Genomic DNA, 116,507 nt, shown 5'->3' on the forward strand with positions numbered 1-116,507 from the left:
TAATTTAAGGGCTTTATTTGCATGCTCTCTCTCCAATTTAAGGGCTTTATTTGCATGCTCTCTCTCCAATTTAAGGGATTTATTTGCATGCTCTCTCTCCAATTTAAGGGATTTATTTGCAGGCTCTCCAATTTAAGAGCTTTATTTGTATGCTCTCTCTCCAATTTAAGGGCTTTATTTGCATTCTCTCTCTCCAATTTAAGGGCTTTATTTGCATGCTCTCTCTCCAATATAAGGGCTTTATTTGCATGCTCTCTCTCCAATATAAGGGCTTTATTTGCATGCTCTCTCTCCAATTTAAGGGCTTTATTTGCATGCTCTCTCTCCAATTTAAGGGCTTTATTTGCATGCTCTCTCTCCAATTTAAGGGCTTTATTTGCATGCTCTCTCTCCAATTTAAGGGCTTTATTTGCATGCTCTCTCTCCAATTTGAGGGCTTTATTTGCATGCTCTCTCTCCAATTTAAGGGCTTTATTTGCATGCTCTCTCTCCAATTTAAGGACTTTATTTGCATGCTCTCTCTCCAATTTAAGGGCTTTATTTGCATGCTCTCTCTCCAATTTAAGGACTTTATTTGCATGCTCTCTCTCCAATTTAAAGGCTTTATTTGCATGGGAAACGTATGTTCACATTGGCAAAGCAAGTGAAATAAACAACACAAAATGAACAGTAAACAATACACTTACAAAAGTTCCAAAAGAATAAAGACATTTAAAATGTCATGTTATGTATATATACAATGTTGTAATGATGTGCAAGTAGTTAAAGGGAAAATTTAAAAAACAAATATAGGTGTTGTTTACAATGGTGTATGGTTCTTCACTGGTTGCCCTTTTCTAGTGGCAGCAGGTCACAAATCTTACTGCTGTAATGGCACACTGTGGTATTTCCCCCAATAGACATGGGAGTTTATCAAAATTGGATTTGTTTTCAAATTCTTTGAGGGTCTATGTAATCTGAGGGAAATATGTGTCTCTAATATGGTCATACAATGGGCAGGAGGTTAGGAAGTGCAGCTCAGTTTCCACCTCATTTTGTGGGCAGTGTGCACATAGCCTGTCTTCTCTTGAGAGCCAGGTCTGCCTTTGGCGGCCTTTCTCAATAGCAAGGCTATGCTCACTGAGTCTGTACATAGTCAAAGATGTCCTTCATTTTGGGTCAGTCACAGTGGTCAGGTATTCAAACACTTTATACTCTCTGTTTAGGGCCAACTAGCATTCTAGTTTGCTCTGTTTTTTGGTAAATTCTTTGTGTCAAGTAATTCTATGTTTGTTTTCTCATGATTTGGTTGGGTCTAATTGTGTTGCTGTCCTGGGGCTCTGTGGGGTCTGTTTGTGTTTGTGAACAGAGCCCCAGGACCAGCTTGCTTCGGGGGCTCTTGTCCAGATGTATTTATCTGTAGGTGATGGCTTTGCTATGGAAGGTTTGGGAATTGCTTCCTTTTAGGTGGTTGTAGAATTTAATGTCTCTTTTATGGATTTTTAAAATTAGCGGGTATAGGCCTAATTCTGTTCTGCATGCATTATTCAGTGTTTTACACTGTACACTGAGAATATTTTTTGCAGAATTCTGCAGAGTCTCAATTTGGTGTTTGTCCCATTTTTCTGAATTCTTGGTTGGTGAGCGAACCCCTGATCTCACAACCGTACATGGCAATGGGTTCTATAACTGATTAAAGTATTTTAGCCAGATCCTAACTGGTATGTTGAATTTTATGTTCCTTCTGAGGGCATAGAAAACCTTTCTTGCCTTGCCTCTCAGATCGTTCACAGCTTTGTGGAAGTTACCTGTGGCGCGGATGTTTAGGCCGAGGTATGTATAGTTCTTTGTGTGCTCTAGCAGTGGTTCCAAAACTTTTTATAGTCCCGTACCGCATCAAACATTCAACCTCCAGCTGCGTACCCCCTCTAGCACCAGGGTCAGCGCACTCTCAAATGTTGTTTTTTGCCATCATTGTAAGCCTGCCACACACACACTACATCTATTAAACACAAGAATGAGGCTCAAAGAGAAGTGACAAAGAGCTCTTATAGGACCAGTGCACAAATAATAATATAATAATCAATAATTTTGCTCTTTATATAACCATCTTACATACAAAACCTTATTTGTTCATCGAAAATTGTGGAAAAACTCACCACAGGTTAATGAGAAGGGTGTGCTTGAAAGGATGCCCTGTAATCCTAGATTCAGATCATTTAGGCGAGAAAAAACATCACCCAGATAGGCCAGTCATGTGAGAAACTCGTCATCATGCAAGCGGTCAGACAAGTGAAAATTATGGTAAGCAAAGAAAACTTTAAGCTTGTCTCTCAATTTTAAAAAATGTATCAATACTTTGCCCCTTGATAATCAGCGCAATTCTGTATGTTGCACAAGCGTTACATGGTCGCTGGCCATATCATCGCGTAGTGCAGAAAATACACGAGAGTTCAGGGGTCTTGCTTTTACAAAGTCAACCATTTTCACATAGTGTCCAAAACATCTTTCAAGCTGGTAGGCATTCCCTTGGCAGCAAGAGCCTCTCGGTGGATGCTGCAGTGTACCCAAGTGGCATCGGGAGCAACTGCTTGTATGCGCGTTACCACTCCACTATGTCTCCCTGTCATGGCTTTTGCGCCATCAGTACAGATTCCAACACATCTTGACCACCAAAGTCCATTTGATGTCACAAAGCTGTCCAGGACTTAAAAAATATCCTCTCCTGTTGTCCTGGTTTCAAGTGGTTTGCAGAAGAGGACGTCTTCCTTAATTGACCCCCCATAAATGTAACAGACATATACCTGGAGCTGTGCCAGGCCCGCCACCTCTGTTGACTCATCCAGTAATGTAAAGAAGTAATTGTTTCAAAACATCTCCTGCCATGTCACTGATGCGTCGTGAAACAGTGTTGTTAAGTCTTTATGGCCTTTCCCCCCAGCATTGTCCCAGCCATATCTACGGCAGCAGGAAGAATGAAGTCCTCCACAATAGTATAGGTCTTGCCTGTCCTAGCCACTCGGTATCTCACCATATAAGACGCTTCTAGCCCCTTCTTATTAATGGTATCTGTTGCTGTTATACATGTCTTACTAATCAGAAGTTGTCTTAATTCTCACTCAAAAAACTCCTGTGGCTTATTTTTCAAATTGGCATTTTTTGTATCTAAATGTCTGCGCAAGAGTAAAGGTTTCATTGAGTTGTTAGATAGATATTTTGCACTTATAACACACTGTGGCTGAGGAAAGGCACTACTCTCAATATAAGATAACCCCAAATCAATGTAGTTCTCATCATATTTGAGCCTCTTCTATGATCCAACATCCCTGTCTGTTGTTCGGTGCTTTCCCGGGTAAGGGGGCAGTAGCTCTTCGGCTGCATCAGATTCACAACTGTCAGTGTCCATGCTAGCTGGGCTAACAACAAATGTAGAATTACTGATGCTAGCATTGGATGTGCTCGTGGAAGCAGAACAACTTGTCATCGACAGGTGAAGGTGTAGTACTGCTGGTAGTAGCAGTACTACCAGTAGAGCTGGTATGTGTCCCTGCTTACTTTTTTTTAAACCATTTTTCAATTTTCAAGCTAGTGGAATGAGCATCAGCTACATTTGGCTAGATCAATCACAGTTAATGTGATTGGATGTTAATTATTTGACTAGGCTACCTGTATTTGACAATTGTGTTGTTATTTCGCTGAACACTCAATGGTTTACTTTTATTTTTGGCAGTGAAACGAGGCTACTCAGTCAGGTGAGTAGCCTCCCAACCAACACCAGACATCCATGGATGTTGAAAAGCAGCTGGCCGGACCAAATCTGATCCAATCAAAGTAATCTATGTTTCACATGTTTGGACAGCACAGTACAGTAAAGTTGTAGAGTTCAGTACAGTACACTAGAGTACAGTATAATGTACTGAACATATCTACTTTACTGTACAGTACAGTACTGTACTCTACTTTGTCCAAACTTGTGGAACATAGAGGTCTATGATTCTTTCAGATTTGGTCTGGCCCGGACCAACCAACTGTGGTCTTGTTTGGGGGCGGAGCTCATTATAATAATAGCCAGTGTATGGAATAATACCCAAATTTGCAAAAGAAGGATATTGCATATTTATACCTTTGTGTACATATTCAGGATACATCACCATGAAAATAATCATATGAATATCCATAATTACGCATTTCTATGACCCATGATGTAATTCCGTTACCACAATTCCATTACCGGATGTAAATCCACTTCACCTATTTTAGTTCAATAACGAAAATATTGAGTTTTAAACCCAAGGTGTCATGTCATAGCTGACACCCCACTGTTACTGTAGACATCTTTGAATCTTAATTCGGAGCAGATATTTAACAGAGTTTTGTGAAAGCGTGGTCGCATAAAAAACAGAGAGATTTTACAGTAATTATTTCACCAAAGTTTGTCAGTTCTTCCAGTAAATGTGTTTTTGTGGAATTGTTTTTGTAAATTGTTCAAAGTAGTCCTTGTGTATAGAGTTGTAATGGCTTGTTCAACTTTGAAATCAATGGTTTTTGTTTGGCATACATTTTAAAGTGAAAAAATCAGAGTCAAAACATAATGCTGTTTCCGTGGAATTTCCCACAGTCAACCTGGGTTTGTTAGCTAGTTTACTCCCAAAATCCCCAAATAAGAAATAATCCAAAAATAATCAAAACAAAAAATTGTCTATAGAGAAATGGCCTTGCCTTAGAAATAACCTTCCACACTGTGTCCTTAGAAGTCGATAGTCTAGTCCACAAAAGGACACTTTTAATAATCAATAACCCTTACAAGTGTTTGAGAAAGTTTCCACTTACAAATGAGGGTTTCTTAAAGTGTGAACCGTTTCCTAGTCACAAACATTTCTGAACACGCACCCACACAGGCCTATACACATCTCAAGAAACCATGGAACCTTGTGTGTGTGTGTGTGTTGGGAAAACAACAGGACTAACAGAGAGAGCGAATCCGAGAGAGAGAGAGAGAGAGAGAGAGAGAGAGAGAGAGAGAGAGAGAGAGAGAGAGAGAGAGAGAGAGAGAGAGAGAGAGAGAGAGAGAGAGAGAGAGAGAGAGAGAGAGAGAGAGAGAGAGAGAGAGAGAGAGAGAGAGAGAGAGAGAAAGCAAGATGGAGAGAGCGTCCAGAGGGTCCACCGTTCTTCTAGCCTGGATTCACATTCAGCAAGCTTTTTGCTGGGTTACGTAACTGGTTGCGTATGACTCAAGCTCGGAAATGTCTAATTAGATTTCTCTTTTCCACTCGGAGCAAGGTCATTCCTTTAGTCATTTCCTAACAACCTTCAACTCAAATCATGGCAGGAGGGCTGAAGCAGCGTGTGTGAGGAGGAGGTTAGTAACAATTTGTATTAGGTTGAAAGCCACATGTTTTCTATGACCTACTCACTTTGAACACAAATCTCCTGACTGTTAGACCTTAGAGCTAAAGCGTAGGTTTTTGGGTCTCAGGCAAGGTTTTTTTTATTTTTAAATCACACGATCAACCACCTGGATTGTACAATATTTGCACATTATTATTTTTAAAATTATTCAAGCTCAAGTTGTTGATCATTGCTAGAAAGCCATTTTCAAGTCTTGCCAATTTAAATGAAAACTGTAACCTGGCCACTCAGGAACATTCAATATCATCTTGGTAAGCAACTCCAATGTATATTTGGCCTCGTTGTTTAGATTATTGTCTGGCTGAATGCTGAATTTGTCTCCCAGTGTCTGGTGGAAAGCAGACTGAATCAGGTTTTCCTTTTCTGTTTATTTTAGTACTAAAACAAACCTCCCCAAATCTTGCCGATGACAAGCATACCCATAACATGATGCAGCCACCACCATGCTTGAAAATATGAAGAGTGGTACTCAGAGTGATGTGTTGTGTTGGATTTGCCCCAAACATAACTTGTTGTATTCAGGAGATAAAGTTAATTTCTTTGCCACATGTTTAGCAGTTTTACTTCAGTGCCTCATTAGAAACAGGATGCATGTTTTGTCATATTTGTATTCTGTACAGGCTTCCTTCTTTTCTCTCTGTCATTTAGGTTACTATTGTGGAGTAACTACAATGTTGATGATCACAGCCACTCTAACTTTTTTAAAGTCACCATTGGCCTCATGGTGAAATCCCCTGAGCGATTTCCTTCCTCTCTGGCAACTGAGTTAAATTCAGGTTGTAACACATAAAAGTCAAGGGGAGGGGTGTGAATACTTTCTGAAGGCACCTCTATTATTTATTTCGATGCACCACCACCACCAATACAAATATACAAACTACTTCACCATCTACATTAACAGACACATATTGTCATCAATTATGTATGAGAATTAGATTGATTTCTTTCCTGATGACGTGGGCACCTGTCTTACACAAAACATCGTCGGTACTATACGATAATTATACTCTCCAACATGCATTTCAATTTCAAAGTTAATACATTCCCTCCTCCACAGAGTCACTTGATCAAACATGTTGGATGTGGCCACGGATCAGTGACCACGCTGCCATGCTGATGCCATGCTGGAGTCAGACTCCTGGGGGAGAACTGGGCTTCCCTTCCCATCACTTCATCACAGCCATTGATTGAATGTGAACTTGGACCATCTGGTCACCGTTAATTGCACACGTGCTATACAGTATGCAGCTAGCCAATCGGGTGGGTTGGGCAGTGAGAACTAAGACGATAGATAAGAGACAAGTGGAGGAGCAAGAGCAGTTGATGATCTTGGGTTGGATGGGTGTTGGTCTGTCCTTAGCCACTCAAATGGTTAACGGGTTTTCAGTGATTTGCCCTCAAATCACAGCCTGGAATCCAGGGTGAATAGGGATATTATTCCCTTTGGATTCCAGGCTAAACATATCCAAAACACACCAAAAAAAAAGCTACTTCTAATTCAAACTGAGAAGTAGAAGTTTTAGCATGCATGTACAGTACCTCTAGATTTTTGCTTCTTGTTCAATTTCAACTGAAAGTGCCTTATTTCCTGAAACCTACATACTTTATTCACAGGGTTCAGTTTGGAGGATGCAGAATTGGAGGAGGATTTGAGAGTTTGTGAATAATAATAAGTGGCTAAAGGGGAGATTTAGCCAAACCACATTAATCTCGCTGGGCTGGCTAGGCTGTGTGTGTGACATCGCTTCTCCTCTCTCACTCGTAATTTCTTTCCTCTTTTGTGCCCTGTCTATTTTCCTCCTCTTTTCCCCTCTCTCTTCCCTCCTCTTTTCTCCTTTGTCTCTCTTCCCTCCTTTTTTTGCCCTCGGTCTGTCTCTCTTCCCCTCCGTCTGTCTCTTGCCTCCTCTTTGTCTCTTTCCTCCTCTTTTCCCCTCTTTGTCTCTCTCCTCCTCTGTTTCCGCCCGGACAAGCTCCTCCTGGAAACAGCAGGCCTGCCCCCTCTGACTTTATTATTACATGGTCGACATGAAAGGAACACAGGGCAACAGAGAGTACCACGAGAAACAGAAAGAGAGAGAGAAACAGAGGACATTTGCCCAGTCATCGCGCAGTCTTGATAGGTGTCATGTCATGTTTGTGAGAGCATGATGTAGCCGCTCTGACATCCATAGTGGCTCAGGCGAACTGAAACCACAACTAAAATGTGTTACTACTGCAGTGCATTCTCCTCTCTCTCTTGGTGCGTCACTGAAAGCACACCAACACAACGGTAACACATTAGTGCATTCTTATGGCCATTTGCCACAGTAGAGACAAGATGCAAGGTCGGGTTCTCCAGAGAAACAATTAGCCGAGGAACTTCAGAGGAGAACAATCGTTGATTAGCATCTGTTTAGGGCACACAGGCAGACAAGATTGGAGGAGAGGAGAGCAGGGAGCTGTAGGGCTTGTCACACTAGCTGCAGCCTATGGATTTGCTTACATAATGAAGCAATGCAGAATTATTTTGCGCACACCCCTCCTTCTAATCGACGCGCACACGCCTCCTTTTCCCCCCTTCACTGCAATAACCTCATTTGGACCATTGGACTAATTACAGACTCAGTTTGCATGCCATATTCCCAACCTGCCATATGCTCTCTACCCCCAACAGTAACTCAGGTGTCACAACGTCAACTGTCCGATTTAGCTTCTGGGCCAAAACTAAGATCACCCTCCCCCCCCTATTTTAACACTCGTATCTGTTAAACTGTTCACCTCATCTGCCTCCTGCAGAGAGCTCTAACAGTCTAGTTATGATTTGTGGTATATGAAGGACCATACCGTATACTGCATTATCAGTACTATCACTACTACCACTAGTGATAACAGAAAACACAGTTGTCCTTCTCGCCCTGCAGAAACCTAGAAACCCCAAAAGGTCTATTGTCTATCTGAAGGTGTAAGAGTATTATCAAAATCGCCACTACCGCTGCTATCATTACTACCCGATGAACAATGAAAACAACAACCCCGCCACGGACAATAATGTAGGCTGAAGAACAGGAGCCACAGCGCTGCACATCTCTTTTGTATAGGAGGACATACAGCATGAACAGCTAGAATCTTTTTTGAGCGTCGTACATGAAGCGAGCCCTTGAACCCTCTCCGGTTCGACATAGCTGCTGTGGCACCCTTTCTTGTTACAGTGGAGTGTACGTTATGAAAATGACAAGAATAAAGAAAGGGGCTTCTCATGAACTGTATGTGGAGTCTAAAGTAGAGTATAGTAATTAGGGCCCTAGGCCCCTGGGCAAAGTCTAAGTCACCCATATGTAAATAATAATAATAATAAAAAAAGAGGGCATGGGGAGAGAGTCCTGTATTTGGTGTTCCATATCAAAGAGCGTTTCAATCATTTTGCTTGAGGGAGAGACACGAGACACATTTTTCAATCCTTTATATTCAATATTCTCTTTTGATTGGAAACGTCTGGGGTCTCCCGGCCCAGAACAAAGACTGTGGCTCTCCACTGCTCCGCATGGTATTTGATTCGCTCCAACTCCTTGAGGCAATCTTCCAGTTCGTTGTAGTGAAGAGCAATGGGTATAACAACCGTGGTGATTCTCACAGAAAAGCGGTTCAGACAGCAATTCCCAAACCCTAAAACCCCAGGTCCACGCTCCTTTCAATGGCGTAGCGTAGAACTAGAAGAGAATTTGACATAGAACAGAAGCCTTATGAGAGACATGGGGCTCGTGTCCGAAGCTACCTCTCTCTGGGCGCCTTGCCTAACTCCGAGGCCTGTGTGTTAAGCATGGCAGAACTGTCTCTCGCCGGAGCAAAATGCCCCCCCCCCATCAGATCAGACACATCTAATTGTCCCCCTTGGGTAAGGCTATTCATTATATCAGCTAGTGTTGTGGCCTCCTCCACCACGTCCAGTCAAGTAGGGTTAGAGATACAGACAAGATGCCAGACAGACCAGGCATGCACACAAACGGTCGGTGGTGCCTCAGTAAACCACCACTGAACATGAACCCTCCAACCACCCACTTCCACCCAGCCCTAGCCCAGCTAATTAACTGCCTGCTACTATCGCGCTAACTCCCTCTGAACCAACACACGGACCCTTATGAGAAAAGACCGGCAAATCTAGGAGGCATTCTTCACATCCTTCTTTCCTCTGATGAGAGAGTTCTCCCATTTAGCCTGGCATGAACTCTAAGTAGCTGACTAACCGCAAGCAATGATGTTCTTACGCTAAATGGGAAAAACACTTGTATACGGTAAAGAAGTGCTTCCCCAAACTTAAAACGACCAAAGAGGACCACATAATCTGCAATAAAAACCTTTCAAAGAAAGAGAGTCAGTGGTAAAGGAAGTCATTTGGAAGTAAATTGGTAGTGTATATTTGGACTGCTTTATAGCAGGGTGTGATTAGCTTACATTAGCTTTGTGTGAGTGTGTGTATGTATGTGTGTGTCTGTATGTACGTGCTCCAGCTCTCGGGGCTCAATCTCTTTGTAAGCGCACAATAAACACATCAGCCTGCCCTGCCCTTAGAGAAATAACTCCCTCCAAAACGCGTGTCTTTATTCCAGCTCTACAATAGACCCCGATGGGATTAACTAGTGTGTATTGCTGTCTAGGGATGGAACAGCACAGGAAGCACAACTCCTCTGCATAAACAGAAACAACACCTGGTGTCATGTTGCAGAAATGCCACCTTGACTTGGCAAGATGCCCACCGAGGAGCAGTGATACACCACAGCAGGAGGAGGATAATCAACCGCAGGACTCCAGACGATTACAGAGACCCTCTGGAGATAACGGAGACAGACAGCCGGAGAAAGAGAAGTAGAAATGTTACCGTAGAACAACAAGCGGATGAGTGAGAGGATGTTGTTTGTAACGTGTCCATATGATGCCCAACCGCCAGTAGACTGCTGTCCTGTCGCGCTGAGGCAGCGGGCGTTAGAAAAGGGCACGGTGAGGATACCGCATCCAGCGGTCCCACGCCAGCACAATAAATGTGACACATTACAACCAACTGACAAACGAGTGTAACATCAGCCAGTGACAGTGTCATAACACCATGTTGACGATCTGAGCCTGCGAGAAGCGGACCCTGTGAACCAGGCTACGGCGGTCACGTCTATCCAGGGGACGGCGTCCAGTCGTCCCATGCCAGACAGCATCTCCGAGGCAGTCTGTCACACCCATACACATAGGGGGTTTAGGGGCCTCTGTCTGAGCAAGGGACGGGAGAGTGGAAGATTAGGGAAGGCCACAGGATAGAGACACACTGAGTCACTCTCCTCCAGCCTCCAGACATAGAGAGAGTGAGAGGTGGGGGGGGATTATGGGACAGAGAGTCACTCATCACCATGCTACGTCCTCATACCATCACATCATGCCCACTTCCTTGTAGTGCCCGTACTGTAAACATCACCCCTCCCCTTCCGCTGCAGACGCCACCCACTGCAATAAGCACTAGCCAGCTACACACGCACACAGGCGCACGCACACTTATAGCGCTGGTAGAGAAGAGTAGCGCCTATATATCAGACTAGTAGAAGCAGCTTAACTCTAATGGAGTGAGCAGCCAGAAGCTTTAGTATAACACTCATCCACAGTTACAGATGTAGGATCTTAATTTGAGCCAGTTTGCTACAGCACGAAAGTAATCCCGCGGCAACAGGAATTATTATATGGATTATGATTCATGGACATTTTTTGTAGGGGTTGGTACATTTTTCATTAGGGCAAATCACATCTGACATTTAAAATGGAAATGACAAACTTTAGAAGCTTTTTAAAACCTAGAATACATTACCTGTTTGCATTTCCTGGTCTGCAGGAAAATTCTCATTAACAAAAAAAACGTGTGATCAATTAAGATCCTACGTATGTATAGGATATGGGATATAATGCTGCTCAGATGAAGAGCAGTCTTTCACTAAATCTCAAATGTGGTTAAAATCATTTGCAAATCTAGTAATTTTAGATTGTGTGTCACACCATGTGCCGTATGCTCTCTGGTGTAGGCCACAGTTTTACAGGTTGTAGACACCCTCGGCGTAGGCCACAGTTTTACAGGTTGTAGACACCCTCGGCGTAGGCCACAGTTTTACAGGTTGTAGACACCCTCGGTGTAGGCCACAGTTTTACAGGTTGTAGACACCCTCGGAGTAGGCTACAGTTTTACAGGTTGTAGACACCCTCGGAGTAGGCTACAGTTTTACAGGTTGTAGACACCCTCGGCGTAGGCCACAGTTTTACAGGTTGTAGACACCCTCGGCGTAGGCTACAGTTTTACAGGTTGTAGACACCCTCGGCGTAGGCCACAGTTTTACAGGTTGTAGACACCCTCGGTGTAGGCCACAGTTTTACAGGTTGTAGACACCCTCGGTGTAGGCTACAGTTTTACAGGTTGTAGACACCCTCGGCGTAGGCCACAGTTTTACAGGTTGTAGACACCCTCGGCGTAGGCTACAGTTTTACAGGTTGTAGACACCCTCGGCGTTTTACAGGTTGTAGACACAGTTTTACAGGTTGTAGACACCCTCGGCGTAGGCCACAGTTTTACAGGTTGTAGACACCTCGGCGTAGGCCACAGTTTTACAGGTTGTAGACACCCTCGGAGTAGGCTACAGTTTTACAGGTTGTAGACACCCTCGGCGTAGGCCACAGTTTTACAGGTTGTAGACACCCTCGGCGTAGGCTACAGTTTTACAGGTTGTAGACACCCTCGGCGTAGGCCACAGTTTTACAGGTTGTAGACACCCTCGGCGTAGGCCACAGTTTTACAGGTTGTAGACACCCTCGGTGTTGGACATATTTTACAGGGTCTTGATTTAGTATGAAAAAAATTGAGCAATTAACCTGTTACTCCTACCCCCTACTTTTTCGAACATTCTGTTAAAAATCGCGCAACATTTCAGCGCCCTGCTGCTCATGCCAGGAATATAGTATATGCATATGATTAGTATGTGTGGATAGAAAACATTCAGACATTTATACAACTGGTTAAATCACGGCTGTGACTATAACAGAACGTGCGTTTCATCGAAAAGCGCAGGAAAATCTGAACACTGAAAATGGAAATATATCCATCCGCCACTTCAACGCATTGATAAAGGCGAACCACAATAAATGGGGCTGAGGTTGCAATACCTACAGCTTCCACACGATGTCAACAGTCTTGTCATTTGCCTAGGCTTTGTTTCTTGGTCAAACGAAGAAGAGACAAGCCATTTGTTCAAGTCTCCGACCGGATATTTTGGTTGAGATTTACCCGGACATTATTTCCAGACGGACAGCTGAAGAATATACATCGCCTCGTGATCAATTTGATTGCTTATTAACGTGTACTAATACCTAAAGTTGCATTACAAAAGTATTTCGAAGTGTTTTGTGAAAGTTTATCGTCGACTTTTTTCATTTAAAAAAATGACGTTTACAAGACGCTCTTCTTTTTTGTTTATCACACAGTCTTCATAGATCGATATCTAGGCTATATATGGACCGATTTAATCGAAAAAAAGACCCAATAGTGATTATGGGACATCTAGGAGTGCCAACAAAGAAGATGGTCAAAGTTAATGAATGTTTTATATTTTATTTGTGCGGTTTGTGTAGCGACGACTATGCTAATTATTTTGTTTGCGTCCCCTGCGGGTCTTTTGGGGTGTTACATGCTATCAGATAATAGCTTCTCATGCTTTCGCCGAAAAGCATTTTAAAAATCTGACTCGTTGCCTGGATTCACAACGAGTGTAGCTTTAATTCAATAACCTGCATGTGTATTTTAATGAACGTTTGAGTTTTAACTAGTACTATTAGCATTTAGTGTAGCGCATTTGCATTTCCAGATGTCTAGATGGGACGCCTGCGTGTCAGGTAGGAGCAAGAGGTTAACCGAAATGTATGTTTTTCTTCTGTAAAAAAAATATATATATTCATTGACAGAAGTTGTCACGCCTTGGTCTTTGTATTTTGTGTTTTCGTAATATATTTGGTCAGGCCAGTGTGTGCCATGGGTTTATATATTGTATTTTCGTATTGGGGTTTGTAGTATTTGGGATTGCGGCTGAGTAGGGGTGTTGTATAGGCTTGGCTGCCTGAGGCGGTTCTCAATCAGAGTCAGGTGATTCTCGTTGTCTCTGATTGGGAACCATATTTAGGTAGCCGGGGTTTCACTGTGTATTTCGTGGGTGATTGTTCCGGTCTCTGTGTAGTTTCACCAGATAGGCTGTAATTAGGTTTCACGTTCCGTTTGTTGTTTTGTATTTTGTATAGTTATTTCATGTGTCACTTTTTCCATTAAAGTCATGAGTAACCACCACGCTGCATTTCGGTCCGACTCTCTTTCTACAAACGAAGAACGCCGTTACAGAATCACCCACCACACACGGACCGAGTGGCGTGGTAACATTCGTTGGAGCAGTGCGAAGAGGGCTATAGGCGAATGGAGTCGAAAAGAAAGACACGGCGGCGCAGAGCGAAACCCGAAAGTCAACCCCAAATATTTATTGGGGGAGGGCTCAGAGGGAGAGTGGCTGAGTCAGGAGTCAGACCTGAGCCAACTCTCCCTGTTAATCGTGAAGAGCAGTTGCAGTGGGAGAGGCTGCACCTCTTGGAGAATTGGACATGGGAGGAGGAACTGGACGGAAAAGGACCCTGGGCTCAGCCTGGTGAATATCGCCGCCCCAAGGAGGAAATAGAGGCGGTAAAAGCGGAGAGGCGCTGGTATGAGGAGGCAGCACGGCGACGCGGATGGAAGCCCGACAGGTAAGCTTGGGCAGGCTCGGTGCTCAAGAGCTCCAGTGCGCCTGCACGGTCCGGTCTATCCAGAGCCACCTCCACACACCAGTCCTCCGGTAGCAGCTCCCCGCACCAGGCTTCCTGTGCGTGTCCTCGCTCCAGTATCACCAGTGCCAGCACCATGCATCAGGCCTACAGTGCGCCTCGCCTCTCCTGTGCTGTCGGAGTCTCCCGCCTCTCCATCGCTGTCTGAGCCTTTCTCCTCTCCTGCGCTACTGGAGTCTCCTGTCTGTTCAGCGCTATCAGAGCCTTCCTTCCCTCCTGCGCTGTCGGAGTCTCCCGCCTGTTCAGCACTATCAGAGCCTTCCTCCTCTACAGCGCTGCCGGAGCCTCCTGCCTGTTCGGAGCAGCCTGAGCTGCCAGTCTGCAGGGAGCTGTCAGTCTGCAAGGTGCTGTCAGTCTGCATGAAGCAAGCAGAGCTGTCAGTCTGCAAGGAGCTGTCAGTCTGCAAGGAGCTGTCAGTCTGCAAGGAGCTGCCAGTCTGCAAGGAGCTGCCAGTCTGCAGGGTGCTGTCAGCCTGCATGGAGCAGTCAGAGCTGTCAGTCTGCATGAAGCAGCCAGAGCTGTCAGTCTGCATGAAGCAGCCAGAGCTGTCAGTCTGCAAAGAGCTGCCAGTCTGCAAGGAGCTGTCAGTCTGCAAGGAGCTGCCAGTCTGCAGGGTGCTGTCAGCCTGCATGGAGCAGTCAGAGCTGTCAGTCTGCATAAAGCAGCCAGAGCTGCCAGTCTGCAAGGAGCTGTCAGTCTGCAAGGAGCTGTCAGTCTGCAAGGAGCTGCCAGTCTGCAGGGTGCTGTCAGCCTGCATGGAGCAGTCAGAGCTGTCAGTCTGCAAGGAGCTGTCAGCCTGCAAGGAGCTGTCAGTCTGCAAGGAGCTGCCAGTCTGCAAGGAGCTGCCAGTCTGCAGGGTGCTGTCAGCCTGCATGGAGCAGTCAGAGCTGTCAGCCTGCATAGAGCAGCTAGATCCACCAGTCAGCCATGATCTTCTAGATCTGCCAGTCAACCAGATTCTTCCAGATCTGCCAGTCAACCAGTCTCTTCCAGATCTGCCAGTCTGCATAGAGCAGCTAGATCTGCCAGTCAGCCATGATCTTCTAGATCTGCCAGTCAACCAGATTCTACCAGATCTGCCAGTCAACCAGAATCTTCCAGATCTGCTAGTCAACCTGAATCTTCCAGATCCGCCAGCCAGCCAGGATCTACCGGAGCCTACTACCTACCTGAGCTTCATCTCAGTACTGGGCTTCCTCTCAGTACTGGGCTTCCTCTCAGTACTGGGCTTTCTCTCAGTACTGGGCTTCCCCTCAGTTTGTGGCTGCCCCTCAGTCCCGAGCTGTCCCTCAGTCCCGAGCTGCCCCTCAGTCCCGAGCTACCCCTCAGTCCCGAGCTGCCCCTCAGTCCCGAGCTGCCCCTCAGTCACGAGCTGCTCCTCAGTTCTGTGGGGTTCTGGGTGAGGACTATTAGGCCATGGTCGGCTGCGAGGGTGGATTATCCCAGGACGCGAAGGGGAGGAACTAGGACATTAATGGAGTGGGGTCCACGTCCTGAGCCGGAACCGCCACCATGGACAGACGCCCACCCGGACCCTCCCTATGGTTTTGAGGTGCGTCCGGGAGTCCGCACCTTAGGGGGGGGGGGGGTCCTTGGTCATTGTATTTTGTGTTTTCGTCATATATTTGGTCAGGCCAGGGTGTGACATGGGTTTATATATTGTATTTTCGTATTGGGGTTTGTAGTATTTGGGATTGCGGCTGAGTAGGGGTGTTGTATAGGCTTGGCTGCCTGAGGCGGTTCTCAATCAGAGTCAGGCGGTTCTCAATCAGAGTCAGGTGATTCTCGTTGTCTCTGATTGGGAACCGTATTTAGGTAGCCGGGGTTTCACTGTGTATTTCGTGGGTGATTGTTCCTGTCTCTGTGTAGTTTCACCAGATAGGCTGTAATTAGGTTTCACGTTCCGTTTGTTGTTTTGTATTTTGTATAGTTATTTCATGTGTCACTTTTTCCATTAAAGTCATGAGTAACCACCACGCTGCATTTCGGTCCGACTCTCTTTCTACAAACGAAGAACGGCGTTACAGAAGTCAGTTCAACAATTTGAATTCTATGTTCTACTTTTTTTTCTCCGTGAGCTCAATACTGCATATTGCACAGTTCTCTAGAGATAAACCCGATTAAGCCCGAACTGTGTGATGTAGTAGGCAGTTGTAGTTTCCAACAGGCCAATATTCTACCTAGTTTAGTGTAGAAAACGTGGTAATTAACTACAATGACCAATCTATTGTGCGCCTACTTATCTGTCTGTGTTTCTTTTATGCCTGCTACGTTAGTTTAGTGTGGGGAAGACACAAAGTGAGTGAGAAAGATAGAATGCTTGATCGAGAGGTATAGAGAGCAGAACAGTTGCTTCGTGAGGTATGTCATGATCTAAGTGATTGATAGTTGGTATTCAGCAGTCATAAAAGTATGCCTTATTTACTTTGAAGAACTATTAAAATAGTGATTTTGTCAGACAGCATAGGCAGCACCTCTATGGAGATGAGGACTTGGAATGAAATAATAAAGTCATCAAATAGAACAAATGTAATATACACAACAACTAATATTTGATTAAAGTAAAGTAAAGTAAAGTGAACACATTATGGTTAATAACTGATAAGCAGTACTGGGCAGTCACTACCATCATGGGAATTTGATATTTAAAAGTGTTGTTACAGCATTCAATCCACATAATGCATAGTGCATTTAACGTTTCAAACCGTGATTATCTTTTAATAGTCCAACCGAAACCGAACCAACCTCAAAAAGCACTAATGGCTCGGCAATAACAAAAAAAAATGAAAACAAGCGAAAGCCTTTTGTTCAGTATTAGCCTTTTGTTCAGTATATTTTGTTTGGCCATGTGTGGAGCAGCCTGCATGTGAGGACAACTGTCGGTGCCAGAAATGTCAAAAGCCGTGTGCTGCAGCAGAGTAAAAAATGATAAAACACCTAGAAATCTATCGTGCCTGGAGTATATAGTAGTGACTGTCTGATGCTGTTACACAGGCTTATCCAAAACACAGATAAAAAGCGCTTTCACAAGCAATTACTAAATTAGTGGAGAAATGTATTTCAACCCAGTGAACTAACACAAAAACACACTGAACTACTAATCTGGGAGCAGAATGGCTAAAATAACCCTGGAATTGAAAGTTGAACGGCTTAATTGATGTCAGGACTCTCAAGTGTACACGAACGAGGAAGCGCAGCTCTGGACGAATTACTGCTCATGTGGAGGATGTCAGTCAGAAAAGCAAACCTAACGATTTGCCTCGTAGCGTGTGGTGGATTCATGCAGACCTGGGTTCTAATCACTGGCAGGCTTACCATTAGGCAGAAGAGGCAATGGCCTCAGGCCTTACCTCATCAAGGGGCCTCATGAGCTGGGCATAAAAATATATATTGAAACATATATATATATAAAAATCAATAAAGAAATCTCCATCAAAATCTGTCTGTTTAAACTAGAGATATGTTATCTCTATTGTGCATGGGCTGTGTCTCAATCATCCGCATCCTCCGATGTAGGCTTTCCACATCTGTGGCGGAGGGTGGCAGAGCTACTGTGGTGTTTGTCAGACCAGGAGACATCTCAAAAATATGTCTTCTCTTGCAAAAGTCTGTAGCGTCCGAATGGTTTGGCCTACATATGAATATGACCCATCTATGGAAAGATGAGACTCGAGAACACGATGGTGGCATCCCTTTTGCGACGCGTCTGAAGGTAACCCAGTACCGGGCCAAAAAAATGAATAGAAGTGAATAAGGCATTTCAATGTTAAAGATATACTGGTAATTCCAAGTAATAATTTTGGTTTTGATTTTTTATTTGGAGCTTTCTTATATTTCTCAAATATAGGACAGACACTACAAAACATACTTCTTATTTATTAAAATTTGTACTATTTGTTTTTCCATGTATGAATCTGTTATTCAACGCGTTGGGCTAATAGCAGTAAGGCCAAATTCATCAAATATATATTTTTTTCTACAGGGGTCCTAAAATTCCAAATCAAATATCTAAATGATCCTTCATGTGACCATATTAAAACAATTCCATATGTTAGCTTAGTAGTAGTCTCGCGTTGACATGTCTCCAAATCACGTACCTGTCACGCCTCCGTTGGAGGTCTGGAGAATTCTGTATTGCAAAACCGTTTGAATGGTCCGGCTGAGATTTGGATTGGATGCTACATTTCAACAACCCTCTCCCTACATGCCCGTTGGTGCTACGTGTTCGGTGCTGTTTTCAGACCGGGATGGACCCATTTTGCAGAGTTGTTCCGAATCCTACTTTGCAACATTAATCAGCTAATTTCCCAGCCATCCTCACCATAGACTGTATAAAACAATCATGTACTGTTGCACCTATGACACTAATCTAGTGACCACTATTGGAGCTCTGCCCAAGCAAGGCATCTGATTGGTTTGACATGTAGTGAGGCGTCTGATTTACACCGGGTCTCCACTCCTATTTAGCCATTTTTCTGCCATGAACTTCCACAGGCTTACCCGTATTAGAGAAGTCTGGGTCTTGACCAGGCTAGCTTAGTAGCCTTTAGACTCTAGGCGGACACATTACACATTTCTTTAGTAAAAAGACAGGTGCTGCTGACAATACTGCGAGAGTCGTTGAGGCAGAAGTGATGTACGCGTAGCCCATGTCTCTGATGCTGTCATCAAGTTCGCAGACGACACTACAGTGGTAGGCTTGATTACCAACAATGACGAGGCGGCCGATAGGGAGGAGGTGAGGGCCCTCAGAGTGTGGTGTCGGGAAAATAACCTCACACTCTACGTCAACAAAACAAAGGAGATGATCGTGGATTCAGGAAACAGCAGAGGGAGCAGCCCCCTATCCACATCGATGGGACAGCAGTGGAGAGGGTAGAAAGTTAAGTTCCTTGGCGTACACATCACGGACAAACTGTATTGGTCCACCCACACAGACAGCGTTGTGAAGAAGGCGCAGCAGCGCCTCTTCAACCTCAGGAGGCTGAAGAAATTCAGCTCGTTACCAAAAGCCCTAACAAACTTATGCAGATGCACAATCGAGAGCATCCTATCGGGCTGTATCACCGCCTGGTACGGCAACTGCTTCGCCCACAACTGTAAGGTTCTCCAGAGCAAACTATCTGCCCTCCAGGACACCTACACCACCCGATGTCACATGAAGGCCATATAGATCATCAAGGACAACAATCACCCGAGTCACTGCCTGTTCACCCCACTATCATCCAGAAGGCGAGGTCAGTACAGGTGCAACAAAGCAGGGACTGAGAGACTGAAAAACAGCTTCTATCTCAAGGCCATCAGACTGTTAAACAGCCACCACTAACATTGAGTGGCTGCTGCCATACATGTAAAACATGTATCACTAGCCACTTTAAACAATGCCACTTAATATAATGTTTACATACCCTACACATTACTCATCTCATATGTATATACTGTACTCAATACCATCTACTGCATCTTGTCTATGCCGTTCTGTACCATCACTCATTCATATATCTTTATGTACATATTCTTCATCCCTTTACACTTGTGTGTATACGGTAGCTGTTGTGAATTTGTTAGGTTAGATTACTCGTTGGTTATTACTGCATTGTCGGAACTAGAAGCACAAGCATTTCGCTACACTCGCATTAACATCTGCTAACCATGTGTATGTGACAAATAAAATTTGATTCAATTTTTTGATTTGTCTGAGAAAAGAGAATGGCATGTCGTACAAGTTTTGGGCCAGACAGCATCAGATACTTGGGCTACATATAGTAAGACAGAGGGTTGCTGTTTCGCTCGCTCTGATGCTTTCTCTGGTGAGATCGTTTCAGCCACTTGCGAATTGAAGGACAGTTGGCGGGTGCACATTGCACTGTTTGGATGCTTGCTGGAATAATTTTGGATGAACATGCAGAGAAGTAGCCTACTTTTTGAAGTGATTTGTTTGACAATCTGATGAAAACGTCATGATTGGTTGTATTTATGGCACATTAAAATGTAATACATTTTTGCATTTTTACTATAAAACCCACAGACATGCCTCAGACAGGGGCCTCCAAATAACTAAGTCCGTCCCTGGTTCTAATATACTTTGAGCGTTTCTCTAGCCTGCCTGGCGTGCCATATGGGTGGAGCTAGCTGTTTTGGGACTGCTCTATTGGTACATTAAGCCAGGCAAGCGCAGTCAACCACAGAGAAATGATTTTGAATAGTATTTGAAACCAGGTGTGGCTATGTGTAGAATAGAGTAACTTTGATGTGATTTGCAGACGGCGCTCTCTGGGCTACTGTATGTCTGAGCTTACATTGGCAACCATTCATAATATATTACACAAGCTTGACGCAGAAGAAGGTTATTGTCGGCATTTGTATCATGTCCCTCATTTGGCTTGCTTTACTGTACAAGCTCTGAGTGGGGGCAGGGTCGAGGGTGAAACAAGAGTGTCTGCTTGTACCAGATTGTGTAGTCCTAGAAACTTCTCAAAAGCCCATTCGAGTGTACCGTCACGTTAACACACCTAGAGAGCGTCGAACAGATGTCTCTTTTTATTACCCGATGTGTGGCAGAATGCTGTGAACTGGTACAAAGGTTAGTGCTTTGTTCTGGCTATTTTGGCCATCTTTGTCTTACGAGGTTCTAAAGGTAGAAAATTGAGAATACTGTATGTTCTTAATTGACCAACCTGAATAAATAAAGGTTAAATCAATACAAGGGGAAAAAGATGCAAGGATATACATAGCTTGCAAAAGAAATACACATATCTGTAGAGAACCTCACACTATTCTGCAAGTGTTCAAACGCCACATTTCCCATAGTAAGAAACCATGTTTGAAAACACTTATGGTGGTCTCTGTGAAACGAAAAACACGAACCCCCATCACTGTCCATCCTCCAGAACCCCCACCCCTGGACGTCCCCCTACTTTAAATCCTCCGGACCCCCCCAGCCCCTGGACGCCCCATCACTGTCCATCCTCCAGATCCCCCAGCCCCTGGACGCCCCATCACTGTCCATCTTCCAGATCCCCCAGCCCCTGGACGCCCCATCACTGTCCATCCTCCAGATCCCCCCAGCCCCTGGACGCCCCATCACTGTCCATCCTCCAGATCCCCCAGCCCCTGGACGCCCCATCACTGTCCATCCTCCAGATCCCCCCAGCCCCTGGGCGCCCCATCACTGTCCATCCTCCAGGTCCCCCCAGCCCCTGGGCGCCCCATCACTGTCCATCCTCCAGATCCCCCCAGCCCCTGGACGCCCCATCACTGTCCATCCTCCAGATCCCCCAGCCCCTGGACGCCCCATCACTGTCCATCCTCCAGATCCTCCCAGCCCCTGGACGCCCCATCACTGTCCATCCTCCAGATCCCCCAGCCCCTGGACGCCCCATCACTGTCCATCCTCCAGATCCCCCCAGCCCCTGGACGCCCCATTACTGTCCATCCTCCAGATCCTCGCTGCCCCTGGACGCACCATCACTGTCCATCCTCCAGATCCTCCCAGCCCCTGGACGCCCCATCACTGTCCATCCTCCAGATCCCCCCAGCCCCTGGACGCCCCATCACTGTCCATCCTCCAGATCCCCCCAGCCCCTGGACGCCCCATCACTGTCCATCCTCCAGATCCTCCCAGCCCCTGGACGCCCCATCACTGTCCATCCTCCAGATCCCCCCAGCCCCTGGACGCCCCATTACTGTCCATCCTCCAGATCCTCCCAGCCCCTGGACGCCCCATCACTGTCCATCCTCCAGATCCTCCCAGCCCCTGGACGCCCCATCACTGTCCATCCTCCAGATCCTCCCAGCCCCTGGACGCCCCATCACTGTCCATCCTCCAGATCCTCCCAGCCCCTGGGCAAAGTAACAACAATTATCCAGAAGGCCCCAAGGGGGGGAATCTTTTTTTTCTTCCTTGTCACTATGCATGAGCAGAGGGCCTGAGTGAGACAACAACCGTCTCAGACATGAGGAGGAGGAGGAGGAGAAAGTACCTACCTTTAAAACCTCCATGCACCAAAAAAAGGAGGAAACCTTAATTAGAAAAGGATGAGAAGCTCACTGGGGCATGGAGTACTCTTTGATTCACTCCAGTTACATATCAATGAAGGTATTTTTAGACTCCCAAGTTGCACGCTCCTGAACGTGACGCTCGCTCTCCGTCAGAGTTCGCTAATGGAGCGTGTGCCGATTCATTCCCGTAAATAAATTGTTGTTGTGTTTCACGTTTGGGAGGAGAATATAAAGAGCAGCAGGAGGTCAATGGCAGAGACATTGAAGAGCTACAGGGAAAAGCTGCGCTCTTTGAAGTCTTTGCGTCTTTCGTCGTGTTCCCGGTTGTCTTTATTGCAGTCGCAGAAGCAGATACCATCTTCCGCATCATATTCATGCGGCTGCCGAGCTATTGAACACTTCTCTGGGCGTCAAGACAAGCGATGAAGACAACCTAGGAATGTGTCCTTCAATTTGGTGTGTCATTAATAACCTTGTCATATAGCATCCAGGTGTCCCCATAGGAGTCCATAGACACAGTCCAGTCTCAGAAAGCATGACAATCTCAAGTGCACACCTGATGTCTCCCCTGAATTCTCTGTCCTGTCAGGGCATTGATCAACAACCCAACAGGACACTGCTGCAGTGCTGCTTCTAAAATATACAGACAGATCTGCTCATCGGTGTGAAGGGTCTTTGTTGAAAATTCATTATAACCACACAACCTTGCTCCAGGGACCGTACACACGGACACAAATAGACCATAGTCCTTTTTATTCCAGTTGCGTGCTTTTCTCACCTGGCTGGCTGGCGAGTCCCCGGGGTAGGTGACAGAGGTCAGGGGAAGCGTGATGAGGGTTCTGGGGCTGACATACGCACACACACACCCACAGAGGAGAGGGGCCCTAGGGCAAACCACCCCACCATCATCATCACATCTTCTTCTGAAGGTACCCAGGGGTGGTAACCATAGTGACAAACAGAATAAGGGGGCAACTTTCTCACTAGATAGAGGGTGGTGCAGACAGTGTCACTCTTACCACTACGCCTTGTACAGGTCTCTGTAGCAACACATTTGTTAAGGCACTGTAAAATAACTGATTTCTTTACACGTGTGTTCAGTCTCAGTTCATTGTGGATAAACATCAGGATTGCGTTCAGTAGGGCACACCGTAGCCTAACGTCTTGTATACGAAACGCGAAAAGATGAGTTCTTATTGGCCAGCTCAGGTTGTAACCTGGTTTTTGTCGGAGGGCTCGTTGATCATCGGTTATCACTGGTCATCAGTCACAATGTCATCTAGAAACACGGATATGACTCAGCTATCAGCCGGCTAAATGTGAAACGCCTCTAAGGAAGTGCGTGTCCATGTGTGCTTAGGATGACTCCATGCCGCAGGCTGGAGTGTGTGTGCTGGGATTCGTCAACATGTCTCAACCATGTGTGCCCAGTGCACATGGGCAACAATTCCACCTTGCATTGGGTGTGTGTATGTAGTGGGAGTCCATATTGTCTACGTCAATATTGTATGTTGAAATGATGTGAGTGTGTGTGCATACAGTATGTGAGTGTACACCATCACACCTCAACGAGCCACGATCACACAAACACACATTTCCTGCCTGCTCTGTCAGAGAGAGCAGCAAATCTCAGGCGACAGAAGGGCCACGGAATGAAAATAAACCCATGAAACATTGAGCAGAGGCGCTCCCTGGAAAAGAGAAGGCAGTTGTTCAAATATATACCAGATCTCCAGGTCTTATCAAATGTGACATGTCAGCCTCTGCTATTTCAATGGCTGGTCCATTCTACACGCCTGGCCTAATCATACATTAATGGGGCTGGAACGGGGCTGGGCTGTGGCTGGGGATGCATCACTGGGGACTTATAAGGAGGGGTAAAGGCATGGCTCAATTGATTTCAAGTGGCTGCCAACGTCTTATCAGTCTGTGGCTAAGCGGACCACTAAACACCCTCCACCGGAAGGCTATTGCTGCTGAGGCATGAGGAAGATATAACTGAGGTATAAATCGCACTACGACAGTTTATTGTGATGCTTTTTCTTACTGCAGAACCACATCAAATGTGCAGTGAATTCTGAAATTGGAGGGGGCAAAAAATAAACGTATTAATAACGAAAATACGGTTGGGGGGGAGGGGGGCATCTGGAACATAAATTGCAAATCCTCATTTTATTCGGTGGTCTCAAAGGGTATCCGCGTAACATCAAAGTATATCCCTCACAAATCAAAGAAAGCCCAACACTCAGAGGATTCTCCTCCTCAAATCACAGGAGGCCTCACTGAGGGGGATTCTCTTCTCTATTTTCTGCACTCACAGATGAGCTCATATACTCCCGGACCCAGAGAGAAGGAGGGGGAAGGGGGGGGAGAGGGGAGAAAGGGAGGAAGAGAGAGAGGTGGGGTAGAGAGAGATGGAGAGGGTGGGAGAGGAAGGAGGTAGGTAGTAAGAGGAGGGGGAGAGATGGAGAAATGGAGAGCAAGAGATGGAAAGCGAGACAGACGGAAAGATAAGGAGAAAGGAAAAGAGAGGGGGCGGAGAGAGATGGAGAAAGGGAGGGAAAGAGAGAGTGATAGGAAAAGAGATGGAGAGTGGGATGGGACAAATAGGGAGGAGGAGAGAGACGGAGATGGAGAGAGGGTTAGCACCTCTAGGCTTGAGATGAGCAATTAACCTCCTTTAAAGGATGGATCAGCATTCTCAACTAATGAGACCTGACATTGGTATTTGAAAACCCCAACAGCAGCCAACACACACTCACATCCTCATCCTCCCACACTGACACAAAAAAATCTAAGAACGCTGTCAAGACGAGAATGATTACAAGTGTTGGGAGAATGATGTTGAAGGCAGCCCTCCCCTGCTGTCAATACTAGAAAACACTCTCAGTCATAACAGACAACTAGCCATAGTAAGGTTTTCTTAAGGGGAAGTTGTTCAAGAAAAATGTTATCAAATACTGAGAGTAGCCAGTGGAGGACCTCAGATGAAAACAGAGCCCCAAAGTAAAGAGGATTGTAAGCCTTACGGCTGTGCATTTTACAGATAATCCTCGGGATGAGAGAGAGAGAGGGAGAGAGAAACCTCGGAATTCTGTGCACCACAGAACAGAGTGAAGGGGAAAAAAGACCATCAGAGACGCTTATCTGTGAAAGGGTCAGAGGAATAAAGAGGTTTTAACCTAATTTTTGACATCAACCACAACTCTCGCTGGGCCTGTCCACAGAGAGAAAGAGAACAGGGGGGGGATTAATCCAGTTTTTCACATAAAAACAGCAGCAGCAGCTGTATGTAATAAATCCATGTTGGTCAAGGCTGCACATCAAAAGCTATAGCCTACAATGACAATAAAGCAGGGTTTCTCCCCCCATTATTTTTCACTACAGGTAGAGTAGGCTATACACAAAATGGGTCTGGTGAGCCCTTTGAGCATCATGGAAACGTATTTCAGACGCATTGTGATCACACATACATGATAAGGGAACTGACAATCAATGAATGGCAGCCCCAACAAGTGATTTGTAAGAGGGTAGATGTCACACAACTAGATTACTGGGGTTCAATTCCCACAGAAATGGAGGCACAGATGTAGGATCATAATTTGATCACCCTGTTGCAGGATAACTTTCCTGCAATGCAAAACATTTCAGACTCGATACTCACTTCCGGAAAATGTTTCAAAATTGAAATGAATCATAATCCACGTAATAATTCACATTTCCTGTTCCTGCAGGATTATTTTCATGCGGTAGAAAACTGTCTCAAATTAAGATCCTAGATCTGTATACTACAGCCAGTCACCTCAAATTGAATCCAAGGCTACAGTGCCCTCTGCTGGGCCCAAATGCCATCTCCATTATCCAGCACTGAATGATGATGATGATGATGATGGTTTGCAGGTTTGGGTTGGATGGCACCTGCCTGTATCTGGGTCTTTGATAACTGCTGATGTAAAAAGTCAAGTAAGTAAGTAGCCTTGGCTTGGATGATGTAAAAAAAGGGCTTTATAAATATATTTGATTAACACTGGGATATGTTTAGGAGGGAGCAACATTCTGACTGTGGCAGACGTACGGACTTCTCTCTTTATGACAGAGAAGCATGTCTCTTAAACACATTCTTATTAGAAGCTACGTTAAGAACTAGTGAAGGTGATCTTGTAATAGACATGAGGTTTGGATGCTAAAATAGCCTTTACAATATATGTAAACAGACCATAAATTACCATAAATATGTGTTTTCTTAGTAAGCTGTGAGTGCTATTGTATGATACAATATCAGTTCTTGTTGCTTTTACAACTTGTCTCGGTCCTATCATCAACTGATTTCAGCCAGTGGATTGACTGCATTGTTTGGATGGAATGTTGGCATATTGGCAGTAAATTAGAAAAATGTATGGAATCATTCCTCTAAAACTGGCTGGCAAGCTAGCTAACAAACATGCAGTGCAGATTAATTATTCAAATTCATTGTTTTACACAATATTTGATCACAGAAGTGGCAAACCATGGTTGACAACTCCCTGACCAAAATGACTGACCTTTTATCCCATCATAAAAAGGTTCATGTCCATTCTAGTATTGGAATCCCCATAGTCCAAGGCGATAAGAATTTCCCTCAACCACAAATTGGGGAAAACAAACATTCTTTCCCAGTCACCGCCATAGTTGATTTTTTTGTTTGTTATACAGATACAACAAAACACACCGTATAGCTGCTTTGTTGTTCAATGTACATGTAAATACAGACCTATGGATCACAATGCTCCCACGTAGGGAAATAGAGCCTTCTGAAGAGCCCTGTGGCTTCCGGCTATTTGGCGTGGGAGATTGGGAAATGTGGGGACCCGGTGTCCAAGTAGGCTACACGTAGCTGTGTGTGTGGAAAACATGATCACTGGTAAGATATTTAACTTGTTTAGTATAGTCAATTTGTTTGTGTTATTGGTCTTGCCTAGCGTAATGTCCTGGTCGGTAGCGAGTTAGCACCCACTCACCTGGCTGCTAGCACCGTCATGAAAAGGGGCATAAGGGAAGCCTTACAATATTACGTTTTTTAAAGTAGTGAGAACGCTCTGGAGCAGGCAATGTTGCAGTCATCTTTACACAAGTTGTACTTTTCTTAATTAAATGTAGTTTTGTAATTGACTAAAACAAGGAGACAACAGGAAAATTGTGTTTGTGTCACAGCAAAAACTTTTTCAGTGGTTGGGGACTATATCAGCAGAGCTTGAAGATAGACTTTTTATGAATATTCAAGGAAATAAAAATAAAAAAATCGAAATAGAACTTCATTACTTTGTCATTATCATGACAGCAAACAGAGCAATTCTGTATTAAAATAAGAAAAATAATTAACTATCGTATAATAAAATAGTTAAGACCTAAAGTCTTGACTTTTTCCAAATGTTGTTACGTTACAGCCATTTTCTAAAAATGATTAAATAAATAAAAGGCCAGGCATTCTGGGTGGGAAACAACCCATGGATGAGATTCCGTGTGGGTCCTTGCTTTTTGTTACAAATCCATGGGCTTATCAACACTAAAGATAACAATTATATAACGTAACATTCCTTTTTCAAAAACAACAGCCACGCTATTCTCTCTTGGAATTTGGAATTTGAAAGGACTAAATTGTCCTATCAAACATTCCAGCAGTCTTGATATCCTAGCATTAAACCATATTGACACAGCAATGCTCCAAGAAACACACCCGCTACAAAAAGACGCACATAGAATAGAGAACCATTTGTACAAACTGGCTGTTTTTTTTTCATCAGCCCCAAACAAAAAAACGAAAAGGTGTAATCATAATGACACAAACTCAAAATCACCATCTTGGGTAAAAGCGAATAAAAGAAAGGCAGAATCACTTTCCTTAACTGTAGCCATAATGGAAATAAAATTGCCTTTATTCATATGTATGATCCAAAAACATATGATCCTATGTTGTTTTTTTGAGTCACTGAACAGCATATTTTTAGAATTAACTGGATTCTAAATGGTTGTTGGGACGGACATGCAGGACGCATCTAATAAGACAACCTACAATCCGCACGCAACCAAAGGCTCTCCAACATGTCTGATTACAACCCCATTGATGCCTGGTGAAGACATACTCCAAAAGCAAGAGAGTACACTTTCTACTCAAATAGGCATAAACCATTCTTTCGAGAATGTAATTTATATTATCTTTTTATTTATTTTACCTTTATTTAACCAGGAAAGTCAGTTAAGAACAAATTCTTATTTTCAATGACGGCCTAGGAACAGTGGGTTAACTGCCTGTTCAGGGGCAGAACTACAGATTCATACCTTGTCAGCTCGGGGGTTTGAACCTTCCAGTTACTAGTCCAACGCTCTAACCACTTGGCTACCCTGCCACCTGTATCTTCTACAATTAAGAAAATAGAAACATATGCGCTCATCTGATCACCACGCTTACTACTGCCAACTGCACATTTCAGATTCCCCTAAAAAGAGCCACGAGAAAAAAAAACTACATTCTGGAATACATTTTAAATTAATTAATGATAATCAATAGAAGTGTAGTCGATGACCCCAGGATTCTATGGAATGGCGTAAAAATAATGCAACTGCATTTGCATACGGGTTGAATAAATCCCAATTAAAAGAAGGAATCAGAATGTAAAATAGTAATTGCATTAGAGCGTTCTCAACAAACAGATTCAGACCCCTTCAGACCCCCCATTTTGTTACATTTGTTTTTAAATCCCTCAATCTATACACAATACCCCATAAAGACAAAGCAAAAAAAGGTTATTTTGTGTGCACAAAAAAAAGAAATATCACATTTACATAAGTATTCAGACAGTTTACTCTAGCACTTTGTTGAAGCACCTTTGGCAACGATTACAGCCTTCAGTCTTCTTGGGTATGATGCTTGGCACACCTGTATTGGGGGAGGACATTCAGGACATTCAGAGACTCCTGCATTGTCTTGGCTGTGTGCTTAGGGTCATTGTCCTGTTGGAAGGTGAACCTTCACCCCCGTCTGAGGTCCTGAGCGCTCTGGAGCAGGTTTCCATCAAGGATCTCTCTCTGTACCTTGCTCCCTTCATCATTCCCTCTATGCTGACAAGTCTCCCAGTCCCTGCCGCTGAATAACATCCCCACAGCACGATGCTGCTACCACCATGCTTCACCGTAGGGATGGTGCCAGGTTTCCTCCAGACATGACGCTTGGCATTCAGATCAAAGAGTAAAATATTGGTTTCATTAGACCAGAGAATCTTGTTTCTCATGGTCAGAGTCCTTTAGGTGGCTTTTGGCAAACTTCAAGCGGGCTGTCATGTGCCTTTTACTGAGAGGCTTCCGTCTGGCAACTCTACCATAAGGCCTGATTGGTGGAGTGCTGGAGAGATGGTTGTCCTTCTGGAAGGTTCTCCCATCCCCACAGAGGAACTATGGAACTCTGTCAGAGTGACCATTGGGTTCTTGGTTACCTCCCTGACCAAGGCCATTCTCCCCCGATTGCTCAGCTTGGCTGGGCAGCCAGCTCTCGAGTCTCGGTGGTTCCAAACGTAATTTAAGAATGATGGAGGCCACTGTGTTTTTGGGGACCTTCAATGCGGCAGACGGTTTTTGGTACCTTCCCCAGATCTGTGCATCGACACAATCCTGTCTCGGAGCTCTACGGACAATTCCATCGACCTCATGGCATGGTTCTTTCTCTGACATGCACAGTCAACTGTGGGACCTTATATAAACAGGTGTGTGCCTTTTCAAACAATTGAATATACCACAAGTGGACTCCAATCAAGTTGTTGAAACATCTCAAGGATGATCAATGGAAACAGGATGCAGCTGAGCTCAATTTCAAGTCTCATAATAGCAAAGGGTCTGAACACTTATGTAAATAAGGTATTTCTATTTTCTGAAAACCTGTTTTTGCTTTGTCATTATGGGGTATTGTGCGTAGATTGATGAGGAACTAATTAATTGAATCAATTTTAGAATTAGGCTTTAACTAAACAAATGTTGAAAAAGTCAAGGGGTCTGAATACTTTCAGAATGCACTGTATATACAGTACCAGTCAAATGTTTGGACACACCTACTCATTCAAGGGTTTTTCATAATTTTACTGTTTTCTACATTTTAGAATAATAGTGAAGACATCCAAACTATGAAATAACACATGGAATCATGTAGTAACCAAAAAAAGTGTTAAACAAATCAAAATCTCTTATATTTCAGATTCTTCAAAGTAGCCACCCTTTGGCTTGAAGACAGCATTGCAGTCTTGGCATTCTCTCAGCCAGCTTCATGAGGTAGTCACCTGGAATGCTTTTCCAACAGTCTTGAAGAAGTTCCCACATATGTTGAGCACTCGTTGGCTGCTTTTCCTTCATTCTGTGGTTCAACTCATCCCAAACCATCTCAACTGGGTGATTGTGGAGACCAGGTCATCTGATGCAGCGCACCATCACTCTTCTTCTTGATCAAATAGCCCTTCACAGCCTGGAGGTATGTTTTGGGTCATTGTCCTGTTAAAAAACATATGAGTCCCACTAAGCGCAAACCAGATAGGATGGCGTATTAATGCAGAATGCTGTGGTAGCCATGCTGGTTAATACGTGTGCCTTGAATTCTAAATAAATCACATTTGACATTTTCCTCATTGACTGACCTTCATGTCTTAAAGTAATGGACTGTTGTGTCTCTCTGCTGTTCCTGCTGTAATATGGACTTGGTATTTTACCAAATAGGGCTATCTTCTGTATACCACCCCTACCTTGTCACAACACAACTGATTGGCTCAAACGTATTCAGGAAAGAAATTCAACAAATTAACAGCACACCTGTTAATTGAAATGCATTCCAGGTGACTACGTCATGAAGCTGGTTGAGAAAATGCCAAGTGTGCAAAGCTGTCATCAAGGCAAAGGGTGGCCATTTTGAAGAATCTCAAATATAAAATATATTTTGATTACTACATGCTTCCATATGTGTTATTTCATAGTTTTGTCTTCACTATTATTCTACAATGTAGGAAAACAGTAGAAATATAGAAAAACCCTTGAAAAAGGTAGGTGTCCAAACTTATCTGGTACTGCATCTGTGACCAATAGATGCATATCTGTATACCCAGTCATGTGAAGTCCATTAGAGCCTAATGAATTGATTTAAATTGACTCATTTACTTATATGAATTGTAACTCAGAAATCTTTGTGGCATGCTGCGTTGACATTTTTGTTCAGTGTAGGCGGTCTTGCATCCCTGTGTACTGTAGAAGTGGCAGCTGGGCTGGTAAAAGCATAACAGTTGTAAAAAGGTTTCAACTTCAGAGAATGAGAATCGATCTGGATACAGTACAGGAAGACACTACTGTTTCTATGAATGATGTGTCTAGACCGGCCATTCCCCAGTAAAAGCATCTTCAAAACTATATATATATATATATATTTTTTTTTAAATATTCCTTTAGCCCATCATTGACATTGGCTATTATTTGCAGGTTTGATTGTTACATGGCGCAGCTGTAGGGTTGACAGTATTTACAACAACGAAAAACAACATTTTGAAGGACAGATGGAAAATATATTTTTTTCCATTGGTCAAAGCAAGAAAGAAACATCAGAGCCTGACAAAGGTTCAACAGAGAACATGGACAGAACATAACATACTGGTTGGGAGGTGGACGAATAGGGATTGTCTTATTCCTGACCTAAAGCTTCCTGTGTATAAAAGGATGACAACATCCCTCCTTTCAGGGGGTGACTGTTCCAGAGTCGGTTTTCAGGAGGAGCAGACACGAGGAGAATTTAGTCTAGGTCCGACAGGACCTCAGAGCGCAGTCACTCCCAACATCCCTGCAGACAGCTCCTTCCTTCCCCCCATGAGGTCCTGCAGGGTGGGAGTTATGGGTGTTGCATCTCTCTGTGGGGCCTGCAGGAGATCCTCCACCACCACGCACCCAGGCTTGGAGCGATGCCGCTTGAACGCCCGCTTCTCTGCCCTGCCCCTGGGCGGGTGCAGGCCGTCACAGAGGCGAGTGCAGGAGGTGGAGGCAAGGCCGCATAAGGAGGGCTCGTCCGACTGGGAGGAGCTCTCTGAACTGCCCCCGGAAGGGGGGTCCATGAAGGCGTGGTGGCTGAGACGCCCCATGCGGGGTGTAGGGTCTGTGGTGCCACCATTACATACGGGTGCTCCGTGAGCAAGCAGAGGAGCGCAGAGTGCAGTGCATTTCAAGGTTTCCACAGTCTTCATCTTACTCCGTTTCTTCTGCAGAGGGAGAAGGGTTGGGGACAGAGGGTGGAAAGGTTGAGGAGCCGGAGATTTGACTTGTCGAGGTTGGCGATGAGACATCATGTTCATAAGACAGTTATACTCTGAGAGTATGAGAGAGAGACGTTCCTTGAGATAGGGACACTATTCCATCCATACCTTTTTATTAGCTGGTAGAAAACTCAATGGTTCAACAGTGTGTGGTGACTCTGGACCTGCGAGCACAAGGAGGAAACCAAGTACATTTTTTTTTTTTTACTGTTGAAACAATATTAATCAATCAGCAAAACAAAAACGATCATAAATATAAAATGACAAAGTCAAGCTATATTTATATTCACCAGCAACAAAGAAATCACAAGGCAGAACACTACACACAACATAGTCATAGGTAAACTTGCCTTCAGTGGTGGGTACCTGGAAGGAGCCCGAGTGCAGGAGAGGATATGACATTCCTCTCTTCAAGCTCATGTCTTCATATTCCCAGAAACGCCTGAGAGGAACAGATGTGTTAGTTCGATTAGGACAAAACTTAAAACACAGTATCCTGATGACACAATGTGCGTCTCAACAATGTGAGTGTGTGGCGAATGTGTGGTGTCCCTTGGATGGGATAACTCCAGTTCAAGGGTACCTTTATTAGGACTTCATAACACGTCCGTAAGCAGTACATAAGCACAAACAACGGTGTGTGTCACCCCCCCCCCCTAGTGTAGATACCTCTCTGGGCAGCAGTAGCTGTAGCTCTTGGGTATAGGAGGCGCTGGGTCTGTGGAGGGAGGATCAATGGCAGACATGCGACTGTGCTGGACACACAGCAGCAACCCCAGGAACAAACACAACACCAGACACAGCAGGAGGTAACTCTGCCTTTCAGACACCTACAACATAGGCAGAGCAAAACTAACACAGTGCAGCCATGTGGTGTGGGTTGATAAAGACTTTAAAGAAATATAGAATTCATTTGAATACTGCTGCGTTCCAGGTTAGGGATCCATTCCATGTCAATTCAGGAGGCCAAACTTCCTTGTTCAAAAGCAATGAAGAATAGGACTTGTTTACTTACCAAATTGACTGACTTGAAATTGACCCCAACCCTGCTGTATTCAATAGGCTAGGTTAGTTATGCAGTATCTACCTGGCTCTGCAGCTGACTGACTCCGACAGACAGGTTGAGAACCAGCTGTGTGATGTCTTCCAGCTGGCCCTGCAACGACTGGATGGACTCCGTCTGTCTCTGGTCCTATAGGGATCCAGGAAACTAATGAGTTGGGCCAATCACAAACACTCTCACAAGCCACATTCCCATACATTGCCAATCACAGCTTGATTTTTGATTGATTAACATCCAACCAGAGCCTTTCACACGACATTCTCATTATTCAAAAGGCCAAAACGGTGCGAGATTCCATCTTAAGATGGGCTGCGTAGTATGTAACACTCTATACAAACACATTGAAGGTGGCCCTCCACTCCCCACCTGCTCCTCTGCTATCCTGGATGTGTTCTGCAGTTTGATGATGGTTTTGTTGAAAGCCCTCTGCATCTCTTCCATCTGCCTTCGGTACCTTCAATACAATGACAAAACATCACCATCTAAACCTTCAACGGACTGACTGTGTTCAAATGGAATTGAAAGCACTGGACATTTCAACAGCGTTTCACTGTTTGACATTGGACATTTTAACAAAGGCTGACTGGATGATGCACAATGCTTAGTACGAGCCATCAACCTCAGAGGGCCCATACCTCTGACTGAGCTGCTCCAGGTAGCGTCCGCTCAGTGACATGTTCATCTCCAGGGCCTTGATGCGGTTGTTGAGCCTCATGAACACAGATTCCTTCTGGCTGGTGGAGCCGTGCATCGGGTTCCCGTTCGCCTGTTCCGTGGGTTTGTGGAGCTCTGCGTAGAAGTCCGAGGGGGAGGGTGGGGGAAGCAGCTGCTGCCCGTTGCCATTGGGCGACGAGGTGAAGAGGATGTCCTCCACAAGCTCTGCTTCCCCCTTGGTTTCCGTTGCGACAGCCTGGCCACGCGAGGGGGGTTCTGTCATAACCACGACGGGGACAGAGTGGGACTCCCCAGGAGTAGTGTTGCCACTGCCAGCAGCACTCTCTGGTTCAGCTGTGGGGGCGGGAGGCTGCTGCTGCTGCTCTGTGGGGGTGGAGACTGTGGGGGTGGAGACAGTGGGGAGGGGATCGGCCACATGTGGGGTGTGGATGACCGGGATGTCTTGTTTGGCAGGCTGGACGTCCGGAAAGGGCCTCTCTACAGGGGCTCTCCAACTCTGCTCTAGTGGGCCACAGGGGCTGGAGGAGGTGGTGGTGGTGACAGTGGGAAAAGGCTGTCTGTTCTCCTCCTGCTGCACCTCCCGGTTATTCTCTGCCCCAGTGGATGGCTGCTTCTGCCCGGGCAGGTCTTTCGAGGAGGCCTGGTGAGAAGGCTCCATGGTAGGGGTGGGCCTAGTGGCAGAGCTGGCAATGTCGGTGGAGCTGGGCCTGGGCAGGGTGGAGGTCTGGCTGGGCTCCAGGTGGGGCAGCTCAGTGCTGGGCTCTCTCTCTCCCACTGCCTCCGTCTCAACCCATGGAAGGTGTGGCAGGGCTTGAGTGGGACTTGCTGCCCTCTCCCCAAGGACAGAGCTGGCTTCTCTCTCCTGAGGCTGTTCCCCCAGAGTGTGGGGCTGCTGTGGGGTCTGAGTGGCCGTGGGGGAGATGGTGAGATGCTGTGACGGGGCGATGCTGGTTCCTGAGACTGGGGGTGCATCTGGCTCCCTCTCCTGGCTGGTGCAGGTCCTTTGAACGAAACACTGGTGGAGGAGGTACTCCTGGAAGGAGGCTGAGCAGGAGCAAGGATAGGAGGAAGACAGGCCACAGTAGTCAAGGCTTTCTTGCTGTCGGAGGCAAGGGCAATGGTGCACCTCTCTGTCCCTCTCCTCCTCTTCCTTCTCCAGCATGGTAACTATGGACTGGACCTCCCCCTCTATAGGAGTCACAACCGGCTCCTCCCCAGTTAGATTCTTTAGTTTGGGTTCCTCTGTGACAGGGGGTTCTGGAGTAGGGGGCTCTGGTGTGTGATCCTCTGTGGTAGTGACAGGGTGTTCTGGTACCTCAGACTGTTCAACGCCTACAATGTCAAGCCTGGAACAGAGAGACTGGGACATAAGCTACTACAGCGGCAAAACAACATTATCATGCACATCCAAGCACAGTACATGCTAGGCAGAAAGATGCAAGACTCGAATGAGTCTTACTAATGACAGAGTTGCCTCTAATTTATCCTGGTAAATGTCATTGGTTAAAAAATAAAAAGTTTTAAAATGACAAGATGTGTGAGATAATTGTACATGTAGATAAAGTAAAAGACTAGGTGAAGAAGTGATTGGTTGGCTGGTACTTACACAGGGCTGACGGCGGAGGTGGTGTCGGGGTCAGATGAAGATTCACTGGCAGTCATATTCACTGCCTGGCCTGAGAAGTTCCCTTCCCCTGGTCCTCCTCCCAGCACGTTGACTTTAATGTTGTTCACCATGTTCAGAATGACATCTGGAACAACAGGACAGCCCATTAGTGAATACTTATCCCAGTCACTGAATCAATCTCCACATTGGCTTCGCCAAAGGAGAGCAACTCAAGTATGACACATCACATTCTTTCAATATTGATGTACAGTTTGATACCATATTTGTGTGACTGGTGTAACAGGATATTTAGCTGGCTGTACGGTGTCGGTAAACTCACCCTTGGCTGATCCTATGAGGTCATTAGACGCCTCGTCCTCTACAGGGACATATCCAGAAGGATAATCTGAGGGTCACACAGCAGAGCTATAACACTACACTTACCAACATCAGTCATCCAAACAGTTCAAAAGGTGAGCGGTAACATGTACGAATAAAACCTGCAGTAGAGTCGCTTCGGGACTTCAGACGTTCACATTATATTACACCAGGTTCTCCATATGAAAGTGAAACTGTTGTTGTGTACATCTAACATATAAATGACCATTGGTCAATGTGTCATATCTTATCTAGCATTCACTGTCACAGTGATTGTGATTGACAGGTATTCAAGCTACTGTAGAAGAGGAGGCTCTCCTCTCACCGAGGTGGTCATCCTGGTCGCCATCCTGGTCTTCTGGTCTGTCCAGGGGGTCAGCGATCTCCTCGTACTCCTCCACCATACTCGTTCCAAACACCCTTCAACAGAGCGGAGAGAAACCACTCTTAAGCCATCTCACATAGTTGTGTTTTTGAATGAGATTGAGGATTGCCAAAGAATGGCCTACATTGACTGGTGGCCATATTGGTGAAGAGCTGTTATACTCTCGAAGGAGCCACTAGAGGGAAGACAGAGAGACGCCAGTAGCCCAGTAATAACACACCAAGTAGGTTGAATAATAGTTAAGGTTATTATAAGAATCCTAAAGGAAAAGGTTATTATTATTATTAAACCAAAAAGGTTTTCCAGTCTTGCAGGGTATCTACCATCCAACTGGGACTTGGAAATACTACAAACCCACAGTACTTACTATGACGGTGATATGTGCTTGTCTCACCTAGCTACTTTAAGATGAATACACTAACTGTAAATCATTCTGAATAAAATGTAAATGTAGTCATTATCAAGGGTGTATGCATGGTTGAGTCTTTGGTCCCTTACAATAATGACCCCCTATGCTCCCTAGTGATTGGATTTGGTACATTATTTTCCACTTTCCTTTAAAAAAACATTTTATTTAAACTCAGCAAAAAAATAAAATCTCCTCGCACTGCCAACTGTGTTAATTTTCAGCAAACAACAAGATTCATCAACTGAGACATGAACTAAACAAGTTCCACATGTGACTAACAGAAATGGAATAATGTGTCCCTGAACAAAGGGAGGGTCAAAATCAAAAGTAACAGTCAGTATCTGGTGTGGCCACCAGCTGCATTAAGTAGTGCATCTCCTCCTCATGGACTGCATCAGATTTGCCAGTTCTTGCTGTGAGATGTTACCCCACTATTCCACCAAGGCACCTACAAGTTCCCAAACATTTCTGGGGGGAATGGCCCTAGCCCTCACCCTCAGATCCAACAGGTCCCAGACGTGCTCAATGGGATTGAGATCCGGGCCCTTCGCTGGCCATGGCAGAACACTGACATTTGTTTTCTAGTCTTGCAGGAAATTACGCACAGAACGAGCAGTATGTCTGGTGGCATTGTTATGCTGGAGGGTCATGTCCACCTCCAAATCGATCCCGCTCCAGAGTACAGGCCTCAGTGTAATGCTCATTCCTTTGACGATATACGCGAGTCCGACCATCACCCCTGATGAGACAAAACCGCGACTTGTCAGTGAAGAGCACTTTTTGCCAGACCCGTCTGGTCCAGCAATGGTGGGTTTGTGCCAATAGGCAACATTGTTGTCAGTGATGTCTGGTGAGGACATGCCTTACAACAGGCCTACAAGCCCTCAGTCCAGCCTCTCTCAGCCTATTGCGGACAGTCTGAGCACTGATGGAGGGATTGTGCGTTCCTGGTGTAACTTGGGCAGTTGTTGTTGCCATCCTGTACCTGTCCCGCAGGTGTGATGTTCGGATGTACCGATCCTGTGCAGGTGTTGTTACACATGGTCTGCCACTGCAAGGACGATCAGCTGTCCGTCCTGTCTCCCTGTAGCTCTGTCTTAGGCATCTCACAGTACGGACATTGCAATTTATTGGCCACATCTGCAGTCCTCATGCCTCCTTGCAGCATGCTTAAGGCACGTTCACGCAGATGAGCAGGGACCCTGGGCATCTTTTTTTTTGTGTTTTTCAGAGTCAGTAGAAAGGCCTCTTTAGTGTCCTAAGTTTTCATAACTGTGACCTTAATTGCCTACCGTCTGTAAGCAGGTGCATGTTCATTCATTGTTTATGGTTCATTGAACAAGCATGGGAAACAGTGTTTAAAACCCTTTACAATTAAGATCTGTGAAGTTATTCAGATTTTTACGAATTATCTTTGAAAGATAGGGACGTTTCTTTTTTTGCTGAGTTTATATATTTTTTACAACCATTCATGCCTCTATAGGAGAAAAACTATGTCGGTGATTGGTTGGCTGTACTTTTTTGAAGAGATAATGTTCTGCAATCTCTGACAGCCAGAGCTGCCCCCCAGTGCCCCTGACAAAAGGCAGCTTATTTCTATGGTGTTGGAGAGAGCTAAATTCAACAGCACTAGACGAGCAGTCCCAGATGCAAAAGTCCCCAACTGGTTTAGGAGGGGCGACTAGGGGCACATTTTTACCACTCCTACTCTATTACTTAAACCCCCCCACACACACACCATCTTCAGCTTGATGGTAATCCATTGGCAAACATTACTGTACAATACCTGTGGATTCAGTAAATCTATGCTTTTTACAGCTAGCTATATGTTATTTCTATATTATCTGTGATTTTCCCAATTACCTTTTAAAACGTTCCATTAATTCAGTGTTTTCTATTCATTGCCTACCTTACGAGACTGAGAGGGCAGAAGTGTTCAGATCCATGGTGAGAGACCAGCTCCACCTGCGATGAAACAAAGACATCATTTATATCCAGGAAACAGGCATCGGCGCATGGTGGGATTTGGCCGGTGGTCAAATTCTCATTGAAATCGTGGGACAAATAGTCAAATTCCAGAGGTAAGTTGTTAACGTTGATGCTTTTCTGGGTGACAGACGACAAGCGTTCACACTTTGAAGCTGTGATCAAACATCCTTGCCCTAAAGGATGGGCTTCTCTACAGTAAAAATGATATGGAATTCTCATGAGTGACATGACTAGATGAATGATAATAATTACAAATATATTTTGATTGGCTTGGTCCAGATTGTATAGATTCTGTGCTACCTGGCCTGCAGTAAGCTAGGGCTGATCAGTTAGCAAGCTTCTGCCATTGTTAGCATTGTGACTAACACCAAAGCCCTTCCATTCCCTCCACTATCTACATGCTCCTCCACAGACCGATCACCTCTAAGTGAGAAATGGGCTAACCTTTATGTACTTGGTGAACATCTGAAGCAGGAGAAACAAGAGAAGAGAAACAAATAATTACAAGAAGAAACATGCACACATGCATTTAAAACAGGACCGAGTGTATGAATGCTGATTCCTGCTCCAGTCCTCGGAGAAGAGGTACAGAAGCATCAGATTAAATACGAGAAAAACAGCAAGGTTTACACAAATCTCCGCTGTTGAAAATGAACTGTTAGTCTAAAGGAAATGTGAGATCATTTCTAGATGCTTTTTATAGTGGAGATTAAGTTTAAAAATGAATTTCAGCGTCATAGATTTGGCCGGTGGTAACTTGTGGAATAGACACTGGGCTGGAATGCGGTTTTAACCAATCGGCATTCAGGATTAGACCCACCCGTTGTATAATTGTAAACTATTACTCTAGAATGAGAGGACCAGCATACATACACAGGCCTGCAGGATTTGAGTAAAGTGGGGGATACTCAAGTATTGATTATCTTTTCTTTCAATTTAAATAAGAAGTCCCATTCAGAGTACCTCTATCCCACCAAAAAACTGAAAGAGTAGAGTGGGAGTAGAGGACACCATAGAGTGGGAACACGAGGACGCCATACACACCTTGACATATTTGGTATACAGATGCTCATCCAGAGGGAAACTCTGAACAGTGCGCTCATCCCGAGCATGAAAAGTTCCCCGCTTCACCCACTTGTTGGTTGGGTACCTGACGGAACATCATCCAACATAATTCAACCTACTGATCTATCCTTAGTGCAGTAGTAGTGACTGTTTCTGTTTGTAGCATTTATGATGTTCAGTATCAAATGATAGATTAAAAGATATCAGAACGAGACATTCCCATTGAGGTCGTGTTCATTAGGCACCAAAAAGAAGAAACTGACAGGGAGAGAATATCTGGAGAGAAAAAAAACCCAGCACTTATTTTTGTTTCAGTTTCTAAACGGTATAAAAATGTAATTGTTTTGTTGGTGAAACTGAGAAACTGAGAGGAGCCTCCGGTAGCGTGGTAAAAAAAATATTATATTATTATATTCGTTATTTGCAGTAACTTCTTTGTAGTTGTAATATCCCAAACGGACGTGGCAGTTTCACCAATTTAAGGACACCAGCTTTAATGAACATGACCCAGGTCAAACCTGTCACTGATGGAGACCAGGAAGTCTTTGGGTGTGGAAGAGAAGAGCTCAAAGTTAGCGATGTCCAACTGCTTCACCTGGATGGGATCACACAGCTCAATGATGAACCTGAAGAAGAAAGAAAGAAAGAAAGAAAGAAAGAAAGAAAGAAAGAAAGAAAGAAAGAAAGAAAGAAAGAAAGAAAGAAAGAAAGAAAGAAAGAAAAGGAGAGAGAAAAGAGAAAAAAATGAGAGAAAGAGGATGTTGAGGGATGAGGATACAGTAGGTGGTGAGTGGAGTAGTAGTGGATGTTGTTCTTCCTGTGGTTATATTTTATTTATTTATTTTTTATTTTACCTTTATTTAACCACAAATTCTTATTTTCAATGACGGCCTAGGAACAGTGGGTTAACTGCCTGTTCAGGGGCAGAACGACAGATTTGGGCGGCAGCGTAGCCTAGTGGTTAGAGCGTTGGACTAGTAACTGTTGGACTGTTGGACTGCCCCTGAACAGGCAGTTAACCCACTGTTCCCAGGCAGTCATTGAAAATAAGAATATGTGAACTGACTTGCCTGGTTAAATAAAGGTAAAATTTGTACCTTGTCAGCTCGGGGGTTTGAACTTGCAACCTTGCGGTTACTAGTCCAACGCTCTAACCACTAGGCTACTCTGCCGTTACTCTGCCGTGTTATAAAGGGGAAAAGCAACAGGGAGGTTTTACAGGAAGGATAAGGACAGAAGATTTTTGAGCGACAGAAACACATGAACTCTTACTGGGATCTTGACACACACTCACCAGATCTTGTTGCTGCAGGGATTTAACATGTAATGATCCATGCTCTCCATTAATATGGCCGAAGTGCTCTGAGAAACAAAGATCCTTCCATCAAAATCTGCAAAGCTAAACATCTCTATTTTAGATAGGTTTGGAGGGTGACAGTTTGAAATAGATACCTTCGCCTCTGGGTTAGAACCCAGGATCTTTGCCCCACACTCCACCGATGCATAGTTGTTGAAGTTCTTTTGCACCTTCTTTACAGCGTGGGAGCCGCCGTTGGTGGAGGTATGAGTGGCCTGAGCTATGAAGAGAGAAGAGTTTTAAATCAAAACCAGTAATTGATTGAGTGACTGAGACGGGCCAGGAACACCATCTATCTTACTCTTCTCTGTCTCCACCTCCATCATTTTCTTCTTCCACTCGTCAAAGGTGGGGTTGTCCTCCGGGTCCTTGGTTGCCACGCTGGGAACTGTCTCTGTGGCGATGTGTGAGATCAAGCCCTAAGAAGAGCAGTCAACAGACAAGCATCAGAGCTGGGTCAAATACATACTGTCTGTGTGTCACAAATACTTTCCTTTGAGGTCGGGATTATTAAGCTTGGAGGTTGTTACTTTTGGGACTATCAGCATCAGAAATCGTTATTGCCGTGCAACAAATGTTGGTGTTTCTCTACCTGTTCTTTGAGCATGTGGGAGGCGTTGGCCCCCTGAGCCAGCCCCACTAAGGCCTGACCTGCCTGGGCCGGAGGGGGGTCTATGTCAGTCTTGGTGCCCTTTCCCAGGGCATTGGATGTGTTCTCCAGGACAACGGGAAGACTACATAGGGGGACAATAGAAAGAGAGCCGACATTCAAAAAATGGGTACGAACCTGAGCACCACTTGACCGTCTTAACCTGCTGATTTAAACCTAGCCATTAGCTCTCTGGGTTCAGTCCTCAGGTAAGGCTACTCACCACGGGAGCACCTCCGTTACACTGACCTGGTGAGGGTGCCATCAAAGGGGTTGGTTTCTCCAGCTTCACAGTCGGCTATGGCCAGATCAACGTCGCTGGATTCTGACAAAGGGACATCAGACACAATTTCCTCTGGTACACTAGAGGATGAGCTAGGGGTGATGGAGGGGTCTTCGGGGATGGGGTTGAGGGCAGGGGCAGATGGTGGAGGGGAAAGGTCAGAGGCGGGGGTTGGCTTCTGCTCTTGGGTGACAACAGCCTCTGGAGGTGGATGCTCAGCCTCTGGCCGGGCCTCTGGCCGTGCCTCTGGCCGTGCTTCTGGCCGTGCTGTCTCTTGATCCTTCTCTGCTACAGAATCCTCCAGGTCCAACGTCTGGGAAACATCATCACGGCACTAAAACACCGAACTTAGTATTGATGGCCCACGACAACCACCCACCTGCCTGAGCCGTACGTGATGTATAATCTTTTACGCTAAAAAGATTTCAGGAACAATCAAAATGTCTGATCAATAGGTCTAACAGACAGCATCCAAGTCTCAATCTGCACTTATACTAAAGAGAGAGAGAGAGAGAAACGTCTGCTTTCACATCTAGTAAGCAAGCCAGGGTGGAGTAGTTTTTCAGGCCTAGTCTTTAGGATTCATCATTGCAGTACCTTGTGGACCCCAGGAGCAGTGGGTTGTAACAGCTATGTGGGGGATCTAAATAAACCAAACAAATACCTTGACATGCTCCTTGTCGTCCACCTCTGTGTCTGGAGTCTCCGCCGCCTCCTCCTCCTCTAGGCCCTGCTGCTGTGTATCCACCTCCTCTCCCTCTGGCAGCGCCTCCTCTTCAGATAGGTACTGGACATATTGGGACCCCCAGCCCTCCTCTACCTGAACAACACCCTGACAGATGGGACAGGAAGGAAACATTAGTTGCTGTTTTATCCAACATTAAAATAAACCTGTGTCAACAGGAAAGTTGGTTATATTAGGTATGTAGAAAGAGAATGAAAACATCTCATGGTCCAACAGGTGGGGCAGGTTATGTACCCTGTGATGGGACTTGTCGCCTGGGTCTTCCTCTCCACTGCTGTCCTGAGCAGGTGCAGGCATGCTCCGAGCCTCTGGGGGCTGCTCTGTGCAGCCAACATACTTAGTGGGGTGCCTGGGGAAACACAGGAGAAGACATCAGTGTTATTGTTATGGGCAAGGGGAGTTGAGTTCGAGTTAGGAGAGACAAGAGTAATGGGAAAAGTGGAATTGGAATGTCAGTTTACTCCCCGAAAACGGCTTCATTTAGATTCAATTGACCCCGAATCCTGTTAAGATGTGGCAATATCCTGTAACCTAGAGTCACTATGTTTACTATACCAACAAGGACAAGCCTTAATCTGAAGGAAAACAACTTGATTTCAAAAGAATCCATGAATGAGTCATGGGCAATCAGAGGGGGCTGCTGCCCAGCAGTCAGAGCTGAGAGAGGTGATATTGGTAGCGTCCAGGTGGCTGACACTGCGAGAGAGACACATTTTATCTTATCACTGTGGGGGGCTGGCCAGGCTGGAGGTCAAAGTCAAAACCATGTGGCTGCACAGAGAAAATGACAACTGCATGCCGTCTGTTGACAGTCTGACGGTGTGACAGGGAAATGGACAAGTCAATGTCACAGCTGTCCTGTTCATCCTGGCATGGGACAACAGATCAACGGTCAGTCATAACAAGGCTTTAAATAGTTTCACTAACAACAATGTCACATTTCTACTGGGGACACAGGTCATGGTCTTAAGCTCCAGTGCCAAAATACTTCAACACAAACTTGGCCTTGTCAACAGCAAGTCTATTGTCTAGTAGTGAGGTGAATAGGGTAAGTTACCTACCTCTGCTTGGCCACTGGAGTCTGGTAAGACACAAATACTGTAAGATGTAGAGTGTTTACCTTTTAATTCATAGCCAACAGTCTTAATATAACCCCTGAGAAGCAATGCTGATTTTAAGGCACTCGACACTGAATAACGTATCAGAGTGCGTGACCATTTTAACAACAGAATGGATAGTGGAAGGACATGTAAATCCGAGCATCCGCTGACCAACTGGCAAGTGTCTTAACTGACATTTTCAACCTCTCCCTGGCCGAGTCTGTAATACCTACATGTTTCAAGCAGACCACCATAGTCCCTGTGCCCAAGAACACCAAGATAACCTGCCTAAATAACTACCGACCCGTAGCACTCATGTCTGTAATCACTAACTGCTTTTAAAGGCTGGTCATGGCTCACATCAACACCATCATCCCAGAAACCCTAGACCCACTCCAATTTGCATACCACCCAAACAGATCAACAGATGAGGCAATCTCTATTGCACTCCACACTGCCATTTCCCACCTGGACAAAAGGAATGCCTACGTGAGAATGCTGTTCCTTGACTACAGCTCAGCGTTCAACACCATAATGCCCTCAAAGCTCATCACTAAATTAAGCTGAGCTCCTGCTGCAACTGGATCCTGGACTTCCTGATGGGCCGCCCCCAGGTGGTAACAACACGTCTGCCACGCTGATCCTCAACACAGGGGCCCCTAAGGGGTGCATGCTTTGTCCCCTCCTGTACTCCCTGTTCACCCATGACTGTGTGGCCAAGCACGACTCCAACACCATCATTAAGTTTGCCGACCACACAACGGTGGTAGGCCTGATCACCGACAAAGATGAGACAGCCTATAAGGAGGTCAGAGACCTGGCAGTGTGGTGCCATGACAATAACCTCTCCCTCGACATGATCAAGACAAAGGAGATGATCGTGGACTACAGGAAAAAGTAGGGCCGAGCACGCTCCCATTCTCATCGAAGGGGCTGTAGTGGAGCAGGTTGAGAGCTTCAAGTTCCTTGGTGTCCACATCACCAACAAACTATCATGGTCCAAACACACCAAAACAGTCGTGAAGAGGGCATGACAATGCCCATTCCCCCTCAGGAGAATGAAAAGATTTGGCATGGGTCCTCAGATCCTCAAAATCCTGCACCATTGAGAGCAACCTGACTGGTTGAGTCACCGCCTGGTATGGCAACTGCTCGGACTGCGACCGCAAGGCGCTACAGAGGGTAGTGCGTACAGCCCAGTACATCACTGGGGCCAAGATTCCTGCCAAGTAAACAGTAGAAATATGATAAAAATAGTAAATATTTTAGATGTTGTATTTCTTATTCAACAAAACTGTATGAATGAGGCTTGAAGTGACTTATGCTTTCTAAATATAGTATAAATCAAATTATAAAATGACTATAACTATAATATTTACATATTTGTATGTTCAGTGTTACAGAAAATGTGCACACTTTCTACAGGTCTCTCTTGATCAAAACGTCCGCGCACATCAATGTGAACGTCTCACTCAGCTCTAGCTTGGCTAACAGAACTCGTTAGGAACTTGCCTTTCATGTCTATGACAAACAGAAAGTTCCTATTGTTGTTGTTGTTTAAAATCAATTCATTCATTATTTTTAGATCATTGGCTATAAATTGATCTCTGAACAGGGCTTGAAATTATATTTTGTGGCCACATCCTTTGGACAAGTAGGACTGAGCTCAAGTCACTTAACTAGAAAAAGGTCTACCACCACGGGCCAAAAAGGTGACTGAAAATTGTGTTGCATGATGCACGGAACCCCCTTCACAAAACAACATTCATTATCGTCACTGGTATTGACGACGGAAGACTGCTGGTCTCTGATCCCATGTATCACACAGTATATCCTGCCGTTGAGGCCTCGATAAAGGCACTTAACCCTCCATAACGTAAAATACCACACTGACAGGCCACTGTATAAAACACGAGGTCCGTCAACCCTCCAGTTGGAGAGCAACTGGGTGTGGCAGGCTTTTGATCCAACCCTGCTCAAAATGCACCAGAGTCAGCGTATCAAGGTCCTGTTGAGCCGCTGATATTTGACAATGTGGTGTGTTCGAGCATGAATGGAGCAAAAGCCTGCACACCCAGTAGCTCTCCTGGAAACTCCTGGAGGACAGTTGGTCACCCTGCAACATTACAATCAAATATATGTTTTATGTCTTTATAAAATAATTCCCTCATTCAGTGAACCAGGGATCAAATGGCTACGGTGGGAGAGGTAGCTAACTAAGATGTTTATCTATTTGTAAGGTTAAAATATGCAGTGTTCAGAGGAGATCTTGACAGCATAGGAGTTACTTGTCAATTAGGCTATTCGAAGATTATTATTTTTTTTTTACTTTGTCAGAATTACATGGCCAGTATTGAATAGCGGAGAATCCTAGCCAATTTTGAGCGCTTGAGAGACAGTTTTATAACCAGAGTATGCAGCATTGGTATCGATTGTGCACCCATATCAACTGTGCACCCGTATCAACTGTGGTTATACACAAGTGCCGGTAGAAGTTTTTTAGGACATTGGACACAATAATGACATTAATACAAGCTAAAAGCTAAATAGTTAACTAGCAAGATAGCCTGCCAAACTACACTATCATTATTTTACTTACCTCTCTCCCCTCTGGCAAGGCCCACAGGAACACACAGGCAATGCATAACCCATGACTTTTCCAGGATTTTCCTTGCTGACCAAAAATTATGCATTGATCTCAAAAACGCATCTCGCAACTGCATGATTGAAAGACTGCTTGTGCCTGTCAATGCAGGCCTCCAATAATTATACCCTGACGCTCTCTGCAGAGATTGGGAGGACACTGATCCAATTCTGATCGGAGTAGCCTAACTGGTTTCATAGTGATTTTTGCAGGATTTTTTACTTGCCCCAGGCAAGCAGACAAGCGTTAATGTCAAGCCCTGTCTAAATGTACTACAGAGGCGAAACCACTCTCCCCTGCTGAGCTACAATGTAAGAATTCCAGGCATATGTGGTGTTAGTGGCTGTGAGGTAAGGTTAAGCCAGGAGTTGGACAGTCAGAAGACCGAATGAAATGGCAGGAGGGACATATCAGCTTCAAGTGGTGTCACATTTCACATCCTGCTTCACACAGGCAAAAGAGACAGCCCTGATTCTCACGGACACATGAGTATCTCACTCAATGCAAGCCATTTCAATCTATGTTCTCCACAAATTGATTTGTAAGCCAAAATGTCTGTCGGAACCGGCTTGTTGACCGTAGCAAACGACAGAGCAGCATTTCGTGTGAGAGACCAGGCTAGGTTCTTTGAACTTTCCTCGAAAGGTCTTCAGGCTATTTAAATATCTGACTAAGTATGAATGTAGCATAGATGTGTAGTTAAAGTAAACTTGGTGCGTTCTTCTCCATAAGCACCTCTGGATGGACCGTGTCAACGGATTCACAGCAAGGGGTCAAGACCTAATCGAAGCGAGCCTGCTAGCCGACTGACTAACGTTAAGTGGGCTGTAATCCCCTCAAGAGCTGAAGAGTCAAATCCTGTCTTTCACAGAACAGAACACATGCCCTCAGGGTCAATACTGGCCGTGCAACAACCCAGCAAAGCAATGGCATACAATGCAGTGCCCGTTTTTTGACTCGATCTATTTTTTTATATTTTTAAAGCTGTCCTATTCAGTATTATATAGGGGTGTTGTTGATTTAACTAATGGTTCCATGTTTGTTGCAATGTTGGTGGATGGTGAGGCAGGGCGAGGGCGGCATTTGATGGATCGTTGACATACCCTGAATTGGATAGCTAACTAGCTAATGACACTGAAACAACTAAACAATAACATGGAAAATGAACCGTTGAATTGAGCTAGTTAGGTATAGTAACTGGCAAACTGCATTTGACATCTCAGACGAGTCGACTAAACTAGCTACAGTAGCTAGCTACTGTAAAGTATAGAGCTACGTTAACTTACCAGCGAGTGGCTAGCTACCACTAAAAAAAAACTAGCTAGCAGCAAGCTAGTTAACGTTATGATTTTGTAGTTCATTATTTTAGCATCTCCTCGAACTACTTTTGAATAACGTTACTAAGTGATGCAAAACATCTTTCTTGGTGTGAAAGTACTGTAAGGCTTAACTTACCAACACGGTAAAAACACAAGTAGGCACACTGTCACAACTCGCCACAGTCTCTTTTTCATCATCATCCCGCAGGGACCAACATTCTCGCCGTTTACCTACAAACGTATCAATACTGTCGTTATTCAACAGTTGTATGTTTCAAGTCAACGTAGTAACGTTATCTAACTTCTGAATTGACAAGCTACTGATCCGACATCTAAAACTGCTAGCTAGCTAGTTTCCTAAAAGTGTACTGTACTGTTGGCTGTCAAATCCAGTGGTGGTGTGTACTGTCTGGAGACCTTGCGCACCCGCCAACCTGCCCCAGCTGTCATCCGGTCCCCGGCTCTGTCCAATGAAAACGCAGTCAAATCAAAGACAGTACAGTATGAAGATAAGCAGAAACTGCTTCTCTAATAGAAATGTCCGATATAGCTTTTAGTCGATGTCATCGCGACGTTGGCTAGCTAAACTCATGAGCAGACACGTCCAACGGTCATCTCGCGCCGAACTGCGCATGTGCAAGCCGTCACCTCAAAAGCAGCTTTCGATATAAAGTTGTTTTTGACGATGAAAAACGTGTCAGTTTGTCACTTTTACGAGGTTGTAATAATAACACGTTCCACTACTTAAGATATTGGCTCGAATCCAGGTCGTGCCTTTAGATTGAGAAAATTAACAACTAAGACATTTTAGTAAGATGGCACAGACAGACATGGCATCTCTTCATCTAGCCCGCAACGGCAAGGCTCTCCAGAGGGTGGTGCAGTCTGCCCAATGCATCACCGGGTGCACGCTGCCTGCACTCCAGGACACTTACAGCACCCGATGACACAGGAAGGCCAAAAAGATAATCAAGGATATATTTTAGAGGCTGCTGCCCTATATACACAGATATGGGAATCACTGGCCACTTTAATAATGTTTACATACTGCTTTACTCATTTCATATGTATATACTGTATTCTATTCTACTGTATTTTAGTCAATGCCATTCCGACATTGCTTGTCCTAATATTTATATATTTCTTAAATTACATTATTTTACTTTTAGATTGTGTGTATTGTTGTGACTTGTTAGATATTACTGCACTGTTGGCGCTAGGAACACAAGCATTTCACTATAGCCGCAATAACATCTGCGAAATATGTGTGTGACCAATACAATTTGATTTCAATGTGTCACTTCTCTCATTTGACATCTCTAACCCAAAACCCTGGACTGGTCTGTTTCAAAAGCGTTCCCGGAAGTCTCGCGATGTTGCGCTTCTGGGTTTAGAAACTGTGGTAAAGTTTATACGTTTTCAAAAAGTGAGGTCGCGCTCAAATTCCCAACTATCACACAAATAAGTATAAAATATTCAATTCAATAAAAATCATATTTTGTTGTTGATTACTGGATATGTGAATGGACTTACAGTAAATTGGCAAATGACTTTCAACTTAACCCTCCAAAAATGTCTGAGTTGCTTTCTTTTCTCTTCTCATTGTCTGTTAGAAAATGTCCCACTTAAGGCAATAACCCAATTCTTGTGTGCATATTAATATAATAATGTTATTACAATGACGTAAGAACATAGTCTACTCTGTGTAGAACTGTACTTCATGATCAGTGGCGATGTTAGCATGTAAATCTTGGTGGGGATAACAAAAAATATAAAATCTTAGATGAATGCCAGCAAAGCCACAATACTAAACAATACACTAATTGCACTATAACGGTGACAAACTGTGCCCACAATCTGTTAGGGCCTACATAAAGCTGTCCCAACAGCAGAGCTTTCTTTTCAGCACCATGGAGTGAATCCTTACCCCTGCTACACCTGGTTATCAGCAGAGCCTTATCTGGCAACGAAACAGTTAATTCAGCCTAATTTACTGCCATAAAAAAACAGCTGATATGGCTGACTTGCTTTAACAAATGTGGTTTCCACTAACAATAGAGATGTACAAACTATGACATAAGGGGACGACGAACGTATAAGAGGCAATCCGTAATTTGGATTAAGACATTAATGAGTGAACTTGGACGGACGTAGTCAATATAACTATTTGTTCAGCACTTTTGAAATGTACAGCAACATAATTCAGAACATGGGCTGTTCTTACAGTATTCTCCCTGCACACCAAGTCAGACCCGTAGGATAAATAAAGGGGATATAAGCAGACAATGAAAGCTCTTACAATATTCAATGATTACATTGCTCTAAAAAAGGCTATAGGATACATGTGCACCACCAAGTCAGAACAGTAGGCTAAATTATGAAGGGGAAAGTGACCAAATTATTAGGGTGAGGCAGATGGGCTACTAAAATATTACTACACAACATACACTTAGTATTACTTTCTTAGCTACAGTTTACATATGTCCCTGGTACTTTCCATCATTTATACAAGACATTTTTGGACTCACCTTGTTGTGCTGTGCTCATTTGAACAGGAAGGTGGCGACTTGGAATTCCGAGTTGGATGACCGTTCAAAATTATTTTCCCAGTTGGAGCTAGTTTTATCTGAGTTCCCAGTTGTCTTGAACTCAATGAAGCCGGAGATTTCTCAGTTCCGAGTTTCCAGTTGTTTTGAACATGGCAGAAGTCATGCTGGATGACAGCATGGCCAATGTATTCAATATTTTCTGGCCCATGGTGTTAACCCCATTTTCGTGATATCCAATTGGTAGTTACGATCATGTCTCATCACTGCAACTCCCCTACGGACTCGGCGAAGGTCGAGAGCCAAACCACACTGCTTTTTGACACACTGCTCACTTAACCCGGAAGCCAGCCGCACCAGTGTGTCGGAGGAAACATTGTCGAACTGACGGCCGCAAGGTCAGCTTGCAATTGCCCGGCCCGCCACAAGGAGACACGCTAGAGTGCGATGAGACAAGGACATCCCGGCCGGCCAAACCCTCCCCTAACCCGGATGACCCTGGGCCAATTGTGCACCACCTCATAGGTCTCCCGGTCACAGCCAGCTGTGAAACAGCCTGGGATCTACAGTGGCGCCTTAGCACTCATTGCTGAATTTGAGATTACCAACTTGTTGTGTAATGGGTTATGTCCAATGGCCGATGAGCACCGATACGTTTGATCTATAATTTCTCTTCATATGACAAGGATTGCAAAGGATTTGCCAGTAGATTGCCGACTTGATGCATGAAGAATCTTTGGCTAGCTAATATTTTGAAAGTATGATGAAGTTGACATGATCAGTCCAATCAAAACTATGGTAGATATAACGTGATTTGACGTAATTTTGCGGTGACAGTGTCCCCATGAGTGACAGAACACTGAGCTAATCAGGGCGCAACTAGAGAACATTAAACCCTACGTTTCGTATTTTCTGGTGGCTGCCCCACCACCACAGAAAGGACCGAGCTAGGCTGAAACACCTGCATTACTTAAGAAAGCAAACAAGCAAAAGTGATGCAATGCAACCACTGATGTATATAAACCCTGGATTGCTATGTATTCACGCTATGTGTTGGCCTGTTTGAGGCTTTGAAGCCAGCGGTCAGCCATATTGGCAATGCACGGAAGGAGCAGTCCTCCATAGGAATTAATGGAATTCCACAGCATTTCAATATTTTTGTTGTAGTGGGGACAGTAACAGTAGAATATTGAAATGCTGTGGAATTCCATTATATTTTTTTATTTAGCTAACATACTGTATAGTTTAGAAGTATACATTAAAGTATCTGTAATTGAACAAAGCGCAAAAACAAATGTTTACATTAAATGCATTTCTATAGCTTCTAAAATATATATTTTTGTGCCAAGATGGAGGTGCAGAGGCTTCAAAACAGTGCCCCCTGTGAGTCATCTAGTGTATATATAAATCTTTGAATGTAACTCATTGTTGGTGAGGTGTTAATTGGCCCCATAATAAATTGAATAGTTTCATTCCAAAATCCTTTCCATCAGAAATTGTTTATGGGTACCTTTATGTGTGTGTTTAAAAGATTACGGTTCTCTGATTTTTTTTATCAATAGATTTTCGATATGTATTCAAAACAGGTTATGTTGCGAAATACTATATATTCATCCTTTAGCTGGAATGGAATGTTTGTATCCTGTATATTTCACTGTTAGCTATCCTAAGATGAATACACTTACAGTAACTAAGTCGCTCTAGATAAGAGCATCTCTTCAATAACTAAACTATCAAATGTACATTTTTACATAGATCTCATTACTGAATTGATTCATTTAAAAACTTTTTATATTGATGTCACAAATGTATCATTTGTACACTATTTAAAAAATGTAGTTATAACATTTGACTGTAAAACTTAGTATACTCGGACTGAGGCAGATATAACAGTATAGCATTTTGCAACAAAACGTCTCTCCGAAATAAAACCATCAAGTGATCATTTTTCATACATATGTCATTGACCACCTCGTGCCATGATTAGATGGTGACAAAACGTATCAATAGAAGTTCTTTAAAACAATAAAAAGGTCATTTACCAACATTGCTGAAAATAGATGTATAGCTTTCTGGAATTAAACTTCAATTGTAGGCCTGCAGTTAGTTATGGCTATCCATCGCCATCTCTGGAGGAATATGTATACCGTTCCTGAGCGTATCATCATGGATTATGGGTAAGGTGATCGCCTAATACAAGAACCACACCACAATATAAATCTGTTGATTAAATTCAAACAAACCCGCCGTCTTAGTACGATGTGCAGTCAAGGTCCTTTGAAAGATTTTAACAACTTGTATGTTCAGCTACTGTTTATAGTTATAGAGGGGCTAAGGGGTTGGCATGCAAGGGGTTAGAAATGTATTTTGAAGAGAAACACTATGAACAAATGGAAAGTGAGAGGGGAGAGAGTTTATTTTAGAGAGATAGACACACAAATAAAATAACCACCGTTGTTGCAACTCAATTCCCCAATTACTCCTTACGTCTATCTATACCCTCCTACAGGCAAGATATCTTCATACCATTCATTGATGTTCTGCTTGATATTGTATTATTTCTTCTACCATTAGCGTTGGCAAGACAGACTTGTAAAATCATGCCATTGAAGTGGTCCAATTTCCTGATCTAATTTCCAGATAATGTAGAGTGAAATGCTACAAGAGACACGGAGAGTGCTAGATTGTAACAAGGTCATTATAGTCAACCGTTCTCAATCATACCTATGTTTGTATGTGTACACACACACACACACACACACACACACACACACACACACACACACACACAAACAGTTTCAAAAGAGGACAGGCCCACATACACAATAACATACTGACAGAGGACACTTTAGACAAATCCACCTTAAGCTCTGGCACAGCGGCTGACTGGACTCAGGACTGGGGAAGGAGAGGGGGGATGGAGAGGTGGTGAGTGAGAGGAGAAAAGGTTTTACACATAGAGAGAGAGTTCTGAAGTGACCTGTGATCTGTCAGGAACATGGGAGGGCTTCAACCCAACCCGAGGAAAAAGCTAAAATGGAACATGTCACCATGTTCTCAGTCATACAGGGATATGTGTATCCCCATAATTGTGGTAGGCGAAGTAATAATCGGTGCACTTGTGTCTGTCTTTGTGTTGGGAATAGCCTCCCTCCATCTTTCCAGCCAGCCTCTGAGTTTGAGCTTAAAAAAAAAAAAATTAAAAAGGCATGAGGAAGATGACCACCGATACAGGCATACCAGACTCCATTGACAGGGTTAAGTGCATTTATTGCAGCGGTTGTGTGTGAAACAATACACTGTTGGTACTGGTCCTCAGCCTTGTTATATGTGTATCGGCTGTTGCTACAACACAGGAACAAAAATCACACAGCGATCCAACATCAAATTACTCTCAAGGGTCTTGATTTATTAACAGCTTGGACCATGAAAACAAATAAAACAGCAACAAACGTGCAGACAGACAATACATGCACATGGGGTTGACACAGGCACACTTACACTCTCTCACACACACCCTTTCGTCTCTAAGAGAAGAACACCTAGGCAAAAACATACAGAAAGGGGGTGTTGTACAATGTGTAATATATAATACTAAAACGAACTTGGCATATATATATATATATATATATATATGCCAATTTTTCCGCCTCCCACATACACACAAGTACGTGCAGCAAAAGCAGCCTATGTGCCATGCCGCATTTGGAATTGGTAGGGCAGTGCCACTGCTGAGCATAGATATGTAGAGAAGGAGCAGCTGGGGTGGAGGGGTTCTACGCAGGTTGTGTTCTAGGTAAGGGAGATGGAAGTTCTAGGGTCTGGAACCCAGTCGGAACTGAATCTGCTAAGAAAACCTGGACCACAGGCGAGCACAAGCACACAGAGATATATACACACCACAAGACAAGCACCATACTGTACATAAATACATGGACATTGATCGTCACCTGGCCTGAGGTCAGAGGGCAAAGGGTTCAATGTCTGCACTGGGGTGGGGGTAAAGACCAAGGAGAGAGAGATAGAGGGGCTTGGGGAGGATAGGGGAAGGATGAGCACTGGAGGATGAGCTAGGAGATGAACACTAGTCCCATTAGAGATCGCAAGCTCCTTGCTTATGATGGGGGGATATTTCTTGTTGGAGAAGGAGGGGGTCGCCTACTGGTGGAGAGGAAGGGAGGGTGGGAGGGCAGTAGTGTTTAGAGGCCAAAGGATGACAGAAAGGGAGAGCGAGTGAGCGGGAAGAGTGAGAGGAGGGAGGAAGAGTGAGGGAAGAGTGAGGGAAGAGGGAGGAAGAGTGAGAGGAGGGAGGAAGAGTGAGAGGAGGGAGGGAAGAGTGAGGGAAGAGGGAGAGGGAGGAAGAGTGAGAGGAGGGAGGAAGAGTGAGGGAAGAGGGAGAGGGAGGAAGAGTGAGAGGAGGGAGGAAGAGTGAGAGGAGGGAGGGAAGAGAAGCAGATAGTTTAAGATGGGTTAAAAACAGGCAATCACATTACTTCTAACTTTATTTTTTTTTAAATAAATTCAGTTGTGTATATGAATTCAGTTTTTTTATTTTAGGATTTTGTCATTTCTTAAAGTCATCATCTCATCTCTGCTCAGGCAGAAGCAGCCAGCCAACCAGACAACCATCTAACGTTATCTCCGTGCTCCCCATTGAACGAGTCATTCTATTTAGCAAGGCTAGTAGTAGCTAGCTGGCTGACAAAATAATTTGACTAGTTCGTCAATGTAGATAAGGCATACTTTCAAGGCTGCTTATTACCAACTACTAAAACTATCCATCGGGTACAGCTACCTCACAAGCGGTCTCTATCCCTCTCGTCGTTATGTTGCGTCATTCCTCTCTCATGCAGAAAGAACAGGTGCAATGGATTAGGGTCATTGTAACTAATTACCACGTTTCTGCACTGAACTAAGTTGAATATTTGCCTAACTTCCAAAATCAGATTTGATTTCTCTCTAGAGAAACGTCAGGTTGAACTCATATAAATAAAATAAAATAAATAAAAAATGGAATTCAAGTAATTTAACTGACGTCGGTCAATTCGTTGTTTAATAACCAGGAAAATGTAGCATTTTTGTTAATCACTCAGCACGAAGAGAAACACTTGAGCTTGTGGACTCTTCCTTGTTTCATTAACCACAAACCACTGGAATGTGTTTTACTGGAGTGTGTTTTACTTTAACTAATAACCCTTCAAATATTCCGCTTAAGATAATGGAACGTCTACACATGATGTTGGGAACTGAGTCAGGTTAGCTATATGGTCAGGAAAAACTCAGGGTTACCCCTGGTTATGGGTACCAAATTGTTCAGTGTCTCCATGTCCATATACACTGCTCAAAAAAATAAAGGGAACGCTAAAATAACTCATCCTAGATCTGAATGAATGAAATATTGGTATTAAATACTTTTTTCTTTACATAGTTGAATGTGCAGACAACAAAATCACACAAAAATTATCAATGGGAATCAAATTTATCAACCCATGGAGGTCTGGATTTAGAGTCTCACTCAAAATTAAAGTGGAAAACCACACTACAGGCTGATCCAACTTTGATGTAATGTCCTTAAAACAAGTCAAAATGAGGCTCAGTAGTGTGTGTGGCCTCCACGTGCCTGTATGACCTCCCTACAACGCCTGTGCATGCTCCTGATGAGGTGGCGGATGGTCACCTGAGGGATCTCCTCCCAGACCTGGACTAAAGCATCCGCCAACTCCTGGACAGTCTTGGTGGATGGAGCGAGACATGGATGTCCCAGATGTGCTCAATTGGATTCAGGTCTGGGGAACAGGCGGGCCAGTCCATAGCATCAATGCCTTCCTCTTGCAGGAACTGCTGACACACTCCAGCCACATGAGGTCTAGCATTGTCTTGCATTAGGAGGAACCCAGGGCCAACCGCACCAGCATATGGTATCACAAGGGGTCTTGAGGATCTCATCTCGGTACCTAATGGCAGTCAGGCTACCTCTGGCGGGCACATGGAGGGCTGTGCGACCCCCCAAAGAAATGCCACCCCACACCATGACTGACCCACCGCCAAACCGGTCATGCTGGATGTTGTTGCAGGCAGCAGAATGTTCTCCACGGCATCTCCAGACTGCCAGACTGTTGTTGCCCTTCTACGGCCTCCTCCATGTACTGGCCTGTCTCCTGGTAGTGCATCCATGCTCTGGACACTACGCTGACAGACACAGCAAACCTTCTTGCCACAGCTCGCAATGATGTGCCATCCTGGATGAGCTGCACTACCTGAGCCACTTGTGTGGGTTGTAGACTCCGTCTCATGCTACCACTAGAGTGAAAGCACCGCCAACATTCAAAAGTGACCAAAACATAAGCCAGGAAGCATAGGAACTGAGAAGTGGTCTGTGGTCACCACCTGCAGAACCACTCCTTTATTGGGGGTGTCTTGCTAATTGCCTATAATTTCCACCTGTTTTCTCTGCCATTTGCACAACAGCATGTGAAATTTATTGTCAATCAGTGTTGCTTCCTAAGTGGACAGTTTGATTTCACAGAATTGTGAAAGACTTGGAGTTCCATTGTTTTGTTTAAGTGTTCCCTTTATTTTTTTGAGCAGTGTATATCAGACCTTTTTATCAAAAGGTCAACGCAACTTAGTGAGTACACACATTTTTCGTATGTGATCCCTGTGGGAATTGAACCCACGATCTTAGCACGCTCACACCAACTGAGCTACACAGGAGCATGTAGGCCTAAAGTAGGATACCCTGGCCTCACCTGGGGATGTTGGGAGGGGCCCGGTTGGGGCGGCTGGGGATCTGGGGGCTGTCAGCACTGTTGTTGAAGGGCCCCAGGGGTCCTGGGCGGTTAGGAGGGTGTGGAGCCCCTCGCCCTCCTCCGGGACTAGGGCGTTGGCCTGATGACATCCTCCTGGAACCAGTGGGGCTGGTTGGAGGAGACCTGGGGGGGAGGGGGCCATCAGTACCCTTTCATGCATGAAATATTCTTGACATCACAGATAAGACTGCAACAGTCTCCAAGTAAAATAAAAATAAATGACAGTCTTCAAACAAGGTTCTCCTGCTCGCCAACCCAACAGCTTCACCTGTCGACCAATAGTTAACTCCATTACATTACACTTAGATATCTAGGGAAGTCATTATCCATGGACTACCAGGATGCCTACCTGTTTCCGCCTCCACCGCGCCAGTCGTTCACGGGCGGGGGCATGGGGGTGGAGATGGTGGTGGTGGAGATGTCTCCTATGATGGCCAGGGCCTCCTTCAGGGACTGGTGGGTCCTGAGGACCTCATCCCTCCTCTGGACCTGCTCCTGGGACTCATCCATCAGGGCACCCTGGTCCTCGGCCGAGTACAGCTGGGCCAGCAGCTCCGCGTTGATGAAGTCCTTCACCTGGTGGCGGGGGAGAGAGTTGATGGATCAATCAATCATTCAAATTATTTGATAAAAGCAATTTTTTTTACCATGGTGGTCACACAGTGTTATACAGGAACCTGTTTGATTAGCTTGCCCGGCACAACGGAACCACGTGAAAAGTTGCACACCAGCCAGGCTCAAGCTGAAAGTATTTGTAAAAAACACCAACTACCATTTGAACCCATGCCTGATACCATTCCGCCAGCGTGGAGCAGAGGTCCCTTACATTACTAATCATGAGGTGCATGATGGTCTTGGGCATGAGGTCACGGATGCACTTGTTGACGATGGCCATGTAGGAGTCGACCAGGTTCCGGATGGTTTCCACTTTCCGCTCCAGCTGAGGGTCCATGGAGAAGTTGTCCTGGGACGAGGACGATGTGCCGCCTCCCTCACTTTCCACCTGGAGGAAGAGAGCTTTAAGTTAACACACCTGTATTTAGTGACACAGATCTTATGGCTTGCATCTTTAGATGTAGAAAACTCATGTGCACATCAAATGAAAAAAATAATAAATTGTATTTGTAAAGCGCTTGTCATTACACATGGGAATCACAAAGCTCTGTACATCATCAGCAACAACCTTAAGAAAGGCTTTTTAAAAAATCACTATCACTAAAAGTCACTATAACAGTAGCATAGATGCATGCCAGTCTCTCGTGATTCAAAGTGGAAGAGAGATTGACGTCATCACTACTTGTTTTTCTAAGAAGTGTTGACAAGCTGAATGCACCGAGGTCTGTTTAAACTACTAGAACACAGCTCGGACACCCATGCATACCCCACAAGACTTGTCACCAAAGGTCTCTTCACAATCCGGTCTCCAGAACAGACTATGGGAGGCGCACAGTACTACATACAGCCATGACTACATGGAACTCTATTCCACATCAGATAACTGATGCAAGCAGTAGAATCATATATATATATATATATATATATAATAGAGACACGCATGGTTGTTGTACGGTGGTATTATGAAGTTTGTGTTGTACATTTTGTATTGTAATTATGTAGTGGTGAAATAACGTTATATGATGTACTGTTTAATGGGGAACAGTATGGGGGACCCTTAAATAAATACAAATATCAAATAGCATATCAACAAGGTGTCGCCTACATCTATTGTGGCCCGCTACACCCTCTTCACAGTGACATCAAACTTCACTGAGAAAGAGAGGATGGAGAAAGGGAAAATAAAGTGATATGATGGCTCACTTGGGAAGTGATAGGATGGACGACATAACAGAAGTGCAACATTGGAAGGGAGTGAAGGGTAGTCATGGGTAATAGGGAACAGGATAAACAGGGCAGATGAGGTGGACAATAAGTTGCAGTGACACCACGGTAAGTGGTCACAGTGGTGGGCACCAGGGTTGGGGGTCAATTTCATTTCAATTCAGCCATTTCAGTTTACTTTCCTGAACTGAAATTGACCCCCAACCCTGGTGGCCAGTGCAGTGGTCACTCACATTAGAAGACCTTTCGGGGTAGACTCCAGCGCGCAAGAGAGAAGCCCTCCAACTGTCCACCTCGTCCTGAGTGTCACAGGCCAGCTCCAGGAAACGATTGTCCTTGTACACATTCCTGTCAGACCACAACACAGGGGAGGGGAAGAGGAAGTTTGTTACGCTTCCGGGTCATTTTAGGGCCACGTGGCAGGCTCATCACTTTAAATAAAAAGGAAGAAAACGAGCCCAACAGACTCTGGTTTCTGTCTCCTTCCACAGTATGTATCGTCATTATTAAAACTAGTGGTACTAAAGTAGGAATATTTTAAGTAGAAGTGGTGCCATAATATTACAAGTAATGTTAAGATGAGTCTGTCTGGTTTCCTGACCTTTGTTCCGTGTTGAAGATGGCAAAGGCATGCTTGCTGGACATGAACCCTTTCTCCACGTCGCGCACCTTCAAGTTGTCCAGAGGGAGCATGTATTTCTTTTCCTTCTCCTGAGATACAAACAGAAAGGGAGGTACCATCAGCAGGTTTTTACAATGTAAACAAGCAACTGCAAAGAACCATGTTAGGGAAATGTTTACTTCGTTTCTGATTACTATCTGATCTCTGTGTGTCATATTATGTTTATTTTTCTGCTTGATTTTTAAAATCAACAGGTTGGCTTAGTCGGGCGATGATCCAGGGAGAGAAGGGGAATGTGGAAAGATGAGTAGGGAGAGAAGGAGGTGAAGTTGGGGGAGCACAGGGGAGAGGGTGGGGGAGCACAGAGGTGGAGATGGAGTGGGAGGAAGAATGAGAGTGGGAGGCAGAGCGGGGCAGGGAGGGGGAGACGACATGTGGAAGTCATTAGTGTGTGGGTCGTTCTCCACGGTACGTTTGAAAAGGGAGGGAGAGCTGGGGCTGGAGGAAACGTTCTGGCTACGATAAAGAGGAGAAATACAGATGTGGAGAAACACAGGGGACTCCGGGAATGCACTGTGGTGTGCATTTGAATGCATGGACGTCGGATCAAGCAGAGGTCTGCTGGTCAGGATAACACTGAGCATGACATGGTTTTAATCGTGAGTACGAAGAGTTGATAGAGAGTCAAATTCACTGTAAAACTCTCCATCACACACACTCCATCAAACCTCGCCATCTCATTCCCCCCTCTCCATTATCCCTCCCCCTCTTATTTCTTCAATATTTCTACTTTCCAGAGGCCCACTTCCTGCCTGATTTTCCAGAGAGTGAGGGAGAAAGAGAGCGAGAGATTAAATGACAGCCTGGCGTTAAGACTCGACATCTGGTACTGCTTAACAGCACAGAGAGACGGAGTGCAAGAGAAGGAGGGAAGAACTTCCAGAGCGGAGCTAAGAAAGAGAGGGAGACCTGAAGAAGAAACAAAGTGAAGGATTCCCGAAAAGTGGTTCAACAGAGGTGTCCATATATGACCCCCTGCAGAGCGATGGTAGGGTCTCACTAGGATTGTAGGGTCTCACTAGGTATGAAACGAGAAAAGAACCATTGCAGACTTCTCTCGGTTGTATTCCCCAAGGGGTCACTCCAACCCATATATGGTCACGCGTGTCCCTCCCTCTTCCTCCATCTCTCCCTCTTTTTCCTTCCCTCTCTCTTTTTTTTGCAATATCCCCTCCCTGAGTGCTCAGCCAGTCTGTCCCGGTCGGTCGTCTGAGTGAATGTGCCACGTCAAGCCTGGATACTCTGCAAGGCCGGCATGACCCAAACGGACAGTGACGGAACGACACGCAGAAACACAACAGACAAACGACAGAGAGGGGGAGAAGAGGCGACAGACGGGTGAAAAGAAAAGTTTGGGGGTTTGAGGGGGGTCCTTACTTCTTGATGCCAAAATGGAGGAAGGAAGGAAGGAAGACAAAGATCAGCAAACGTTACGGCCTACGGAATGGCAGAGAGTCAATGTCTTTGGGGCCTAAGACAGACTGTCCAGCTCCGTCCTCCCAGTGTTCAGACTACCTGTTCATTGTCATACTGGTGTACAGTAGTCTGCACATTGGTTAGACTGGGCAGGGAAGCACTTCTCTTCCATTTGGGGAAACACTGGCTTTCAAAAGGAGGTTTCATAGTGGGTTTGATCATCTACACTCCACCACCGACCATCTGCCGTTTGCTCATCTCTTTGCTTTGTCTTCTACTCTGTGTCGGGTATCGGTTCCTATTTTGTACTTTTTGAATGTTCTGACTGCATTTAAGACTTATTTTATAAAGTTAAAAAGTCAGTCAGATCTCAGACCAATGTGTTCTAATGTCCTTGAAACAGTCGGTTTACTAAATGTACAGTATAAACAGCAATAGAAGTGTGTCGGCTCCTGGATCTTTACACAAAGAATCCAGCCCCGATTCTGATGCAGTAGATGGGGAGAGGGAGGACCATAGGCTCAAACAGTCAATCCATCCATCAAGTCCTGTTTCAAATGCAAAACACATCCTTCCAGTATTTCACTGGCGTTAGGTTGGGAGGTAACAGTAACAATGTTGCCTAAAGATACAGTCAAAGTCAAGAGATGGAATATGATAATAGTATCATTTAACTCTGTGCTCAAACTATTGTGTGGCAGCTGGTCTTCATACTGTCCAGTGTGAATAAGCAGCAAAAATATTATTTCACTGATATAATAAACCAACTAGAGAGGCCTCGTGGTTTGGTAGTTTAGTGGGGCTAGTGGATGATGCTGTTAAAAGGATGTATAAGGGTTATTATGTATGTAAAGTTGTGTTACAGTAAATGACTGTATTGGGAGTTGTGTACTGTATAGGGAATAATATTTGATTGGGTAGGGATGCTATTGTAGGATTAGCAATGGTGTTGGGAACACGATTACTGTAATATTAGGGTGGCTGTGGAATTGTATTGGTGATAGATGGTTTGGATAACGAAGGGCTATTGGGTTCAGAAACAGAGAGGGAGGAATACTGCCATTTAATAGGTTATTTCTCCCTGAAACATTGGAGGCTGATGTTTGGATTACAAATGTGTGATTTTCCTGCCAAGAATGTGTGCAGTTTCAGAGAAAGTGCCAACTGCAACGAGAAAGAAGGGGGGAGGGGGTCAGAGTGAGAGAGAGAGAATAAATAAATATACAGTAAGACACCCAAGGAAATTTGGAAAAATGCTTGGTTGAATGCAGTGGTGCGATTACTTTTGTAATATTTAATGTACAACTAATGTGTTACTTTACAATATTACTTTGTGTGGAAAGTAAAGCATTACTTTATCATGTACTTCCATGAAACAAATCTAAAAATCTCCCCGTTTGACTGACTGTCAGAGGGAGGGAGCATGGCGAGCGCACTACCAAAAATAGCTATTTACTAACTCAGGTTTATCTCTAGTTTCTCCTTTCGTCTGTGGCGCTGCTTTCCTGTGCTAGTCTACAAGTCCTGCTTCATTAGCCATATACAAAATGTAAGCCAAACATCTGCACAGATTTCTTATCTTTTCACTCAAAATCTCTCTTGAGTCGCCAGTTCTGGTTATAGACCGCACGTAAAGGGACCCATAGAGATGTACAGAGGGCACATTTACCACTAGATGTGAAAGCCCTCTATGGGCTTTGCTATCACAGAAGCGATCAATGGCAAAGATCAGAGGTGCGTACTCTACATTTCTATGGACAGCAGTTGTTATGACATTTCTCCAAAACAGCTTTCCTCCACTCGCTCAAGAACTAAAACGAGGAAACAAGTCAGGATTGGATCATGGAGACACGCGTCTGGTGGAGACATGATGCTGAAAGTCTTGACAAAGTAACTGTAATAACGTTACCCAGCCGTTACTCATGAAAGTAATCCGATTACACAACGTGTTACTTTCGTAACAGATTACCCCTAACACTGGTTGAAAGGTCAGAGAATAGTAAAACAACTATTTTAATAGTCAACGCGACATGAGAATGTCTACCATCCATCGAGTTACCGTTTTGAATTATTACTCGTCGAATGAGGTGTCATAAAGCCGATGTGTGTAGTCGCATGTGTGTGTGTGTGTGTGTGTGTGAGCAGTGGTTTTCTTTGGGATGGTTCCAATTGTGCAAAAGAAAACCAAATGCCTTAACTCCCAGCGCAGCGAGGAGAGGTGGAGAGACAGAAAGAAGAGGGGTGGGGGAACAAAAAAAAGACAGACAAAGAGAGCGATTTCTGTCCAGTGAATTTAGCTGTGTATCGACCACATACTGTATATAGAGACGATTTAAACCATGTGTTCTGTTTGTTACCCGTGTGATGTCATCTGCTGACCAGTGCATGGATTGGCTGACTCCGGGAGTTGCTGTGTGTCTGCCTGTCTACACTTGCTGTGCAGAACATCCTGGAACCTGTACAGCAGGCACAGACAGGCAGACAGACACCAGCCCGTCAAGCTATGAATGACAACATCCAGCCAATCAACGAGCACCCTGCATCGCAAGGGGAAGAGCAACGTCACTGAAGAGCCAATGTGGAACCACCGTTGAGTTGTGATTTAGTGGGTAGTCAGAAGGTATGGTTTATATTATGTCCTCTACAAAGATAACGAACAAAATACTTATCACTTGGGAATTGGCCAGAGATTCAAAGCGCATATGTATATTTTACCATTTGTTGACCTGCCCACCCTTCTGCCAAGCTTTAAACAGAAAGGAGGGCTGTAATATCAGGGGAATAGGTGTTCCAATCCACCATCACCTGAAGTCTAGCCAAAACTACATCACCCTTAAGAGGGTCAACTAACTCACTCACCTCATCATCCTTGAACCAGGACAGACTCTCAGCGGTCAGGACAAACCAGTATTCCTTAGCTCCACCTTTAATTATGCTGATGTTGTTGATGGTCAGCCAGCCCTTACGGATTACCTGTAGAGAGAGCAGGGGGCAGAGGTTAGAGGTCAGGGGAGTGTAATTGTGGTGGGTAGTGTAATTGCCAGGAAGTAAGAGTTTTTTTTTTTTTTTTAAAGGTACTGAAGAGTTGTCATGTCCACAAGGATGCATCATCTACTGTACCTAATCCTACTTCAATCATAGTCAGTCAAACCTGGCCAGCTAGTCTACTGCATGTACACGAACCGATGTGCACAAAAGTGATGTATGAATAATAAAATGCAATGAGAAAGTGTGTTGTGCGAAAACTCCAAATTAATTGATATTGAAAGCGTGTATCTTTGTGAATAAACCACAGGTTGGCATTTATTGTCATGAATCTTGCCCTGGATGCAGCTCTGTAGAGTGGTCACTAGCTGGCACAGCCACAAATCTGATTTTAAACCTAACTACACTGCTAACTCAAATGCCTAACCCTAAAAAAAAAAAAGCACAGATTTGTTTTAATTAATGAATTTTTACGATATAGCCAGCTGGCCAAACTAGCGGAAATCGCTCAGTTCTGCCTCCAGGGCAAGATTCATGACAATAAACATCAACCTGCAAATAAACCAAACCATAATTTGTGTTCAGTGATAGCCTCCAGGCACTATGTTGAAAGTTACAAACAGAGGTCTGTGTCACAGCGTTAAGAAGTGTCCATCGTGTTATTAGTGCTTCATTACATTCCCCAAACAAACAATATTAGCATTATAGCACTATAGCATTAGAGGTACATCAGTGTTTGTGTTAGGTGTGTTAACTAGCCGGCACACACAACAAGCCAGTGGCAGTCAAAGGATTGAGTGATTATTAAGTTAGGTGTCTCGGATGGCCTAGAACAACTAAGGGGGGTTACCCAAAAGCACATTTCTAAAGTCTTATTTTTGTTCAGTCCTGGTACAAATCAAAGATTTTTTTCAACACCATTTATAGTGGGAGGCTGACTGACAGGTAACCCCCCTGTGGGCAAAGGGATGAGGGAGTGTCGTAACGTAAACGGTTGCTCTTACAATCAGGCCTGAGGCGGGTGGAGAGGAGGCCTGAAACAGGAAGGAAGTGGGCCGTTAAAACACCTAAGGCACCACGTCGGGATACAACGTCGGGATAGCAGTTGAGTGGGTTCAAGTTGGCACTTCACACTTGTACCCGTACATGGGTTGAAAAATGGCAGATTTGGGCACTGATAAGCACATAAATTGGAACACGGTAACATGCTATAAATTATGCCAGAGCTCAAAGCTCAGCGCTGTATGGGTTTTGGACACATCCAAATCACTGATGTTGACTATGTTTTTTTTTTTAGAAAGTAACTTGACATTGTTGCTTTCTGCCTATCAGCTTTTCTGGAATAAAAACAAAGTAATGTTCCCTAGTTATTTAACTTTAAATGAGATTGTTTCTATGCCACTATAAGTAGCCCTTTACACTCGTACCTCTATACGGGTTGAAAATGGCAGGTTTGTACACTGACAAGCGCATAAATTGGAATGCAGTGGGTGTACAGTAACATGCTGTACATGACGGTGAAGCTCAGGCCTCACGGCGCTGTATGGATTTTGACCAAAATAATAATAATAATAATAATAATAATAATAAATGCCATTTAGCGGACGCTTTTATCCAAAGCGACTTACAGTCATGTGTGCATACATTCTACGTATGGGTGGTCCCGGGAATCGAACCCACTACCCTGGCGTTACAAGCGCCATGCTCTACCAACTGAGCTATAGAAGGACCACAAAATCCGTTCTGATATCCAGCACCACAAGAAGTTGCCCCCATCCCTCCTACTAATTGGGCAACATTTACAAACTCTTTGTTGTCCGAGTGAGGAAATGCTGTAAATGAAGACGACCGAGTGTTTTGAAAGATGAGACGCCGTACGAGCAATATCATAAAACAAAGTCATACACAGTGTCAACATTTATGACCACTAGGTCTGATGTACAGATAAAAGGTGACATGGCATCATGCCCTGGGTTGTTCAGAACAGAATGTCTGTCTATTGTGGGGGAAAAAAATTCACCGCGGAAAAACGAACCTGAATGCACCCATGACTTCCTAGGCACACCAAAATTACAATCCGTTTCTCTCAATTGCCCTGTGAATGCCTAACACTGTAATATCAGATTTTATAACTTAGCTAGTCATGTTGGCAATGGAACAAGCCTTCAAATGATGCAGACCTGACCTAGATCGCTATGTATAATGGGGCTTTTTTTGGATTGCGTAAACAACTCCAGTCATTGTGTGATGGCAGGGATGCAGGGCTGTGTTCAAAGCAAAACAAGTGTGCTTCCTGAACGGCACAGCTAGGAGAGCTGCAAAAAGCACATTCTAGTTAAAGAAGCTTCTGTGAGTCATAAAAGTGTATTGAAATGACTTAGGAACTGTGTGTCCACCTTGGAGACACCCATTAGTTCTTTCACTCAAACCCTTGTCATTTTCCCCAGTTACTGAATTCATCCACAGTATTTTTACGTTTCGTTATCAACAAATGCGGCAAAAAGTACAGTAAATGTAAAATGCACATAAAAAATATCTGTGTAATTGTTTGGAATCAGTCTTCTGAACTGTTGTGCCCTCAACTTTGTTCAAATCATTTCCCCAGAATCTCCAAACTGTTCCTTTTCATCTGCATGCTTTTCAAATGTATTTTGTAAGAATCATTTTGATTTATCCCTATAGGCCAATTCCCAGGAGTGTAAAGGCTTGAGACGTGGAAAAAGCTATAAAATCAGTAAACTCAGGGTGGCCACAAGAGGGAGCCACACAGTGGCCAGTAGAGTAAATACAGACAGCAGGCAAAACCCAACCCCAACCCCAACCCGTGATACTCACCAACCAGGCCAGACGCCCAAAACAAGGCTGCTCAGACTCTCACTAAGGGTTTGGGATGAAATGCATGGGGGCACCTTGATGACATAGAAGGGGTTTAAACATAGTGATAAAGGTAAATAAAACTTAAACATCCATTTGTTTTGTACACACCCAACATAATAATAAAAAAGTGTCACCATCCAACTGAAAAAGACAAAGGCAATCAAAAGGTCCCCCAAAATCAACATGAAATGTAAAAATTAAAAAAAGCAATACAACAAAGGCAATAACGTACGTAGAATGTACAGGAGTATACATAACGGTGTGCAAAATTAATGACACAAAGGAACCAGGAAGCATACGAGTCGCTGTCCCTATGGCCCCGTCGCCTCCTATATGGCCTGCAGCCCACTGTTGGGAGTGTGGGCGACCCTTGGCCTTTTGTTCTGGAGCGCGTGCATGCGTGTGTGTGTGTGGCATTTCAGATCCTCCTCTATGTCTCACCTGGCTGACCTGGCTCGCAGCGCTGCTCTGCTTGTTACTCTGCTTGCTGCTCTGCTGTGCACTACGGAGCAGAGGAAGCAGAGAGACAGAAACGGACAGCAATAGGAAAGTAAGCACAGAGGGGAAACAGACAAGGGACGGAGAGGTCCGTACAGTATTATCTGTAGGTATTCAGCATCTATGTCCCCCCCCCCCCCATCTCCACTTTGTAATAACATTAGCAGGCCAATAAAAGCAGGCCTGGTCAGTCATTTACTTTGCAAAGCCTATGAAGTCCTCGTGGTTAGTGTTGATGTACGAGAGCTGGACATCAATTAGCAGCAACACCTGCAATTGGAAACAGAAAGATTTGGTCAATAATACATGGAAGCTTCATTTACAGTGTAGTTACTAGCCCCTGGGTCAATAAGTCCACTGTTTACATAACCATGTGTGCATTTGTGCTGTGTGTGTGTGTCTGAGGGGGGGGGTGTTGGTTCTTCTATCCTTGTGGGGACCTAAAATCCACAAAATGTCCCCACAAGGATAGTAAAACAAGGAAAATTCTTCCTCGTAGGGACATTTACCATGTCCCCATGAGGACAACGGCTATTTTAAGCTTAGGGGTTAGATTTAGGGTTATAATTAGGGTAAGAGTTATGTTTAGGGTTAGATAAAAATTGGATTTTGAATGGAAATTAATTTTAGAAGAACGTGTGTGTGTGTGTGTGTGTGTGTGTGTGTGTGTGTGTGTGTGTGTGTGTGTGTGTGTGTGTGTGTGTGTGTGTGAGATATGTAGGTTGTTACCTGGTCCTTTGCCCTGCTCTCTCTGTCTCGGATGTGTGAGGTCACAATTCTCTCGGTTTCCTCACGCAGTCTGGGGAAGCAATCCAACTGAAAACACACATCGCATCCTATCACGGCAAATCATAGGAAATAATATCATTTAAAAACGCACCACGTTTTTGAATTCTGAAAAGGATACCAGAATGAGGATTGATTGACTAAAAAGGTTACCTTGTTGGTACACTGGCGCACGGTGTTGATCAGCTCCTGAATGACCATGTCCACACACTTGATACACGGCTCCTTGATCTTCACTATCTGCTTCTTCACGATGGCCTCAAATGCCATGTCTGGAGTGAACAGGCCAGTCCTACAGAGGGAGGGAGAGAGAGAGGGAGAGAGAGAGAGAGAGGAGTAGAGAACAGTCAGGAAAGGAGATGTGTAGGAGGAAGAAGAGGATAGTTGAAGGTGGTAGGAGAGAGGTAAACAGGAAAACACCCACCTGATACCGTGGATGTTCTTGATGGCGTAGCTGATCTCCCGCCGCATCTCCTTGTCATCACACTCCATCTGGCAGCGAGAGCGAGAGCGATTGAGAATGAGAGTGTTTTCTAGCCAAGCACCAAAATGAAACAAGACGTGCATCAGTCAGCTAGCTAACCTTCACCAGCTCGAAGGGGAATCGCTCGTGGAAGATGCGGTTGATCTTGGCTCCACCAGAGAGCTCTACAGTATCCACTTGGTCCCCAGAGCCCTCGATACGCTTCTCAAAGTCCACTGAGAACTGCTGCACCATCCTACACACACACACAAAATCAAAATGGCAATTTCAGTTGATTTGCTGAATTGAGAAGAAATTGACCCCAACCCTGATTGTGAAACGCATTTCTTTCTGAAGGACTCACTGCAGCAGTTGCTTGGTCTTCCGTCCTGGGTCATCAGGGCGGTATCCTCGGTACTCCTCGGCCTCCTTGTCCAGAGACAGCAGCTGGGTCTGCAGCTTGCTACGGAACGCTGGCAGCGTGTCACGGATGTGGTTGGTCAGTTGCTATGGCAACACAAAATGTACCCTAAATGTAACATTGCTAGGCAAGCCCATTATGCTGGCTTTGGGACGCATAGCAAGGGTGTAATAACAGTAACTGAGTCTCTCCTACAGGTTAACTGGTCAGTCTACAGTCAGTCCGTTAGCCTACCTGGTTGAGGACTTTCTGCAGGCACGGGGTGCCCATCTTTTCGGCCATGTGTCTGTAGGCCGGGTGAGTCAGGAAGAACTTCCTCTCAGCAGCCATAGCCATCTTGATGTCCTTCTTCCCATCAATGTCCTTCTGACTGCGGTTCACCACTCCAATATAACCTGGCAACACACACAGATGGACAGGGTGAAACCACTCCAATATAACCTGGCAACACACACAGATGGACAGGGTGAAACCACTCCAATATAACCTGGCAACACACACAGATGGACAGGGTGAAACCACTCCAATAAAACCTGGCAACACACACAGATGGACAGGGTGAAACCACTCCAATATAACCTGGCAACACACACAGATGGACAGGGTGAAACCACTCCAATATAACCTGGCAACACACACAGATGGACAGGGTGAAACCACTCCAATATAACCTGGCAACACACACAGATGGACAGGGTGAAACCACTCCAATATAACCTGGCAACACACACAGATGGACAGGGTGAAACCACTCCAATATAACCTGGCAACACATACAGATGGACAGGGTGAAACCACTCCAATATAACCTGGCAACACATACAGATGGACAGGGTGAAACCACTCCAATATAACCTGGCAACACATACAGATGGACAGGGTGAAACCACTCCAATATAACCTGGCAACACATACAGATGGACAGGGTGAAACCATTCCAATATAAACAGACAAATGGTCGGAGGGATGAGGGAAAAAACATGACTGGGATGGAACCAAAATAAAATGTACTCGCGGAGGATAGAACAGAAAAGCTGTTACCAAAGATAACCAAAGTAGATTGGTTAGACATAAAGATGGATAAAGACAAAGAGAGAGATATTGGTAGAAAGAGTGAGTAATAGACAGATGTCCCACCTCTCCTCAGGGGCAGAAGCTTGTTCTCCAGGACCTCCCTGGCATCTGTTCCCTCATCCATCAAGTCCAGCTTGGTGATCACTCCTATGGTCCGCTGGCCTGGAGGTCAAAGGGTAAGGGGCAAAAGGCAGTGGCAGGCCAGTCACAACACAAAGGCTACGCTCCAGGCGGACTTGATTGCAGACACCTTGCGAGATCAACGCCTGGATAGGTAACCCCATCATATGACAGAGCAATAATGATCAACGTCTTACCCTGGGGGTCGACGTCTTTGGCCAGTTTGAGGGCGTCGGAGTTGGCCAGGTCAGAGTTGGCTGGGGTGACAGCCAGGATGAGACAGCTCTCCCTGCAGATGAACTGCATGATCATGTCTCTGATCTGCTGCTCAATGTCCACTGGCTGGTCCCCCACCGGCACCTTGGTGATGCCTGGCAGGTCGATCAGGGTCAGGTTAAGCACTGCAGGCAGAGGAGAGAGGACACATGTCATGGTGAATATTACCTAACACACAGGAGGGTGAGGACAACAGCCCACAATGAACAATACACAATTGTTCAGCAGTGCAGAAGGTAGAGGGACAGAGATGAGAGAGAGTAGTTAAGGAGTTGTGCATGTCTACCATGTGGTGAGTAGACGCGCAGGTTGATGGGGACGGGAGAGATGCCCTTATTGGCCCCGGTAATGCGGTCAGTCTCTGCCTCAATCTCCTGGCGAACCTCGTCAAAATCTGTGAACTTCTTCCCTTTGCAGTGCAAGAACTCTGCCCATTCTGTGAAGAAAAAGGCAAAGATTAGATTCCAAATGTGTGTGCGGGTGTGTGTGTTTGTGTGTTACCTGCATTGGCGCTGATAAGCTGCAGGACAAGGGGCCTGCGGGTGACGATCCCAGAGCCTCGGGGCAGGAAGTCCCTGCAGACAGATAGCCAATCAGGACAGATACACAGAGAGGAGGTGGGGTTGAATTTAACCTTGCCTTCCAGGAGCGAATGAGACAATAAGATGGTGTCTGGCTATGTGAGACTATGTTGACGGTGACAGTGATGGTGTTGCACTGTAGGAGTCTGAGGCCTACAGCAGCCACTGACTGCTATAGTTAACAACGACTCACACATACTGAACACACACAACCACACAATGTAGAATTAAATCACAGCACACAACCAAATGGAATCTCTTCTTACTAACAGAAGATATTAGGAATGCAAAAAAAATGTTGATCTGAAAATGTCATCAGGCTCTTACAACATTTAGTCCAGTTTACCCTCAGAGCCCCGAGTACAACTCGATCCCCTTAAAGCTGCTGATCAAATTAAATAGTCCTAAAAAAGTAATAAATTCTGACCTAAAGTACAAGAAGTCAACATGAACAGCTGCACAGTGGCAAGTAGCAGAGCACTCCGTTAATGAACGATGACTTTAGTACATACCAGTCTGCTACCAGGCGAGAGAGTGCATGTGTGTGTCTATTTTACCAGGCAGGTCGGTTAAGAACAAACTCTTATTAACAATGATGGCCTGGCAAGTGTGTGTGTGTGTGCTGACCTTGGGCAGCATCGGGTGGAGGTGCTAGCTGGTGGTGCTGATATTCAGCAGTCTCAGTCACGCACACAGGCTTGCAGTGTGTGGCCTCCAGATTGCTGGCAAAAACGAGGGCAAAGCAACTGGCTAGGTACTGCTCTGTTTCAGCTGTCCTCGGCAGCCTAGCTGTTTGGAGAAAGAGGTGCTTCCTGTACCCTGGACTGCCATGCATACAGGGACCTTTGAACTGTTTGGATCCTTTTTTTTTGTCCATTTGATTGGTGGATTCAAATAAAGTATTTAAAATGTGTGTGTGACTACATGCATGTTTAAGGTCCTTGTCATCTAGTTGTCTAAGTGAATGAACACATATTGACATTGAGACCTCTTATCTATGGGCTAGCAGGAAATATGAGTCAGACACCGGCTGTCCATTCGGCAAGCAGTGTGGGTGGGGGAGCCAACCCTGGACAGCAGGACCATTACTCAGCTGGATCCCAGGTCTCAGGGGTGGCTGGCTGGGCCTCGACTGATGCTGCTGCCAACAACCCTGCACTTCTTCTATCTAGACCTGGGTCATATTCTCTAGGCACAAAACAGAAGAAAACAGACTGAAATAGAGAGGGACTGTGAACCTTGTTCAATAAGAAACTCATTTTTCTTACCATTGCGAAATGTTTTGCTACATTGTGCACGGATTAATATGACCCTGGAGATCAGTAGGAAACCTTCTATACCCAACCTCAATTGCCAGTCTTCACCATTCACATGGCTGTAAAATATTTGAAGGTATATGCAATCTTTATGAACCCATACTCTCGTGTCCATATCTAATGGTATCTGTTTTATGTACCAACCACATTGCCATAATGTACCACTTAATCCCACAGCGCAGAAAATCTAATGGAAGCTCTTCTTTGTGATTGACAGCAGAACGGATTTGATCATATTAATGTACTAAGAGTGTTGCCTGGTGTTAATGTATATATCCAGGCCTTACAAGTCATTTCCTTACCTATTTTACTGGGGGACATTTTACATTTCAATGAGTTTAAGCAAATGGTTCAAAGCAAATGCTGAGATTTCAGGGACTGAAACAGGCTAAATGGGGCTGGCTGATTGGGCTGGAGTCTCGAGTGGGTGGGTATCCGCTCCCTTTTTCATAAAGCCGGCTTTTAAATAGTAATGCGGCGCGTTAAAAATAAGATGGAGACGAGTTCCTGCCTCAAAGAAGATCGGGACGCCACAGACGTTTCGAAAAACGAAACGTGACGGGGATTGACACGACATCCCCGACCCCATGCTTAACACGAGATAGTATTATTTATTGCCCTATAGTGATGCATTTGTGCTTGGATGCTGCTCCTTTACCTGCCAACGAAGTTCTCCAACACGGAGCTCTTGCCAGCGCTCTGTCCGCCGACTACCGCGATCTGTGGCAGGTCAAGATTGCAGCTCTGACCGATGCCGCTGAAAGCGTCCTGAAGCTTGTTGACCAACGGGATCAAATCCTCCATTCCCCGGTTACCCATGGTGCTAGCGGGCGTGAGAGGCTCAAACTGAGAGAGAGGGAAGTGGGCGGTTATATCTTTAGTCCAGTGCTACCGTGCTTGTTGATGTAGTTGTCATCTAGACGCACATTGCCCCAAGCAAAGCAAGGGTTGATTCGACTGCGAGAGAGAGAGAGAGAGAGAGAGGGAAAGAGAGCAGTCAGAGTAGGATTGCGCAGTTGCTCGCCACCAACACCGTGCACACACACCATTTTCTTCAAGGGCATTTGGGTAATGAAGTCCTTGATAAAACCCTACTCTCAAAGCACAGAATATAAAACCGTGGATGGAATTGTAGACAGTCTAATCCCATAGGTTTGGAATGACCTACCCACACCAAATGATTCGCGTTGCATCGAACATGATGTGTTTTGCTTACAGGCAACACGTTTACAATAAATACAGCATTCATTCTATTCTTTATCTATAACCATTTGTCATTTACCCTTTCTCAAGGATTCCTTGGCATTTGAAGAACAGGCAGATCCAATCCAAAATCCGTATCCATACGCAAGTATAGCCTACAAGCAACGCCACCTGCTGTAACTGAGCATCGGTTTAATGTGAATATCCTGTGGTATATAATTATGTTTTGGTAGCGTTGTTATGCGCGGATGGACTTCAAAGCCTTATTACGAGCGAACACATTCGCCTCTATAACGGATTAATCATATTTATTTTACGCAACCGCGATAATTGCGATGCTCGCCGCGCCTGGTGATAAGATTGACATAATGAGGTGCCCAATGACAGAAATGGAGTTGTGGTCGCGGCACACAAACGCGGCGCGGTAGGCCTATAGGCAGAGCGCACACAGGTTAGGCAAAACAAACCCGCCCCCTGTTTACATCGTGCCAGCTTTTCCGTCGTGACTCACCGCTGCGAATCACCTCACTGAGCATGATTGGTTGGATGCACTTCATCAATCCCCTGCAGTGAGACAAAAAATTACATTTCGAATATTTGAGGCTGAAGGACACTGACATTCATGTTCAACTCAGCCCCCCCCCCTTTCCATCACGGCCTCTTCTATCGTGTATGCATAGATAATGTATTTTGTTAGATGGCAAAGTATTCTGTTCCATAGCAGGTGGCCAGTATAGTGGTCACCACAGTCAGTTTGTAGGCTAGTGCTAGGCTACTGTCGGCCATTGGGATGTCTGGAGAAGGAAGTCATGCAGAGAGGACAAGGCACAGCCTGCCTATTTTAACCTCACCAGGCCAACATCTGTGTTAGATAATGGCTTTTTTCTTTCTTCCATTCATTATAACAATAGCTATACCCTACATTTGACATGCTCATTAATCATCAGCATTAGAATCTGTTGCTAAATGTGATTTGGCATTAGGCCTACCAATTGTCTTTCAAATTGTAGTTGTCATATGCTTTGTAAACAACAGGTGTAGACTAACAGTGAAATTCTTACTTACGGATCCTTTTCCAACAATGCAGAGTTAAATATAAAATATATATAAATAGTAACACAAGAAATAAATACACAGTGAATAATGAATAACAATGAGTAAAAATAACATGGCTTTATACATGGAGGACCAGTACCGAGTCGATGTGCAGGGGTACCAGGTAATTGAGGTAGCTATGTAGATATACAGTACCAGTCAAGGTAGTTACCTGGAATGCATTTCAATTAACAGGTGTGCCTTGTTAAAAGTACATTTTTTGGAATTTCTTTCCTTCTTATTGCACTTGAGCCAATCAATTGTGTTGTGACAAGGTATGGGTGGTATACACAAGATAGCCCAAATTTGTAAAAGACCAAGTCCATATCATGGCAAGAACAGCTCAAATAAACAAAGAGAAACGACAGTCCATCATTAATTTAAGACATGAAGGTCAGGTAATGTGGAAAATTTCAATAACTTTGAACGTTTATTCAAGTGCAGTCAAAATAACCCATCAAGAACTATGATGAAACTGGCTCTCATGAGGACTGCCACAGGAAAGGAAGACCCAGAGTTACCTCTGCTGCAGAGGAAAAATTCATTAGAGTTACCTTAACATCAGATTACAGCCCAAATAAATGTATCACAGAGTTCAAGTAACAGACACATGTCAACATCAACTGTTCAGAGGAGACTGTGTGAATCAGGCCTTCATGGTCGAATTGCTGCAAAGAAAGCACTACTAAATAAGAAGTACCAATACGAAGAAGAGACTTGTTTGGGCCAAGAAACACAAGCAATGGACATTAGACCAGTGAAAATCTTTCCTTTGGTCTGATGAGCCCAAATTTGAGATCTTTGGTTCCAACCGCTGTGTCTTTGTGAGATGCAGAGTAGGTGAATGGAGGATTGGTTCCCACCTGGAAGCCTGGAGGAGGAGGTGTGATCGTGTGGGGGTGCTTTGCTGGTGACACTGTCAGTGATTTATTTAGAATTCAAGAAACACTTAATCAGCATGGCTACCACAGCATTCTGCAACAATATGCCATCCCATCTGGTTTGCGATTAGTGGGACAATCTTTTTTTTTTAACAGGACAATGACCCAACACATCTCCAGAATGTGTAAGGGCTATTTGACCAAGAAGGAGTGTGATGGAGTGCTGCATCAGATGCCCTAGCCTCCATAATCACCTGACCTCAACCCAATTGAAATGGTATGGATGAGTTGGACCACAGAGTGAAGGAAAAGGAGCCAACAAGTGCTCAGCATGTGTGGGAACTCCTTCAAGACTGTTGGAAAAGCATTCCAGGTGAAGCTGGTTGAGAGAATGGCAAGAGTGTACAAAGCTGTCATCAAGGCTAACACCATACCCCAACCGAGTTTGTGCGTGCGTCCGCAAACGCCATCGTGCGCAAATTGATTTTGTCCCCCCACACCAAACGCGATCACAACACGCTGGTTGAAATATCAAAACAAACTCTAAATCAATTATATTAATTTGGGGACAGGTTCGAAAAGCATTAAACATTTATGGCAATTTAGCTAGCTAGCTTTCAGTTGCTAGCTAGTTTGTCCTATTTAGCTAGCTTGCTGTTGCTAGCTAATTTGTCCTGGGATATATATGTTGAGTTGTTATTTTACCTGAAATACACAAGGTCCTCTACTCTGACAATTTATCCACACATAAAATGGTCAACCGAATCGTTTCTAGTCATCTCTCCTCCTTCCAGGCTTTTTCTTATTTTTTCTTATTTGGACTTTATATGGCGATTGGCATCTAACTTTCATAGTATTACCAACGACCTCAGTTCGGTCATCGTGTGTATTATGCTTCTATAAATCAATGAGGAGATGGGAGAGGCAGGACTTGCACTGTGTTCAGCGTCACAAATATAACTGACTTCTATTTTAGAGCTTGGCAAAGCAGACGCTCATTGGCACGCATGAGCAGTGTGGGTGCAATGATTGAATAACATGTATTTGTACATTTATTTTGCAACACTCGCGCACGTGACACGAGCGGTGTGGTCAGCATGCAAGGGTGGCTAGTTTGAAGAATCTAAAATCTATTTTGATTTGTTTAAAAGATTTTGGGTTACTACATGATTTCATATGTGTTATTTCATAGTTTTGATGTCTTCACTATTATTCTACAATGTAGAAAATAGTACAACTAAAGAAAAATCCTTGGATGAGTAGGTGTGTCCAAACTTTTGACTGGTACTATATATACTGTATATATATAGTACCCCCACCTAAAAAAAACTATATATATATATATATATATATATATAGGGGATTGGAAATGATGCAGACTATTGCATTGATCATCCTATTTTTCTAACTTAATTGAAATAAGAACAATCCGAAATTCCTTTTTGATACTGTCGCAAAGCTAACTAAAAAGCAGCATTCCCCAAGAGAGGATGGCTTTCACTTTAGCAGTGATACATTCATGAACTTCTTTGAGGAAAAGATCATGATTATTAGAAAGCAAATTACGGCCCCCTCTTTAAATCTGTGTATTCCTTCAAACCTCAGTTGTCCTGAGTCTGCACAACTCTGCCAGGACCTAGGATCAAGAGAGACGCTCAAGTGTTTTAGTACTATATCTCTTGACACAATGATGAAAATAATCATGGCCTCTAAACCTTCAAGCTGCATACTGGACCCTATTCCAACTAAACTACTGAAAGAGCTGCTTCCTGTGCTTGGCCCTCCTATGTTGAACATAATAAATGGCTCTCGATCCACCGGATGTGTACCAAACTCACTAAAAGTGGCAGTAATAAAGCCTCTCTTGAAAAAGCCAAACCTTGACCCAGAAAATATAAAAAACTATCGGCCTATATCGAATCTTCCATTCCTCTCAAAATGTTTAGAAAAGGCTGTTGCGCAGCAACTCACTGCCTTCCTGAAGACAAAAAATGTATACGAAATGCTTCAGGCTGGTTTTCGACCCCATCATAGCACTGAGACTGCACTTGTGAAGGTGGTAAATTACCTTTTAATGGCATCAGACCGAGGCTCTGCATCTGTCCTCGTGGACCTAGACCTTAGTGCTGCTTTTGATACCATCGATCACCACATTCTTTTGGAGAGATTGGAAACCCAAATTGGTCTACACGGACAAGTTCTGGCCTGGTTTAGATCTTATCTGTCAGAAAGATATCAGTTTGTCTCTGTGAATGGTTTGTCCTCTGACAAATCAACTGTAAATTTCGGTGTTCCTCAAGGTTCCGTTTTAGGACCACTATTGTTTTCACTATATACAGTGCCTTGCGAAAGTATTCGTCCCCCTTGAACTTTGCGACCTTTTGCCACATAATATAATAATATATGACATTTAGCAGACGCTTTTATCCAAAGCGACTTACAGTCATGTGTGCATACATTCATGGGTGGTCCCGGGGATCGAACCCACTACCCTGGCGTTACAAGCGCCATGCTCTACCAACTGAGCTACAGAAGGACCATTCAGGCTTCAAACATAAAGATATAAAACTGTATTTTTTTGTGAAGAATCAACAACAAGTGGGACACAATCATGAAGTGGAACGACATTTATTGGATATTTCAAACTTTTTTAACAAATCAAAAACTGAAAAATTGGGAGTGCAAAATAGTATATGGGTTGTGCCGTGGCGGAGATCTTTGTGGGCTATACTCCGCCTTGTCTCAGGCTGGTAAGTTGGTGGTTGAAGATATCCCTCTAGTGGTGTGGGGGCTGTGCTTTGGCAAAATGGGTGGGGTTATATCCTTCCTGTTTGGCCCTGTTCGGGGGTGTCCTCAGATGGGGCCACAGTGTCTCCTGACCCCTCCTGTCTCAGCCTCCAGTATTTATGCTGCAGTAGTTTATGTGTCGGGGGGCTAGGGTCAGTTTGTTATATCTGGAGTACTTCTCCTGTCCTATTCAGTGTCCTGTGTGAATTTAAGTGTGCTCTCTCTAATTCTCTCTTTCTTTCTCTCTCTCGGAGGACCTGAGCCCTAGGACCATGCCTCAGGACTACCTGGCCTGATGACTCCTTGCTGTCCCCAGTCCACCTGGCCATGCTGCTGCTCCAGTTTCAACTGTTCTGCCTGCGGCTATGGAACCCTGACCTGTTCACCGGACGTGCTACCTGTCCCAGACCTGCTGTTTTTAACTCTCTAGAGACAGCAGGAGTGGTAGAGATACTCTCAATGGTCGGCTATGAAAATCCAACTGGCATTTACTCCTGAGGTGCTGATCTGTTGCACCCTCGACAACCACTGTGACTATTATTATTTGACCCTGCTGGTCATTTATGAACATTTGAACATCTTGGCCATGTTCTGTTATAATCTCCACCCGGCACAGCCAGAAGAGGACTGGCCACCCCTCATAGTCGGATTCCTCTCTAGGTTTCTTCCTAGGTTCTGACCTTTCTTGGGAGTTATTCCTAGCCACCGTGCTTCCACACCTGCATTGCTTGCTGTTTGGGGTTTTAGGCTGAGTTTCTGTATAGCACTTTGTGACATCAGCTGATGTATGAAGGGGTTTATAAAAACATTAGATTAATTGATTGATTGAGATGTTTCTACAACTTGATTGGAGTCCATCTCTGTTAAATTCAATTGATTGGACATGATTTGGAAAGGGACACACAGCTGACAGAGCAAAAACCAAGCCATTATGTCAAAGGAATTGACCGTAGAGCTCAGAGACAGCATTGTGTTGAGTCACATATCTGGGGAAGAGTACAAAGAAAAAGATCCCCAAGAAAACAGCCTTCGTCATTCTTAAATGGAAGAAATTTGGAACCACCAAGACCCTTCCTAGAGCTGCCCCCCCGACCAAACTGAGCAATTGGGGGAGAAGGGCCTTGGTCATGTAAACGTCATTTTTCAACAAAAGAAAGATCATCACTAAGCAAAGTGAGAAATAAAGAGACTGTCCCCCAGAATGTGGCTCCCCCAGAATGTGGTAGCCTTGTGTCTGTCCTGCCTGGTGCCGTCTACCCATGGCCGGGACAGAGTCTCTCTGCGACGCTCAAATGACCACACCGGGCGCTGCCAGTACACCTTCACCTTGGACAACCTTGCAGAGGCCAGTTTCTGTTAGGCGTGCTTTGTTGCATTAGCAGAGTGGTATTAACGACACAGAATATCCTTTTACAGCCCTGTCACTCATGCATGTTGCATGTCTGTTTTAGTGTCTGTGATCCTTTTGGGGACTGTGCCCGTGCTGCAGGTCAAATGACTGGGGCATCTAATAAGAGGTGTTCATGTTGTCAGCGTGTCACCTTTGAATGTGTTTTAGGTTTATCAATACTGTATGTTTATGATTTGAGTTTATGACTTCAGCAACCAGATCAAACACTAAATAAAACTGTGTTTCATCTTCCTCCCTCTCCCCCTCTGTCAGACCCTGACTATGCCCCCTATCAGGAGATAACGCCGAGGTGACCGAGGTCCCAGCATCACGTCTCATTCAAGAAGCTGGGCAGAACCACACAGATATGTCCTGTTATTACCACTCTACAGCTGTACCTCCCAGACTCCCTCTATATCCTCCTGGTGGCTTCTTAGAGTCACTACACACCAAACTATATAGATGCATATCACCTCTCACAATCCAAAACTCCTTTCAGAGATAAAGATAGCTTTGTGAAATTTACTGTATATTTCACAAAGCACAATTTCCAATGTACTCAGCATAGTTCTCTTGTGGAGACAAAGTTTGAAATGAATATAAATACCCTCTGTCTGTTTTTCCAGGCTGTGGTGAGCTGGTGTCTGTGGGAGAGCCTGTCCTGCACCGGAAGGCTGATAGCGTCACAGGGAAGTATGGGGTGTGGCTGCAGGACCCTGAGCCCCCCCCCCTCAATACAGCAATAAGACGGTGTGGCGCATCGACACGGTGGGCAAGGACGTCCGCCAGCTGTTTACACACGAGGACATGAAGCAGTTCCCATGAAGGTGCTGGTGCTGCCGGTGCCCGTGGAGAGCACTGGGGCAACCCTGTACCGCGACTCCCTCTACTACCAGCGCAGACACCGCCGCTACGACCTGGCTTTCGAGAGCCTGGCAGGACGTCTGGAGCTCCCCCACGCCGGCTTTCACGGCCAGCACCCCTACTCTTGGGGCGTCTACACAGACACCGACCTGGCGGTAAACGAGCAGTGCCCGTGGGCCATCTACAGGCCCAGCAAGGCAAAGGGAGCCATTGTGGCGTCCCAGCTGGACCCTGAGAGCCTGGAGGTGAAGAGGAGTTGGGAGACCAACATCAGGAAGAACACAGTGGCTAACACCTTCGTGATCAGCGGTTGGGTCTACACAGTGGCCAGCTACACGGCCCCAGACACCACCGTCACGGCCCCCGGCCAGGGCCGAGGCATGGCGGTGCCCTTCAAGAACCACTACAACAGCATGGTGGACTTCAACCACGCCCAGAGGAAGCTCTATGCAGGGGGTCAACTTCCGCATGATCACCTATGATGTCAGGTTGGCGAAACCTAGCGGAAACAGCCAATAAGAGGAGGCTGGGTAAAGATGATGGATTGGTGTGGAGTGCTGTTACTAAAATATGATCAACCAATATCATTACTAACAGCTTTCGAATAAGTTCATTGTGAGGCCTGTGTTTGTGTGCGTTACACTGTCTAGTAGAATGTACTAATGTAAATAACATGAATCTTACAATGAAATACCTCACTACGGTGGAACTCTTTGTGCTACTCCATGTAAACAATCTAAGATATTGCTCTTCCTGTATTATATATTATGTCTTTTACTTATTTTAATACATTTTTTTGACTGTATTGTCCATGTTAATTTTCTCGTAAAGTTGTATTTTCTCTCTTCGCCATTACTTTGTCATTTTATCTCAAAATAAAATGTAAACGATAGAGATCCCTAAAAAGATGACCAGTCTGCATTTGTTTTGTACTATAAATTACAGTGGGACAATTTGCTGAGAATATCATTCATGACCACACGATACAAACATGTGAGGATATAACTGCATGTTGTAAACATCCAAAGAAAAAGTGACATGTTTTTTTTGTTGTCCCTTGTGTATTTCCATTTCCTGTATTTCCGTTTGCCGAATCAATTTCATTCATTTCAAAGCCTTGAGATATACATTAAACTACAGAATAAGCCACAGTACATGAAGGGCAGAGCATTTCAGACAATAGATGTTGCAGGTTTGTTTTGAACCTGTCATGTGGTGCCATCTGCTGGCCATTAGTTGATGTGTCTAGTATCAGATCAAGGATTTGTACAACATTACAGCTATGTTACCTTGAATCTGCACTGAGACATATTCAATGTGGATTCCAGGTTAACAGTTACACTACATGGCCAAAAGTATGTAGACACATGCTCGTCAAACATCTCATTCCAATATCATGGGCATTAATATGGAGTTGGTCCACCCTTTGATGCTTCCACTCTTCTGGAAAGGCTTTCGACTAGATGTTGGAACATTGCTGTGTGGTCTTGCTTCCATTCAGCCACAAGATCATTAGTGAGGTTGGGCACTGATGTTATGCGATTAGGTCTGGCTGGCAGTCGGCGTTCCAATTCATCCCAAAGGTGTTCGATGGGGTTGAGGTCAGGGCTCTGTGCAGGCCAGTCAAGTTCTTCTACACCGATCTCGACAAACCATTTATGTATGGACATCGCTTTGTGCACGGGGGCATTGTCATGCTGAAACAGAAAAGGGCCTTCCTCAATCTGTTGCAACAAAGTTGGAAGCACAGAATGCCACTGTATTCTGTAGCGTTAAGATTTCCCTAGGGGGTCCTAGTCCGAACCATGAAAAACAGACCCAGACCATTATTCCTCATCCACCAAACTTTACAGTTGGCACTATGCATTCGGGCAGGTAGCATTCTCCTGGCATCTGCCAAACCCAGATTCATCTCAATTGCCAGATGGTGAAGCGTGATTCATCCCTCCAGAGAGCGCGTTTCCACTGCTCCATAATTCAATGGCGGAGAGCTTTAGACAACTCCAAACGACGCTTGGCATTGCGCATGGTAATCTTAAGCTGTGTGTGGCTGCTCGGCCATGGAAACCCATTTCACGAAGCTCCCGACGAACAGATCTTGTGCTGACGTTCCAACCAAGGACAGACAATTTTATTCCATTCTCACAGGCTCACCCACAGGATTTCACTTCCTGTCCAACGATAAGATAAAGAAAACTAAGCGGTTTGATACTTCCCTTCATTTTTATTATTTTTTAGTGTGAAGGTGACAGGTTGGCAACGTCTTTATTGACTGTCATGACAAAACAGTGTCCTTCCCAGTAGAACATGTGACACACAAAACAATATCATAAATTCTGATCCACCCATCAACATTTTTTTTTCTCCAAACTATAATAGCTCTGGGAGCTTTGACGAGTAAATATAATGAAATATAAATATTCCCATTCGCAGAGTCAGTGCATAAATGCAACAGTGCATATTACAACTATTAGGCTTGGCCTTTTCATCAACTGTTACTGTGTGCCACTTGGCAATTGGTAGAATAGAATGAAATACTGTAAATGCATTCCATACCCCTCAAAAAGATATACAGAGACATGTTTTCCAAATTGTGTTAACAATTGCGTTTTTCTATTCAATTCTAGCTCATTTTAAAACACAATACAACCATTCTCTAGGCCAGCTGTGCTTTCGCTAAGACAATAAACATACACTTTTCCCACAAACGAATGCAATATCAGACACTTTCGTGAATTGATGGGACTTTGGCAAACAACACAGCACTGTCCATTAACTTAATGCAGCTTTAACAACCTTCGTTGTGGTTAGTTCAACAAAGTGTTCACAATGCATATTCTGCACGTAATTGCGCATAGGCTACTCATTTACATAGTGCAAAGTGTGCAGATGGACCCCTGAGGGACATTATGCAGGACTCGAGAGGAACCATCTGTCGTGTACTAATATGACATCACCACGTCAGTAAGAACGCTGGGTTCTCGATGCACCGACAGTCGTGCAGTAAACCAGGCTATCCTGAAATAGGACAAAGGTAAGTCAAATCAAATCATATCACATTGCTCTTTGTCACATGTGCTCAAATACAACCAGCGTAGACTTTAAAAATGCAGAGTAAAAAAAAAAATGTTTTAAGAATAAAAAATAAAATAAAAAATGAAATAGTAACAGAATAAAATACTGGGGCTCCCGAGTGGCGCATCTGTCTAAGGCACTGCATCTCAGCACTAGAGGCGTCACTACAGACTCTGGATCGTTTCCAGGCTGTATCACAACCGGCCGTGATCGGAAGTCCCATAGGGTGGCACACAATTGGCCCAGCGTCGTCCGGGTTAGGGTTTGGCCGGGGTAGGAGGTCATTATAAATAAGAATTTGTTCTTAACTGACTTGCCTAGTTAAGTAAAGGTGAAATAAAAAATAAATAACAATAACGGGGCTATATACTGGAAGTACAGGTACCAAGTCAACGTGCAGGGGTATAAGGTAGTTGAGGTAATTTAGGTAATATGTACTTGTAGGTGGGGGTAGAAGTGACTAGGCAATCAGGATAGATAATAAACAGTGTAGCAGCAGCATGTTTGAAGAGTGTGAAAGTGTGTCTATGTGTGTGAGCGTATGGGTAGAGTCCAGTGAGTGTGCATAGAGCCAGTGCAATAGTGTCAGTAAAAAAAGGGGGTCAAGGTAAATAGTCCGGGTAGGCATTTGATGAACTGTTCAGCAGTCTTATGGCTTGGGGGTAGAAGCTGTTCAGGAGCCTTCTGGTGCCAGACGTGGTGCTCCGGTACCACCTGCCGTGCGGTAGCAGAGAAAACAATCTATGACTTGGATGGCTGGAGTCTTTGAAAATGTTTAAGGCCTTCCTTTGACCCCGCCTGGTATCAAACTGCCTCAGAAGCTAAACAGACTTTGTCGTTAAATAATTCCTCCACTGTTAGAGTTAAAGAAAACAAACGTTATCTGAAATGTGGCAAGTACAATGGTCTAATAAAAAAATACTCTGAATGTTTGAGTTATTCTGTGAAAAAGATAAGGTACAGAATGTTTTGTAGCAGATTTCTTTTTTAAAGGAATACTGTTTATTTTTGCAAATGGTAGATAAAAAGTAAGCTGATAAAGAAAAGTTGTTTATTGTTAACACAAAGGTTGCTGTAGAAGTGTTGTTGTGTATGTCAGGTTGACATTGAAGTTTATATCCAAGTAAAGGGGGGATGACAAGGGGGGATGATAAGGGGGATGATGTGTACTGATATGACGTCAGTAAAGAATGCTGGGTTCTTGACCGACAGTCATGGGGTAAAGACATGTTGAAGTTTACCTCAGAGTCCATTTGATTCAATTCAGTATAATATCCAAATTTAGCACAAGTGGTAAATGTAGGCTTGAACACCATCTGTTCAGTCGAATCGAGTAATATGCCTAGGCCAGTATCAAAACAAAATGGCATAGAATAATTCATCCTATCGGAAGCTCAAAGACCTATAAAAGCCTTAGTGGAACAACTGGAGCCACTAAGGCAGGATGGGCACTTAGACGCCCACTAACGGCTCGCTGTGATAAACTCAAATTACAAATCAAAATGTATTTGTCACATGTGCCGAATACAACAGTATTACAGTGATTCCAATGCTTCCCACGGATGTATGAAGTTGGCTGGATGTCCTTTGGATGGTGGACCATTCTTGAATCACACGGGAAGCTGCATGAAAAACTCAGCAGCGTTGCAGTTTTTGACACAAACTGGTGCGTCTGGCACCTACTGCCATACTCCGTTCAAAGGCGCTGAAATTGTTTGTCTTGCCCATTCACCCTCTGAATGGCACACATACATAATCCATGTCTCAATTGTCTCCAGGCTTATAAATCCTTCTTTAACCCGTTTCCTCCCTTCATCCACACTGATTGAAGTGGATTTAACAAGTGACATCAATAAGGGATCATCGCTTTCACTTGGATTCACCTGGTCAATCTGTCATGGAAAGAGTTCTTAATGTTTTGTATACTCAGTGTAGGTCAGTTGGTTGTCAGGCTAACGAGGTCGAGACGTCAGAGAAAAAAAACTGCTTTACATACTGCTCAAATGATTTGTTGTGAAACATTTAAAAAAAAGGCTCTGTGCAGTTATCCTCACAAGGTGGGGTATTGAAAAAAGGGGTGTCAATGAAAACGCTGACTCTGAAATGTCAATGGGTGCAAGATCTCTGTGGCCATACTTGACGCCAGCTACATGCCACTTTTACAGCTACATGCTCCTTAACATAGGTTTTATTAAAGTGTATTAAACATTGAATTAACTATTTCTTACCCTGATCTAAAAGCAATAGTGGTCAAAAAATGAAACACAGGAGCCAGGGGGACAGAGGCTGTCATTCCTCTGCTCGGCCCCTAATCTCTCTCTCTCTCTCTCTCTCTCTCTATCCATCAGCCCCCACCCTTCTCTCTGTAGCTGGGGTATCCTGTTCTCCCACCTCCGTGACTACAATGCTATCTGCACCACAGAGCTGGGCCGAGCCGACAAACTCAGCTGTGAATTTAGCAGGAGCAACATAGAAATGATCGCCCTGTCCATCGACAGTCTGGAGGACCACCGTGGCTGGACCAAGGTTTCGGCTGCTTCCCAAATGGCCCGCTATTCCCTTTATAGGGCACTACTTTTGACCAGGGCCCATAGAATAGGGTGCCGCTTGGGATACAGCCATAGTTTTGAGTGCCTATACAAATGACCAGTGTGTTTAGTAATGGAGGGGCTGTGCTGTGATCCTGTAAGACATCCTACCCTACAACAATGAGGAAGGAGTCTGGCTGTGCGTTCCTCTTCCCCATCATAGCAGACAGTCACAGGAAGCTGGCAGTGGGCCTGGCCATGCTGGACCATGATGAGAAGGACAAGGACTGCATTCCTCTTACTGCCACTGTGTGAGTGTCAAAATACGCTCATGCATGCATGCACACCTACAGGCACACACACACACTCTCTCTCTAGGACAGCCTTTCTCTCTCTCCAACTGTTTCTCAGTTTCCGGTATGACTCATTGGCCCACCATGAGATCATCCTGCTCTTTCTTGTGCTCTATTTCCCATAAATGTTACTTATTCACGCTGATGCAAGCGGACCATCTTCACTGGTTAATATGAGTTAACTACCCCTCCCACCCAGGCCCCACCTCCCTGTCTGGCAAAAACACACTACCTCAGCCCCTTGCTGGATACGATGACGTAATCTTCTTATATGTATCAGTGAAGGTGATATCACCACGAATGAACACAGCTCACAAGCTCATATTTGCTACACTCCCAGTTTCAGTCAAACACATACTTTCTCTCTCCAACTGCTTGCCATGAGAGTAAAACCACCCCCTACCTGCCTAATTCCTTCCCACCAAAATGTGACATGTTCGCTTGTCAAGGGATTTTTCTATTGGCCCAGACAAAAGGTTGAAGCTGTCCCTGTTCTACCTTCCCACAATGGCATGGAACTTTGATGAGATCCTGAGAGTGGTTGACCGCCAGCAGCTCACAGCACAGAACCAGTTGGCCACCCCTGCTGACTGGCAGGTCAGCCAGTCCCTCTCGAACGCCATAGCCTGAAAGTAGCCAAGTCTCACTATATAGAGTAGCATCTGCAGCTTTCTCCAGGAAGTATTATTGGTCAAATATAAATGGCAGCTTGAGTGATCCTATAGACAATCAGTTAACATCAGCATTCATCACTGCAACTATTTGTATTGCTCTCCAAATACTTGGAACCCACTGTCAGAGCGATATCAATTGGCATTCAGTACAACATCAATTGGCATGCCACGCACGGTGCATTCGGAAAGTATTCATGCCCCTTCCCTTTTTCCACATTTTGTTACGATACAGCCTTATTCTAAAATGTATTAAATATATATTTTACTCAATCTATACACAATACCCGATAATGACAAAGAGAAAACAAGTTTTTAGAAATGTTTGCAAATGTACAGTACCAGTCAGAAGTTTGGACACACCTACTTAATCAAGGGTTTTGATTTTTCTAGGTTGTTGTCACGACTTCCGCGGAAGTCGGTCCCTCTCCTTGTTCGGGCGGCGTTCGGCGGTCGACGTCACCGGTCTTCCAGCCATCGCTGATCCATTTTTAATTTTCCATTTGTTTTTGTTGTTTTCTACACACCTGGTTTCAATTCCCCAATTACATGTTCATTATTTACCCTCTGTTTTCCACATGTTAGTGTGCGTGTTAATTGATTGTTCATGTCGGTACTTGTCGGCTGGTTATGTTTGCCGGGTTATGTATTTACGCCCGTTATTTTCGAGTGACCGGTATTTCGCCGCACCTTGAGTATTTTCTGTATACTGGTGCTGTCGTGGAATTAAATACCTTGTACAGTCCTTTCTGCTCTCCTGCGCCTGATTCACTGCACCAGTTACCCACCGCCTGACAGTTGTAGAACAATAGTGAAGACATTCAAAACTATGAAATAACACATATGGAATTATGTAGTAACCAAAACAATATGAAATAAATAAAAATATATTTTATATTTATCAGACCTCAGGATAAGATCCAGATGCAGACAGTTCGAATCACCAATGTTTATTAACAAAACAGGGGGCAGGCAGATGACATGTCAAGGGCAGGCAGAGGTCAGTAATCCAGGGCAGTGTCAGACAGGTACAGAAAGGTAGGCAGGGTCAGGGCAGGCAAAGTGGTCAAAACCGGAAAAACTAGAAAAACAGGAACGAGATAAACAGAAGTACGGGAAAACCATGCTGGTAGGCTTGATGAGACAAGATGAACTGGCAACAGACAAACAGGAAACACAGGTATAAATGCACAGGGGACATTGGGGAAAATGGGCGACACCTGGAGGGGAGTGGAGACAAGCACAAGACAGGTGAAACAGATAAGGGTGTGACAATACTTGAAATTCTTCAAAGTAGTCACCCTTTACCTTGATGACAGCTTTAAAAGATTAATGCTTTTCCAACAACTTGATGGAGTTCCCACATACTGTATGCGGAGCACTTGTTGGCTGCTTTTCCTTCACTCTGGTCCAACTCATCCCAAGCTATCTCAATTGGGTTGAGGTCAGGTGATTGTGGAGGCCAGGTTATCTGATGCAGCACTCCATCACTCTCTGTCTTGATCAAATAGCTCTTACAAAGCCTGGAGGTGTGTTGGGTCATTGCCCTTTTGAAAAACAAATGATAGTCCCACTAAGCACAAACCAGATGGGATGGAGTATTGCTGCAGAATGCTGTGGTAGCCATGCTGGTTAAGTGTGCCTTTGTAACAGTATAATTTTAGACCCATACCCGGACGCGAACCAGGGACCCTCTGCACACATCAACAACAGTCACCCACGAAGCATCGTTACCCATCTCTCCACAAACGCCGCGGCCCTTGCAGAGCAAGGGGAACTACTACTTCAAGGTCTCAGAGCAAGTGACGTCACCGATTGAAACGCTATTTAGCGCGCACCACCGCTAACTAAGCTAGCATTTCACATCCGTTACACTCACCCCCCTTTTGACCTCCTCCTTTTCCGCAGCAACCAGTGATCCGGGTCAACAGCATCAATGTAACAGTATAACTTTAGACCGTCTCCTCGACCATACCCGGGCGCGAACCAGGGACCCTCTGCACACATCAACAACAGAAAATATTTACCAAATAAACTAAAGTAAAAAATAATAAAAAGTAACACAATAAAATAACAAAAAAGTGGCTATCTGCGGGGGTACAGGTTTATTTAAGGTCATTTGCAAATGTAGGTAGGAGTGAAATGACTATGCATATACACTGCTCAAAAAAATAAAGGGAACACTTAAACAACACAATGTAACTCCAAGTCAATCACACTTCTGTGAAATCAAACTGTCCACTTAGGAAGCAACACTGATTGACAATAAATGTCACATGCTGTTGTGCAAATGGAATAGACAACAGGTGGAAATTATAGGCAATTAGCAAGACACCCCCAATAAAGGAGTGGTTCTGCAGGTGGTGACCACAGACCACTTCTCAGTTCCTATGCTTCCTGGCTGATGTTTTGGTCACTTTTGAATGCTGGCGTTGCCTTCACTCTAGTTGTAGCATGAGACGGAGTACACAACCCACACAAGTGGCTCAGGTAGTGCAGCTCATCCAGGATGGCACATCAATGCGAGCTGTGGCAAGAAGGTTTGCTGTGTCTGTCAGCGTAGTGTCCAGAGCATGGAGGCGCTACCAGGAGACAGGCCAGTACATCCGGAGACGTGGAGGAGGCCGTAGGAGGGCAACAACCCAGCAGCAGGACCGCTACCTCCGCCTTTGTGCAAGGAGGAACAGAAGGAGCACTGCCAGAGCCCTGCAAAATGACCTCCAGCAGGCCACAAATGTGCATGTGTCTGCTCAAACGGTCAGAAACAGACCCCATGAGGGTGGTATGAGGGCCCGACATCCACAGGTGGGGGTTGTGCTTACTACAGCCCAACACCGTGCAGGACGTTTGGCATTTGCCAGAGAACACCAAGATTGGCAAATTCGCCACTGGTGCCCTGTGCTCTTCACAGGTGAAAGCAGGTTTACACTGAGCACATATGACAGACGTGACAGTCTGGAGACGCCGTGGAGAACGTTCTGCTGCCTGCAACATCTTCCAGCATGACCGGTTTGGCGGTGGGTCAGTCATGGTGTGGGGTGGCATTTCTTTGGGGGGCCGCACAGCCCTCCATGTGCTTGCCAGAGGTAGCCTGACTGCCATTAGGTACCGAGATGAGATCCTCAGACCCCTTGTGAGACCATATGCTGGTGCGGTTGGCCCTGGGTTCCTCCTAATGCAAGACAATGCTAGACCTCATGTGGCTGGAGTGTGTCAGCAGTTCCTGCAAAAGGAAGGCATTGATGCTATGGACTGGCCCGCCCGTTCCCCAGACCTGAATCCAATTGAGCACATCTGGGACATCATGTCTCACTCCATCTTTAGTCCAGGTCTGGGAGGAGATCCCTCAGGATCCGCCACCTCATCAGGAGCATGCCCAGGCATTGTAGGGAGGTCATACAGGCAAGTGGAGGACACACACACTACTGAGCCTCATTTTGACTTGTTTTAAGGACATTACATCAAAGTTGGATCAGCCTGTAGTGTGGTTTTCCACTTTAATTTTGAGTGTGACTCCAAATCCAGACCTCCATGGGTTGATAAATTTGATTTCCATTGATAATTTTTGTGTGATCTTGTTGTCAGCACATTCAACTATGTAAAGAAAAAAGTATTTAATAAGAATATTTCATTCATTCAGATCTAGGATGTGTTATTTTAGTGTTTTTTTGAGCAGTGTATAATAAACAGCTAGTAGCAACAGTGTACAAAACAAATGGAGGGGGGGTGATGTCAATGTAAATAGTCCGGGGGCCATTTGATGAATTGTTCAGCATTCTTATGGCTTGGGTGTATAAGCTGTTAAGGATCCTTTTGGTCCTAGACTTGGCTCTCCGTTACCGCTTGCCGTGCTGTAGCAGAGAAAGCAGTCTTTGATGTAGGTGACTGGAGTCTCTGACAATTATTGGGGCTTTCCTATGACACTGCCTAGTATAGAGGTCCTGGATGGCAGGAAGCTTGGCCTCAAGGATGTGCTGGGCCATACTACCCTCTGTAGTGCCTTACGGTCAGATGCTGAACAGTTGCCATACCAGGTGGTGATGTAACTGGTCAGGATGTTCTTGATGGTGTAGCTGTAGAACTTTTTGAGGATCTGGAGACGCATGCCAAATCTTTTCAGTCTCCTGAGGGGGGAAAAGGTGCTGTCGTGCCCTGTTAACGACTGCCTTGGTGTGTTTGGACCATGATCGTTTGGTGGTGATGTGGACACCAAGGAACCTGAAACTCTCGACCCACTTCACTACAGCTCCGTCGATGTTAATGGGGGCCTGTACGGACCGCCTTTTCCTGTAGTCCACAATCAGCTCCTTTGTCTTGCTCACATTGAGGGAGAGGTTGTTGTCCTGGCACCACACTACCAGGTCGCTGACCTCCTCCCTATAGGCTGTCTCATAGGCTGAAGGCTGTCTCGCTGTCGGTGATCAGTCGTCATAAAACTTGTGATTGGCCACGCAGTCGTAGGTGAACAGGGAGTACAGGAGGTGACTAAGTACACACCCCTGAGGGGCCCCAATGTTGAGGATCAGCGTGGCAGAAGTGTTGTTGCCTTACTTACCACCTGGGGGTCAGGAAGTCCAGGATCCAGTTGCAGAGGGAGGTGTTTAGTCCCAGGATTCTTAGCTTAGTGATGAGCTTCGTGGGCAATATGGTGTTGAATGCTGAGCTATAGTCAAAGAACAGCATTTTCACATACAGTTGAAGTCGGAAGTTTACGTACACCATAGAAAAATACATTTAACCTCAGTTTTTCACAATTCCTGACATTTAATCCTAGTAAAAATGCCCTGTCTTAGGTCAGTTAGGATCACCACTTTATTTTAAGAATGTGAAATGTCAGAATAATAGTAGAGAGAATTATTTATTTCAGCTTTTATTTCTTTCATCACATTCCCAGTGGGTCAGAAGTTTACATACACTCAATTAGTATTTGGTAGCATTGCCTTTAAATTGTTTAACTTGTGTCAAACGTTTCGGGTAGCCTTCCACAATCTTCCAACAATAAGTTGGGTCAATTTTGGCCCATTCCTCCTGACAGAGCTGGTGTAAATGAGTCAGGTTTGTAGGCCTCCTTGCTCGCGCACGCTTTTTCAGTTCTGCCCATACATTTTCTATAGGATTAATTTCAGGGCTTTGTGATAGCCACTCCAATACTTTTACTTTGTTGTCCTTAAGCCATTTTGCCACAACTTTGGAAGTATGCTTGGGGTCATTGTCCATTTGGAAGACCCATTTGCGACCAAGCTTTAACTTCCTGACTGATGTCTTTAGATGTTGCTTCAATATATCCACATCATTTTCCTTTCTCATGAAGCCATCTATTTTGTGAAGTGCACCAGTCACTCCTGCAGCAAAGCACCCCCAGAACATAATGCTGCCACCCCCGTGCTTCACGGTTGGGATAGTGTTCTTCGGCTTGCAAGCCTCCCCCTTTTTCTTCCGAACATAATGGTCATTATGGCCAAACAGTTCTATTTTTTTTTCATCAGACCAGAGGACAGTTCTCCAAAAAGTATGATCTTTGTCCCCACATGCAGTTGCAAACCATAGTCTGGCTTTTTTTATGGCAGTTTTGGAGCAGAGGCCTTTTCCTTGCTGAGCGGCCTTTCAGGTCATATCGATATAGGACTCGTTTTACTGTGGATATAGATACTTTTGTACCTGTTTCCTCCAGCATCTTCACACGGTCCTTTGCTGTTGTTCTGGGATTGATTTGCACTTTTCGTACCAAAGTACGTTCATCTCTAGGAGACAGAACGCGTCTCCTTCCTGAGCGGTATGGCGGCTGCATGGGTCCATGGTGTTTATTCTTGCGTGCTATTGTTTGTACAGATGAACGTGGTACCTTCAGTAGAAACCTCCATAAGTCTGGTTCATCCTTGGAAGCAATTTCCAAACGCCTGAAGGTACCACGTTCATGTTATGTAAACTGAGCAAAAAAAGAAAAACAGCCCCTTTTCAAGACCCTGTCTTTCAAAGACAATTCTTAAAAATCAGAATAACTTCACATATCTTCATTGTAAAGGGTTTAAACACTGTTTCCCATGCTTGTTTAATGAACCATAAACAATTAATGAACATGCACCTGTGGAACGGTCGTTAAGACACTAACAGCTTACAGACGGTAGGCAATTAAGGTCACAGTTATGAAAACTTAGGACACTAAAGAGGCCTTTCTACTACCTCTGAAAAACACCAAAAGAAAGATGCCCAGGGTCCCTGCTCATCTGCGTGAACGTGCATTAGGCATGCTGCAAGGAGGCATGAGGACTGCAGATGTGGCCAGGGCAATAAATTGCAATGTCCGTACTGTGAGACGCCTAAGACAGCGCTACAGGGAGACAGGACGGACAGCTGATCATCCTTGCAGTGGCAGACCATGTGTAACAACACCTGCACAGGATCGGTACATCCGAATATCACACCTGCGGGACAGGTACAAGATGGCAACAACAACTTCCCGAGTTAGACCAGGAACGCACAATAACCTCCATCAGTGCTCAGACTGTCCACAATAGGCTGAGAGAGGCTGGACTGAGGGCTTGTAGGCCCATTGTAAGGCAGGTCCTCACCAGACATCACCGGCAACAACGTTGCCTATGGGCAAAAACCCACCTTCGCTGGACCAGACAAGACTGGCAAAAAGTGCTCTTCACTGATGAGTTGCTGTTTTGTTTCACCAGGGGTGATGGTCAGATTTGTGTTTATCGTCGAAGGAATGAGCGTTACACCGAGGCCTGTACTCTGGAACAGGATCGACTTGGAGGTGGAGGGGCCGTCATGGTCTGGGGCGGTGTGTCCCAGCATCATTGGACTGAGCTTGTTGTCATTGCAGGCAATCTCAAAGCTGTGCATTACATGGAAGACATCCTCCTCCCTCATGTGGTACCCTTCTTGCAGGTTCATCCTGACATGACCCTCCAGCATGACAATGCCATCAGCTATACTGCTCGTTCTGTGTGTGATTTCCTGCAAGACAGGAATGTCAGTGTTCTGCCATGGCCAGCAAAGAGCCCAGATCTCAATCCCATTGAGCACGTCTGGGACCTGTTGGATCGAAGGGTGAGGGCTAGGGCAATTCCCCCCAGAAATGTCTGGGAACTTGCAGGTGCCTTGGTGGAAGAGTGGGGTAACATCTCACAGCAAGAACTGGCAAATCTGGTTCAGGCCATGAGGAGGAGATGCACTGCAGTGCTTAATGCAGCGGGTGGCCACACCAGATACTGACGGTTACTTTTTATTTTGACCCCCCCTTTGTTCAGGGACACATTACTCCATTTCTGTTAGTCACGTCTGTGGAACTTCTTCAGTTTATGTCTCAGTTGTTGAATCTTGTTACGTTCGTAGAAATATTTACACATGTTAAGTTTGCTGAAAATAAACGCAGTTGACAGTGAGAGGACGTTTCTTTACTTGCTGCATTTATTTATTCCCGTTCTGAACAGAACCGAAGACAACCTGAGTTTATATGTACAGTGCATTCAGAAAGTATTCAGAACCCTTACCTTTTTCCACATTTTGTTACATTACAACCTTATTCTGAAATGAATTACATTATTTTTTTCCCTCATCAGTCTACACACAATACCCCAAAATGACAAAGCGAAAATGTTTTTTTTAGACAAATGTATTGAAAATAAGTATTCAGATCCTTTGCCCTGAGACTTGAAATTGAGCTCAGGTGCATCCTGTTTCCATTGATCATCCTTGAGATGTTTCTACAACTTGATTTGAGTCCACCTGTGGTTAATTCAACTGTGGAGATGGGAGAACCTTCCAGAAGGACAATCATCTCTGCAGCTGTCACGGATCCCTCTGGAACTTTCATCACGCACACCTGTCCCCTAAACTAGCTAGCTAAATTGCCATAAATGTTTAATGCTTTTCGACCTGTTCCCAAATTAATGTAATTGGTTCAGAGTTTGTTTTGATATTTTATTTTGCTTGTCGTGATCGCATTTGGTGTGGGGGGGACAAAATAAATATATGCACGATGGCGCACTCGCGCAGCCGGTTTGGGTTCGGTGTAAACTGTAATCACTGCCAAAGGTGTTCAACAAAGTACTGAGTAAAGGGTCTGAATACTTATGTAAATGTGATATTCGTTTGTCCGTTTATAAATTTGCACAAAAAAAGTGTTTTTGCTTTGTCATTATGGGGTATTATTGTGTGTAGATTGAGGAAGGGAGGGGGGGGGGCAATTTAATCAACTTTAGAATAAGGCTGTAACAAAATGTGGAAAAAGTCAAGAGGTCTGAATACATTCCGAGGGTATTTTCATAGATATCTTAAAGCACTTTATAGATCTAGTCCCCCCATTTGAAGGGAATAGATCCATCATAACTATTTGGACAAATTTCAGCTAGATGGCTCTAGTTGAACAAACCTAACGCAATAGTAAATCTAAGCGCTGGCGGTAGCAACAGGTTCAGGGGTGTGTCAGAAATATTTTTGCTATTTTCACAACCGGAATTATGGGCGCAGTAGCTGGCGGTGGCACGAAAGGGCTGGGTTTTGATGAATAAACAAGCTGTGGGAGTGTAGAGGCTTGGCACCTCACTGGCCAATCAGAACGTGCCCCTTGACTAAATATGTGGTTGCTTCAAGTTGTGTATTTACAGTCTTATGTATTGCATTGTCTTCAACTCCAATTCAAATGTTAGTCCATTATAACCTAGTTCATTAAATAGCCTGCCCCATATTTGCTAAATACCGGTATGTTGAACATGTTTGCAGTCCACATTGTTCTATTTGCATTACTTAAATATGTAAGTACATTTTTAAATACATTTACATTACATTTAAGTCATTTAGCAGATGCTCTTATCCAGAGCGACTTACAAATTGGTGCATTCACCTTATGACATCCAGTGGAACAGCCACTTTACAATAGTGCATCTAAATCTTTTAAGGGGGGTGAGAAGGATTACTTTATCCTATCCTAGGTATTCCTTAAAGAGGTGGGGTTTCAGGTGTCTCCGGAAGGTGGTGATTGACTCCGCTGTCCTGGCGTCGTGAGGGAGTTTGTTCCACCATTGGGGGGCCAGAGCAGCGAACAGTTTTGACTGGGCTGAGCGGGAACTGTACTTCCTCAGTGGTAGGGAGGCGAGCAGGCCAGAGGTGGATGAACGCAGTGCCCTTATAGGCTATAGGATTCACACTGACATAGGGGCTAGGCCTACTGTAAATTAGTCTGGATATGGACATACCAAACGTAGTCAATAAGCAAGTTTAGGCTATTGATAAGGTCTTCAAAGACAGTGTATGATTCTAATCAAATATGACTGAACTAAACAACAACTTGTTTTAAATACAGTTGGGCACCATAATTGCTCCCCATGGGCATAAAACACAGACAAGGCAAATTAAGACTATGGAGGGCTTTTACGCACATCCAAACTTTTCATAGGAGCTGGACAAAGATCCAATATAAAGAGAAAGGGGGAATGTCCACTGACCGCTGTACCGCTCGAAAATGTAATGGTTTATAAACATCATGGAACAGTCTTGCATATCATTTTTGCACTTCTCCAGGAATAGCAGATGGATTTACATTGCATTCGAGCCATGTACGTTCCTCACTACAAACCCATGGAAGGTGAATCTCTCTAAATAAGAAGCATAATATTATAAATCACTCCTCTCGTCCCGTGGCACTGGCACTGTGTGCACGCGTAGGCCTTCACGTGCAACACTTGCACGTCTATAGCACATACTAGGCTCCTGTTAATTGTGTCGTTGCCTATGTGCGAGGCAGATTCTCAAAACAATCTGCAGTTGATACGGCATTATAGGAAGACTGACTAGTTTGGACTGGAGCGTGTCTTTGGTAATCGGACGAGGAGCGCTCTATGAAAATGGGGATGGACATCCGACTTGGAACAAGAGAAATTAAATATGCAGGTGTGTGAATTGTAAATAATGAAAACGCATGAAGGCAAACAACGCAAAAATATTTCAAAGCACTCTCAGTAGACCATTTAAAACTCCTTTATTCATAGGCTAGTTGGCTGAATGCCCAGGATAAAAATAGACACATCCAATGCTGCTAAACCAGCATTGATTAAGAGGTGGGTAGGCTATGCTTGGTTTTTATTCAAATTAAATTAAATGAGGGGGGGAGGATTCATTGGCACAAAAGGCACTTTTCTCTTCCCATGGGCACTGTATGTCATGGCTGAATAGGCTGCGCTTCTGCTCTCAAAATCCATGCCATTATATCAACTGCGTTACTGATAAGACCTGCTTTTTGTGGGTCTTGAAACATCGCATTAGCACTGCATGAAATTGTCACTTTTGCAAATGTAAAAAAAAGCTCAATCTGCAGATGCTACATCCATTTTTGGATTTATAAATTAATCATATTCTGGAAGAATTTAACTCATAAATGCTTCATGAGTTTAGTTCAACTGTCATACCCCATCACTACCCAAAATATATTTATTTTACTCCATTGTTTGTAGACAAAGTAAATGTTAACAAACACCATATAGCAGCAAATCAGTTTAAAACCATAAAGTTGATACCATGACTGGTCAGTCCTTGAATCCGTAGTTCTGTCTATGTATTTTAGTGGTTACGTTTCTCAAGCCCCATTCCTCATCTTTTTACCGAAATGGTTGGGGAGTGAGCTTTGTTATTGTTTCAACTGCTGATTGCTGCTTCAAGGACACACCTAAAACATGTCCACCCTTCCCATCTCAGGGCAAACGAGTTGATGTTTGGCAGGTAAATTGCTTAACCTGGCGTTAAGGGCTGGAAAATGCCAGGGCGCATTCTATTTGTATTTTTTTTTATGACGAAATTGAAAACTAACGTGTGTTTGACACTTGCGCCTCAATGCCAGCCGAATATAGAACCCATAGTGTATTAAAGTAGTCAAGTTTGGTATTTGGTTACATATTCCTTGCACACAGAACACAATGACTACATCAAGCTTGTGACTTGTGAATGGTGAATAACATATTGTCATTTTGGAGTTACTTTTATTGTAAGTAAGAAGATGTTTGTGAAAGCATCCACATTCATGTAGAAGTTATCATGATTATGGATAATCGTGAAGGATGAGTAAGAAAGTTACAGAAGGAAAAAGTCATACCCCGCCCCCCCCAAAAATGCAAATCTGCCCCATTATTGGTAATGATGAGAGATTAGCATGCTTTGATGTAGCCTCTAACGTTCTCATTCCTCATTAAGAACAATCCTGAATGAATCATGAATAATAATGGCATTATCAGGTTTGATTTAGAAGCGTTCAGAAACACCTTATATACTCATTCACCATTCAGTTCCTATTTGGGAAAACATTACCCAAAACAAACTGCACATGCATCCAACGAGTTTGTAGAGTCACAAGCTTGATGTTGTCATTGTGTGTTAGGATTATGGGACCAAATACACTTTGTACTACTACACTATAAGTGAAATTTGTCCACATACTTATGGCATCTTCAAATGGGTGGACTAGATCTATAAAGTGCTTCCATTTCTAAATGGAAAGCAGATATGCATGAAAATACACAAATAAAAAGGTGACATTCTGTATTGTCACCTCATATGAAACATTTGATCTCAAATCCAATGTTGGAGTATAGAGACAAATGTAACATTTTAGCATCACAGCCTAAATGCATATGTACGGGAGTGTATGTTGTCTGTCAATTCTCTGTGTAGCATGGTGCTTTTTCATTAGCAATCTATTTTGTAAAGTGTATCAAGTAATTCAGCTTCTTAGCAGCTATTGGAACTACAGTGCCTTGCAAAAGTATTCATCCCTCTTAGTGTTTTTCCTATTTTGTTGCATTACAACCTGTAATTGAAATGGATTTTAATTTGGATTTCATGTAACGGACATACACAAAATAGGCCAAATTGGTTAAGTAAAATGAAAAAAAAATAACTTGTTTCAATTAAAAAAAAAAAAAATGGAAAAGTATTGCATGCATATGTATTCACCCTCTTTGCTATGAAGCCCCTAAATATGAGCTGGTGCAACCAATTACCTTCAGAAGTCACATAATTAGTTAGATTGCACACAGGTGGACTTTATTTAAGTGTCACATGATCTCAGTAAATATACACCTGATCCGAACGGCTCCAGAGTCTGCAACACCACTAAGCAAGGGGCACCACCAAGCAAGTGGCACCATGAAGACCAAGGAGCTCTCCAAACAGGTCAGGGACAAAGTTGTGGAGAAGTACAGATCGGTGTTGGGTTATAAAAAAAATATCAGAAACTTTGAACATCCCATAGATGTCATCCCAACATCTTATAGAGACATATCCCAATACTTTCACAAGACACTGTATATAATGCCTCTGATCATTAATAAATCACAAGTGGACAGACATTATTTCAAGCAAAAATGTTACCAAGCTAGAAAAACTGGTTTGCCCAAGGGGTTTGTTCTAACTAAGCCAGAAAGTTAAAACAAACGAACCCATGCTCTTACTAGATTAGTGGGTTCAGGCGCCTACAGGCACACAGTACATACGACTTAAAGGAAAACTCCACCCAAAAACCATATTTTGGTATTTGTTTCATTAGTGCATTGTTGATATAGTCTTAAGTTCAAGGTTTATGCAGTGCCTTCAGAAATAATTTCAAATGGATTCAACTGAGATGTGTCACAGGCCTACACACAATAGCCAATAATGTCAGAGGTATTATGTTTATAGAACATTTTTGAAATTACAAATGAAAAGCTGAAATGTCTTGAGTCAATAAGTATTCAAACTCTGTTATGACAAGCCTAAATAACTTCAGGAGGAAAATGTTGCTTAACAAGTCACATAATAAGTTGCATGGACTCACTCTGTGTGCAATAATAGCGTTTAACACAATTTTTTAATGACTTCCGCATCTTTGTACCCCACACATACAATTATCTGTAATGTTCCTCAGTCGAGCAGTGAATTTCAAACACAGATTCAACCACAAAGACCAGGTTAGGTTTTCCAATGCCTCGCAAAGAAGGGCACCTATTGGTAGATATCCCTTTGGTGAAGTTATTAATTACACTTTGGATGGTTTATCAATACACCCAGTCACTACAAAGATACAAGCGTCCTTCATAACTCAGGTGCCGGAGAGGAAGGAGGCCAATGGTGACTTTAAAACAGTTGCAGAGTTTAATGGCTGAGGATGGATCAACAACATTGTAGTTACTACACAATACAAACCTAAATGGAGGGTGGTAGGTAGCCTAGTGGTTAAAAGCGTTGTACCAAAGATGCTGGTTTGAATCCTCAAGCAAGATAGTTGAAAATATGTTGTTGTGCCCTTGAGCAAGGCGCTTAACCCTAATTGCTCCTATAAGTATCTCTGGATAAGCATGTCTGCTAAATTACTAAAATGTATAACATTTATATGACAGAGTAAAAAGAAGCCTGTACAGAATAAAAATATTCTGAAACATGCACCCTGTTTGCAATAAGCCTCTAAAGTAAAACTGCAAAAATTGAACATTATGCCATGAATACAAAGTATTATGCTTGAAGCAAATCCAGCACAATGCATCACTGAGTATAACTTCATATTTTCAAGCATGTTGGTGGCTGCATCATGTTATGGGTACGCTTGTCATCGGCAATAACTAGGGAGTTTTTTTGGGGATATAAAAGATACTGAATAGAGCTGAGCACAGGCAAAATCCTAGAGGAATACCTAGTTCAGTCTGCTTTCCAAAAGACACTGGAAGACAAGTTCACCTTTCAGCAGGACAATAATCAAAAACACAAGGCCAAATATACACTAGAGTTACTTACCAAGACAATATTGAATGTTCCTGAGTGGCCTAGTCACAGTTTTGACTTAAATCGACTTGAAGATCTATGGTAAGACTTGAAAATAGCTGTCCAGCAATGATCAACAACCAACTTGACAGAGCTTGAAGAATTTTTAAAAAGAATAATGTGCAAATATTGCACAATCCAGGTGTTCAAAGCTCTTCATTTAAGAGACTCACAGCTGTAATCACTGACAAAGGTGATTCTAACATTGACTTAGGGGTGTGAATAAATGAGATATTTCTGTATTTCATTTTCAATACAATTGCAAACATTTCTAAAAACTTGTTTTCACTTTGTTATTAAGTGTGTAGATGGATGAGAAAAATATATTTAATCTATTTTGAATTCAGACTGTAACACAACAAAATATGGAACAAGTCAAAGGGTATGAATACTTTCTGAAGGCACTGTAACATAAGAAATACACCCGGTATGATGTAAATAGTCCGGGTGGATATTTTATTAATTGTTCAGCAGTCTTATGGCTTGGGTAAAAGTTGTTAAGGAGCCTTTTGGACCTAGACTTGGCACTCCAGTACCACTTGCTGTGCGGAAGCAGAGAAAACAGTCTTATGACCTGGGTGACTGGATTCTTAAAACAGTTTTTGGGCCTTCCTCAGACATCGCCTAGTATATACAGTGCCTTGCAAAAGTATTCACCCCCCCTTGGTATTTTTCCTATTTTGCTGCCTTACAACCTGAAATTAAAATAGGTTTTTTGGGGGGTTTGTATCATTTGATTTACACAACATACCTACCACTTTGAAGATACGAAATATTTTTTATTACCACTTCGATTTCTGCCCATTCTTCAAGGCAAAACAGCTCCAGCTCCTTCAAGCTGCTCCAGCTCCTTTAAGTCATACCACAGATTCTCATTTAAATGTTTCCCCTTAAACCATTAAAGTGTTGCTTTAGCAGTATGCATCGGGTCATTGCCCTGCTGGAAGGTGAACCTCCGTCCCAATCGCAAATCTTTGAAGACTGAAACAGGTTTCCCTCAAGAATTGTCCTGTATTTAGCTCCATCATTCCTTCAATTCTGACCAGTTTCCCAGTCCCTGCTGATGAAAAACATCCGCACAACATGATGCGGCCACCACCATGCTTCACTGTGGGGATGCTGTTCTCGGGGTGATGAGAGATGTTGGGTTTGTGCCAAACATAGCGTTTTCCTTGATGGCCAAAAAGCTCAATTTTAGTCTCATCTGACCAGAGTACCTTCTTCCATATGTTTGGGGAGGCACCCACATGTCTTTTGCCAACAACAACAACAACAACAACAACAACAACAAAATAAATTCTTTAAGCAATGTCTTTTTTTTATGGCCACTTCCGTAAAGCCCAGTTCTGTGGAGTGTATGGCTTAAAGTGGTCCTATGGACAGATACTCCAATCTCCGCTGTGTAGCTTTGCAGCTCCTTCAGGGTTCTTTGGTCTCTTTGTTCCCTCTCTGATTAATGCCCTCCTTGTCTGGTCCGTGACTTTTGGTGTGCGGCCCTCTCTTGGAAGATTTGTTGTGGTGCATTATTCTTTCCATTTTTTTTAACAATGGTTTTAATGGTTTCTGATATTTTTTTTGAACCCAACTCTGATCTGTACTCCGCAACTTTGTCCCTGACCTGTTTGGAGAACTCCTTGATCTTCATGGTGCCGCTTGTTTGGTGCCCCTTGCTTAGTGGTGTTGCAGACTCTGCGGCCTTTTAGAACAGGTGTGTATATATACTGACATCATGTGACAGATCATGTGACATTTAAATTGCACATGTGGACTTTATTTAATTATTTATGTGACTTCTGAAGGTAATTGGTCACACCAGATCTTATTTCGGGGCTTCATAGCAAAGGGGGTGAATACATCTGTACGCACCACTTTTCCGTTTTTTTTTTCTCACTTAACCAATTTGGCCTATTTTGTGTATGTCCATGACATGAAATCCAAATAAAAATCCATTTAAATTACAGGTTGTAATGCAACAAAATAGGAAAAATGCCAAGGGGGTGAATACTTTTGCAAGGCACTGTAGGTCCTGGATGACAGGAAGCTTGGCCCCAGTGATGTACTGGGCCATATGCACTGCCTTCTGTTAGGCCTTGCGGTTATATGCCGAGCAGTTTCCATACCAGGAGGTGATGCAACCAGTCAGGATGTTCTCGATGGTGCAGCTGGGGACGCAGGATCTGGGGACGCATGCCAAATATTTTCAGTCTCTTGAAGGTGTGTTTGGACCATGATAGTTTGTTGGTGATGTGGACACCAAGGAACTTGAAACTCTCCACCCACTCCCCTACAGCCCCGTCAATGTTAATGGGGGCCTGTTCCAGGTTAAAGGTATGTTGTTGTTTTGGTGGATATGATTTTGCTGTAAATAAGCTGATCTTTTCACAGCCTCTTTCTGCAGCTTGGGGTAGGCTGCATGACCTTTCACCACATGGTCAATCTGAGGTAGGAGAAAAAAAGTGTGGTTTTGTGGATCTAGTTTGAGCAAACCTAGTCATCAAGGCTTACTGTGTCAAAAAATGTCAGTGTATAATGTAGCTGATTACTTCAGGTCACAACTACATGGTTTTCTTTCTCTCCTTCTAAAAATGAGACTGGGACACCAGGTGTGTGGGTTCTCAGGCCAATCAGTGACATGAATTGATCAATTACCTACCAGGTATGGAGAAGAGAGAACCCCAGCAAAACAGCAGCTCTGCAGGGCCAAGGGCCTGTAGTTGAATAAGCCTGATCTAGCAGGACCCAGGTGGCGCAGAGCGGAACTGACTAGTCTTCCAGTAGCACTCTGTCCTCCCTCGTTGAGCCACAGGTCAGGCACCATGGTGGACAGGTAGGGTCTCCACACCCCCGGGACAATCAGGGGCACCTGACTGATCTGAAACACCCTGGGACAGAAGAACACATAGGGGGCCACTGAGCTATGTGCTTCAACACAGCTTGTACAGGCTCCCTAAACAGTGTTTTGTTGATTTTAAATAAGCTCTTTTGGTTTGAATAATATTGAGTTTTTATTGTATACATATTGTGTTTTTGAGCCACGGATTTACAGATTGACTGACACGTTTTTGGCTGGCTAACTATCTTTTTGGCTTGGCTAACTAGCTAGCTAGCAGGCTAATATTTTTGTCTGAAAAATGCATCTGGACACAGTACTGCCTTTTTTGTTTCACCTGGTTGCCAATTCCTGATCTTCTGAGAACATAATTTGACGAGTTGCCTGAAGTGTGACAGGAATGGAAGATGGAGGAATACAGCAGGGCTGAGGCAGAGCACTCACAGTGAGGAAGACTGGCTACTATTTGTACTGTATTGCTTTAATTTTTTTTTATGAATTTGTATTTTATTAACACTTTGTTCTAGCTAACTATTTGTGTTGGTAGCTATCAAGTAAACACAATGATCACAACAATACAAAGCAAAGAGGCACTGAGTTTGAAGGTAGGCCTTGAAATACATCCACAGGTACACCACCAATTGACTCAAATGATGTCAATTAGCCTATCAGAAGCTTCTAAAGCCATGACATAATTTTCTGGAATTTTCCAAGCTTTTTAAAGGCACAGTCAAATTATTGTATGTAAACTGACCCACTGGAATTGTGATACAGTGAAATAATCTGTAAACAATAGTTGGAAGAATTACTTGTGTCATGCACAAAGTAGATGTCCTAACCAACTTGCCAAAAAATATAATTTGTTAACAAGAGAGAGTGGAGTGGTGTATGTGAACTTCCGACTTCAACTGTACACATACATACACATATCTTTTTTTATATATATATTTCCTTTATTACCCTCCAACCCTACCACCCCTCCCCAATTGGAGCAAACTAGTGAACAACAATGCTTAGACCTGTATTTCCAGCTTAAACATAATATATACATTTTATGGACAGTCTATTTTACAATATATATATATATATTGTAGAATAGTAAGAGTATATATATATATATATATATATATATATATATATATATATTGTAAAATAGACTGTCCATAAAATGTATATATTATGTTTAAGCTGGATATATATATATATATATATATATTTTTTTTTTAAACTCTTGTCTTCCTCTACCCTCAACCTCTCCCATATATTTATGATGTCCATCCGGTTTGATTTATTTTTGTCATATCTTTCAAAGTGTGCTTGTCAGTGTTGTAAATGACCATTGTAGCTGGAAACGGAAGATTAAAAAAAAAATGGAATATCTACACAGGTGTACAGAGGCCAATTATCAGCAACCATCACTTCTGTGTTCCAATGGCATGGTGTGTTAGCTAATCCAAGTTTATCATTTTTAAATGGATAATTGATCATTAGAAAACCCTTTTGCAATTATGTTAGCACAGCTGAAAACTGTTGTGCTGATTAACCTCTCTAGGGTAGGGGGCCGCATTCTGAATTTTGGATGACAAGCATGCCCAAATTAAACCGCCTGCCCAGAATATATGATATGCATATAACTGGTAGATCTGGATAGAAAACACTCTAAAGTTTCCAAACCTGTTAAAATAGTGTCTGAGTATAACAGAACTGATTTGGCAGGCGAAAACCTGAGAAAAATCTATTCAGGAAGTTTTTTTTGTTGGTTTTGTAGTTTTCTATTCAATGCCATTACAGTATCCATTGACTTAGGACTCAATTTGCAGTTCCTATGCCTTCCACTAGATGTCAAGTCTTTAGAAATTGTTTCAGGCTTGTATTCTTATAAATGAGGGAGTAAGACAGGTCTGAATGAGTGGACCCTGACGTGTCACAGAGCTTTTTCATGCGCAATCCCGAGAGAGTGCATTTCTTGTTTACCTTTTTATATTGACAACATTATTGTCCAGTTGAAATATTATAGATAATTTAGGCTAAAAACAACCTGAGGATTGAATATAAACATCGTTTGACATGTTTCTCTGAACTTTACGGATACAATTTGGATTTTTTTGTCTGCCTGTTTTGACTGCGTTTGAGCCTGTGGATTACTGAAGAAAACACGCAACCAAAACTGAGTTTTTGAATATAAAGAGACTTTATCGAACGAAAGGAACATTTTATTGAGTAAATGAATGTCTTCTGAGTGCCACCATATGAAGCTCATCAAAGGTAAGGGATTAATTTTATCTCTATTTCTGAATTTTGTAACGCTTCTACTTGGCTGGTGATTTGTCTGCTGGGCTATGTTCTCAAATAATCGTAAGGTATGCTTTCGTCGTAAAGTATTTTTTTTTTTAAATCTGACACCGTGGTTGGATTCACAAGAGGTTAATCTTTAAACCTATGTAAAATAGTTGTATATTTTCTGAATTTTTATAATGAGTGTCTGTATTTGAATTTGGAGCTCTTAACACCATCCATATTGGATTTCTATTTGCCATATAGTTTTTAACTGTGCATTTTTGCTAAAAGTATTAGTATATTATTGATTGCTTGACTATGACTTTTCAGATCACCCAGTAGTGCTAGTTCAAGTTAAATATTGCAATTCTTCAGCCATTCCTGGACCTGTGACCAAAAACAAGCTACAACTCCAGTACCAAAATAAATTATGTAATGATTCTGCCTCTTCGCAGTGAAATCTGCAGAGCTGGGAAGATTGTATCCCCCATATAAATAACATTCTGTTGGTTGCAAGAATTTAGTTTAATAATTTTGTTTGAAAAATTATACGCTTCAAATCCGGCGTCATTTTGCGTATCAGTTCATGTGCCATGGAATCGCTACGTCAATCAATCTCTTCCCAACTATTTTGCAATCTATATGGCACAGCTGTCAATTTTTTGGTCCTTAAATTAAATTGGTATACTTTTTTATTTATGACAATTTTCTTTAACCAATCATGGTCTTTAATGCAGGGCTGACAGATAAGTTCCTTTTTCCCCTTTCCTCTTCCATTTTTGCAGTCATGCTGCAATTTAGTTGGCTGTAATATTGGGTAGAGAGAACATTTCCATATATTTTAGTTAGCTACATCATTGACATAACTCCACCAGTCGTATTTATGATATAATTTACGAAGAGGGAGACAACGTGGAGACAACGTGGACAACGTGGAGATAAGGAGTAGCAAAATATGTATTTATTAACTAAAGCAACTAAGTAAACTTTTTTACCGAAACGAAAATAAACAAACAAAAGTATATACGTATATACATGTAGATTTTTTCGTTAACGAGAACGGTAGAAGATGAACGTGGTACTACTTACAATGGTGTGTGTAATCAGTAATCAGTAGTGTAAGTGAGTGTTTTGCATGCATGAATGTGATAATGCATGGTGATGAAAGGTGCCAAAGCAAACAAACAAAAGGCCACCAAGAACCACAACACAATCTACAAAAGGTGTCTGCATGGAGAGAGTCTCCTCCATGAATGGGGAAGTGGTGTATTTATCCTGGGAGACACCTGGCCCAGGTGTTTCCACATGTAGCTGACGACCCTCCCAACTCCGCCCACCAGCATCCTAATAAGGAAATAACAGAGAGAATACGGCAGACAGAGTGGGAGGGTCGTCATATCCCCCCCACGCACTCTTACTAATTTGCTAGTGAATCAGTTTGGATTTAAGCATTACTTTTGTATGACAGAAGCCATTAGTGAGAGGTCTAATGCTTTAATATTTAATCCTTTCTGCCCTCCGAATTCATATATTCCAAAATAAATAGGCCCATTTAATTGTCTGGCTTGCCATTCCAAATAAAATGGAATATTGTTTTCTCACATAATTTTTAAAAAACTGTTCACTAGTTGTAGACAAGACCATAAACAAATAGGTGAACTGGGATATGACTAAAGAGTTAAATCAGGGTGATTTCTTTACATATATAGAAGGTATATATACCTTTCCATGGTAGCAAGATCTTATTATTTTTAACTTTCTATTAATGTATTTGAGTGAGATCATTCATTTATTTTGGGATATGTATACCGAGTATGTCCACATCCCCGTCAGACCATTTTATTGGTAGACTACATGGTGAAGTAAAAGTTGTATTTTTTTATGATCCAATACTTATCATAATTTGGTTGTAATCCAGAGGTGAGAGAAATGATCTAAATCAAATCAAATCAAATCAAATTTTATTTGTCACATACACATGGTTAGCAGATGTTAAATGCGAGTGTAGCGAAATGCTTGTGCTTCTAGTTCCGACAATGCAGTGATAACCAACAAGTAATCTAACTAACAATTCCAAAACTACTGTCTTATACACAGTGTAAGGGGATAAGGAATATGTACATAAGGATATATGAATGAGTGATGGTACAGAGCAGCATACAGTAGATGGTATCGAGTACAGTATATACATATGAGATGAGTGTGTAGACAAAGTAAACAAAGTGGCATAGTTAAAGTGGCTAGTGATACATGTGTTACATAAGGATGCAGTCGATGATGTAGAGTACAGTATATACATATGCATATGAGATGAATAATGTAGGGTAAGTAACATTATATAAGGTAGCATTGTTTAAAGTGGCTAGTGATATATTTACATAATTCCCATCAATTCCCATTATTAAAATGGCTGGAGTTGGGTCAGTGTCAATGACAGTGTGTTGGCAGCAGCCACTCACTGTTAGTGGTGGCTGTTTAACAGTCTGATGGCCTTGAGATAGAAGCTGTTTTTCAGTCTCTCGGTCCCAGCTTTGATGCACCTGTACTGACCTCGCCTTCTGGATGATAGCGGGGTGAACAGGCAGTGGTTCGGGTGGTTGATGTCCTTGATGATCTTTATGGCCTTCCTGTAACAACGGGTGGTGTAGGTGTCCTGGAGGGCAGGTAGTTTGCCCCCGGTGATGCGTTGTGCAGTCCTCACTACCCTCTGGAGAGCCTTACGGTTGAGGGCGGAGCAGTTGCCGTACCAGGCGGTGATACAGCCCGCCAGGATGCTCTCGATTGTGCATCTGTAGAAGTTTGTGAGTGCTTTTGGTGACAAGCCGAATTTCTTCAGCCTCCTGAGGTTGAATAGGCGCTGCTGCGCCTTCTTCACGACGCTGTCAGTGTGAGGTGACCAATTCAGTTTGTCTGTGATGTGTATGCCGAGGAACTTAAAACTAGCTACCCTCTCCACTACTGTTCCATCGATGTGGATAGGGGGGTGTTCCCTCTGCTGTTTCCTGAAGTCCACAATCATCTCCTTAGTTTTGTTGACGTTGAGTGTGAGGTTATTTTCCTGACACCACACTCCGAGGGCCCTCACCTCCTCCCTGTAGGCCGTCTCGTCGTTGTTGGTAATCAAGCCTACCACTGTTGTGTCGTCCGCAAACTTGATGATTGAGTTGGAGGCGTGCGTGGCCACGCAGTCGTGGGTGAACAGGGAGTACAGGAGAGGGCTCAGAACGCACCCTTGTGGGGCCCCCGTGTTGAGGATCAGCGGGGAGGAGATGTTGTTGCCTACCCTCACCACCTGGGGGCGGCCCGTCAGGAAGTCCAGTACCCAGTTGCACAGGGCGGGGTCGAGACCCAGGGTCTCGAGCTTGATGACGAGCTTGGAGGGTACTATGGTGTTGAATGCCGAGCTGTAGTCGATGAACAGCATTCTCACATCTAGATCCTCTGAGTCTGTGGAGGGATCCAAGTTGAGGATTTAAAAGAAACCATGAATCATCGGTTTACACCTTTGTTTTTAAGCCCTGTATTTCTAATCCCTTGATATTATTGTTGGGTCTGATTTTTAATAGCTAACATTTCGATGGCCATAATAAATCAATATTCTGATAGTGGACAACCTTGTTTTACTCCTCTTGACAGTTTAAAACTTTGAGAAGTAGCCATTATATACTATTTTAAACCTAGGGTTACTATACATGATTTTAACCCATTTTTATAAGAGATTCTCCAATTGTATAAATACCTGGAACATTTCAATTTTGGAGAATCTCTTATAAAAATGGGTTATAAGAGTGTACTCACTTTTGTTGCCAGCGGTTTAGACATGAATGTCTGTGTTGAGTTATTTTGAGGGGACAGCAAATGTACACTGTTATACAAGCTGTACACTCACTACTTTACATTGTAGCAACGTGACATTTCTTCAGTGTTGTCACATGAAAAGATATACTCAAATATTTACAAAAATGTGAGGGGTGTACTCACTTTTGTGATATACTGTAGACCCATTTTTCATCGTAAACATTTGGCATAATTAAAGGCATTGATTTCTGGATAAACAGAAGGAAAAGTTTAATTTTTTTTTTTTTTTAAACGTCTACCAGAAAAGTATTAAAAGGTATCAAATACATCAAAAAACAATAATGTTGATGTAACGACCCCTGACAACACATTTAGTTTGGGAGAAATTGTTTACAGGAACTAAATCATCCACATCTATACTAATGTTGCAGAAATCTACTCTAAAGTAGTATACGCACCCATTGGACGTAGTGAAAATAATAGAATAGCCATGTCTAGAAAAAAAATTCAGAAGACTGGACCTAAAATTGTGTATAAACGATCATACAAGAGGTTTTGTAATGATTCCTATGTTGAAGATGGGAAAAATATTTATTGGTCTGATGTGTGTAATGAGGAACATTCGGACACTGCACTTGAAGCATTTACAGTATGAAACTGCTTCTTCCGGTTACTGATAGGCCTGCGCCCATCAAGAAACTGACTGTTAGAACTTCCAAATCCCCATGGATAGATGATGAATTGAAAAGCTGTATGGCTGAGAGGGATGAGGCAAAGGGAATAGCAAATAAGTCTGACACCACAGCAGACTGTCCAATTTGAGAAATCATGTAACTAAAATTAACAAAAGGAAAAATAAACTATGCTATGGAACAAAGATAAATTACATAAAGAATGATAGTAAAAAGCTCTGGAGTACTTTAAATGACATTCTAGTCAAGAAAGCAAATTCAGCTCCATCTTTCATTGAGGCAGATGGCTTGTTCATAACAAAACCCTTTGATATTGCCAACCACATTAACTTTTTTGTTAACAAGATTAGCAAACTTAGGTTTTACATGCAAACAACATATGCTGAGCCTTAATATTCATGCATAATGGACCAAATAATGAAAGACAAGTACTGTAGTTTTGAGTTCCACAAAGTGGGTTTGGAAGAGGTGAACAAATTGTTGCTGTCTATAAATAAGGACAAACCACCTGGTACCGACAATCTGGATGGTCAATTACTGAGGCTGGTAGCGGAACACATTGTGACTCCTGTTTGCCACATCTTCAACTTAAGCCTGGAAGACAGTATGAGCCCTCAGACATGGAGTGAGGCAAACGTCATTCCTCTACCCAAGAATAGCAGAGCACCCTTTAATGGTTCAAACAGCCGACTAATCAGCCTGTTATAAGTGCTTAAAACAAACTTTTGGAAAAATGGTTTCATCAAATACAAAGTTGTTTTACAGAAAACAAATTAACAAGACTTTCAGCATGTTTATAGGGAACAGGACTCAACAGGCCGGTTCCCCTCTTTCCACTGAGATTCTCTGCCTCTAACCCTATTACAGGGGCTGAGTCACTGGCTTACTGGTGCTCTTTCATGCCGTCCCTGATGTGATCTTCCTGTCTGGGTTGGCGCCCCCCCTTGGGTTGTGCTGTGGCGGAGATCTTTGTGGGCTATACTCGTCCTTGTCTCAGGATGGTAAGTTTGTGGTTGAAGATATCCCTCTAGTGGTGTGGGGGCTGTACTTTGGCAAAGTGGATGGGGTTATATCCTTCCTGTTTGGCCCTGTCTGGGGGTATCATCGGATGGGGCCACAGTGTCCCCTGACCCCTCCTGTCTCAGCCTCCAGTATTTATGCTGCAGTAGTTTGTGTCGGGGGCTAGGGTCAGTTTGTTATATCTGGAGTACTTCTCCTGTCTTATCCGGTGTCCTGTGTGAATTGATTAAGTATGCTATCTCTAATTCTCTCTTTCTCTCTTTCTTTCTCTCTCTGAGGACCTGAGCCCTAGGACCATGCCTCAGGACTACCTGGCATGATGAATCCTTGCTGTCCCCAGGCCACATGGCAGTGCAGCAACTCCTGTTTAGACTGTTCTGCCTGCGGCTATGGAATCCTGACCTGTATTATTTGACCATGCTGGTCATTTATAAACATTTGAACATCTTGGCCATGTTCTGTTATCTCCACCCAGCACAGCCAGAAGAGGACTGGCCACCCCTCATAGCCTGGTTCCTCTCTAGGTTTCTTCCTAGGGTTTGGCCTTTCTAGGGAGTTTTTCCTAGCCAATGTGCTTCAACACCTGCATTGCTTGCTGTTTGGGGTTTTAGGCTGGGTTTCTGTACAGCACTTTGAGATATCAGCTGATGTACAAAAGGCTATAGAGACAGCAAGGGCGGTTCGTTGCTCAAGAGCCTTTCCGTTCACCTTCACACTCCTGGGCCAGACTACACTCAATCATATGACCCACTGAAGAGATGAGTCTTCAGTAAAGACTTAAAGGTTGAGACCGAGTCTGTGTCTCTCACATGGGTAGGCAGACCATTCCATAAAAATTGAGCTCTATAGGAGAAAGCCCTGCCTCCAGCTGTTTGCTTAGAAATTCTAGGAACAATTAGGAGGCCTGCGTCTTGTGACCGTAGCGTATGTGTAGGCATGTACAGCAGGACCCAATCAGAAAGATAGGTAGGAGCAAGCCCATGTAACGCTTTGTAGGTTAGGAGTAAAACCTTGAAATCAGCCCTTGCCTTAACAGGAAGCCAGTGTTGGGAGGCTAGCACTGGAGTAATATGATCACATTTTTTGGTTCTAGTCAGGATTCTAGCAGCGGTATTAAGCACTAACTGAAGTTTATTTAGTGCTCTATCCGGGTAGCCGGAAAATAAAGCATTGCAGTAGTCTAACCTAGAAGTAACAAAAGCATGGATTCCTTTTTCTGCATCATTTTTGGACAAAGTTTCAAATTTTTGCAATGTTACGTAGATGGAAAAAGCTGTCCTTGAAACAGTCTTGATATGTTCGTCAAAAGAGAGATTAGGGTCCAGAGTAACGCCGAGGTCCTATAGTTTTATTTGAGACGACTGTACAACCATCAAGATTAATTGTCAGATTCAACAGAAGATCTCTTTGTTCCTTGGGACCTAAAATTTGACCATGAAGGCTTGATTCACGCATTCTCCTCTGAACAGTTGATGTTGAGATGTGTCTGTTACTTGAAATCTGTGAAGCATTTAGTTGGGCTGCAATTTCTGAAGCTGGTAACTCTAATGAACTTGGCCTCCCGGGTGGTGCAGTGGTTAAGAGGGAGGTCCGTGGTGCGACACACAATTGGCCTAGCGTCGTCCGGGTTAGGGAGGGCTTGGTCGGTAGGGATGTCCTTGTCTCATCGCGCACAAGCGACTCCTGTGGCGGGCTGGGCGCAGTGCGCGCTAACCAAGGTTGCCAGGTGCACGGTGTAGCCTCTGACACATTGGTGCGGCTGGCTTCCGGGTTGGATATGCTGTGTTAAGAAGCAGTACGGCTGGCTGGGTTGTGTATCGGAGGACTTTCAACCTTCGTCTCTCCAATTTCTGCAGCAGAGGTAACTCTGGGACTTCCTTTCCTGTGGCGGTCCTCGTGAGAGCCAGTTTCATCATAGCGCTTGATGGTTTTTGCGACTGCACTTGACGAAACATTCAAAGTTCTTGAAATTTTCCGGACTGACTGACCTTCACAAATTAACTTTCAACAAGGCACACCTGTTAATCTAAAAGCATTACTGGTGACTACCTAATGAAGCTGGATGAGAGAATGCCAAGAGTGTGCAAAGCTGTCATCAAGGCAAAGGGTGGCTACTTTGAAGAATCTGAAATATAAAATATATTTGATTTGTTTAACACTTTTTTGGTTAACACATGATTCCATGAAACTATGTTATTTCATAGTTTGGATGTCTTCACTATTATTCTACAATGTAGAAAATAATACAAATAAAGAAAAACCCTTGAATGAGTAGGTGCGTCCAAACTTTTGACTGGTACTGTGTGATATATATATACTGCTCAAAAAATTAAAGGGAACACTAAAATCTGAATGAATTAAATATTCTTATTAAATACTTTTTCATTATATAGTTGATGTGCTGACAACAAAATCACACAAATTATCAATGGAAATCAACTTTATCAACCCATGGAGGTCTGGATTTGGAGTCTCACTCAAAATTAAAGTGGAAAACCACACTACAGGCTGATCCAACTTTGATGTAATGTCCTTAAAACAAGTCAAAATGAGGCTCAGTAGTGTGTGTGGCCTCCACGTGCCTGTATGACCTCCCTACAACGCCTGGGCATGCTCCTGATGAGGTGGCGGATGGTCTCCTGAGGGATCTCCTCCCAGACTTGGACAAAAGCATCCGCCAACTCCTGGACAGTCTGTGGTGCAACGTGGCGTTGGTGGATGGAGCGAGACATGATGTCCCAGATGTGCTCAATTGGATTCAGGTCTGGGGAACGGGCGGGCCAGTCTATAGCATCAATGCCTTCCTCTTGCAGGCACTGCTGACACACTCCAGCCGCATTGTCTTTCATTAGGAGGAACCCAGGGCCAACCGCACCAGCATATGGTCTCACAAGGGGTCTGAGGATCTCATCTCGGTACCTAATGGCAGTCAGGCTACCTCTGGCGAGTACATGGAGGGCAGTGCGGCACCCCAAAGAAATGCCACCCCACACCATGACTGACCCACCGCCAAACCGGTCATGCTAGAGGATGTTGCAGGCAGCAGAACGTTCTCCACAGCGTCTCCAGACTCTGTCACGTCTGTCACATGTGCTCAGTGTGAACCTGTTTTCATCTGTAAAGAGCACAGGGCACCAGTGGCGAATTTGCCAATCTTGGTGTTCTCTGGCAAATGCCAAACGTCCTGCACGGTGTTGGACTGTATAAGCACGTCACTTAGGAAAACTAGCCAATCAGCAGAGTCCACCAATAAAATGGTTGACTTATAATGGGTGACCTCTAACCTCTGACTGCTTTCAGCCAGAGCAGCTTGGGAGGCTGCATTTCTGATGAAATCACTCCTCCAACCCTGCCCAGGACCCTGTGGCCGGTGCTGGTGATGCGTCCATCCACATCACCGCGTTCCACTCAGCCTCACCTCCACACAGGGCAAGAGGAGGAGGAGACATTTTGACCAAGACTTTCGAGTTGAAACATTGCACTCAATAAAACTGCTTGAACATTCAACAGTGTTAGTGCGGGTATCCATCTACTTTCCACCACTCTCTCACTCACCATCCTGATTGACGGCTACAGGGTGGGAATTCTGGTTCAGGACCACAATAGAGCAGGTGGCATCAAAACCCACCCCTCAGACCTGGCTCCTCTGCATTCCCTGGGTCACCCTCTGTCACATGAATATGGTGTTTGAAACATGTTGTTATCATGACACAAGGCGAGACCTAGATGCAGATGGTTGGAGTCTTGCAATATTTATTAATCCAGTAGGGGAAGGCAAGAGAATGGTCGTGGACAAGCAAAACTGTCCAAACCAGTTCAGAGTCCAAAAGGTACCGAAGGGCAGGCAGAATCAAGGTCAGGGCAGGCAGGATGACCAGGATGACCAGTCCAGAGTCAGGCAGTGGTCAAAACCGTGATGACTATGAAAAAGAGAATAGCAAGAGGAGTACAGGAATAATATGCTGGTTGACTTGACTAACATACAAGATGAACTGGCACAGTGAGACAGGAAACACAGGGATAAATACACTGGGGAAAATAAGCGACACCTGGAGGGGGTGGAGACAATGACAGGAACAGGAGAAACAGATCAGGGCGTGACAGTTGTTTATTCTTCGGTTTTGTATTGCTGCTGAATATAAGGACACCATTTTGCAAAACGACAATAAGTATCCATAAAGGCCTTAGAGTTAAGCGTCGTACTAATCTACGCCAATAATGCCAGAAATTCCTAGAGAATGCATCCGTTTGCAGAGCACTTAAGTCATACCTACACAGTCTCAAATAGCCTGAACACTAGTCTGATTAATCATACCTACCAGAGAAACATCTAAAGTACAAACCGCAGAGACA

The 116,507-nt window shown here is 44.0% G+C and overlaps 2 protein-coding genes, 2 long non-coding RNA genes and 1 pseudogene across 11 annotated transcripts; 1 reads left to right on the plus strand and 4 right to left on the minus strand.

Moving 5' to 3' along the window:
- Nucleotides 1-28,136: 28,136 nt before the first annotated feature.
- LOC118394849 (SUN domain-containing ossification factor-like) lies at nt 28,137-49,046 on the minus strand. Of its 4 annotated transcripts, none has more exons than XM_035788438.2 (23): nt 48,637-49,046; nt 48,347-48,441; nt 43,382-43,496; nt 43,067-43,234; nt 42,369-42,736; nt 42,063-42,204; nt 41,772-41,889; nt 41,566-41,690; nt 41,408-41,475; nt 40,632-40,739; nt 40,093-40,198; nt 39,493-39,513; nt 38,969-39,024; nt 36,591-36,685; nt 36,228-36,293; nt 35,888-36,032; nt 34,242-35,627; nt 33,973-34,060; nt 33,631-33,735; nt 33,213-33,373; nt 32,894-32,985; nt 32,652-32,707; nt 28,137-32,489 (listed from the first exon to the last, which is right to left on the minus strand). In XM_035788438.2, the coding sequence occupies exons 1-23, from the start codon at nt 48,658-48,660 to the stop codon at nt 32,052-32,054; spliced, it is 4,146 nt and encodes a 1,381-aa protein (XP_035644331.1). In that variant the 5' UTR covers nt 48,661-49,046; the 3' UTR covers nt 28,137-32,051. The 4 variants fall into 4 exon arrangements, with proteins under 4 accessions (XP_035644331.1, XP_035644336.1, XP_035644332.1 ...); XM_035788443.2 differs by having other exon boundaries at nt 48,585-49,046; XM_035788439.2 differs by having other exon boundaries at nt 42,369-42,715; nt 48,637-49,044.
- Nucleotides 49,047-53,149: 4,103 nt separating this feature from the next.
- On the minus strand, nt 53,150-74,488 carry LOC118394850 (dynamin-3-like). Of its 4 annotated transcripts, none has more exons than XM_035788444.2 (21): nt 74,182-74,488; nt 73,558-73,856; nt 71,504-71,577; nt 71,289-71,438; nt 70,924-71,127; nt 70,670-70,768; nt 69,767-69,927; nt 69,476-69,618; nt 69,232-69,367; nt 69,073-69,140; nt 68,802-68,940; nt 68,592-68,678; nt 68,062-68,132; nt 67,806-67,866; nt 64,362-64,475; nt 60,006-60,115; nt 59,638-59,752; nt 58,392-58,568; nt 57,915-58,141; nt 57,506-57,688; nt 53,150-53,939 (listed from the first exon to the last, which is right to left on the minus strand). In XM_035788444.2, the coding sequence occupies exons 2-21, from the start codon at nt 73,716-73,718 to the stop codon at nt 53,747-53,749; spliced, it is 2,673 nt and encodes an 890-aa protein (XP_035644337.1). In that variant the 5' UTR covers nt 73,719-73,856; nt 74,182-74,488; the 3' UTR covers nt 53,150-53,746. The 4 variants fall into 4 exon arrangements, with proteins under 4 accessions (XP_035644337.1, XP_052319894.1, XP_035644339.1 ...); XM_035788446.2 differs by lacking the exon at nt 53,150-53,939 and adding an exon at nt 54,006-54,914 and having other exon boundaries at nt 74,182-74,485; XM_035788445.2 differs by lacking the exon at nt 53,150-53,939 and adding an exon at nt 54,006-54,917 and having other exon boundaries at nt 74,182-74,484.
- A 6,359-nt stretch (nt 74,489-80,847) lies between these two features.
- On the plus strand, nt 80,848-81,864 carry LOC118395232 (myocilin-like; annotated as a pseudogene).
- Nucleotides 81,865-83,439: 1,575 nt separating this feature from the next.
- LOC127907643 (uncharacterized) lies at nt 83,440-88,557 on the minus strand. 2 transcript variants are annotated; one of them, XR_008065266.1, is made up of 2 exons: nt 88,114-88,557; nt 83,440-84,137 (listed from the first exon to the last, which is right to left on the minus strand). It is a non-coding gene; the product is annotated as an uncharacterized LOC127907643 (long non-coding RNA). The 2 variants fall into 2 exon arrangements; XR_008065267.1 differs by having other exon boundaries at nt 88,110-88,557.
- Nucleotides 88,558-97,717: 9,160 nt separating this feature from the next.
- On the minus strand, nt 97,718-105,371 carry LOC127907644 (uncharacterized). Its single transcript, XR_008065268.1, has 2 exons — nt 104,191-105,371; nt 97,718-103,974 (listed from the first exon to the last, which is right to left on the minus strand). It is a non-coding gene; the product is annotated as an uncharacterized LOC127907644 (long non-coding RNA).
- Between the last annotated feature and the right edge of the window lie 11,136 nt (nt 105,372-116,507).

The sequence above is a fragment of the Oncorhynchus keta genome, chromosome 15 (genome assembly GCF_023373465.1).
Source record: "Oncorhynchus keta strain PuntledgeMale-10-30-2019 chromosome 15, Oket_V2, whole genome shotgun sequence".
In the NCBI taxonomy this organism is placed as follows: domain Eukaryota; kingdom Metazoa; phylum Chordata; class Actinopteri; order Salmoniformes; family Salmonidae; genus Oncorhynchus; species Oncorhynchus keta.

What these genes read in the sequence shown, in the direction of transcription:
- LOC118394849 (XM_035788438.2), bottom strand. Translation starts at nt 48,660, where the DNA reads ATGACAGCTGGGGCAGGTTGGCGG. An exon ending in GGAGGTGGAGACAGAGAAGA is followed by an intron (nt 41,691 to 41,771) that starts GTAAGATAGATG and finishes CTCTCTTCATAG; the next exon opens with CTCAGGCCACTCATACCTCC. An exon ending in CCTCATAGGATCAGCCAAGG is followed by an intron (nt 36,033 to 36,227) that starts GTGAGTTTACCG and finishes CTGTTGTTCCAG; the next exon opens with ATGTCATTCTGAACATGGTG.
- LOC118394850 (XM_035788444.2), bottom strand. Translation starts at nt 73,718, where the DNA reads ATGGGTAACCGGGGAATGGAGGATTTGATCCCGTTGGTCAACAAGCTT. An exon ending in TTGGAGAACTTCGTTGGCAG is followed by an intron (nt 71,578 to 73,557) that starts GTAAAGGAGCAG and finishes ATCTGTCTGCAG; the next exon opens with GGACTTCCTGCCCCGAGGCT. An exon ending in ACCCCGAAAGGTCTTCTAAT is followed by an intron (nt 58,569 to 59,637) that starts GTGAGTGACCAC and finishes CTCTTCCTCCAG; the next exon opens with GTGGAAAGTGAGGGAGGCGG.